This window comes from Lacerta agilis, chromosome 15 (genome assembly GCF_009819535.1).
Source record: "Lacerta agilis isolate rLacAgi1 chromosome 15, rLacAgi1.pri, whole genome shotgun sequence".
NCBI classification, from domain to species: Eukaryota; Metazoa; Chordata; class Lepidosauria; order Squamata; family Lacertidae; genus Lacerta; species Lacerta agilis.
Genome location: NC_046326.1, coordinates 12915538 through 13059716, shown reverse-complemented (window position 1 = coordinate 13059716; position 144179 = coordinate 12915538). Strand labels below are relative to the sequence as shown.

The window sequence follows — 144179 nt, the reverse complement described above, 5'->3', positions numbered from 1 at the left end:
AGTATTATCAGGGCAGCGAGGGGGGGAATTTTTTAAAACATCTGAATAAATTTCAGCACCCACACCCAAAACAAACGAGCAAAAGGATAAGAAAATAAGAAGGTTAATGGCATACAGCTATTCCTACCTAGACTGCAACTTATTCAAGTTCTTCCCAGCGACATCTTAGTGTCAGAGTTCTCAGGGTTCCCAGACATTCAGCTTCTCTCTGGCATTCCTTCTGCTGAGCTCTTTCTGCAAAACTGAAAAAAGCATCAAAGCTAAAATGTTTTTCCCCTTCCTCAGACGTTGCAGTGCCAACAAACTACAGAAGCTCCTGACCTTTAGATTTTCACACATACAAAAAAGCAATTAATCCCATCTTATCAAAACCCAAAATTATCAAACTCTGTTCCTTCACACCCCTTGTCATCTCCTTGCGGTGCAAAATGAACTGGAGATTTATTCCATGGCAGCTCAGACTACTGTCACCTGCCTTGTGGAACTCACTGTTCAGGGAACTCTTGGAATAGTAGCTCTATGAGAGGAATCGGGGTCTCCTAATAACTCTCAGCGCCCTTAACAAATTATAATTCCAAGGATTCTTTGGGGAAAGCAAAGCCTCTTTAAAGCTGTATCACACTGCTTTAAATTTATGCTGTAGATGGCACCTTAGGCAGGCTCCAGCATTGTACTGTACACATTTTATTGAAAGCTTTTTTAAAAATAAAAATCTGAGGTTTTCCCAAAAAGATGAGTTTTCCTAATGGGCAGTATCTGATTTTAATTTTTTTGAAAAAAGAATGTGTGTGTGTGTGTGTGTGCTCTGCACCTCTATCTATATTTTATTGTTTAGTGGTTTATAAATATTCCTAATAAAACAATGAAGCAGGCATGCAAGGTAAAAGTGAAGCTTAACTCAAGGTCACCATTCCATGGATGAATGGAAACTGTAAGCAGCTTTTCCTCAGGCCTTGTTCTTTCTGATTGATTGATTGATTGATTGCATTTATATCCCACCTTTTTTTCTAAGGCGATCAAAGTAGCATATATATCATTCTCCCCCTCATCAATTCATCCCCAAAACAACCCCTATGAGGTAGGTTATGCTGAGAGGCAGCGGCTGGCCAAAGTTCATCCACTGAGCTTCATGGCCAAGTGGAGATTTGAACCCTGGTCTCTCAGGCCCTAGTCAAGGTCTCTTACCACCACACCACACTGTCATATCTCTCACTCAATCCACTCAGCAAGGGGAGAGGAACCTTTCTTCGTTCAAGGACCACATCCCTTCACAGGCCATCTTTCTGAGGACCACATGCTAGTGGTGAAAGTGTCCATAGGCCAGAACCAAAAGCAGGAAGAGAAACAGATGCAACTCTTGACCTTTTGTAAAGTGGGCTATATTCCAGTCACACAAAAGTCAAAGGCTTCTGTATCCATCTCTCCATCCTACCAAGCAAGAGGCAATATTAGAGTTCAAGGGAACTTCTTGGTAGTGGCACCCACCCTGTGGAACACCCTCCCATCAGATGTCAAGGAAATAAACAACTATCTGACCTTTAGAAGACATCTGAAGGCAGTCCTGTTTAGGGAAGTTTTTAATGTGTGACATTTTAATCTATTTTTAATCTTTGTTGGAAGCCACCCAGAGTGGCTGGGGAAACCCAGCCAGATGGGCAGGGTACAGATAATAAATTATTATTATTATTATTATTATTATTATTATTATTATTATTATTATTATTATTCAATGACACATCTAAGTGTGGCAGAAGCACTCAAGGAGGCCAAGGAGCAAGGGCTGGGGAGAAGAGTAGTCTGGGGAGAGTCCTGAGGGCCAGGCAGAAGGCTTGGAGGGCATGAGGTTCTCCATCTCTTCACTAAACTTAGGTCTGTGTGCCACTAGCTCTGCTGCCTTTTAAAGTCATTGCCCCTCATCCTCCCTCCACACACAAAAAAACCTCCACTATATCCATGGTGTAGCTGCCTCACCTTGCCTCATTGCTACCTCCAACATGAGCTATCAGGGCTAGGTGTCTCTGGTAAGCAAGCTATGCCCACTAGGCAACAAAGCTCAAAATTATTATTATTATTATTATTATTATTATTATTATTATTATTATTATTATTAGAAATAGTTTCAAGAGTTGAGCCTGGGAAAGCCCAAACCACACAGACACCCAACCAATTTTTCCAACGTGCGTACTGAATCTAACACCACCAGCTCTGTTCAGAAACATCCCAAGTGATAACCACAGAACACTAGTTTTTTGCCTGCTGTGGTGACACACACCTGTGGCTTCAGCACTAGCAGGAAAGCTATGATGCATCTTTGCACCACCCATTCAGGAAGAAGCATCTATTTATGGGGCAACCTTGGTTTCTGGCTATTTGCTCGAAGAAAGGGAAACCGCCTTGGGCCTTGCCGCAGCAGCCGTCACCGCAGTTTCTGAACCCTTGCCTGCCCCTCGCTTACTGCTACAGCGATCAATGTGCAGCCACCCCAGTAAAAGATGCCGCAGCTATTCTCCTCCCACGGTCTCCAGTCCATTTGGCCGCTGAACTTCCTTAGGTAGCTTTGCATGCAGGTTGGCATTTCTCTCTCTCTCCTCGCCTCCCTCCCTCCACTCCATTCTGCCTGCCCTGTAAGATTAGAAAGCGCAATCTGCAGAAAATACCCTCGTGTGCTCATGCGGCTAGTGCAAAGTCTTTGACATGATTCTGTGGCCTGTATTTAATGCTATCTGCTGCTTTTCAAAGGCGTGGGATTAGCCGGCGGGCCAATAAGCACTACTATAATGACGTTATAAGCCTAGGGGTTGAGAGTCTATGGAAAACTATAGCCTTGATGTCATTGTTTTTACAGTTTCCCCTGATGCCTTACACACACACGCACACACACACACACCACAGAGAGGGTTATTCTCCTCCTTGCTGATCCTGTTGCAAGCGGGGTTAGATTAGGACATCATGAGCACTGAGGAAGGAGAAAGACAGTCAGTCAAGAGAGACTCTGTGGGAGGCCACTTCAGATCTCTGCATGCTGGTGAAAAGGAGGATAGAGTACACCTAATAAATTCCAAAGTACACAGAAGATTCTGTCAACTTTCACTTACACTTTATTATATCGGCACTTACAGTCCACCCTTCCACCAAATGTTCCCAGGGCAGGTTACAAAAATGTCAGGAGTGGAAACAATTTGCATTAAAATTAAAATAATAAAATAAAACCGCAGAACCACCAAGGACAACAGAGCAGAACAGCAGCAAACAACAAGGAGAAACAAGCAGAGCTATACAGTGGACCCTCCAGATATAAATTAAATTCGTTCCAGGGGTCCGTCCACAACCCAAAAAATCCTTAGGCAGAGGCGCCGCTTCTGCGCACGCACGGAATGCGATTGAGCGCTCCTGCGCATGCGCACGCAACGAAACCAGGAAGTATACACTTCCAGGTTTGCCACGTTCATAACCCAAGAGCGGTACATAACTAGAGGGTCCACTGTACTCCACAACACATGTCCAGTATTTTGATGCAAGGTGCAACTAAGAATCTGAAATGTTTGTCACCAATACATTTTGTTCTGTTCTCATTAACAGATTAAGGAACTGCATGTATGATAGTTAGGAACTATGTTGTCTTTGATATTAATCTACTAATCGAACACATTTTTTGTGAACTAATACAAAAAGCCCTTCAAAAAAAGAAAAGAAAAAAAGAGCAGAGTGATTGATGACTACAGCCAGTGGAGGCTAGGTCATCAGGGCAAATTGAGTCTTGCCCCACCTGCCTGCCTTATTTACAACCAGTCTAGGAGGTGGCACAACCTGTTAGCTTCCTCCTCTTTGCCTTTGTAGAACTATGCAGGGAGAGAAAACTACAATTATTTAGCTCTGCCTGTCAATGGCTCAAGCTCTGCCTAGTGTTTGGGCTCCCAGCAGCATTCTGCTCCACCGGTCTAAATGGGCTCTGGCCACCACGGGCTACAATTTTTGCTGGTTATCAGCTTTGTAGAAATGCATGGGACAAAAGAACTGGTCTACCACCTTCCATCATGTTCAACCCCAGCATCTTGCGTTAAAATGGTCAATGTGTCTGTATGTCTAGAGACAATGGATGAAACAAACCCTATTAGTTGTACTGCTGGATAAGTTTTTAATGGTTACTGTATTTGTATTTGTTTAAAAACCAATACAAAAAAAAACTAAGTAACGAGAAAGATATCTGGCTAAGACCACTAAAATTTCAGGTTATATACACATACCCTCCAACATTTCTCTGATGAAAATAGGGACGTGCTAATGCCCCAGGCACCTTGGGCAGCTTCCAACATATTGAAAAACGTAATAAAATATTAAATATTAAAAACTTCCCTATATAGATGCCTTCTAAAAGGTTGCATAGTTACTTATCTCATTGGCTCAGCGATTGCATAACTTCATCCCTTCCAACATTTCTACAATGAAAATAGGGATGTCCAAAGGAAAAACGGGACGTTCCGGATCAAATCAGGAACAGGAACGGCTTCTGTAAATCCAGGACTGACCCTGGAAAATAGGGTCTGTATACATGACTGGACAAATTGTTTTATGAAGTATTAGGCAGCTGCTGAGAGCCAATGTTGTCTTGGATGTGTCTGGATAAGTGCTGAGAAAAAAAGGAATACTCACGCAAGCACACACCTCAAGACAAGCATGACCAGCACACTGGTTTATCTGAACCACCCGCCCAGCCCAAAGAGATCTGATCAATTCACACAACAAAACCAGTGGACCTTAACATTTTGAGTGAAAGGGAGGATGCCTTCAAAGGGAGCGGCTGTGCAGGAACAACGTCCAAATGAAAGCTACAGATGTTAATAATTATGGTGCAATAGCCTCACCCATAGAGAGGGCAGAATACCAATATGATGAGCTCAAGTTAAAATGACAGCTTTAGAGAGGAAAGGGAAGAAATGCTTTTTAAAAAAATAACAAAAGAAAATAATGTAAAAAAAGAAAAACTCCTTCCTGCATAAAAACAACCATTTCAGAGTACAATTCACAATAATTTTTCATGGCTTTGTAAGACTCTTAATCTCAGGGTCACAGGTTCAAGTCCCACACTGGGCAAAAGACTGCTGAACTGCAGGGGTTCGACTAGATGACCCCTGTGGTCCCTTCCAACTCTACAATTCTGCGATTCTACATGAATGACATTCCCAGTAAGTCCTTGAATTTTTCCAGGACTGGGGTCGATTTTAATCAGGAAGCAGGAAAGAAGAAGGGACAAATTAAAAGCAATTGAGCTTCTCTAGCCAAATAATATCCAAATGGATTTAGCAGGATCTCTCTCACCATCAAGGGAAGCAGCAGCCTGTGGACACCTGAGTTTGCATATTCTCCCTCCCCATGCAGGATGGGCAGGGCATTTTTAAAATTCAATTTAAACTGTATTTATTTACTGCATTTGGTACTTCAAGGAGCTCAGAATGATGTGCCAAGTTCTCCTTCCCCTTCACAGCTATGCCTAATTCACAGAGGAATTCTTTTAGCAACCCTAGAGTTGTCAGTGACTAGACTTAATGGTCAGGGGTCCCTTTGCCTTTACCCCTGAAAGTTTGGTTAGGTCCCAACTGCACTATGCATTTAAAGCAGTTATCATACCACTTTAAACGAACATTGCTTCCCTCAAGGAATCTTGGGAACTATAGTTTCTGAATGGTGTTGGGAGTTCTTAGGAGATCTCGGTTCCCCTCGCAGAGCAACAATTCCCAGAGTTCCCTGGGAAGAGGGACTGAGTGTTAAGCCACTCTGGGGTGGGAACAGGAGTCTCCTAACAACTCTTAGCATCCTTTACAAACTGAAGCTTGCTGGAAGGGATCTGTAGGTCCCTTCACACATATGTGGTGGGACTACCTCAAAGTTGCCCAGTTCTGGGATGAGATGTTTGGGGAACAAAAATATTGTGGAAACCTGTAAAGAAAGGGGGGGAAACCCAAATGGCATTGTTGAGTACATTCAGTGGAGACAGCCAAGAGTTGTTTTATACAAACATTTAATTGGCTACTTATAAATTGGAAAGAAGCAAAGGGTTTAAATGTACCAAAGTTGGTATCATGCGATTTGAGACATAGCACTTTCTGATAAATTGACAAAAACTTTTTTGCAACTAAAGGGCAATACTAATAATACAGTAAATACGTTCATGGCAGGTGGTCATTCATCCAGCACACAACAAAGATTCCACAGGACAAATTGTACCTGGCACATTCCATACCGTATGGTTCTGCTAACATTTTCCTTCATGTTCATATTAGCAACTTTCAGCCTCTTTCCACTTCAGGGCTTGTATGAACTTTACTGTTTGCATCTGAACTATGCCTCTATGTTGAGGAAAGGGGGAGGAGGGTATTCAGTTCATTGTCATCGTGTCCCACCCCCATACAGAGAGAGAGAGAGAAAGTGAGAGAAAGAGAGAGAGGTACCTCGGGTTATATACCGTCCCCCTTACAAATGCTTCGGGTTACTTGCTCTGCTAACCTGGAAGTAGATGCCCCTCGTTGAGAACTTTGCCCCGGGATGCAAGCGGAAGTCACGCTCCTGCGGCGCGGCAACAGTGGGAGGCACCATTAGCAAAAGTGCGCCTCATGTTACGAGCAGTTTCCGGTTATGAACGGACCTCCAGAACCAACTAAGTTCATAACCGGAGGGGTGTGTATGTGTGTATACAGGTGAAACTCGAAAAATTAGAATATTGTGGAAAGGTTCATTTCTTTCAGTAATTCAACTTAAAAGGTGAAACTAATACATGACATAGACTCATGACATGCAAAGCGAGATATGTCAAGCCTTTATTTGTTATAATTGTGATGATTATGGCGTACAGCTGATGAGAACCCCAAATTAACAATTTCAGCTTTGGGGTTTTCATCAGCTGTGCGCCATAATCCTCACAATTATAACAAGCAAAGGCTTGACATATCTCGCTTTGCATGTCATGAGTCTATCTCACATATTAAACTCCAGTAGCTCATGAAAACAATTGCTTACACAAATGGACTTTTCAACGATATTCTAATTTTTCGAGTTTCACCTGTATGATGAGGTTCATAGTAGAAGGAATGATCTGAACCTGTGTTTCCCAGGTCTTAGTTTGACACTAACCACTACACCACAAAGGCTGTAGTACGCCACCAAGCACTCACCCTAGCATATCATGCAATGCTTTCTTTTCGGAGGAGAGACTGCAGCTGCAGAGCGCTCTGTGCTTAACTGCTCTGCAGAGCTGAAGGTGCTGGGTTTACTTCCCTCCCTGATCACCCCAAGCCCTGGTGTACAAAACTGAAAAGCGCAAGATAAAAACCAGCTGTCGCAAGGAATAAAAAGATAAAGAGAGCATTGTCCCATGTGCCCTGGAAATTTCAGGGCATCTATCTGTCCCCTGTTGGCTCAGAACCACCCTGAACATATCTTTATTTTCATGCAAAATCAATTTGGACCCATACATGCATGAATTGGCTGGAAAGAGGAACTTATCATTTTCCACAAGGACTTCATTTACAATAATAATAATAAATGTGTTAGAGGGCTGTTGTGCTGAGACTTGGCTACACTGCGCATGACATTTACCACATTCAAGCATAGTGGCAGGCGAGTCATTAAGGTGATCACCCAAGACAATTGCATCAATTGATTCTCCCCAAAAAGTCCCAACTACTAACAAAGCCAAATGTTTCAGAAAAAGTCACACTAAACAATGAGGTATTAAAGCTGTCTTCTGGCTGGCCCAAAATAAATCCTGGTTAGTGGAAGAAAGAGGAGATTAGTTATCGACATGCAAAGGGCTGAGAGATCTCCCTTAGAGGGTCTGAATGGCTTTGAGACAATATCTGGCCCTCCTCAGCTAAACCACAAAATTATTTGCATGCTTGAAGAAAGCTGAACTGCCAAAGAACATGCAACTTTCTCCTTCTCTACCCACCATGCCTCAAATAAGGAGTGAGACAAAAACATCTCAAGGTGAAGCCTAGCCACAACCACACCACTGACTATCTAGAAAGGGCTTCATTAACAGCAACCAAACTTTTCAGCCTCACTGGTTGCTAATATTGTTGCTGCCTACTGACCCTCTCCAATCTAGTCTTCAAACACACACACACACACCGCATTTAGCCAACTGTACCAGGGGCACGGGTGGCGCTGTGGGTTAAACCACAGAGCCTAGGGCTTGCTGATCAGAAGGTCAGCGGTTTGAATCCCCGCGACGGGGTGAGCTCCTGTTACTCGGTCCCAACTCCTGCCCACTTATCAGTTTGAAAGCACGTCAAAGTGCAAGTAGATAAATAGGTACCGCTCTGGTGGGAAGGTAAATGGCATTTCCGTGCGCTGCTCTGGTTCGCCAGAAGCAGCTTTATCATGCTGGCCACATGACCCGGAAGCTGTACGCCGGCTCCCTTGGCCAGTAACACAAGATGAGCGCTGCAACGCCAGAGTCAGACACGACTGGACCTAATGGTCAGGGGTTCCTTTACCTTTACCTTTACCAGTTATATACCTCAGGGTTTCATGCCAGAAGGTGGCACTAAGTGTAACCACTGTGTGAGAAACTTGTTTGCAGTCACTGGAATTTAAGAATATTGTAATGTTAAAAAAAGAAATAAAAGAAACCAGAGGAAGTGGTTCTTGGAAGAGCAGGATGTCAATTTATACCTTCATTAGAGCCAGTATTTCTGAGAAAGGGGTGTGTGTTTGTGTGTGTGTTGGGAGGGTGGGCAAATCCAGGAACGCAATTAACCACCACACAATTTCTTAAACTAAGCAGATTTTCTGGCTATACTTCCCAGCGGAAACCTGCACAAACCAAGCTACTTGGAATCTTTGCCCGTAGCTTCAGGTTTTTGCCATTGCCTTGACCTACAATGAAAAAAAATAAACATAAGCACATGCCTAAGTTTTTGCTGAGCCTCCTCCTGCAAAACCTGCTTGCTGGGTGGTTAAGTGCGGCAAAAACTTCACACTCCTGGTGATGACACTGCCATGGCCAATGGCCATCCCTCGCTAGCTGGGTATCTAACATTCTTTGCCTGCTTATAAAGGGATGCAAGTGTTTGAAAGCGCTAGGGAGTACTCCTCTCTCCTGCCTGGAGCTGGACACAGATCAAGGGATCTGGCAGTTCTCACTAGATACGGAAAAGAGCAAAACAGCATTGAGTTTCACTCCCAAGAGGAGAGAGACCGCTTCCTTTCAAGCATTATGTCAGACTCGGTGCTAGAGCTGGACAGATCACAGCCTAGCACTCCTTAGGGTAGCTGGACAGAACTAAAAAGCATTTGTCAGGATGAGAAGCTGGGTTTCTTTCTCCACAACAGAAAGCTGCGGTGATGACCAAGGAGATCTCTCGCGATAGCCACATTGCCTTACTTCTCAGCCATGCCAGGGGTAGACAGAAACGAGACTGGCTTCCTGAACTCTAGGGAATTTGTGGCAGGTGGAGTGTTTCTTGACTTACACCTGCTTTAAAGCATCAACAGCCACATTAAATTAGTATGCTAAAATAAAGAGAGCCAGGAGTAGCTTTTCCGTCAGAAAGAACTGTGAAACTCAGTTCTGGTACTGAAAATAAAAAGGCACCTTCTTCCTAGGCTATGGTCTCCCCTTCTCTCCCCAAAAGCACACTGTTTTATACTGAGTCCCTTTGGTGGATCTTAAGACTCCAAGTATGCCATGTCAACAAACATAGATCCTTTGCACACTTGAGAGCTGCCCACCCCTGAGAGCTGCAGCAATGGGTCTCAGAACGAAAGCCCAGTTAAGACACTGGGATCTCCTCCTTCCTGGCCTGACTGAAAGGCTCAAGCCTCTTTCTAGGATTGGAACTCCTCTCCGAATCCAGGAAGCCTGCAGATAAGAGTTGCTCCTTTTAGTAGCCCTTATGCAGCCTTGCCTTCTGACCACTTTCAGAGCCCAGCCACATAAGCTCACTCACTTGCTTACTTCAGTATCAGTATCAAACTTTATTTCGGTCACAGACTGGAATATTATTGCATTAATATCCCACTTTTGCTCCAGGGAGCTCAAAGTGGTATGCATGGTTTTCTCCTTCCTCATTTAATTCCCCACAACAATCCTGTGAGGTATCTGAAGAAGTGTGCATGCACACGAAAGCTCATACCAAGAACAAACTTAGTTGGTCTCTAAGGTGCTACTGGAAAGAATTTTTTATTTTGACTATGGCAGACCAACACGGCTACCCACCTGTAACTGGAACTATGGAAGGCACCACATTGAGCCGCATGAAATGGAAGTCCATCAACCTCACCACATATCTGAAGAAGTGTGCATGCACACGAAAGCTCATACCAAGAACAAACTTAGTTGGTCTCTAAGGTGCTACTGGAAAGAATTTTTTATTTTGCCTGTGAGGTAGGTTAAGCTGAGAGACACTGACTGGCCCAAGGTCACCCAGTGAGCTTCATGGCTGTGTGGGGACTTGAACTCTGGTCTCCCAGGTCGTAGTCCAACACTCTAACTGCTGCACCACATTGACTCTCACATCCATATGACTCACTCCTAACTAGGGATGGAATTCAGTTCACATTGAGGGCAAACATACCTAGCATGCACTTTCTGAAATAAATCCAGTTACAGGTAGGTAGCCGTGTTGGTCTGCCATAGTCAAAACAAAATAAATAATAAATAATTCCTTCCAGTAGCACCTTAGAGACCAACTGAGTTTGTTCTTGGTATGAGCTTTCATGTGCATGCACACTTCTTCCCAAAACACAGCCATCCTTCAAAATCCACAAATTTTGCAAGGCAGTTCTCCAGGTTCAAAAATGGGTACAAAGTATGCCTTGAATTGCATATATATATATTAGTGAAAAATTACATACAAAAATGCATTATGTTAGGGAATATTATTGCAAAAAATGTGTTTATTAGGCAAAATTACATGTGAACATCTGAATATTGGAGAAATTTGCACTAAAATGCTGGTGAATTGTCGAAGGTTGTTTTGGGTTTTTTTTTAAATGCAAACTGATGTAGAAATGTGGGAAACATGGGTAAAAAAGAAAACAAGACAAACAGAAACTAACAGTTTAGCCCGGGGGTCTGCAACCCGCGGCTCCAGAGCCACATGCGGCTCTTTTGCACCTTTGCTGCGGCTCCGGGCAGGGCCGGTGCGTTTAGCGCCGAAATGTAGGGGGCGCTGTGCCGCGCTGCTGGCCCGCCTGCGCCCACCCGCTTCTCTACCTTGCTGGCGGCTGTGCTGCTCATGCGTGCCTCGTTTCGTGCCAGTGCAGGCGCAGCAGCAAACCGCAGCAGCTTCCCTCCTTGGCGCCTGTTCCGGCGCTTATGTTTGGCTGCTGCTGGTGGAGCTGCTGGCTGCTGCGATTCGACAAGGCATGACGACTCGACGAGGTAAGGAGGCAGCTGTGGGCTGGGCCAGGGGCGGCGGGCGAGGGGGAAGCCCTCTTTTAAAAAAGTGGAAGGGCCCGGCTCCAGGACACGTGGCAGTCTGGGAAGGAAAAGGAAGCCCGGCTGTTCAGCTAAGGGCGGCCCAACGGGATGAAATGGGCGCGGGGAAAAGCTCAGGGGACGACCGGTCCCGGACTGTTTCGGGGGCGCGCAGGAGACTTCCCTTAAGCAGCGTGGCGAAAGGGGCCCGAGCATGGGCGTACCGACGGGGGGGAGGGGGCAGTGCCCCCCTAGAAGCCCCCTGCCCCCCCTAGAAGCGGGAGTCCCATGGACTGAAAGAAGGGTTTTATCCATTCTGAAGGAGTGTTTTCCTGTGCCTGCAGGGGGGACGTGATCAGCCCCCTGCTTCAGCCCCTCTCAGCTGCCTTGCCCAGCCCCTCTGCTGGCCAATAGTGATTGAGGCAGTGTGCATGCTGTGTGCTTTTGCATAAGTTTGCTAAACTTTTGTGCTGTTCATGGGGCGGAAGTATTCTGGGGGGTTGGATTTCCCCTTCTAGATTTGCCCCTGCAGCGTCAGCCGTTCGGACAGTTCCTTTAATACAGTGCTTGTTGTTTTGCTGGGGGGGGGAGCGTTTCGTGATATTTTGCCATTTTGCCTTCGTTACCTGCTCTTCATTACCTGTCTAAATTGTGCTATGAGCTTCTGGGTGTTTATATTTTTGTGGGCCGCAATGGTTTTGCGGCTCCCAGTTTTTTCTCTCTCTTCGGAAACGGGTCCAAGTGGCTCTTTTTGTCTTAAAGGTTGCAGACCCCTGGTTTAGCCCATCCCTACCCGACAAAAACCCCAAAGCTGTAACATAAGATTTGCTCTCTGCAGGAGACAAACCACAGGCCTGTGGTGGCTTATAACTGATAAGGCAAGTTATGGCTTATCTGCAGAAGCACAGAAGCAGCAGAACAAGAGGAGGAGCGAAGCAGATACGATTTTCCATCTGGGTTCCCTGAACACTGGCGCATTCTTGCTAAGCCATGCTTTGGCTTAGCGCTACATGTGAATATATCTCTGAAATAATTATCAAAATCTTCTCAGGGAAGAAGTACTTGCTAGTTTGTTAACCTTTAGTCCACCAGATGTTGATGAATGGCAATTTTCATTACCCCTAGCCATTGGCCATGCTTGCTAAGGCTGATGGGAGTTGTAGTTCAGCAACTTCCTGAAGGTCAAAGGCCAACAATTTGTACTTCAGACTGCCCCAAAGCAAGCACATCTGCCACCACAAACACCAGCAAAGAAAGGCAAAGGAAGTCCATTTAAGTTTTCCAGGTCGTGTAATTTTTTGAACTGTTCATTTACCCCAACAAAAAGCCGCTACTGCTCCTTACTGCTCCTTATTATATGACAGGTGCCAGGAGAAAGAAAAGTTCTCAGGCGCCAAGACTGAAATGAAGGAAGATGGAAATCAATGCATTCCCATTCTGAAACCATCTCCAGGATGGAAACAAGTTAAACTAGCAAGCAGCAAAAAGATTGCTATTGATGGCTGGGTCATTTAAAAGCTATCTTGGACAAGGCCTTGTTGAATGACGAGTGCCTAGCAGGAGGCAATATAAGCCAGGAAATTCAACTTCTATTTCTAAACTTCGCCTCTTGGGAATGTGGGCAATGCAATAATATGCTCTCCAATAGCACTTTCCATCTAAGTATCGCAAATGCATTACAAGCAATAATGTATTACATTTCACAAGCCCCAGGTGGCAGATACATACATCATACAAGATGGGAGAGACAGTAGAACAATCTAATCCTTTATCGTTTACCTGGATCTGAGTGCAATGAGTGGCTGTTTTGAAAAGGCTTCAGGTCCTACTTGTTTTCTACATGCAAGACAAAATATCTGTGAGTGACGTGCCCCTAATTTCCCAGCTTTCCACTTTCACAAATCACTTTCTGCATCAGACTGGCTCAGTCATTATGAACTCTGTGTATAATAAACCACGGTTTACTGGACCAAAATCAAGCATTGTGTCCACACACTCCATCATCCCCCTCCCTTCTCTCACATGCTTAACGGAAAAACATATACCATTTGTTAAGCCAGTTTCTCATTACGGCTGTATCAGGAAAATAGTTTAATACCCTGGTTCATAGTAAGAATTCAAACCACAGTTTCCTGGTTCAAATGCAACAGGAAACTGAGTTAATGAACTGCAAAAGTTTTCCACTAATGAAAGGAGGTAAAAAGGTGTGTACAGACACAGCATTTGATCTTGATCTAATAAACCAGTTTATTGGACTGAGTTAATGACATCTGAAATGAGCTACTGAGTTGTCTGCTGAAGAACCATGCCCATCTTTGCAACGATTGGGATTATGGGGCATGCTTTAAAGGAGATGTTCAATTCACAATGAGAATCAGTGCACTAGAGAGGACCCAGCATTCACCTGCTCACTGCGAGGAAAACTTAGATGCAGGGAAGCTTTCGAGCCATCACTGGTTTTCTCAGTGAGAACCACTTGTGTACAGTATATTACCTGCGGACCATCTTCCCTTATTTTTAGCTGCTTTTTAGAAGAAGCTGGTAGAGTCACCAAATTCCACCACTAGGCCTTAAAAAATAATCAGGGCCATTGATTTAAGGACACAGTTAAGTTCCTATGGAAAATAAGTCACGAACTAATAGTGCTTATGTACTGATGCAAAAAAGTATTACCATAATTGTTATGTGCTACTTTCCTAGTAACTTTTCTGTGTACTTCCAGAGGGCAAAAATTATAGTTTAGAAGCTGATATTATTCTCTTTGTTCTGCACAGCTTCTTTGAAGCACAGCATATTTTTGCACCCAGAGGGTAAGTTCCACAGAAGTTGAAGGTCCTTTGTGCGAGAATCACAGAGATCCAACATGTTGAGGAATACCTTGGAGGACACAACTACTAGCGGAACACAGACCTTGCATGCAAATAGGCCCAGGTTCAATCTTTGGCATCTTCAGGTAAGGCTGAGAAAAGCTCCTATCTGAAACCCCGGAGAGCTGAGACCAATCAGTGTAGAGCTAAACAGGCCAATGATCTGCTGCACGCTCCCAACACCAAGTGTGGGGGAACCTCCGGCCCTTCAGTTGTTACTGGACTACAAGTCCCATCAGACCTGCCCACTGGCCATGCTTGCTGGGACTGATAGGAGTTGTAGTTCATCAATATCTGGGGGCCAAAGTTCCCCAAACTTGCTCCACTTCATATTAATTACCGTGGGGCAACGTAACCCAAAAGGACTCTGTATCTACTGTAGTTTCTGAATTTACCTCCAGGTCTGCTGATTTAACAACTGCTCTGTTTCATTAGGGTCCTACAAGAACTACAGTCATACCTTGGGTTACGAACGCTGAGGGTTGTGCGTTTTCGGGTTGCAGGCTGCGCTGAACCCAGAAGTACCGGAACAGGCACTCGTGCATGCGCAGAAGCGCAAAATGACGTCACGCACATGCGCAGGAGGCGTCGGATCGCATCACGCACATGCGCAGACGCAGCACTTCAGGCTGCGAACGCTGCGTGTTGGGAATGTGCCTCCCACACGGATCACGTTCACAACCCAAGGTATGACTGTAAATGATATTGGGCATGGAAAGATGTTTTGAAACTTATTATTTCCTTGATGAAATTTGTCCTGCATCTAGTTAAGATGCCTTCCCCACCCTTGCACTTAAAAAGTACTTCAGAACCCATTTGTCCTCTGAAAACCAACGTTGCCTGAGACCCAAGCGTTGTACGGCATGGGGGGCAGGGGGCACATCCCACTGACCTCATCCTGTTTCTTATTTCGCTGGAACACTCCCTGTCTTATTTATTCATTAAATTTAAACCCTGCCTTCTTCCTCCCCAAGGAGCCCAGGGCGGCAACAGGAATTTCACGGAAGGAAAAGCTACCCTCCTTTGCAAAGACCATCAGTGCAATGTTGTATTTTCATTGTGCAAAGCTTAAAGAACACAGCAGGAAGCGTCATGTTCCATTTAAAGTCATCTACTGAAGAAAATGATGTTTTTTGGGGAAGTCAAACCTGCCAAGAGGAAAGGAAGACTGAAGGAATGGCAAAGTCATTCAATTGTATTCCTTATCAGAACACCATGGTCATTATCCCTTTGTAATTACAGCTTATCACAAAACCATTATGCTCAAAACAGCTTACAACAATGAGAATGTACCACAGTATCAACACTTGCAAGGATAGTTCCATAACAACGCTCATGGAAGGAGTTCATATGCGGGTTTCAATGTGTAAACTTGACAACTAGTGGTAATACTTTTTTCCTCCCTTCAGAGCATGGGAGTGGTGGTTTGGGATTTTTCTTTTAAGCCCTAAAAATTAATGAGCTGACAAACCAAACAGACTTCCAGAAGCGCTGCAGGTCAGGACGAGACTTTTGAAAACACCCTTACAAATAATCAGCACCCAGATGAGAAGTTGAAAGAACCACTCAGTGACCTCTTTCCCCAATGAGAATATATATATATATAGAGAGAGAGAGAGAGAGAGAGAGAGAGTGTTAAAAGGGAATCTCTCTTTAAATCCAACTGCCAGTGTCAAGTCTGCCATTCTGAAGAAAGTTATCCAGGGAATCCCCAAGGCTAACACTGTTCATTACAGCAAGGAAAAACAAATAAAATTTTGTAAAAACAAAATAAGATACATTTCCAGTTACAAGGAAATAGGTTTACAAATACGGTTTTAAGGCTGTGATCCTAAACCCCACTTAAACCGGGAGGAAGCCCCACTGAAGTGAGCAGGGCTTCTGAGTAGACATTATCTGAGTAGACATTAACTTCCTACCCCATTTTCCATGGAGATGTTGTTGTTTATTCCCTTCTGCTGCACCCTATCTTCTATCTGTTCAATCATAACCATGATATTAGAATCTAATTACTTTTGTTGTTCAAAGTTCAAATCCTGCTCACGAGTTCATCATACTGTACTATAGTATTTCTTTAAGTAATCCAGAAAAGGCATTCATTATTTTCTGTCATACCGTCAATGAGCAAGGAGGACTTTCCAAAACACCGAGGGATGATTCATTTAGGTAAAGAGTGGGGGTAAAACAGTCCTGCTAATAAACTTAATTTCCCTATCATCACCACATATGCTGGTTTCGTAGGGGTGGGGGTGGCCATTCGCAAAACGAGTCACTGCTTTCTGAAAACGAGCTATGCAGAACACACAGCAAGATACAATAAAAAGCCCCTCTAAGTTTTTCACAGGATGAAAGGTGCAAACTGAGAACCTTTGGAAATCCAGGGTTAGAATTCTCTGTATGATGCTCAGGGCTGGATTTAGGTTTGATGAGGCCCTATGCTACTGAAGGTAATGTGGCCCTTTCGGGGCCGTCTTAAGGAGATCGGCCGCCGTGGCGCAGTGATCCCTCCGGTGCCCCCGGCATACCGCCTCTCCGCTGCCTCCCTCTCGCGCTTGCCGCCCCTCGGGAGGGGGGGTGGGCGAGCAGGGGATGAGGGGCGTGGCGTTGGAGCGGTGCAGGGCTCTGTGTGCTCTTCCAGTGCTCCCGGGACGGGAGGCGAGGGTGGCCGGCTCACAGCCCGCCCAGGACTGGCATGGGCGGCAGCGGCTGCGCCGCCGGCATGCGAGCACCCGGCCGACAGCCCGCCCTTGGGGGCGGGTTGGGTAGGGGGGCGGCCGGTATGCCGATGGGCTCAATCCTTCTGGCGCCCCCATGCATCCGGGGGAGAGCACTGGTGGCGCAAGCACCCGGCCGCCCGTGGGGGCGGGGGGGGATGCCGCCTGTGGGGCCGCACTACTTCCCCCCGCTCGCTGTGCTCAAAGACGGGGCTGTGCCGCCGGCGCGCGAGAGCCTGCCCGCCCGTGGGGTCGGGTTGGGGAGGGGGTGCCCAGTATGCCGGCGGGGGCGCCCCTGAGGGCCCGGCGCCCTGGTGCGCCACGCCACCAGCCCAAATGGACGAGATGGCCCTGGGCCCTTTATATGTCCAGCTGTTCTTTGTCAACAACAAATTGTCACTGTTTTTTGTGTTAATGCATTATGGTAATTTATGGACCTAATAGGTATCTAAAGCCATTTGCACATAACAAAATATGCATTTTATCAAAGTAATTGTTAAACTTAAATACAATTAAGAAGTATATTAATATTGAAATACAATTAAGAAGTATATTAATAGTGAAATAATTACTAAGCTCTAACTGTATGTAGGTTTTATTTTATTTGTTTTTTATCTTATATTTTGGAAATGTACAGACAGGTGTTTTTTTCCTTTATTTTTTTGGGGGGCCCCCAAGAGAGTGGGGCCCTAAGCTATAGCTTGTTTAGCTTATACGTAAATCCGGCACTGATGATGCTGTTGTTGAGCCTTGGCACAGAAGCACCTGCACCAGAGGTGAGCATCCACTGGCTGAACACAGCCTTCAGACCTTGGTATCTTAACTCTTGAGACTCTTTACCACCCCAGAATGCCATCAGTACTCACCAGCAGTAGTGTAGTGGCAAATTCAGAAGTTCAGGGTCCCTTTCATGACAGTCGCAGCCGCGCACCCTCACAGCCATGCCCCCTTCTAAGATTATGCAACAATCTTTTAATTATACAATAATAATAATTAGGAACACATTGCCATGATCAATGAAGATCTCAAAGTGTGGCCATTTAGCTAGATCTGGTAATTTCTGTACACGCACATGGACAAATTACATGGAGAGCTCCAATATCTTACTGCAGAGTGACTTAAGTTGCGTTTCCCTTTGCGCATTAACAGAACTTGCACACCATTCCCTTGTAACTGAAGCGCCTTGTGTTTGCAGTGTTCTTTAAGGGCTTAGTTTGGAGCAAATGGACCACCAACACCAACTGGGTATGCTTCTTGTGTGCCTTCTGCAGAGTGACACGAGGAGCTAATCCACAGTTGTGAACTCGCCTCCATTCACTCTGATTGGCTCCAATCACCACAAAGGGGTGAGATGACTTCTTCTCAGTGGTTAAAGTGTTCCCTTGTATGCTGATTGAGCGGTTCCAGGATGCTGTGGACCCTGTGGCAGAAATAGCAGCAGATCTTCAACCCCTCATCCCACAACCCTGGATCTCTGCATCTCTGCCCACCAGCTCCAATCCCCATGTCCACCTCGGGTGCTTTGGCCTGGCTGCAGCGCGTCCTTGAACTATGACAACGTTGCACAGATGGAAAAATGTGTATGCCTGGATTGTAGCCTACTGTACAAAAGCCATGCGAAACCCACTCATCCTCAAGAGGTTATCCATGAAGGAATGGTGCCTTGATGCTGAAAACAGCTCCCTACCTTTCACCTACACACTGTACAATTTTAAGAACAAAAAAGGAGAGCTTTCCTAACTAATTTGTGCCACTATTTGCCATTTCATTTGCCATTCATTGTGTGGTGAAGTACTGCATAATTCTAGAGGGTTTAGGATTTGATAGGTCAGCCAGTCATTTGAAATTGCATTGTATGTTTATGCTTTGCCTAGAATATTCCAAAGGAGGCCGAATTTGCAGTTTTACATCTAGGAGCTTGAATGTACCAATATAACCCTCCCCTCCGTGTACATTTGGGTGTGACAGCTTCTTGTCAAGACTGATTTACAACTGTTTCCTGTACTTTAGCATGACTATTCTACCAGCTTTTCCAGCAGTTTATTTAATCTACTTATAATATCCTGTTGTTCCCTTGCTGGATCAAATCTTCTTCAGCTAGCTCTGACCAATTTGGCAAATCCATAGCTAAATTCTTAGGGACTGACTTGCTTTCATCTGTAAATAACTGAGTGGCCAACTTACAATTTTTGTAGGTTATCAGTGTTCTTTTTGGGAGGTGCTGTGATTGGTTCATCCCCATGAATAAGATCTGTGCCTGGATCTGTGACCTGCTAAGGTTGAATTTCAGCAGGATGCTTTCCCACCCAGACTTCCTTTTCTGACCAACAGCAGAGATCCAACTGGTGTGTCTTCAAAATGCCCAACAGGAAATACCCCCTTCTCAATCAATTCATTTTTCATTCCTATCATGGACAAAATCCTTTTAGTTTCAAAAGTGAGAAGAATTCTCTGGGATTGTCCATTATCTCAGATCCTCTTAACTAAATTTAGATCCATATTGTCCAGTAATAACCTTACATGTTTAGCCCAGAACGTTGACCCCCGGTAGGGAAGTGGTCTCCACAGCTATAATATCACATGGTTTCAATATTAGGTTATTCATTTGAGTTGGAATTCTCATTTCTCTGATTTTAGTTAATTTATTTCAGGGCACTGAGGGAATGTAGTGCTGAGCTGAAATAGGACTCTGTACTCTTGACCTACACTGTACCAGTCTCAGTCTCTTAAACAGAACTTACTTTAGATAAATCTGCATTTAGCTACAAAACCAATTGTGTGACTTTGGACCAATTATCACCTCTCAGCCTAAATGACCTTACAAGGCTGTGTGTGGATAAAAAAGAGGGAATCATGTATGCTAGGGAATCATGGTGCCCTTCAGTAGCTGTTCAACCACAACTTCCATCATCCCTGAGCATCAGCCATGTTGGCTGGGGCTGATGGGAACTGAAGTCCAATACAGCTGGAGGGCCACAGGTTCTCCAACGCTGCATACATCAATTTGAGCCCCTTGAACAAAGGATGTTATAGAAAAGCCATATATAAATCAACTAAACATTATGGTTGGTTCATTTTTCAAACAGAACACAATGAAAATGGGCAGACATTTGGGCAGTAGAAAAAACATTGATCCAGCACTCAAAGAACCCCAGGGAGATACAAAGAGATGTATCATTTCTAAAAAGGAGAGGGGTTAATATGGTTTGTCATACAGAGGCAAAGGTCTGACTTCTCAAACATTCTCTACACCCAAAGTAGCCAACGCGATGCCCTTCGTATGTTGTGGACTACAACTCCCATCAGCTACAATTCCCAGAGTGGCTTAACAATTGATCCCTCTTCCTAGGAAACTCTTGGGAACTGCTGCTGTGTAAAGGGAATAGGAGTTCTCCTAACAACTCTCAATGACCTTAATAAGCTACAGTTTACAGTTCCCATGATTTTGGGGGGGGGGGAGCCATGACTGTTTAAAGTGGTATGATACTGCTGTAAATGTAGAGTGCAAATGGGGCCTAGGAAGATGACTTCAAACAACAAAACAGTAGAATTACTAATTGTTTCCACAGTAAAGAAATGGTGGGCATCCCACCTACAGAGCAGTTTCCAGTTGAGTTTAAAAACAAAACAAAACAAAACCCCAGAAGCACAGATAAATGAAAAATAAAAGAATAAGATGAGGAAAATGGAAATAAAAGGTGTGGAGGCACATTCCTCTCTTACCTACCACAATGAATAGATAACACAGAGCTCATGGAGAGTGGGAAAGGCATCTTCTCTGAGGCCCTCCTCACCACTTCAAATTGATAAGGTAACAATTTGAAGACCTGGTTTGGTGCCATGGCAAGTGGAAGCAGGGCCTTTTTCAGTGGTGGCACCCTCGTTGTGGAACTATTCATTCAAAATGGCCTACCCAGCAATCTCTCATTTTGCAGTCAGCACATTAAAATATTTCGGAAGGCACTTGAAGGCATACATGAACTCAATGGTGTGTTATCTCCGTTGTTGAGTCTGGTTTCATCTGCTTTAATTAGAGAGATGCCCTTTATGACAGTGCATCTATGTAATGTAGTAGTAGTGGAGAACCAAATCCCTAAGTAACTGATGATCCTGTTCTGTAAAGCCCCTGACCTGTAGGACTGCATTCCTGTTGAGATATGGCACGTATCAGAAACACTTGGGAGATATTTTTGCTCCAACAATCTTTCCTGTCTCTGCCATGGGTGTTCATCCTGTTCTGTTTTTGTACATTGTACAAAATTATATTTATATTTTGTATATACAACATTATATTTTGTACATTGCCTTGGGACATAGATGGAAGGTGAATAATAATAATAATAATAATAATAATAATAATAAAGCAACATCTGCAGCAGCTGCTACTCAAGAGCTAGATGTTACACCACTAGGCTGAAGCTCATATTGGATAATGGACAAAATCCTACCCTTCAGAGAATGCAAACTAAACAAAACAAATTTATGTAATAATGGCAATTAATTAACTGACCTAGGAAGAGGGTCAGCTTTATGCTATGATTTGGAAAATATGAGTTTAAATGTGAAATGATTTTTGTTACCTCTGTGAGAGGGGTTTTTTGTATTTGTTGCTCCCTTCGGTAGGAGAGGGGGGAGTATGGAGAGTTTAACCATGTATTGTATTGTTTTTGGTTTTTTTAATTGGAAAATCTTATAAATTCTTAATTTTTAAAAAAGATAATTTTGTATGAAAGCATGGGTGATAAATGTGCAAAGAAATAAAAGAAAATAATAAACTTAAAAACTAATTCCAGGCCCAGCCGAGGCTCCAAGATACAGCACAGCCACTGGAGAACTTAACTCAAAGTAGTTATTAAGAGCACTCCTCCTGCATGGGAGATGAGCCCCAGACAAGACTGAAGATAAATTATTTTCATATAATGAGCTGCCCACATCTCAGAGTAATAACAGACTATAAATTCTGTCCGTACCACCACTTTAAACACCATCTCAAGGGAAGCAGCTCCCTGGTCTGTCCACCTCCTGCATTCATTTTCTTGAATGAACATAAACCATGAAAGTCACGTGGTTAACCATTTCCCTTGTCAGTTTCTTATGAGCCACCAGTCTTTGGAAGCAGAGAGTGGAAATAAACGGACAGTTCTCACCATGGAGGAAGGTAAGATGTGGATTCTGTATTGGGACTGTTGCTTTTCTAAGGCTAAGCTAGATAGGCCTTTGGTCCAATCCAGCAGGGCTCTTCCTACATTCCCCTATTTGCCTTCTGGAAAGCTCTCCCTCCTTTCCTGTCCCAGGCATCAAAGAATATTGCTGTCAACACACACTTATGAAGTTTCATCCCAATTCCATGCAATGAGAGGTCCGTAGGAGTGGCCCATGTGACATAGTGGTTGGACTAGGACCTGAGAGACCAGGTTCAAATCCCCACGGAGCCGTGACGTTTACTGGGTGACTTGGGCTAGTCAACTCTTACTCAGCACTTGGAACCAGTTTGTTCTGTTGAACAAAGTTAAATCAACTACACCTCAAAGTAGTTCCTATAAGTATGAGGTGGATTAAGTTAATTTTGGGGTAGAACTCTGAATGATTTCTAGTTGATCTTCATAGTCATTCCTTTCTCCAGCAGGGGGCCTATTTGCTTTCATTTTTTAAAAATCAAATATTTATAAAGAAAGTTAGTCAACAAGGTGTGGAGGCAATGGTTTGAGGCTGATTAGGCAGATATGGAGGTTGTTGTTGTTGTTCAGTCGTTCAGTCGTGTCCGACTCTTCGTGACCCCATGGACCAGAGCACGCCAGGCACGCCTATCCTTCACTGCCTCTCGCAGTTTGGCCAAACTCATGTTAGTAGCTTCGAGAACACTGTCCAACCATCTCATCCTCTGTCGTCCCCTTCTCCTTGTGCCCTCCATCTTTCCCAACATCAGGGTCTTTTCTAGGGAGTCTTCTCTTGGAGGTACTGCTGTTGCTAAGGTCACTTAGTCACTTGTGGCGAAGCAAGTGGAAGGAAGGAAGGACTGTGAGGCATTCCCTGTATATTCCCTTATAAGTATACCTGAAGGAGCATCTCCACCCCCCATCGTTCTGCCCGGTCACTGAGGTCCAGCGCCGAGGGCCTTCTGGCGGTTCCCTTACTGCGAGAAGCAAAGCTACAGGGAACCAGGCAGAGGGCCTTCTTGGAAGTGGCACCCGCCCTGTGGAACGCCCTCCCTTCAGATGTCAAAGAGATAAACAACCACCTGACATTTAGAAGACATCTGAAGGCAGCCCTGTTTAGGGAAGTTTTTAATGGGTGACATTTTAATGTATTTTTAATCTTTGTTGGAAGCCGCCCAGAGTGGCTGGGGAAACCCAGCCAGATGGGCGGGGTACAAATAATAAATTATTATTATAAAATTATTATTATAAGGATATTTGTTTGTTTTCCACAGGAGCAGTTTGTAGCAAGAAATACAGGTACAAGAACCAAGTGATGCCTTGTGCCTCTAACAGCTGTGTTGCAGACAGAAATTAAACAGGGTAAACCTTTCCTAGTCTGAAAATACAATTATGGGGAAAGCTTCACCTGGTGACATTCATCTGTCAGACATTTTATTACTTATGTGTGGCCCCTGATTTGTTTTTGCATCCTACACTTCAGCACAGCAGCTTGTAACATTCTGACTGCTGGGGGGATATTGCCATGGATGAGCTTTTTATGAACTAAAAAAGTACATTCAGATGAACTTGAGCTGAACTAATTCATTTTGTACAAGTGTATAACTGGAACTTTTTTCAAAGAATAAACTGGATCTAGAAGCACTTCCTTTTTAAAGTGAACTTTCCAAGCACTGAGTCAATCTACCTCACAGGGTTGTTGTAAAAACAAAATGGATCTGGGGGGAAATGTAGAACTCCTTGTAGAAAAGGTAGTAAATCTTACCACGTATTTTCAGCATTCAACCCACCCACTTCAGCTTCCAATTAATTCCTGAACATATCAACAATTCAGAGGATGAAGCAAACTCAGTTGTCATCATCCTAGGATATCTGACCAGGTGAGCAAGCCCCAAGCTCTGCATCTTAGAATGCTTACTATGTATAAGTTAAACATACATCCACCTCTGAAGGTAACAGAACTTCCTGAAGTTCTAAAAAGCACAGTGGTTGTGATCTGGCCAAGCTTCTATCTAGCGTTCCACCCTGTGGTAAAAAGTAACCCATAACCGGATGCTGCAAAGGAAGTGAACACAGGAACAAGAGCTGCTCTCTTGTTCAGGGAGAGCACTCATTCATCCTCCAACACACCACAAGCTATAGTTTCTGGCTTCCCAATAAAATGTTAAACAAGTTCACAGGACTGTTGGCATAAAAACATCTTCAAGAGTCAAAAGTGAGGATTTTGTGGCAACACAAAATATCTGGCTTCTGGTTGAGGGCAGTGAGGCCTCTGCAACACAGAGGTCAACCAACAATGCTCCTCTGGGTGATTTCACTGACTGGACTGGGATGAAGGGCTCAAGAGGTCCTTAACCTATTCCAGACTCAAATGGTTCAAAACAAAATCGAAAATTCTTTCTAGTAGCACCTTAGAGACCAACTGAGTTTGTTCCTGGTATGAGCTTTCGTGTGCATGCACACTTCTTCAGATACACTGAAACAGAAGTCACCAGATCCTTAAATATAGTGGGGGAGTGGGGAGGGGTATTACTCAGAAGGGTGGTGGGAATGGGTGATAGGCTGATAAGTGTGGAAAACCTGATGACGACTCTAAACGGCTGCAATTAGTCTTGCAGGAAAAGGCAAGGGGTGAGATGGCTAAAGATAGCTTTGTTATGTATAATGAGATAAGAATCCAATGTCTTTGTTCAAACCAGGTTTCTCCATGGTTTTAAGTTTGGTGATTAGTTGCAATTCAGCCACTTCTCTTTCCAGTCTATTTCTGAAATTTATTTGTATTAAGACAGCTACTTTGAGATCTTTTATAGAATGTCCTGGGAGATTGAAGTGTTCTCCTACTGGTTTCTCTGTCTTGTGATTCCTGATATCAGATTTATGTCCATTTATCCTTTGGCGTAGGGTTTGGCCTGTTTGTCCAATATAGAGAGCTGAAGGGCACTGTTGGCATTTGATTGCATATACAATGTTGGAAGATGAGCAATTAAATAGTCCTGAGATGGTGTGTTTGATGTTGTTGGGACCAGTAATGGTGTTATCCGGGTTTATGTGGCAGCAAAGTTGGCATCTGGGTTTATTGCAGGCTCTGGTACCAGTGTCGGCACCTTAGAGACCAACTGAGTTTGTTCCTGGTATGAGCTTTCGTGTGCATGCACACTTCTTCAGATACACTGAAACAGAAGTCACCAGATCCTTAAATATAGTGGGGGAGTGGGGAGGGGTATTACTCAGAAGGGTGGTGGGAATGGGTGATAGGCTGATAAGTGTGGAAAACCTGATGACGACTCTAAACGGCTGCAATTAGTCTTGCAGGGAAAGGCAAGGGGTGAGATGGCTAAAGATAGCTTTGTTATGTATAATGAGATAAGAATCCAATGTCTTTGTTCAAACCAGGTTTCTCCATGGTTTTAAGTTTGGTGATTAGTTGCAATTCAGCCACTTCTCTTTCCAGTCTATTTCTGAAATTTATTTGTATTAAGACAGCTACTAGAAAGAATTTTCGATTTTGTTTTGACTATGGCAGACCAACACGGCTACCCACCTGTAACTGGATCAAATGGTTCAAGGCTTTGTATATCAATAGAAGAGCCTTGAACCTGTCCAGTGTAGATGTTTTAGCAGAAGTGTCGCATGCTGCTAGTTGTCTGCCCCCATCAGACGTCTAGGCACTGCATTCTGCACCAGCTGGAGCTTCCTGACCAGACCCCAAGGGCAGTCCCACTTACAGTGCATTGCAGTAATCCAGCCTTGAGGTTATCAATGTGTGGAACTACACATTTCCTGATTCAGATACAGAGTGCAACTAGCCCTATTTCTGCACCCTGCCCCTGCCCTATGTGTGGGGGCTGAATGATTGCAGCTGGGTCTACTTGAGTAGGTTCCCTGTGCAATTTAAAACCTTGATTTTCCAGGAATTCAGAAACTTGACCTCCCAGAAATCTTAGGGCCCACTAGGCTACTGGTGTTGGTTTTTCTGCAAGTATATTCCGCAACATGCCATCGGCACCATGATAGCACATTAGTGGGGGGATTTATACTGGACTGTCCACACAATCAGTAATTCTATGATGCTTCCCCAGTGTTACAACACAGGGGTGTCCAACTCCCAAGAGACTTGTGATCTACTGCCAGAAAATGAAAATGTCAGTGATCTACCCATTTTGTTGAGCTTTTTTAGGGGGGCAAGTCAAAGTTGTTGAGCTTTTTTGAGGGGGGAAGGCAAAAGTTGATAAGCTTTCCTTGGGGGGGGGTGACCCAAAATTGCAAAGCTTTTCTCTGGGGGGGTGCCACATTTGCAGATCTATTTTTAGGGAGGAGAGACTGAAAACCAGTCGCCAAAAAGACCACCAGCAAAAGCTCCATCTTTCGTCTTAGCAAGCATGTTAAAATGAAGGACTCTGGAAAGGGGCGGGGCTGGAAACAGCTATTCTTCTCCAGAAGAAGGAAAGGAGACCGCAATCAGCCAGGGATCGACCTGTCAGTCGCGGTTGACTGGTTGGACATCCCTGTTATAATATTACTGGCAGCTGGAAGGACACCAATGAAACAGTTATGGGATGGAAGTTACAGGGCTTCATCTGGAAAGTCTGGGACATGCCCCAGTTAGAAACAAGCAGTACACCTGCCCCCAAAACCTTTGCAAACAAAAGCAGTGTTCAAAGCAGGACCACAGATTGTCATGAACACATAATAAAAAAGTCATCTGGAGGGGGCCAGTGGCGGAGCTTCAAGGAACCAGTTGCCTCCAACCATACTTCACCAATTCAAGTGCATCAGGAGGAAGGCTAGAGAAGAAGAAGATGAAGAAGAAGAGTTTGGATTTGATATCCCGCTTTATCACTACCCGAAGGAGTCTCAAAGCGGCTAACATTCTCCTTTCCCTTCCTCCCCCACAACAAACACTCTGTGAGGTGAGTGGGGCTGAGAGACTTCAGAGAAGTGTGACTAGCCCAAGGTCACCCAGCAGCTGCATGTGGAGGAGTGGAGACGCGAACCCGGTTCCCCAGATAACGAGTCTACCGCTCTTAACTACTACACCAAACTGGAAGAGAGAAGGAGAACCCGTCTCCAGGTCAGGGGCGTTGGATCTCTAAGGCTCTGTCCTTCTCCATGAAGGGGTGGAGCCTGGAGGAGGTAGCCTGGTGAGAGAGGCTTAAAAGGCCCCTGTTTGCTCCTAACTTTCATTGGTGCAAGCGCTTCACTCTGAGTTATCCAAGGTCCTGTAATTTCTTACTTGCCTGGCCTCAATCCCAGCCTTTGCTTCACCTCCAGCCTTAAGGCCTTCTCTATAGTATCCAGAATTGGCTGGTTGTGAGTTGTGACAGTGTCTACTGGTGCCATCTATTAATACTGGCAGCAGCTTTCAAGGGTTTCAAGCAAGATCACTTTATCAGGAGTTGAACCCAGGCCCGTCTCTATGCAAAACATCTGCACTGCCACTAGACTGTGGTAATTCCCTCCCATTTCTTATTCATTTACACACTTCTCAGGCAACTTGGAATAAATGAAGAGCAAACTTCTCTCTCTCTCTCTCTCTCTCTCACACACACACACACACACACGATCACCACAAGACAGAAGGCAAATTAAAAGGTTTCAAGTCTGAAATTTCAGGTGCAGCTAAGAACCTCAAAGCATTAGCAACAAGACTTCCTTCTCATCCTTGATCCTCAAGATACTCATTCATCTTAACAGCAGTTTACAGGGAAAATTAAAAGGTTTTAAGAGAGCTTTAACTATCTGTTGCTATCTGGGTGACTTTACACCACTCAAGGTGCAAGGAAAACAAAACACTGCCCACCTGCTCCTTAGATTTTCCTAAACCAACAGTTCCAATGTGTGAGGCTACCTACCCCATATGATTAATCTAGCACATGCACAAATGATTTTTGGGGTGGGGGAGTTAAATAAAACCTCTAACATGCAAAACCCTGAAAAATAGAAACCAATAGCAGCTTCTTGCCCTCGGCAAGTACCACCTTCAATAAGTGTGGTGGAGAGATTTTCATTAGGACTTCCATGTAAGGTTAAACCCTCTCTTCCAGCATTCCGTGGTTCCAACTCCTTCCCTTTCCCTTGGTGCTACTAAAGCACAGATACATTCGCTGCAATCATGCGTTTAACACAGCATTTTACTTTGCTTGGCCTTCTGCATTCCAGATGTGAAGGCTGCGGTCTTTTTATGGGTGAGGGAAATGCACTCATAACATGCCCAGAGGCGCCCTTCACAGATCAGCACTGAAGGCAGGTTCAAATATTGAGCTACAGATCAGATTAAGGCCTGCATGCATCCCCAAAGCCTTTCAGTGATACCCAAATGCACAACAACTACAGTTTCTTTGAACTCCCCGTCCTCCTCTTTACTTCAAGTAACAAGATTTGCCATAGACCCTCTGGGGCAAATTAAGCTCCACTCTTGAGAAACGTGGACAAAATGTTCTACATACGGGATGGAGTCAGCAGTAATTCCCTCAAGTGTGAACTAGCGCAGAACAAGGAGAAATCATCCAAGCCCAACAAAGCGTCCCTTTTGGGTGCGCTCTATAAGATTTCAACCCACAAACTTCAGAAATATATGAGCACTCGTGTGAATGATTCCTGCCTTCCCCTGAACGCCCCCTCCCTATTCTGCTTTTGTAGTGATTGCCTGCCTTTGCTGCGGAAGCAGAATTTAAACTGTTAAGTCTTGGGTACAGTGTCTATATGATTTCAGCTCTTCGTGTAATCAGCTCTGGGTAGATAGGGGTGCCTGGCGTGCTCTGGTCCATGGGGTCACAAAGAGTCAGACACGACTGAACAACTGAACAACAAAAGTGATTCAGCATGCTAGCAAGGATATGCTAGGAGTCAAGTCTAACAAGAACAATCTCCTTTATTGCAGTAGGAACTTTACTGACCGGAGCTCCTTTTATACTCTCAGGAACAGGAGTTGGGGAAAGGATACATTTAGATTTTGGCGAGACCCAATCAGAGTAACGATCCAAATTGTGCCAACAAGTTAACCAATAGCAACTGTCACCGCACCCATTTGAATCACCCGTTTGAATCACCCTGGAGCGGGAAAGGTAGTTACAGAACTAGCAGTGAAACTCATGTATGCATATTAAACCAATACATAGCATAAACTATTAGTGCTTTTTTTAAAAAGAAAAAAGCAACAACTTTCCAAGATCATACAAATATTAAAGGGGAGGGAGGTTCCCACAATTCACAAGGATAAAAAGAAAATCCCAATATACCAAACATGAAAATGACTAAGTTGTAAGCATGGTAGCTTGAAGCGACCCTGGAGAGTTTGAAGAATGTGTGGCAGAATCGAGACGGTTGGGAGCGCTGACTAAAGGAGAGAGGAGAGCAGAGAAACTCAAGAGGATGAAAGTGCTTTCCAGTCAAGATCAGATAACAAGAAGCACTTGAAACAGTAGGAACAGAAGAAGCTGCCAAGTCAGACCACCAGTCTCTCAACTTCAAACCCGAGGAAGCCATGACCCTCTAGACTAGAGGTTCCCAAAAAGTGGTCCATGGATAACCAGCGGTCTGCAAGATTCATTCAGGAGATCCATGGTATGTCCACATTAAATATTCACATTGCTTTTTAATTGCATTTTAATTGCTTCTTTTATCCCTAATATTGTATTTTATTGCATTACAGTTTGATTCCTATGGGATTCAAACAGTAACACAATAAAAAACAATATATAAGAAGCAATAAAAAGTACAATTAAAAATCATACAGCATCTAGTATAGTGCATTACCATTGTTACAAGAATCGGGGGGGGGGGGAATAATTAAGTGGTCCACCAAGACTCTCAGTAATTTTCCAGTAGTTCCTTGGGGGCAATGGAATGGGGAACCATTGCTCTAGAATGATCAGTGGTTCCCAACCTTTTTTTGGCCATGCCCCACCTAAGCATCTCTGAAATCCTGATGCCCTCCCCCTCTTGTGATATATAATTCTTATCATTCAAAAAGTGAACTCCCATTCACATGGAGGAAGCCTAAAAGGCCATTAACTGTTACTAACTCATTCTCAAATTGCCCCCCTTAAAAATCAAATCCCCCCCCCCCCGTGGGACATGTGCCCCACGCTGGGAACCACGGCTCTAGATGCTATCTATAACTCCCATTATCCTAGACCTAGACCAGGGGTCTGCAACCTTTAAGACAAAAAGAGCCACTTGGACCCGTTTCTGAAGGGAAAAAAAGAAACTGGGAGCCGCAAAATCACTGCGAAATTTAAAACAAATATAACACTGCATTTTATTTTTTAAAAATCCGATTTAAATTTAAAAAAATCCGATTTAAATAAAAAAAATCCATTTTTATTTTATTTTTTTTAAATCATTCATTTTTATCCAACCTGGGGACCACTACCAGGTCACAGCCTGATCCAAGGTGGGTTGCAACAGCATACAAATCTTTGATTTGTTTTTTTTTTTTTTAAAATGAGTCCTCAACTGCACACTTGTGTTAAATGTTTGTCCCATGTCTAATTGAAGACTGCTGGCTTTTACAATAATCTTAGTGTCTTTTACCCTTAATATTCCAGACCAGAGGCTATGCTCACCTCTTCCAACCTCCTCTCTTGCTAAATAAAGCACAGAATTGCACCAGAGAAGCCTGTGATGTTTGTGCTGACTTGCATACAGGTGGCTGTAGTAGTTCATAGTGTTCAAACCTTTTTAGGGGAGTTCCCTGCCCCCTTAATGACAATGGCGATAGATTTTGCACATGAACACAGATCCAAGTTAGGACTCCTCTCTTCCACGCCAACAAGTGCTTTGTCAAGGCTCCCCTAACACACACTCAGGACAGAGGAAAAACTGCAACCTTTTGGGGCGTCATTCTCCTACCCATGTCTCTGTGAGAACCAGCCCTTTATTCTGCCTCCCGTAGTACATCCTCCCCCTTCAAGAAATCATTTCCTTTGGACTTTCGGCCCATCTCCACCCCTATTACTCCTTGCCCTCGCGAAGGAAGCATTTTCACAAGTTTTCTTTTTGGTGGGCTGTCCGTGCTTCCAAACACCTGGAAGTCACGACAGGGGCTTCTCCCCCACCTAGTAAATTCTGCCTCTGCATAAGTTACTCAGGTTTGGTTTTCTTTACCAACCCACCCCGGTCAAAGCAGAGCAATAAGTCATTTACCTCAGCAGGGGACAAGCTCAGCTCCAATAATGAAACCCTTCCAAGGAGCGGGTGTGTGTGTGTGTGTGTCAAAACTTGTGACAAGCAGGTAGGTGGTTGGAGAGCAGCATCGGAGGGGGAGGGGGGAAGGAAGCGAGAGAAAGCTTTCCCAGTTTTTACGCAAGCCGGAGCCTGAAAAGTTGCCAGAGCGCGTGCGGCAAGGAGACTAAAGAAGTGCTATTGTGGGTCGAGTGACCTAGAACTGGGAGAAAAGAAAGCGCGGGAGAACAAGCCCCTCTTTCAGCCACCGAGGAGGAATCCCCCGGATCTCCTCCAGCCACAGGCTGCCCAACCAAACCGGGGCAAAGCCAAGGCGCCGCTCTTTGCGCCGCGCGTTTGGAGAGGCCACTTTGGAGAGGCCACAGCCGGAGGGCGCGGCGCAGGCGGCCAACTTGCGCTCCCGTGGCCCCCCCCCCGGCAGCCTAAGCAACACACCTGAGGAAGCAGCGGCAGAGGACTCCCCCTCCCCAGTCCCAGTCCCCCACCCCAAGGGACTCGTTGGGGGGTTGCAAAGCCCCCCGCCCACGGCAGGCAGAGAGCTCAACGGTGGTTTCTGCCCAGCCAGCCCAGCTTTGCGCCCTGGAAGGCGGGGGCGACGTGACTAACCTTGCCTGGTGAGGTCCGGCGGCGGCTCCGCTCGACGCTGCTGCGGAAGAACGCACAACTGCCTTTTCCTCCATGCAGCCTTTTGAAGCAGCCACTTCCCTGCTGTGCGTGCTCGGGCTCCTAGGAGCCTCCAAGCCCCCTCGCGACACATGCACCCATTGGCTCCTGAGACGCGGGTCCCGGGCAAGGGCGTGTCCCGGCCTTGCTCCGGGGTGGAGAGAGACGCGCGCCCACGAGAGCGCGGTCTGAGGCTGCGAGCGGAACCAGGAGTGAAGGAGGCAGCGGCAGGGAAACAGGCGCAGCTTCCTCTACCATTTTTAAAAGGAGGGCTTCCCCCCTCGCGCTCGCCCACCACCCGCCGCCCCTGGCCCAGCCCACAGCTGCCTACCTCGTCGTCGCCTCGATGCAGCAGCCAGCAGCAGCTCCACACCAGCAGCAGCAGCCACACCTCTGGAGGGAAGCTGCTGCTGTCTGCTGCTGCGCCTGCGCTGGCAGAAACGAGGCACGACGCATGAGCAGAGCAGCACAGCAGCAGCACCCTCAGCCTCCGGAGGGCGGGCCACCGGCCAGCTGGAGGGCGGCCGCTGCCACTGGCCAGCTGGAGAAATGGACAGGCGTATCCACCCTGGAGCCCCGGAGCCGCGGCAAAGGTGTAAAAGAGCCGCATGCGGCTCCGGAGCCGCAGGTTGCAGACCCCCGACCTAGACCATACTGGCTGGGCTGAAGTCCAACAACACCTAAAGGGCAGCAGATTCTAGCTCAGTACTGTTTACAGCTGCCTCCCCAAACCTGGTGCGTTCCAGATTTTTTTGGACCACACCTGTATCAGCCCCAGCCAGCATGACCAATGAGGAGATGCCCCCTGAAACGCCTAGAGGACACTAGGTTTGAAGAAGACAGCTCTGTGGTGACTGCTGGCACATCTCAAGGTTTGAAATACAAGTCTCAGAGCCCCACCTGGAGACACCAGGGACTGAGAACCTGGGACCTTTTGCAGGCACAGCATGTGCTCCTCCACTAAGCTATGGCTGTTCCCTGTTACAAGGTTCAATGAAGCAGCAGGGAAAGCCCCCAACCATATTACCTCGCGTTCTCCAGCACTTCAAATAAGTGTGTGATGCATCTTGTCTCCCAGCTAATTCTTGCAATGAGTCTGATGCGTGGTCTTCTTAAAGTACTAGAAGCTGATCCAACATGGAAGGAGGGCTCTAGGAAGTCAAGTATTATAAATAATGTCCCGCTGTGCAAAAAAATATATATGCATAAGCAAACATGGATAAAGTAACTGTGTTGCACAATCTGTTGCACACGGGTTTTCACTAGTGCAACAGCTGCACTGGATTCCTCTGTTGCACAAAATCAAAACTCACTTGCTAGTGCAAGAGCCTGCTCTCATGAACTCAAAAGCAGAAAAGCTGGCCTCTACCACTGAGCTATGTATCTTTCCCTGAAGGTAAAGACCTTAAGCTAGTTATGAAGCAAGGCCTTGAGCTATCTTGGATGACAAAGAGTGTATGCAAAAACTATGGAAAGGACGGGGAGCCAGCAGTCCTCCAGAAATTGTTGATTGTAACTGCCATCATTCTCTGACCATTGGCTATGCTGGTTGGATGAGAACTGTAGTTCCAACACCATCTGGAGGTCCACCACCCCCTGTCATCATAGGTGCATGGATTCTGTACAGCACAAGGCACTTCAGGCCCTTGCTTCACAACTAGTTTAAGGCCTTTGCTTTCAGGGAAAGGGCTGTAGCTCAATGGAAGAGCAGACACTTCGCCTGCAGAAGGTCCTTTGGTGCAATCTCCACCATCTCCAGCTAGGGCTGGATATTTATTTAGTCATCCCATTTGTCCCCTAACTTTCCTCCAAAATGCTCAAGGTGGCGTACATGGTTCCCTTTCCCTCATTTTCTCCTCACAACAACCTTGTGAGGTAGGTTAGGCTGAGAAACCGTAACTGGCCCAAGGTCACCCAGCAAGCTCCATATTCCCTGCCTGTAACCCTGGCGAACCATTGCCATTCAGGGCCGACAATAATCAAGAGATGGGACTAACTGAGTATATGGCACCTTCCCACGCTCCAGATCTTAACTGAAAAACCAGTTGTGCCACACACGCCAAGGGGTTAAGAAGATGCCACCACATTGCACTTTCTCTCTAATTTTGAAACTATGCCAAGCTCAAAGTTGTTGTTTATTTCTGCTGAGCTGGTATGCCTCCAGAGAATTCTTCTTCTTCTTCTTTTAACCCAACCAACTAACCAATTGCCCCCTTAAGGCACCATCAAAAGAACTTGGCTAGAGAGTTTGCCTCTCCAACTCTACTTCTAATTAAGGTTTTAAGAAGTGGGGAGAGAGACAGAAAGACGGAGAGGGAGAAAAGCGGAGAGAGGCAAAGGAAGCTGCAAGTTCAAACACATTTGGAGACCCAACAGGCTGCTCCGGGTGCAGATGCGCTCTGGGAGACACAGAAGACAGAGTTAAGACAAAGGAGTAAAGCTAGGCTCGCCGCTGTCTTTTTACAGTATCTAAATCCGCTTGCCCTTTTTTCGAAATTGTATTTTTAGCTCCGCGGCAAAGGTGGGCGGCGGCGGGGCGGGGGGGAGAGGAGAGACTTAAATAAGCAAATGAGAAATAAATCACCCCAACCACCTCTTATGAAGGAGTAGGTCACACACACACACACACCAATTCTGCAGCTATTTGCAAAAAATAGGGATGCGAGGGGGGGGGAGAATAAACTTAATGCCCCTCCTGATTGCCCCCCCCCCGTCACACACACAAAGCTTGCAGAAACCCTTGCCACCCCCCTGGCTTCAGACAGGGGTTCTGCGGGAACCCTTCCAAGACACGCATCACCCCGAGCTGCAGAGGGGAGGGAAGACCGAAGGACTCACCATCAGCCAGCCATCTGGGTGTCAGGAGCGACCCCCCATCCGCTGGGTTTGCCGAGAAATTCACCGGCGCCTCCGGAGACAAGGAAAGGTGTTGGGTTTGGTTAGTTTATAATCCGAACTGGGCTGGTGCGCAGGAGTCAACTCGTGGGGGGGGGGGAGGCAGGAGTCATATAGTGGTGGTACTGAGGATGATGAAGATGATGGGGATGGGGAGCAGCAGCAGAGCTCCCTTGGCGGAGGGTCGCTGGCTCTCGCTCTCCCCTGCGGCAGAGATGGCTGCTGGAAAGGCAACGGCCGCTCGCCACGAAAGGAGAAGGGGAGGCTTGCCCAATTGTGCCACACTGTCTTAAAGTTCGCTGGTGGGAGACGGGGAAGGAAGGAGAGTGCGAGCGAGCCAGAGGAGCGTGGAGATGGGGCGAAGATGGTCCGCCCCTGCCGCGCCACGCTTGCGCACAGAGGAGCGGTGAGGCTGGGTCAGCTGGCACGTCGGGAAGGCGCGCGGGGGGGGGGTGAGAGCGGGGAAATCGGGGAAGGGGCGTGAGCTAAGCGGGGTTGGGGAGAGGAAGTCCTGCCGGAGCGGGCCGGTGTCTTCCTGCCTGCTTGCTTGGGCTGTGCCACCATCGCTTCGCGCCCTGCTTTGCGCCTGGCGGATCCTTCGCCGCAGACTGTTTGTGTGAACGCGCGTCGTGCGAGATGAATGAACAATGGCCGGGAAGACAAAGGGGAGAGGCGCCGCCGCGCGCTCCCATCTAGCCGCCGCCCCTAAAAAAAAAGTCTCAGTCATTCGCTTGCGTCTTTGCCCCAAGATCTCCACTTAGCTTTCTCACAAGGCGTTAGCTTTGCTCTCGTTTTCATCTCAATTGTTGTTGTTCAGTCGTGTCCGACTCTTCGTGACCCCATGGAGCAAAGCACGCCACCCAAATGTGATGTAAGAAGGGCCTAGAGGCAATGCTAGGGCCGCCCTGCAATAGTGTGAGCCATTTACTGTGTGTCCTTATGCATATTTACTCAGAAGTAAGCCCCGCTATGTTCAGTGGCGTTTACCACCAGGTAAGTGTGCATAATGAGGTGGCAGCCTTGGATAAATTCTGGTTGCCTCGCCCTCTCTCATCCTACGGGTCCCTTTTTCTTTTGTGTTTTCAAACAAGTTGCTAGATCTCATGGAGGCTGCATTCTCACTTAGCTCAGAAATGAGAGGGAAGCCATCATGACCCCACAACTGAATGTCACAGGAAACTTCCGTGCACCTCTTAAAAAGAAAGACCCTCCCTGCGAGAGATTTGTTTCGAGGACCAGAAACTCTTTTTCACAGATCTGTCTTTGGCACTGGAAGTCCAGCTAAGCTTGAGTGTAAGGATTGTCTGTTATCACTGTAGGCTGGTATAGAAAATAATGTGCTTTACTGGAAAGCTATCATATTTACATTTTCATACCGCTTGATTGCGAGGACGCGGGTGGCGCTGTGGTCTAAATCACATAGCTTAGGGCTTGCTGATCAGAAGGTCGGCGGTCCGAATCCCCGCAACAGGGTGAGCTCCTGTTGTGCGGTCCCAGCTCCTGTCAACCTAGCAGTTCGAAAGCACGTCAAAGTGCAAGTAGATAAATAGATACTGCTCCGGCGGGAAGGTAAACGGCATTTCTGTGCGCTGCTCTGGTTCGCCAGAAGTGGCCTAGTCATGCTGGCCACATGACCCAGAAACTGTCTGTGGACAAACGCCGGCTCCCTCGGCCTATAGAGCGAGATGAGCGCCACAACCCCAGAGTCATCTGCGACTGGACCTAATGGTCAGTGGTACCTTTACCTTTTACCGCTTGATTGTAAAAACCAATCAATAAAAGGTCCCCAAAAGAGTCTCCATTGCTGTTGCCCCAATACTGCAGGAAGTCGTTCCTCCTGCCATACCTGAAACTAGGATTGGGCATTATCTGGTTTTCAACATTGTGACACATCACCAGCTAAACACCACAATATACTGATATATTATCATGTCTGAAATAAAGATGGAACTGTGTAGAGGCATTGGCTGGCATAATGGTTTTTCCCACATTCAGATTTTTCCACAGCACACACGTCATGATTCGCATTATACTGCCAGGCCAAAACATTATGAAACGTATATCACAATATGGACTTCAGACGGGTTTTGGATGATATATCGAGCCCTACCTGAAACATCTTATTGCCAGTTGTTCCATGCATGACCCTTTTGGCCCAGGCTTTCCCTGATCTCCCAGAACAGCTGGAAACAAACAAGACAAGCTTCTTGTTACTGCTAGGCTAATGCTGGCCAAATGAAGATAGTGGGATATGCATATTCAAGCGCTTTTCTTATCCCCAACTTATTTCATTCATGCCCTGAGTGCGCCGCCTTTACAGAACCAAACGCTTGGCTATGTTTTATTCAGAAGTCGCCGCCTTTACAGAACCAAACACTTGGCTATGTTTTATTCAGAAGTCGCTCCCCTGAAATAAGTGAGATTTGCTTCCTACTGAAGAAAATAGTGATATTGCAGTGCCAACCCCACAATTTTCCACGTCCCCTACACATCCACTATTGGTCTGTTCAACGTCTATGGCCTATTCTTTTTAATATACAGTAATTGTAAAACAGAAGTATAAAATACCAAGCATCTTACACTTGCAGCTAGCTAAACACCTATACAGGCTACACTTTAATACAAGGTTCTTTCGTTTTCCAAGGCTGAAAAAAAAATGTTTGCGTGTTTTGCTTATGTGTATCTAAAACACTTACCTAAAGGATCATAGAACCGTAGAATTGTAGAAGTGGAAGGGATCTCGAGGGTCATTCTAGGCCAATCCTCTGCAACGCAGGAATCACAGCTAAACAAGCCCTGACAGATGGCCACCCAACCTCTGTTTAAAAACCTCCAGTGAAAGAGAATCCACCCCAACTCATCCTTTACACACCCAGCTGATCTCTTGTGTTCTGCAGGAGAGGGCATCCGTTCCACAGGATGGCAGGATAAGGCCTTTAGTGTGGTAGCATCCACCTGTTAGAACTCCTTCCCATTACCTGCCCGGCAGGCTTAGGCATATTGCCTTTCTGGCACCCAGTAAAGACATTCCTTTTTTTCGAGACGCCTTATAAAATATTTATCCCAGTTGGTTATCCGTCCTGGATCTGAGCAGACTTTGTGCCTGTGCAGTTGTTTTGAACTCTCTTTATATTTACATTTTTTAAAAAAACTTCTTTTAAAAATACATGCCATTGTTTGGGCTGTTTTTATATATGTTTTCTATACTGCACATTGCTTCAGGATGCATAGTGGGAAGCATAACATTATATATATATATATATATATATATATATATATATATATATATATATATATATGCTGCAGTTCTTGTCAATAGATTGCAGGGTGCACCAGGCCACATACAGTGCACCAGGCCCATGAAATCCTGTTAGGATCTTTGGTAGGGAACAGGGGGGCGGGGGGCTAAATAAGGGGTCTGGAACCCACATGCCCTTCGGCCAGATGTGGCCCTCCAAGTCTCACACCCACTTGGCGAATGTCATCCCATACTTGGTTCTCTCTTTTGCTTGGCTAGAATGCATCCCTGAACTGTAGGGAAGGTTTTTCCTTGCCTGGTTGCAGGATGAAGGGGGGGGGGGGAGAGAGAGAGACGCACATAGAAAGGTCTGGCTTTTGTGTGGCTGTAAAAGGGCACCTCTTTGGAGTCCAGCCCCACCCACGTTTGGCCGTTTGGCCCCCACTTACCACTTGCAAGAAACCCCCAGATGCCGCCGTGCGATTTATGTTCTCATCCTGGGGCAAAGTTCTTAACCCGAGGTACTACTTCCAGGTTAGTGGAGTCTGTAACCCGAAGTGTTTGTAACCCAAGGTGTTTGCCACCCGAGGTACCACTGTATTGGCTTTCTTTGGGGGATGGGGGTATTATTTTTAACTTGTAGGTTGTCATAAAACCTCCAAGCGGTTTCCAAAAATAATATGCAACAACAAAGTCCTCGGATTAAAAACCTAGTTGAAAACAAATATTTAAAACATCAAAAAGAAAACAAATTTGACAGTAAGCTAAAACCAGATGAAAACACACAACAGGAGGCAACATAAAGTGTACCTTCAAGGCACCTGCTTGGAGTCAATAGGAGAGGGGACAACCCCCCCCCCCAACTTTCAGACTGAAGTGGTACAGGCCATACTACACCTCATTTCCGCAGGATGCGTGGACCAGGCCTACTTAAGAGTCCTGCCAAGTGGTGAGAAAACTTACTACCCATCTGTTCCTCATCAGGAATCCCTGGAAGAGGGAGAGCAGTAAAAATCTCCACACTCTTTGGCAGGCCTCTTCAGACAGGCGGCTTATGTATGCCAAATGCTTACATATCCACCACGGTGTGTGTTAAGTTATTGCATGGTAAATGGGCATTTTGTATTCAGCCAATGTCACTTTTGAACACTTCGGCTAAGAAACGGAAGCACATCGGTCTGCAAGCGAATGTGCAGTCCGATAAATGATAGTTACCCGTCACAATTACAGGTGTGGGATGTGCAGTTGAAAAATAAAAAGGAATGCGGCACAATTCTGTGCACGTTTACTCAGAAGCAAGCCACACACTATTCAATCGCCCCTACTCCCAAGAAACTCTGGAGGGTTGCAACCTTAAGCATTACTTGCGAAAAGCGATGTAATCTTACACACACGGCGCGCGCACAAACATTAACCCGGACATGATGATCCAGAAATATTAAAGGAGATGTAGGAAAGGTGGTGTTCTGCTGCTGAAGTGCTTATTGACTGCAGCATCAAGTGATGACTTGCATGTGTGAATGGACTAGCACAGACATAATTTAGTACAGTAATGCCCAATGTCAATGCCAATAATGCTTATCAAAAGACACTTCTGGCTGAGAGATGTCAAACGGGCACATTGATTCATTAGCTGTTTTATTACTATTTCATCCTGCCCTTCCTCCAATGAGTTCATAGCTGTGTGCTTGGCTCCCTCTTTTATCCTCACAATAACCTGGTGAGGTAGGTTAGCCCAAGGGGTAAGTTACTGGCCCCAAGGTCACCTAGTGAACTTCATGGCTGAGCCTGAATGCAAGAGCCACCTCTCAAGATAATAAGCTAGAGCAGGGATGGAGAACAGGCGGTCCCCCATCCCAGATGTTGCTAGACCACTGCTCACACTCATCCTTGACAACTGGCCACCCAAGCTGGAGCTGATGGGAGTCCAATAGTATCTGGAGCGCCAGAGGTTCCCCATCACCACCATGCTAAAGTATTGGGCACAAATATGGTGCAAAGTAGCAACTGGAAAACCGGAGTAAGAGAACACAATAAATGTCTAGTACCTAACACCATAGAACAGGAGTCAGCAAACTTACTGCACCTCAGGCCGGTGTCTCCACCGCCAATTGCGTGGCCAGCTGGAGGGTGGGGGAACGCGCGTCCATATGTGTGCGAAACGCTATTTCCGGCACACTTCCGGGTCAGGGGAGCACAAGATATTTCCGATGCTCTCCGACCCAGAAGTGGGCAGCTGTGCCACACTGTGCCGGTAAGAGCGGGTGGCGGGGGTCTCCGCGGGCTGGATAAATGAGTCCCTCGGGCCTTATCCAGCCTGCGGACCTTAGTTTGGAGACCTCTGCCATAGAATCTGAAGAAGCAACAAATAGCCCAAACGACCATAGCCCAGATAGAGAGTCTGGTTTGCATGCAGCAAGTACCATGTTTGATCAACAGCATCTCTAAATAGAGCTGGCATAGATCCCTCTCTAAAATCAGGGAGAGGTGCAACCAGTCACTGCAAAGGAGGCAATACCGAGCTTGCTAGACCAATGGCCTGGCTTAGTGTAAGGCAGCTTTCTCTGTTCCCTTTGATGACCCTTTCACAACCAACAGCTGTGTAGCCTCTCCTGGTGTTAAGGGTTTATCTTCTATAAGTCACTTATTCTCCAGATGGCTAGTATTTTCACAAATGTGCCTGTGCAGTTCACCGTCCCACCCCAAAGCAAAGCAACAAGTCGAGACTTATGGGGAGCAAGTAACAAGCTGCATCTGCGATCAGGGTTTAATTATTGCCAAGGAGAGAGGGAGAAACCTATCCAATTGGCTGTCAATGTGGCAAAGCAGCCAGGAACTGCCTCAACCTTATTCTGGTTCAAGCTGGTTTTTATTTTTTTGCTTTTTGTTTAAGCAACATCTGAAAATAATCATGCTATTCAGCGAGATTAATAATGGCCTGCAGAATGCAGCGCAAACGTCAACATTCATGTAGCACAAAACAATGAAAAAGGACATGTTGGCTAAACTAGTATGACCTTTCGCAACGTGAGCCTGCTCACATTTTGCTTTCCTGAGCTCAGGTAACAAAAAGCAGGCACAAGATCTGTCCACAACAAACTGGGTTTTCAATAACAAAAGAAATATATGCACATCACAAACAATATAGGGTGGTGCAGTCATGTATAAATGAATGGGTTTCCCTACAAGAAATGTGTCACTTTGAATTTTTTTTTTCCAGCCGTGACGTCTATTTAGATAGTGAGTCAATCTAACCCAGGGGTCACCAATATGGTGGTTTCCCAGATGCTGTGTGTTATGTATTAAGTTTGGCTGCAGTACTCATTCTGGCCACCGGGGCTGCAGTTCTCTCTCTGGTCCACAACATGTAAATGAAGGATTGAGAGTGCCGTTCACGGATTGGGTAACTAGAGGGAGTTTGTTACTGTTGGAAGTTATTTAGTACTATATAAGCCAGGCAGCTAAGTTGTTGTTCAGTCCAGGACTCAGAGCTGAAATAAAGACCTGGCTGTTTTAAGAGCTGTGTCTTTCATCCATCTTTCCCACTATTTAACACTGGCGATGAGGATGGGATCGGATGCAGCAAGCCACAGCCAGAGCTGAATCACGGAGCTGAACACTTAAGAGCTGAATCACTGCTGAGGCTAGCATCCATCCTTTCGCCATCCAGTCAGCATCAGGGAACCATGGCTTTGCTACTGCCTCTACCTCCGTATTCTCCAGCAACTGAGTCCTGGCAGTCTTATTTGGCCCGTTCTGAATGCTACTTCGAGGCAAACACTTTCGTCGACCTAACAGACAATCGAAAGAGAGCCCTTTTCCTCACCATCTGCAGCTCAGAAGTTTTTGAAACAGCTCGGGCTCTCGTCGCACCACTCGCTGTGCAGACGCCTTGGAACACGCTGACGGAGAAACTCAAGGGTCACTATGCACCCACAGTATCAAGGATCGCTGCCCACCACGCATTCCATCACCGGAACCAAGCCGAGGGGGAGACGATCAGTGAATACCTGTCTGCTCTCATGCAGGCTGCTTACCACTGTGAGTTCAGAGACTTGGACGACACCCTGCTTGATAGAATTGTGTGCAGTGTACAGGATGAAAAGCTGCAGCACCGACTCCTTGCCAAGCCTGACCTCACCCTCAAGCATGCCATCGAAGAAGCCTAGGCCGCGGAGCTGGCAAAGCACTCGACTATTGAGATTCGCAAGGCCAACAGCCCGGCGGTTCCAAAGAAGCAGACCCCAGTCCACCATGGGGAAATCAGCGAATGAGAGAGCTCCTCGGGCGAAGAAGATGATGTCTGCCATGTTAAGCAGGAGCACAGGAAGCACAAACAGTGAACAACAGACCAATCGGATTGCGCGGGTTGTGGCGGTAACCACCCTCGTTCAAAATGCCGTTTCAGGGACGCCATCTGTCGGCGTTGTTTCCGTAAGGGACACATTGCAAGGGTCTGCCGCTCGTCTACACCGGCAAAAAAAGAAGTCATCTTTAAAGGGACCCCTGACCATCAGGTCCAGTCATGTCCGACTCTGGGGTTGCGGCGCTCATCTCGCTCTATAGGCCGAGGGAGCCGGCGTTTGTCCGCAGACAGCTTCCGGGTCATGTGGCCAGCATGACAAAGCCGCTTCTGGCTAACCAGAGCAGCGCACGGAAACGCCGTTTACCTTCCCGCTGGAGCGGTCCCTATTTATCTACTTGCACTTTGACGTACTTTCGAACTGCTAGGTGGGCAGGAGCAGGGACCGAGCAACGGGAGCTCACCCCGTCGCAAAAAAAGAAGTCATCTTTAAGGCCCATCAAAGAGAACTGCAGCCCCGGTGGCCAGAATGAGTACTGCAGTCAAACTTAATACATAACACTGTGGACTACAACTCCCATCTTCCCTGGCTTAGGCCATGCTGACTGGGGCTGATAGAAGTTGTAGTCCTACAACAGCTGGACAGCCAGAGCTTGGCCATCCCTGCTGTAACAGTTCTTTACTTACTTTCAGCTCTTCCTTAACCTTGCTGCTATTGCCTGTGCCTCCCTCGACTTCCTATATTTAATGGCTTTCAGTCAAGCACAGTAAATGATTGATTGATTGATTGATTGATTGACTTCCTTTATCCCCTTACAGAGGTCATGTCCACACCATAAATTTAAAGCACTCTTATATCACTTATTTATAGTTGTCATCACAAAAGTAGGGGTCATGTCATAGCTGTGAGTATGGGGGAAATCGATCAACACTTCAATGCTTTTTTAAAAACAGAAAAGCAATGGTTCCTTAGGAAGGATTTGGGAAATAAACATCAGTTTGCACTTTGTGCAAAAGCTATGCATGCTTTGTTTAATGTGTTGCAAACTCCTTCGCTCACGTGAAATGTTTGAATCTGCTTAAAGAAAATCACATTATAAAAACAAGGGAATATCTATTTCAGGTAGCTTTCGGCACTCTCCTAAATAAATAAAATCTTTCAACTTGCTGTGTATAAGCTGGCATTTCTTTAATATGTGTGCATGTAAAAAAATGTTTCCCGGATTTTTGCAGACTTAAATTAACCCCAAATATGGGGCTGTGTGTGTGTGTGTGTGTGTTGCAGACAGGTGCTATGAATTTCTGTGGGCTCACATATAAATAAAAACTTGCAATGGATTCCCATCAAGGTGCAATATAGAAGAGATTAGCAGTACAGTCCTATACATGTCTCCTCAGAAGAAAGCTTGATTGCATTCAATGGGACTGACTCTCAGGTAAGTATCTATATGGAATTGCAGATTCAGAATGCCATCGTATGCCCACTTACCTAAGAATAAGCCCCACTGAACTTATTGGAACTTACTTCTGAGTAGACATGTATAGGATCACACTTCAAGTTGCTACTGTGAAAGGTGCTCCCTGCTTTTTTTGCATTGAGAATGCACATAAAGCAAAAGATGAAGAGAAAGACAGTTGACATATCCACAAACATTGCTTGGTTGCAGGGCCGGATTTAGGTTTGATGAGGCCCTAAGCTACTGAAGGTAATGGGGCCCTTTTTATATGTCCAGATGTCCTTTGTCAACAACAAATTGTCACTGTTTTTTGTGTTGAACACATGATACAGTATATGGTAATTTACAGACCTAATAGATATCTAAAGCCATTTGCACATAACAAAATATGTATTTTATCAAAGTAATTGTTGAACTGAAACACAATTAAGAAGTATATTAATAGTGAAATACAATTAAGAAGAAGTATATTAATAGTGAAATAATTATTAAGCTCTATGTAGGTTTTATTTTATTTGGTTTATTTTATATTTTGGAAATGTATATCCAGTTTGTTTGTTTCCCCCCCAAAAAAAAAATTGGGGGGGGGCAAGAGAGTGGGGCCCTAAGCTATAGATTGTTTAGTTTATACATAAATCCGGCACTGCTTGGTTGTATCAGTTGATGGCACACTGTATTTGTTCTTGACACTTAAATTCACCACAGGGCTCCTCAAAGCCCTCAGGGCAGATTACTAGACAACGTAAAAACAGCCATGAAACCACAGTAAAGCTCGATCAAAAGCTATCAATTAAAAGCAAGATCCCCAAATCAGCACAATAAAACAGCTTCAGGTCATTAATAAATAGTCCGCTTCTCTAGGCAAGCACGCCATTTCCAATTAAAATTAAACTCTGCTGCCAAACGCCTTCTGGAATTAAAATAAAAATTTTGTTTGTTTGTTTTTATTTACAATTATGAGGAAAAAGTTTCAGTTGGAACTCACCAGAACTCAGTTCTCGCACCTCTCAGGTGGGCGCCCTTGCCATCCTAAGAGAACGAGGGAGGTGTTCATGGTGAGTTCGGGCACCTCTTTTTCTATAAAAAACATTCCTCAATCGGATACCAGCAACCATTTCACTCCTTCTGTCTGTGTCTGCAGTTATGCCACCTGTATGTAGGATGACCACGTGCCCAACTTCAGAGAGGCAGTCCTCTGTTTGGAAGGTTCAATCCAAGCCCAGTTTAAAAATAAAGAACCCTAGGAAAGGAGAGCACTAAGGTCCTTGAGCAGCACTACAGATCAATGATGTTCAAAGTCTGCAGGTTGGGGAGGGGCGTATGTCCTATTTTACAGAGGACTGCTCTGTATTTGAAGGGCTGTTTGGTCCAAAGCTCTATTTGCACTACACATTAAAAGCAGCATTACGCCTCTTTGAACAGTCATTGCTTCCCCAAAAGCATCCTGGAAGATGTAGCTTGCTAAGGGTCGTGAGAGTTATTAGGAGACCCTTATTCCCCTTCACGGTGCTGCAGTTACCAGAGAAGAGGGATTATCTGTTGAACCACTCTGAGAACTATAACTATAATAGAGGGACACAGGTCTAAACCACTGAGCCTCTTGGGCCTGCTGATCAGAAGGTCAGTGTTTCGAATCCCCTCGACAGGGTGAGCTCCCGTTGCTCTGTCCCAGCTCCTGCCAACCTAGCAGTTCAAAAGCATGCCAGTGCAAGTAGCTAAATAGGTACTGCTGCTGTGGGAAGGTAAACGGCGTTTCCATGCACTCTGGCACTCATCACAGTCCTCCGTGCGCCAGTAGCGGTTTAGTCATGCTGGCCACATGACCCGGAAAACTCAGGCTGAAAGCAAGATGAGCGCCACAACCCCATAGTCGCCTTTGACTGGACTTAACCGTCCAGGGGTCCTTTACCTTTTACAACACCACCACCAACAACAACAACATATTTATACCCCACCCATCTGGCTGGGCAGCTCCCAAAAGAATATTAAAAACATGCTAAAACATCAAACATTAAAAGCTTCCCTAAACAGGACTGCCTTCAGATGTCTTCTAAAGGTCAGATAATTGTTTATTTCCTTGACATCTGGTGCGAGGCTGTTTCACAGGGTGGGAACCACTACTGAGAAGGCCCTCTGCCTTGTTCCATGTAACCTCACTTGTCGCAGGGAGGGAACCGCCAGAAGGCCCTCGGAGCTGGACCTCAGTGTCTGGGCTGAATGATGTGGGTGGAGATGCTCCTTCAGCTTTGGGAATGGAATAGGGGTCTGCTAACAGCTCTCAGCACCCTTAACTGCAGTTCCTGAGATTCTGTGGGGAAACTCATAGTGCAGTCGTGCATATTGTTCTGCCTACTGTGTTGAAGTAAGAGCCAGTTGCCAGATTGGTTGGCTTTCCTATTTGTGAAGCAGGAGGGGGACATCTTGCCCTTTACTTCAGGCACCAAAATGCCAATGAGCGAGGCTGACTCCACTGGTGGATCTGGAAGGATGGGAGGGCAATTTCCTCCCCTGCTCAGGATACTGCTGTTTAAGGCTGAGCTGGAAAGCCTGTTCACCACCACAGCCTGCTACCCGTTGCAGCCTCCTGTTTCTAATCGATACTTTACTAATGTAATATAAAGCACAGAGTCAAAAACATGAGCCTTGCTATATATTAAGAGTCATGTGCTGATTTAGCACCAGTTAGTATTATTTGCTGATCTCATTTGGAGTGAGACCAAACGAGTGAGAGCCTCGTTGCTGCAGCAGCCCATGGTGGAAAATAAGATACAGCTGCAAAAAGTATGTTTGCTGTGAGAAGCACCATCCTGCTTGCTATCATGAGCCGCTAAAGCAACAATGAGGGCCAGCCACTTACCTTATGCTTTAGAAGTTTATCTTCCAAAAAACAAACAAACATGTTCCTCAGAAAACAGCATGTTGCTTTACCCTTTAGTTAGAAAAATAACTTCTTAACCCCTCTAAAAGCAACATGTTTAGCCTTTTAGGATAAATCCACCCTTCTGAAGGTAGCCATATTGCACATTTAGGTAGAAGAGAGCAGTTTCTGTTTTACTTGCAAAAAGAGGCACATTCAGTCATTTGACTGGACACACCTGTGAAATCTTTGTTCTCCCAGGTTACACATCACAGCTTGCCTGGGTTTCATTAATTGTCTTGTCAGCTAGGACCAAACAGCTGGGAAAAAGTCTATCACAATTACATGAAATAGGGTATAATGTTGGACCAGGACCTGGGTGGGAGACCTGGGTTCCAATCCCCACTCAACCATGAAGCTCCCTGGATATCCAAATGAATCAGTCAGAGACATTAGTAGTAGTAGTTGCAGTAGTATACTGACAATCTCACAGCTTCAAAATACAAATAAAAACATGAACAAAACTATCCCATAACCGCTGCCCCTCCCACAAACAAATTTTAAAGGATATTGAATGTTAATCAGCCAAAGGCACTCTCTCAACATAGTCTACTTCACAGGGTTATTGAAGATAACATTCGTATGGAGGAAGCATGTATAACACCCCAAACTCCACTAAATAATAATAATAATAATAATAATAATAATAATAATAATAATAATAATAATAATAATTGATGGGCAAGAAAAGAGCCTTGATGGCTGACATAGAATTAAATGGATTCAAGCCTATTGAAATGCAGTTCAGAATCAGAGGTATTTGATTATAAAACGTTAAGTTATATAAGAACATAAGAACAGCCTGCTGGATCAGATCAATGGCCCATCTAGTTCAGCATTCTGTTCTCACAGTGGCCAACTAGATGCCTGTGGGAAACCCACAAACAGAACACAAGAGCACCCTCCCCTCTTGTGGTTTCCAGCAACTGATATTCAGAAACATTGCTGCGTCCAACTGTGGAGGAAGAGCAATAAGCATCATGCCTAGTGGCCACCGATAGCCCTCTCCTCTATGAGTTCTCCACCTTGACAGCAGGGATGGGGGAATGTGTGGCCCTCCAGATGTGGTTGGACTTCAACTCCCAGCAGGCATAGGCAACATAGTGCATGGTCAAGGATGATGGGAGTTGGAGTCCAACAACCCTTGGAGAGCCACAGGTTAGCCACCCCTGGCCTACAGAAGGGAGCTGGGCTTGCTGAGATGCTTGCAGGTAAACATGCAGAGAGGGTGGGGCTCCGTGCATATTTCTGCACCAGCTCTATCAGCTGTGCTATGTAGGACAGAGATAATCGAGCTTACATGCTGTGTGTCCAAATGGATTTTTGCATGGCTGCCAAGTCTAGTCACAAGCTGGGAATTCTAGGAAAAAGGCAGCAGCTTGCTTCATCCTCCATTCTGCAGGCGTTGCCAATTGCACACAGACAAAGAGATTTTTTTCTTGTGGGTTTAAAAAAATAATAAATTTTTTTAAAGCCAACCTCATGATTTCTAAAGTCCCAAGAACTGCATTTCTGAGTATCTGGACACCCTGAGTTTTACATATGTGTTCAAATCATCAGGCACGTCCCACAGAAAACTGTTAGCATCCCCCTTTGTTTTGTTTTTTTAACAAGCTGCTCCTTCAAGTACCGTTTTGTATATACGTTTCACAATGGAAGAAAAGCTTGTGATCCTCTTTGGGCCACTGCAAACTGCAGGTGCGCACAGGAGGAAGGTGGCATCCTGATTTTAATCAGGGTCATGACAAGGGGCAAATGTTTAAAGGCCCCACTCCCTCACGCTCTGCTCCCAATCCAGACTGAGCCCAACCCTACCAGCTAGTTTGTGAATGAATGAAAAATCAACGTCACATAACCAAGCCTATGTGTGAACAATACGAATGCCACAACTCGACAGGTCTTCAGCCACTATGCTAAGCAACTCATCTTTAGGAGTGTTATTGGATCATTTGCAGTGTTTCCCAAACTTGTGTCTCCAGCTGTTTTTGGACTACAACTCCCATCATCCTTAGCTAGCAGGACTGTTAGTCAGGGATTGTGGGAATTGTAGTCCAGAAGCAGCTGGAGACACAAGTTTGGGAAACACTGATTTGGTGCATGTGTGAGAACCTTTGGCTTTCCAGATGTTGCTGAACTACTATTTCCATCATACCTGCTGGGACTGATCAGATCTGCAGTTCAGCAACATCTGGAAGGCCAAAGGTTCCTTGCACTTGATTTTCTGGCTCTTAATGTAGATGAAAGACAGCAGGAGTGCCTGTCCTTTGAGGAAGTTATTTACCCATTGCAGCTCTTGTTGAGTTGCAGTGATAAATCCAGAGCTGTGATGGGAAACCTCCTCTGAAGATGAGCAAGTTCAGCTGTGTGCCTCTGCACTGTAGGACCAAATGAATGATCTAACTGCACACAACAGAAATCATCGCACACACCCTGCCACCCAGGAGAGGTTCACTGAAAGGAAGCAAGGCTCGAGCAGTCAAGCATGTAGACAGGCAGTGGGGCGGCTTCCCCGGAGAATGGGATCCTTTAATTATTTAATTAAGCACTTTATTTGTGGCCTGGGGTTGATAGACTCAGCAATGTTCTGCCGAAATCCAGAGCACCAGATGCTAACTTCTACTCCCCCCTCCATCACTTGCCATACAACACATCCTGTTTCTTCTTCCCCTAGCAACAGGCAGTATCCCCAGCCACCCCCCCAAAAAAACCCTATATAGTTCTGCCCTCAAAGAACTTCGGTGAGCATGCTCAGTTGTGACAGAACACTCTCTGTTTGGGGATGGAAAACTAGGGACAGGCATCAACCTGGGCTGTGTTTGCTTGGTTCCGGCTTCCCTCTGTTTGTCCGTCCTTCTGGCATCCTTCTGGTGTGGGGGGGTGCCCCCTCCCCAAATATTTTATTCAAGTTGGTGCCACTGCCATGTATGTTTACTTGGAAGTATGGTTGTGTCCAGCAGGGCTTGCTCCCATTTTAAGTGTATATATAGGATTGCAGCCTTAAGGAATTTTAATTGTAGGAGGACCAGATTGCAATGTAACGATGCAGCATTTGGGATTAGAGGAGGAAGGAACACAATGTATATATGGAGAGACTGTATACTGAAACAGATCCATGGACCACTGAGATCACTACTATACATCCCGACTGGTTGTAGCTCTCTAGGGCAGAGGTGGGCAACTTTGACAGGTGGGCGGGAAATTCCATCTGACAATCACATGGTTTTCCTAAGTGTCTGACTGTCACCTGGCTGTCGGGTGCTTGGTAACCACAGCATAAGGGTTGTTGTTAGCCCCAGTACTTACTCTGGGAAGAATCTAGGGACCAAAACATTGGCAGGATTTTTTTTTTTTTAAAAAAAACCTCTTGCAATGTAGTGAGAACTATGGTAAAAATTGAGTTTTAAGAAAATATGGGGAATATAAAATACAATGCAGTTGGAAAAGAATATCTTGGGAAATCATGGACATTCTACACATGTAGAATGTCCATGTAGAATGTCTAAAATTTATGTGTGATAATGGTTAAAAGCAAAAATGAAAATGTTATTAAAAAAAAAAAAAAAAACATTAGGAGGACACCAGATTGGGGAGAGGTGTTTTAACTAGGGGTGCCAAAGCATGCTCCTAAAAGGAAAAAAAAGGCAATACATCCAGAACATACCCATTTATTGATGGGAAAGAAATGCTCCAACAGCAACACGAAATATAACCTCCAATCTTACAAAACCATAAACAAAATGTCTTAAAAAGGCAATATAAAACAATCCCTATGAACCGTATGTACACTTAGTTCAACAGTCCTTTGACAGTTTAGACGCGACCAGCTTCCTGGAATTTCTTCAGCAGGGGTTCGTCTGCCCGGAGGGCGAAGGTCAGGGTGCGTTTCTGATAGTACTGGGAGTCGTGCTCCAGGTGGTCTATCACATCTGAGAGGAGGTGGGCTCGCTCCACGGTGCATCCAGGAGCGTCGTAGCTGAGGGCGGTGAAATGCACATGGAGGTGGTAGTAGGAGGGCTGGTAGTGCAGGTAAACTCGCAGCTGAGCCCCACCAATGCCAAACCGCTTCACTATGGCTTCCTGGAAGGAGGGGGGGAAATGCTTGAAACCAGCAAGAGCCAACCTTTTCTGCAACCGCACCATAAATCATGCCAACATAATGAGATGTTTGTCTGCATTTCATACACCAGTCCAAATACTTTCAAAAGTGGGCATTACATCAGCACGAAACAGAAGAGTAAAAAGTGGTCTCAGTAAAGACTCTGGCCCCAGGAAATCTGTTGAGCTAAAAGTACAGGGCAAATGAAAGCAGACTCCGCTGGTACTTAGAGGACATCTAACTTTGGCCTCTGGCCACACCCATCACAGCTGTATAGCCTGCAGAAGCTTGCCCAGAAGGGATTGCGGTCCTTGTACTGATTCAAATTTTCAAATTCAAATTTATTGCGGCTATAAGCCCATAAAAACATAAAATATGTAATATATGACATAAAATTACAGCAAACCATAGACCCTGGAGTCATAGGGAAACAAACCACAGCACAAATACAAATTTTTAAAATTGCAACCAGGGAGCAGAAAACAAAAAAAATTAGTGGCTTGTACTGAAATGTTTCCCACCCCTGGTGCATCACTTTGGCAGGAACAAGGGACAGAGCCCTTTGGGTGGTGGCCCCAAATGTAGGGAATGCTCTTCTTAGGATGGCGACCAGATGTTGGGGGGGTAACGCTCCCAGACATGGCTGGATTCCAACTCCCACAATCCCTTACCATGGGCCACACTGGTAGGGGCTGCTGAGAGAGCCACACGCCCCCTTTTCTTGATCTAGATCTTTTCCCCTGACCTGATATTGTGCGTGTAGGTTGCATTTTATGTGTGCGGAAGTTTCACAAACACAAACAGACTCACTCATTGTCTCCCTGATACTCAGTAGCCATACGAAGCAGAAAAACCCTGCAACAGACGCGTCATGTGGGGCTCCTTCTGTTCTGCTCATCTGTTTTAATTCTTATTTCCTTTTGGCTACCTCAATAACAAGGCCCACTGGGTTGAGAGCATGGTGGGTGGAAAAGATGAATTGCTGGCATCTTTCCCTAAACAGGGACCTTGCTTGGCTTTTATTGCGTTCCATTCCAACTTTTATCACACTGGAGGGTTTGGCAAGTTACAGGCTCCCATTACCGGAAAGTGTAATCAAAGCTATAAACAGCGGCACTGAACTTGTCAGATCCCCATCAGAAATACCAGGGCTCTTATTTTGCTTGAGAATGCAGCGAGCCTTGGCCCAGTCTCAGACTTCATCTCCCGGGAACTGTGTTGCAATTCGAGTCCAAATTCTTCCAGGGGGTAAAGTGGGGGTGGGAGGAGAATAACTACCCACATTGGTTTTACTTCCCTAACCCCAACTATGCATTTTACTTGAAAGTAAATCCTACCAAATTCAAGAAGGGAATCGATTCACACCACTTGACCCCACCCCCCAAAAAGGTTTAAGGTTGCGCAATGGGGCAGGGAACACAAATAGCTCAGTGCATAGCAAAGGCCATCAAGCAAAAACCATTTTTGTCTGCCTCCAAGCGGAGGCAGCATATGTCAGCTGACCCCTATGAAAACTCGATAAGCTATCTTAGTTACCCCCTTGGAAAAGATCGGGAAAAAGAGGGAGGGAAAGTGAGAGAAAAGCAGTGCATTCCAAAATAAACACTCCATGGACGATCTCATTGGTTCTGGGAGGGGCAAACTCTGTTCCAGCTGAGGATCCCAATTCCAGCTTATTCCTCAGAAAGAGCCAAAGAGGAACTGTGTCGCTTTCACTCTACAGTCTGATAACCCTGAGCACCTAATAATAATCATAATAATAATAATTTATTTATACCCCGTCCATCTGGCTGGGTTTCCCCAGCCAATCTGGGAGGCTCCAAATCTAATATTAAAAACACAATACAGCATTAGACATTAATAACTTCCCTAAACAGGGCTGCCTTCAGATGTCTTCTAAAAGTCAGATAATTGTTTATTTTCTTGACATCTGATAGGAGGGTGTTCCACAGGGTGGGCGCCACTACCGAGAAGGCCCTCTGCCTGGTTCCCTGTAACCTCACTTTCTGCTGTGAGCGAACCACTAGAAGGCCATTGGCGCTGGATCTCAGTGTCTGGGCTGAACGATGTGGGTGAAGACGCTCCTTCATGTAGTGTTCTGTAAAGTAACCCCCCCTTTTTTTTGAGGGGTTCGTGTGTCATGAAACCATCACTCTGTGAAAAAACCTATATATGTAAAGGATGTATAAATAAAACCTTGGCTTTACAGTGAGATAATGGGAACAGACATGTAAAGGAGGCAGTTTTCTGCACACAGGGATCACTAGAAATAGCGGGGGGGGGGGGGGGAAGAATAAATACAGTAATGGTGTGACTTAATGCTACAACCCTCTGCTTGCTTGCAGCCAATACTTCCCACTTTTACATAAAAAATTAATTTGTTTGGCACATACCCTTTATGCCCCGTAGATTAATTTATGTGTAAAAGTGGAAAGGAGTGGCTGAAAGTCTCCAGCACACAAAGGACTGTGGGGAAGGAAGGAGGCAGAGAGGAGTTTGCACCTCTGCTACTTAGCTAGGTACATCTCTGGAAGGAAGCCTGTCTTTTATGTGAAGAACTCTCCTATGTACAAAGCCTCTCCTAGCATGACAGTCTAGGGGTAACTGCTATCAGGAAAGATAATCCCTTGAATGGGACATCAGTTCTCTGACTTGCCTTGCAGATTTTCCTATACGACAACAACCTACAGGAAACTGATCATGTTGCTCTATTTCTGGGATGCGGAACCTGCCCTGTTGACGTTTCAACTTTGCGTAGAAATATTGTAAAGTAGAGCTCTTGCATCTCTTAGCATTTTGGTCCCAAGCTCCACCCCAGCACACACAGCGAGAAGTCTTGTTCAGATGGAACTCTGCTCACATCCTGAGACTATGTGTGTTTTTTGGCTTTCCCCTGAACAATGATAGTTTTTAAAAAAAACAACTGATGAAATCAGGATAGCTCAAGCTAAGTATTTGTGGGAGGAGGGTATTTTCCTGTCTCAGTGAATATGCATAATGGAGTGTCCCCAGAATTAGTCCCCAGAATGTTTGCCACATCTCATGTAAGTAAGTACGTCCATGCCCTTGTTCAGATATTAATTAACTCTAGGAAAATTATAATCTAGCAGGCACCTTTTCCCAGAAATTGTATTAAGCCTGGGGCACCTCAGTCTGCTGGCTGGGAGCTCAGATTGTTCCGAGGACTCTTGTGTCCAAGCTACCACTGTACGGTGGGAAAGTTCTGTTGATACGGCTGTAACAACGCTGTGCTTGATTTAACACAGTTGTCGTTTGCACCCAGCGTTGTCCTCAACAAGATCGCCTTCTATGTCAGAACCCAAACCCATCAGGAAGTTGCTTTCCTGTAACGGGGCATTTCTCTGAACCCACTGTGTCCAGCCTTTTCCCACTTTCAAGCTCCACATCTCTGTCCAATTTAGCTTCGCAGAACACTCAAGAGGCTGCCCTATGCTGCTCTGTTCCAAGATTCTCTGACCCTGTGGATTACTGCCAGAGGTCTGTCTTCAGATTTAGTTGGATCCCTACCCTTGCCTCCTCCCCTGGGTCTCTCAGTGATGTTTGTTATTTCTCTGGAGCCAGTGAGGACCCTTGGGGGAAGCACAAACCAACATTGTCCTAAAAAGAAAAAAAATTATACGCCGAAACTACGTAAGCGAGGTTCCAAGGAACCCAGAGTGGATCTGGATGTGGCTAGGAGAAGCAAAGATGTTGGCATGAAGGAAGCCCGACGGCTTGTTGGATTTCATGGCAGGAAGCAGAAACAGATTGATCTGGCTCTGTTTAACTCCACTAACACCCAAATCAACAATTTAGCCATTGTTAGGACCCAGTCATAGGTGATGGCGAAAAAATGTGAAAAATGGAATAAAGTTGCACTGGTTCCAAGTTGCTACCTGTCGTTTATACAAAGGCAGCCTCTCCCACACGGGATAGAATATTTAAAAGACAAGTGAAAAGCTCATACAATTTTCAGCTGTGCGCCCCTACTACTGGCTGAACAGGAAGCTAAGCAGGAAGAAGAAATTAGAGAGGTTTTCCCACTTGTACACAGGACAAGAAGGGGATGGATACACATTAAAGCTTCCATTTTTGTTCACACAGATCACTTCAAAGTATTTTAGAAACAAGTCCACAAATGCAACCTAGGGCAGGTAGACATTGAAAGTAGTACGGCTGCAAGTGGAAAAAACTTATCTTATTCCGTCTTCCTGTTTAGCTATGTGCCTGAATCCATGGGATTTCATTGGTACTTTGGTTCTGAACGAGGAAGCAGGTCTCAATCAGGGTCTCCAGTAAACCATCTTCAGCTCCTTGCCTCCTGCACCACCAGTGCTGTAGCCCCTCAGTGGACCCTTCTGTTCCAGCCTGAGCACTGTCAGCTGACCGCACAGGCCAAGGGGGACACATACTTGTGCCTGATTGTTTCAGAAGAGCACAATGTACCTACCAACCCTTGTTGAACATCTTCTATATTCATGGAAATAACCAGAAGACCTTATCAATGATATGCTGCTAAAATACACCATTAGCTAGGAAAACCCTCTGGTTTCTGAAGCGATTAAGTGATGCACGTGTCATTTCCAAAGCACAGATGAAAGCTGGATGAAAAAGAGGGCGGGTCTCCTGCACCTTTAATAGTTGTGTGCAAGAGAGAATTTAAATTAAAGGGGCAGGAGCTCTGTCCTGCTTTTCACTTGCCCACCCTACACACTAGGTGGGCAGTGAAGGGGTGGTTTTTGCAAAGCTGATCTATGCAGCTCAGTTCTATATCCACGTTTCCTTCAATACAAGCCTCAGAGCTCCTGAGTTCAATGTGCACAGGACTGCGGTCTCTCCCAGCCTTTAAGCTAATTCCTCCAGAATTTTCATGTGGGTGCCAGCTGTTTGGCATGGTGCCACTCAACTCTGAAAAGTTCTGTGCAACATCTGGCCCCAGAGAGACACATTTCATTTTGTCGGTTTTGTCTGGCAGCAGGCAATTCATCACTAGGGAAAAATAATTGTCCCCAGAAGACTAAGAAGTGGTGGCAGAGGGAAAAGAAATGGGGAGGCGGCAGAGGGGGGAGGGCGGACCATAGGCAGGAGAAGCGGTAGATCCATACCATGGTGTAGAAACTGCTGGGTCTGAAATATTCAAAATAAATTGTGAAGAGTAAGCATGAATTCTTCAGGATTGCCAGCTGAGATGCTGACATGGGCAAATGCCTCAAAAAAATTCACAGGAAATGAGTAAGCAGCTAAAGAGGAACAGAGGGCCTTTCGGATACCACCCCCCAACCCCCAAATTTCCTCTTACTTCTGGTGCCAGTAAAGTTGATGTGCACATCACACATGTATGCTGGGGGATGGGGATTGGCTATAATCCTTTTCACAACTTTTGGTCCCTCAAATGTGGGTGGTGGTTAAGATATGCTTTCTAGCCCCAAAGAGGGAGAAACAAATAGTCCTTCAAAAACAAAACCTTAAAGAAAAGTTGAAGGCTGGCACTGTTGTGAAGGGTAGAGAGAAGATGTAATGAAGAAAGCTGTGCTGTACCAAGTCAGGTTTTATTGGTCCATCTAAGCTCAATACTGTCTACACGAACTGGAAGCGGCTCTCCAGAGTATCAGGCAAAGGCCTCTCTCATCCTTATCTAGAGATTGAATCTTGGATCTCCTGCATTCAAAGAAAGTGCTCTACCACTGAGTTGGGCCCTTCCCCAACTAGCATGCAGGTATTCACTACCTGTGTGTTTGTGATTACTTATGTTGCATGCAATTAGATCATTCATTTGGTCCTACAATGGAGACACAACACCACCTGCTCATCTTCAGAGGTGGTTTCCCGTCATGGCTCTGGAATCATAATTGCAACCTACCTAGGGCTGCAGTGGGGAACCTCCTCTGAGGGCAGGCAGGCACTCTTGCTGTTCATCTCTGCATTTGGAGCCAATCAGGTAGGGGAAAACTTTGGTCCTCCGAATGTTGCTAAACTACAACTCCCACCATTCATGGCCATTGGGTCTACTTGCTGGGGCTGATGGGAGTTGTAGTTCAGCAACATCTGGAAGGGAAATGGTTCCCCACACCTGGTCTACATGAATTCTTCTTCTTCTTGAGTACCCCTGTGTGCTCAAGCAGTACAGTGGTGACTTACATGGCCTTTAAAAGCAGCATAATAAAAACATTTTTTCAAGCTGTAGTGGGGGTCCAGTATCATACTAATGATGTGTGGAAAGCAGGACTTCGTCACCACGACACTATCAGCTTAATTGCCACCAAGGTGGCCAGCTTCAGCTGCAGCTCTCTGTTTAACAGCAGTTTGATCTACAGCTGTGAGCTCCATGCCACAAAATACTGTTTCTTCCTGCTTTTTTTATTTCTACATCAGGCCACTGTTAAATGCACAGTAGCAGGCTAGGGTTCCCCCTCTTTCATCTCCTTCATCAGTTGGCAACTCTATTATCCATTAATTTGGGGGAGCAGAGATTGCAGTTCCCTGCAATGAAACAGAGCTGGTAATGGGGGATGGGGGAGAGTCGGGAGACACCCTGTGACTAAAATGTGGCCTTGAGGAATGGCACCTGGATTGCCACAACTGCCTGTTTATTTCGTATACAAATGCAAAGGTGTGTGAGAGAAAGAAAGAAAGAAAGCAGATAGTCAACAACAAACGAGGAAGCTGGTGTGAGCTCTGCTAACACAGAACCAGAAAAGGAGGGGGGGTCAATTATAAAGAGATGAGGAGGCTCACCTTCCCTTCCCGTGAGATGTTCCTCAGCAAAGGCAGGTGCTCAGCAGTAAGATCCCTGAGTGACTTGATTCCCCGGCAGTGGCAGATAGCAATTAAGTATAAATCGTCTACCTGTAGAGACAGAATAGACGGCAGAGCTTAGATACACTGAGAAAAGATTATTAACTTCTGCCAAAGCAAATCATGAATTCCAGGCACCCAAATAAAGACGCAAGGCAGAGGACACCTATCTTTTCGTACCCAAAAACACATTTACAAAACAGAGCACGTTTATTGGGAACCACACAGCAACTGCAACCAAGCACACACTTTCACCTAGAAGTAGCCAATATGATACCTTCCAGACGTTGTGGAATACAACTCCCATCAGCCTCAGCCAGTATGGCCTATAGCCGTGCATGATGGGAGTTGCAGTCCAAAGAATCTGGACAGCTACCTTTGCCGTAACCTATTCTATTGGCTACAAGAGAATGCCTCTTTCAAGCCTACCCAGAAAACACTCTGGGTGCCAAGGAAGGCCTCAGTGTCAGGGAAGGCCCAGCTGACCATACCCCTTTGAAGGCTCAGTGTTAGTAAGAAAGGGTTCTTTGGCAGCACATGCATGTTCCCCTTCACCTGAATGGGATAAAGACACCCTGAAGGCAGGGTCAATGACTGCTAAGACAGCGGCTCCCAATGGGTGATGGTTGGCTGTTGAATGCATGGATAAGTGTGTGCATGTAGACATACATTAAACACTCACAGCAGCAGCAGCAACAGCAATAATAGAAACCACCTTGTTAGGAAGACAGACTGGTTTTCTAGAAACACAGGGTTGTATCAAATGTTAGTTATACAAAGACACACTGAAGTTAACGGACATGACTAATTTAGGTCCATTAATTTTAATGGGTCTATTTTGAATAGAACTTAGGCAGAACCCACTAACTAACCCAGCAGGCTAGCAGAAGCCAGCCCAGGAGCTCCTAGTGCAATGGGGCTTCCCCTGCTGTCCCCCAAATCTGCTCTGGAGGGTCAGGAGAACCCACAGAACAGTGGATGGAGGGAAAAGGGAAGGATTGTTCTGTCTGGCAAGCAGAAATAAAAGAAGTGCCATGCTGAATTACTACCATTATGTTTTATTTTTTAATGGATGTGCACTTAATTCTGTAATACCATAGCAGTTTTACCATAGGATCTGCTGTTTGTGCTAAACAGGCCTTGGCGGATTGTGGAGGTGTCTCTTTGTGGCATTTGCAATAAAAGTTGGAGAGGCATCTTTGAGGTTGTGTGAGTTGCGGCAGGTGGCACGAGCGAACATCCCTTTTCCTGGGTAGCAGTGCTTTCCTGGACAATAAAGGCAGAGCTTGTTCCCCAGGTATTTTCCAGCAAGATCTCCAACACTCTGAGAGAGCAAATGCGGAAAGTGAAACATTTGATATCTTCTGAGATTGCATTACTGATACTCTGGGATGGGCTCCAATCACTAGGGCACTCTAAATAACTCTTCTCAATAATGAATGGATCGTTTGACAATGTCAACTTTGTCAGAAACGTTTCTTAAGAGCATATTTTGGCAAGACTTCCAGCATTTCCCTGAACACGTTCAGGAATGAATGTTAAAACATCTGGATATAAAAGTTGTTTAACTTCCAAAGGAATGCTGCACATCACCGTGGCCCACTCAAGGTGCACAAAACTTGCTACAAGAAAACCAGTTACAATAATTAGAGTGAGGTGGTGCTGACAGCACATGTAATTTGCCTAGCTGGGGTAAGCTTTCTTAGCATTTTTCATTGTCTGGTGAGAGCATTCTTCAATCACTTAGCTTGGAAATGCTTCCACCTCATCCCCCTCTGTTGCAATTTTGATATCTTGCATGGTTTTATGACCTTTTATTGAATTTTACCAGGTATTTAAAAAAAAACTGTTTTCCTCTGCTTTGGGGGTCTGTCCTGTAAGCTGCACCCCTTACTGAGCCTACTCCCCCCCCCCCAAGTGTTTTGGGCTGGTTGGAATGTGTGTAGAAGCTAACCTACTTATCAAGGTACCAGTTCATATTTACATTTTTTGCTCTGCCTACTTTTCCCTCTGCCAACCCGACCCCCCCCATGGCATGTGACAACCCCCCCCCCAGAAAGGAATGGGAAAAATCCCCTATTTCTGATATTAAAGAAAGCATCGTCATCACATGCAGCAGCAACAACACAAAATATAGTTGAAACATTTTGCATCATGTCAGATAATAGGCGACCCAACATCTGGGCTGAAATACCAACTTAACTTTGGACCCCCATATGGTGGCACTGGGAAGAAGGCTACCTCTCAGGTTATGTTTCCCCACTTTTAAATTGGAAGCATTAAAAGAAAGGCTTGGAAATCCCGGGCTAAGCAAGCATACAATGAGATGATGCTCTGTATCCGGATAATCTGAAATTCTGTGTCAGGAAAGGTAAATCCTGCGACCTGTACACATTATGGAAATTATGTCGTTCTTTCTAGTGTATAGTTGTTAATTGGGCATAACTTATTCTGATTTGGCTAGTCATGGAGCAAGGGGGAAGGCAATGAAACCATACCCTCAACCATTAGCTATCTTATTCAGCTTTCCTCTCCAGCTTCTCCAATTTCAGCAGGATTGTGCTCCCTCCACTCAATCTTTCTGTCAAGTCTCAGAATCAATAATATATTATTCAGAAAGCCTGGAGGTAGCCTCATGAAATGGGTTTGTTGACTATGCCATACAGTACCTACCCAGGGGCATAAGAAGAAGAGTTTGGATTTGATATCCCGCTTTATCACAGGCTAACATTCTCCTTTCCCTTCCTCCCCCACAAGAAACACTATGTGAGGTGAGTGGGGCTGAGAGACTTCAAAGAAGCCCAAGGTCACCCAGCAGCTGCATGTGGAGGAGCAGAGATGCGAACCCAGTTCCCCAGATTACAAGACTACCGCTCTTAACCACTACACCACACTGGCTTGAGAAGAGTGTCAGTGTGTGTGTGTGTGTGTGTGTGTATTGAGTTCTATGGAGGAAAAATTGGATATAAATGTAATAATAAAATGAAACAAGGCATTCCAGTGATCTACAGTATATCACACAGGCAGTCTCCACGAGTAGATAGCTGCCCTCCAGCTTGCAGAGGACCAAGGGGATGGGACTAGGTGGGAGAAGAGCTGTCCCACTTTTCTCTGTAGTCCCTTCCCCAAATGTTAAATTCCCAAATCAGAGTAACTCCTGAAGAGGGCTTAAGAAGAGGGCTTAAGGGTGGGGCACACACCTGTAAACCAGGTGGGAGGTTTCTGGAGGAGACAAATGGCTAAGCCACCTGGCAACTATTAGGCAATGCAGAGGCAGAGGAGCATGACTGGAAAGTTAAACCATAGAAATTGGATGTATACATCACACAGGTAAAGAAATCAAACACTCAAGCACTTGTTGTGCAGCCAAGTAGACATATAAGCTCTGACCTCTGAATTTCTCTATGTACAATGGCCACACTCTGAATGTTAATCTATATAATTCGCAGTGGGTTTTGAGCAGGGGCAGATTTAAGACTTTTAGAAAAGGAGGAGGAAGGACGAGACACATAGATATAACAAGGGCAAAGAGAACCATCCAGTTTCCTGGCTCACACACAAGAATCTATTTTTGGATATTCCCAGGGAAAGAGCCGTCCAAATAATTCAATGGAAAAATCCAAGTTTTTAATGTAACTGAGATAGAGTATCCTTTACTTTCTCTCCCCCTCTCCCTCTCCCCCCCCCCACAAAAAATCTCAAAATGGGGCATATATTCTCAAAATGGCACCATGAGGATTGTGCATGCTCAGTAGGCACAGAATGCAGATGACTGTTGGGAGGGGTGGGAGGAAAACAGGGACTGGGGCTGCCAGGGAGAACAGAATAGAGCAGCTTGAACCAGGAACAGAAGTATATGACATGGCAACATTTTGTTGTTGTCGCTATTCTGAAACACAACAACTACAAAATATTTATTAGTGCTATAGAGATATTAATATATATCTGCACAGTGCTCCTACAATCCTTGATTGCGGTTCACAATCTAACAAACATGATACAAAAGGAAAAAAGGCACAAGGAAGGAAGAGGAAAACAAGCACTGAAGTCTCTGCTCCTTCACTGGAGGATGGATGGGGACAGGCTGCCCTCCCTCTGAGCACAATACTTTTCCTGGGGGGCAGGAGATGGGGTAATGGCAGCAGATGGCATAATGTGCAATGCTAAAGGCCTCATGCAGCTTGAGGAGGTTGGGAGCTAACTGTGAAAACTATCCGAGGGGTGTGTGTTATTTGCTGTGTTTCACAAAAACAAACAAAAACCACGTGTAGTCCAAACTTCAGGTGCCGAAGTCTTCTAGCACTGAAAGAAGACTTCTACCTTTGAGGCCATCAATGTGATCCAGCAGAAAGTGTGCAGGATCTGGGAACTTTTCTTTCAATTGTGGGTCTCCCCAGGATTTCAGGAGTCGGCCCTGGGCATAGGCACTGTCCCCAGTTCCCCCACTCTGATCCCCCACTGTCCTCAGTCCCACTCCCACCCCCAATTGCTGTAGTTGTGAAATCATGACATCCCACCTATAACAAATGGGATAACAAAATCCTGTTAACTGGTCTGATCCCAACGGATAAATGGGGTTATTTATACCTGTAAACCACCCAGAGTGGCTGAGGAAACTCAGCCAGATCGGCAGGGTATGAATAATAAAATTATTATTATTATTATTATTATTATTATTATTATTATTATTATTATTATTACTACTACTACTACTACTACTACTAAAGAAAATTACTAGTTTTAAAAGCACCCAAATGATGCAATTGCTCTTTCGGTTATTTCTTAAAAAAAACAAATCAGATAAAAATGAGGAATGTGGTCTCTATCCAAAGTGTTAGAAACTTACATGAAAGAGAAGTGGAACTTCCAGCTGTTGCTCAAGCACTTGAATTCTTAGAAGCGCTTGCAACTAAAAATACCCCTCACCCTTTCAAGTCTGGAACTGGCAACAATCCAAGGTGAGATCTGGAGCTCTGACTGCATGCTGCTCTGCACTGGAATCAGGGTAACAATTAGTCATGCTGAGAGAGCAATGAACCAGCAGCTAAGTCTGAGGAGTATGAGAGACGACTCTTTGCAGAGTTCAGAATGGTCAAGTTCCAGCTAGAATAAAATAATATATTGGGCCCAGATTGAGTCCACAAAGAGGGGCAGTTTACAGCAAATGCTGTTTATTTCACCCTGGTAGGTCCTTAACAAGCCTTCAAAAAGCCTTACAGAGCAATCCAATTCCCACTTTGCACAGGGCTGGGGTGGAGATGGTCCTCCCTTCAGCTCTCCAGCTGAGCTGGCCTCCCACTGGCTGCCACAGTGACTGCGACTACCATGAATGACGAGTCTGTGGCTGTGGCATTGGTTCCTTCCACCACTCCACAAACCCTTGCCGGTGGAAGTTCTGATTATGCCCTGAATCTGGTACGCTCTCCCCTTCTCCCTTCCCCACTGCATGACGATTCCCTTGTTCTCTTCCTAGTTGAAACAAATCACAATTTACTGTTTTGCCTAACCAGCCATTTTGCCTGGTTTGAGAAAGCAGAGCCCACCGTTTCAAACTAACTTACAATGGTTTGCATGCGCTCTACAAACCAGGTTTGGAAACTATGATCAAACCCTGGCTTCCAAGGCAAGCACAAACCATAGTTCACTGGCTGATATGACGCAAAACTATACTATTTGCCTCAAGCTAAGTGTAAGCCAGTCACAGGGAAGGGGCACCTAGGAGATGCTGTGATCCACGGGCCCTATTGGGAATAGGCCAAAATGGAAGAACCACTTAAGAGCAAGATAGCTTAAAGTACAGAAACTTCAGCTATTTCTTGAGTTTAGGCTCTTTGTACAGATCCAATCTCACAGTCCATCCCCTGGGCAAAACAGGCTCCATTTCCCCCCGAGGGATCAGAGCGACAGCAAGCTCTCCCCAAACCTTTCTCCAGGCTGGGGTCTTCTCCAGTAAAATCAGCTGTATGTAGATTCCAGTAATTCAGTCTGGTCCTAGTAAGCTGGACAGCTCTGTGTATAGCATCACCCTGGTTTGTGAGATCTGTGGTACCCCAATGGTCCATTTTCCAGAGCTATACTATTTAGGGACCAATTGGTTCAGTGGGTCTCTTGCTAGCCCCTCCTTGGGAGATAGGGTTCTCTGAAAAGAACTGGGGTGATAGGGGGAGATTCATATCAGAGGCCCCCAAACCTCCTTGCAGCTTCAGTGGTGTCAAGAAATGACACCCTCGGGGCTCTGCTCCTCATCCCTCCTCCAGCACCCGAAAACAGGTGCCTCTGGGCTATTTAAATCCAAGGGCTTTTCATTAGTCCAAGGTGAAAGCTGCTGTTCCCTGTCCCTCCCATCTCTTGACTGGGCTGCTGCTCACTCCTACAAAGGTGGATTGGGGACTTCTTAAATGGGCAGTCATGGTTGACGCCGGTCTGCCTGAGATGGTCTCCTATGATGGTCTACTAGGAAAGAAGAGAGGCGATGTCTGTGCATGAGGGGATGAGAGGAAGAGAGTGAACAAGCTCAAAGCTCCTTGAAGGCTCATCCTTGTAGTCTGAACCAGCAATGCATGAGCAATGGCTGCTGAAATCCAGATCAGTAGCTGAAATGGATTTTCAGTGTTTCATGGTGGGGCTTCGGCCTCCTCCTATATCATTGTCTCATTAGATTTGTGCACTGCCTACGCCAGTCCCTCTAGTTAAAGGTAGCAAGCCCTATGGCAACATTACAACCATCAAAAATTAGGAGATGTTAACTTCAACCTTAAAAACTGTGCCAGTGTTTAAAACTAATAAAACTGCTAAATATTACTAAAAAGATCCAGGGAAAAGAAAGAAAGAAAAGTAACCTCTTTGTCTGGCGTCAAAGATTGCAAAGAAGGCATCAGGTGACCTTAACTGAGAACAGCATTCCATAGGCTGTACCTGGGGTGACTGACCATAATTTATACAAGTCACAGAACTGATCTTTTCCTGGTACAGAATGCTGCTGGTTTTCTTTTTCTTAGCACAAAGTGCACACATCCCTGAGCACAAGATGTTCCTTACTGTGGGCAGAGTTCAGTAAGTACTCCAACTGAATCTCCGCCACACATCCTTCCTGTTTTAGCTTCAGGATCTGCTGTTGGCCCAAGCCCACACACTAATGGCATGGCTTGGACATTGGACCATGGGCCGCCTGCATCCTGCCATGGCAGAACTGGCCGCTTTGGTTGCCCTTCAGGCCCCTGGATGGAATAAATCTCTTTTTTCTGTAGTACAACTATTAATTTGATTGACGTGGACTAATCCCCTGGGATCCCACCTCAACACACGGACTGGACGAGACGTCTTTTAATTCTACCCAGCAACATCTGTTGCTTTGTTTAGCAAGCAGCTCCTGTAAAAACAGCTTGTAGAGATTGCTTGACAGTTCGAATAACATCAGCTCCAAGGTTGCTCTTCTTTTATTGAGGTCACAGGTCCTCTGAAGAATTTCAGCCTGTCAAGGCACACACACACACACACACACACACACACACACACACACACACTTATTGCTGCCCTCCAATAATTATAGGCCTGCAATAAAGTCCCCTGCCTTTCCCAATTACGCCCCCCACCCACCCCGGGGAAAACTCCCCAGTGGAGTATGTTTCGAAACCCTACTGTATTAGGATTGCTTTTGAAATTCTTCTGGATCCTCCCCTGTCAACTGGAAGCTCAGAAAACCATGGGAGCCAGGAGCGCCTTTTCCCCAGCTCCAGATGATTCATCAGCTCCTGCCCCTTTCGGAGAAAAATGACTTGGCCATGTACTCCATGCACTAGTAACTCCCAGACTGGATTACTGCAATGCGTTCTGAATACTGATCACTGACTGTAATAAAGAGATTGACTGCAATGTGCTCTATGTGGGGCTGCGCCATGGGCTGTTCATGTCAGGAGGATGCAGGTGGAGGGTTTGCCAAGCATCCAGGGAAGGGCTCCAGTGCGATGTGGAAGCCTGACTGTAAATATCCAGGATGTATGTCCTTCAACCTGCTCTCTTGCCTCATCCCGCCTCCTCCTCAGCTGTCAAAGTCTCTCTCTGACACTTCCAAGGTGCCTGTCGAGCCAACTACCCTGGTGGCATTAGACACTGGTTGTAGCCCTGCATCTATGGGGATATTCTGCTGGCACCATCTCCCCCCTAGGGAAGAGACAACTTCCCCATTACTTAGATCCAGGAAGCTCCAAAGGTGGCGAGAACAGATGGCTCTGTCTACTAGGCATAGAAGGAGACTGCAGAAATGCTTGCTGTTGCTGCACTATGTCGAGTCTGCCCCATTCTTATATATAGGATACCAAGAGGGTGTGCCAGTGTTGGATCAACATCTAAAGCTTTGAGATTTGGATCACCTGCCTTTGTTGCAGCTGTAGGTAGGATTAATTATGTGCATTGCCTGAAGTGCTGCATGCCAGCGATTTGCACATGCATTGCAGCAATCTAAACATGGAAGCCTTTTGAAAGCATTCTTGTTCTTCAGCAACTGGAAGCCAGGACAGGCTGCCCTTTGAAGACGACTTGGAAACTTCAACTGGTCCAAAAGGCATCATCCAGGTTACTGGTTGGGGTTCCACTTGGAAGTCACATAACCTCTGTTTCAAAGCAGTTACATTGGTCACCAGTTTGTTTCCAGCCCCAATTTGAGGTGCTCATGCTAGAGTTTTAAACCCCAAATGACTTAGAGACCGTGTCCTTCCCTACAGACCCTCCTGGTGCTAAGATCAGCAATGGGGGAGCCCTCTTGGTAGTTCCACCCCACTCAGAAGCTTGTGGTGTGCTTGCCCAGGAGAGGCCATTCTCTGTGGCAGTCCTAAGTTTTGGTCCCCGCAGAGCTGTATCTGGCACCTTCATTATACGAATTTCATTGTACACTGAAGGCGCACCTCTTTACCCTGGCCTTTTGACACTTGATAAATATGTTTTCAGGAGCCACTCTATTTATGAATGCAATTCATTTTAAACTGTCTCAAATGTTGTGTTTTAAATTGTTGTGTCGTGAGCTGATGTCAGGGACTGGCTGGACAATGAGGAGTGGCGGGGAAGTCTCAGAAGGGAAAGGCTCTGGGCCAGGGAAGTGGTGGTGCGACACTGAGGACAGGTCAGAGGAGGAAGGAGGGGGCAACAGGCAAGCAGCAGGCTTGAATGAGAGAGGAAGGAGAGGCAGAAAGCACTGCAGATGCAAGACAGGCAGCTGAAAATGATGTGGGGGGCTGAGGCTGCAAGAGATTCAAAGGAGCATGCCGGTCCTACTGTATTCAGCTCCCCATCCTCCCTTGTCTCCAAGGGCACGGAGGGCTTTGCATGTAGCACAGCAAAGAGCACAGAGAATAGAGAGGGCCCCTCCCCAATGGAGTTTAAGACCACTGGGATGGGTAGGAGATTTAGGGAGAAGTAGGAGGCACAGATCATCAGTTCAGGCAACTGCTTTACTGGGGCCAATCTTGCCCTAGCTTTCTTTGTTTGTATTCTGTTTCCTTGAATGAAGAATCAACTTGCCTGCTCTCTGAGTCTCCGTGCTGAGATGCATCTGAACCAGCCCTGACACCCACCTTGGGACCTTCTGGAGAAGGGCGTGCAATAAATCTAACAACAGCAACAATTTGTTGCATGATCAGTACCGGATTTGAGGCTTTCCTGGGCAAGCAGCTGTCCAGTGCCTCCCCAACGAGCTTCCTCCAAAGTTTACGAGGGGCGGGGGAAGGATGGGAGGGTGGAAGGTGGTAGCAGGCAGCCCAGGATATGGGCAGCAGTGCTGAAAACCCTTAGTCCAGTGCTGTATTATCTACACAGGCTGGTAGTGGGTCTCCAGGGCTGCAGAAACGAAGTTTCTCCCTGTCCAAATTGAAGATGCAGGGCATTGAACCGGGGACCTTCTGCTTGCAATGGCAGCTGCTCTACCACTGAATTACAGCCCTTCCCCAGAAGCTGCATAATTTGTCATCCTCATTTTCTACAATGTCCCTGAACCTTGCCCTAAAGTAGTGTATGTTGGGGCCAGGGCTGGAGAGGTAGCCAGTAAATAAGGTATGACAGCAGTCACCACCCGATACAAGGGTTTTTTGTTCATTTTCCCCTAGTGCCTGGCCAATTTTAAAAAAGGCAAGGGCTGGGAGAAGTCAGCATCAAACACAGTGGCCTCCTGTAAGGGTCCAGTGGTGCTCTTCACGAGTAAAAGGCAATGACTCAGGATCGGCATATTTACATCCGTTTATTATACAGATATGTACAAGTCAGAGCTCAAATTCGATGACTGTCTTAGTCACTCTCAGATTCCGGAAGTGGCGCTTTGCAGGAGCACCTCCAACAAAACAACCTGGGGACCCCCCATCTCCTCCTTTCCTCTTTCCGTTTGAGCCCCCTACGTAATTGGGGAACTACCAATTCCCCCTCCGTCCCTGAACTGCTGAGTTGGTGTTGGGACCCTGCAACATCTGACCGACCTTCCGCCACAGAACTCCCTCCCTGCCTATCATTCCCACAGGAAGTCTCAGGGCTTCTCTGGCGGTGCTGGGTACTTTCAACATCAGGGGTCCCTCCCTCCACCTCAGCCTGCTCTCCGCAGCCTCCGGAGGATCCCCTGACACCTCCTGAAACCCCTGGAAGCTTTCCATGTGGATCTTTCCACGTGCAGCTGACAGCACTTTGCCAGACTAAGGCCACAGTGACTGGTTTCTTTTGGGCCAGCCTCTTTTCCAGTGCTTAACCTGCAATGCCCATTAGGTTGACACGATCCAGCAAGAAAGTAGTTAAGAATTAGTGGCACAATCTCAGCACCATGTTGGAAAAAAGGTTATTACTTAATGCCGTTTTGGATGTATGGTGTTTTGGTTCCCCAGAAGTAAAACATTTTCATTCTGATGATTGTGGAAATCTAGTCTCCAGTGTTTAGAAAGTAGAAAGGGGGTGGAGGAGGAGAGAAAGGAATTTCTGTTCTGCTCAGGCAGGTAGCACTCATTATAAAATGCACATTTAGAACAAATTAAAATTGTGAACCAAAAATACAGGTAACAATCTCCCTGTGTCTCTTGCTACTCACAAGCCTTTCAAAACCAATTTAAAAAGCAGCAGCAGGTGTGTGTAAAAATAATGGTTCGAGGCAGGAAAATTCAAAGATGAGGTGCAATCACTGTCTGGAGGCCAATGTTAGCAAAAAAAAAAAAAATCTCTCAGCAGACCAAAATGATTTTGATGGAGAAGGAGCAAAAAGGAGATGATCTCTATGATATAAAGGACCCAAGCTTATCACTTCTTGTTTGTTCAGAGTGCAACGGTGCCGATTGGTCATCACGGTGAACTTCTCTGATCAAGAAATGTAAGGGGAAGACCCAGCTATGCTTTTTCATCACTTGCATTTGAGAAATAGGCAACCTTTTTTTCCAGTGGGACAGCTGTTTATAGGGCACCTTTTATATAATACCTTAAGGCAGAGTGAAAAGCTCTCAGGCATTATCAGGAATGGAATGATTAATTTGGTCAATTAAAATTATTGCTGCAAATCCAAGCTTGCAGATTATGAAAATGAGGCTCTGGCAAGTCAAACGTTAACAGAAATTGTATGAGATGAAATAAAAAATATACTTCTGCTGGATCTGTCAGGATCCTAAGAATGCCAAAATGTCAAATTTCTAGCCTTTGTCAATGTTTTCATTTTTACTATAGGGAGCTTAAATGGGCATCTATACTGATGACCACTTCCCAAACCTAGTAACAGTCAAATTTCTTTCTTTTTTTTCAAACTGGAAGTTGGATACATTACATGACAAACAGAAAATGCAGCATATCTGGTACTGCATGCTGCTCTATATAAAGAAGGTTTTTTCGCAATTAATCAGGCAGCTGTAAACAGGCATTTTCAGAAGTCTCATTCTACAGATGGCAAAGCATTGTTCCAAAAGAGCAGGGGGAAAGGGAGTAGAGCTCCAAGTCAGGACTCGTGTAATGTCCTCAAGAGATTGAAGGGTGGGGTAAGCACAATGAATGCAAAACCGTATGTCCTCCAACATTGCACAGATCATCAGTAGGAAGACTTGTTGAATTCCTAGGATCCCTGTTCTCCTATCAAGGAAAAGCAGACCCCACAAGTCCGTTTCTCATTGTTGAAATCCCCTCTACCTACTGTATCCTGAAGCACCCTATCTTAAAGGGATTATAAAAGCAAAGAGCTGTTCTGTCCTTTTCGTTAAAAGAACCAGATAACCTGTTTACAGGCTTCACATAGGCATCTGTTTGGCCACTGTGAAAACAGGATACTGGACTAGATGGGCTTCTAGCCTGATCCTGCAAGGCTCTGCTTAGGTTTCCTTTCAAGGTGTAGCTGTAAAGTGAAAATATCCATATTCTAGAATGTTATCTTCCCCCCACAATTAAAGACAGCAGCTGTCCCTTCAAAGAATAAAGAAAAATCTTAACTAACCTGCTTTTGATCCCACTTAAAATCTGGTATGAGAACAAACCCATGGGCAGGATCCGGGTTTTCGTAGATTATTCGATCAGCCTCAGCCTTCTTCTCCAGGATGTTGTATACCCACTAAGGGAAAAAGAAACACGGGGGGGGGGGGGACGAACGACACAACCAAGCATGATAAATTGTCAACATCAAATAATGCATCTCTCAATCCCAGGCTATTTATATAGTTATTAGATAGATAGATAGATAGATAGATAGACGAATGCTAGATAGTTTTGCTCTCTTGCTTGTGGAAACCTCATTACAGGTATAAAAACTGCATTTGGATTCACGAAAGAGCCAAACGATTTCAAAGCTAATAAAATTTGAGGTTAATTATCCACAAAACAATCAAATGTCATGTGTCAGGACCTTGGTCGATAGCTAAGGGGCAAGAGGGAATTACTCTCTTCATGTGCCATCATTGGCATCTTGGACAGCTGAATTAGTGGGGAGGATGTATTTGCCTTCCTCCAAAGGGTTATGTATCTGCCGTCTCTGAAAGCAGAACCCCCACACTGAATAGATTCTTAAGACAGCGTGTTTCTGAAGCACAGTTGCAGCACTCCTGTGCAAGAGTTTGGAAAGGGATTATCCCTGAAATTGACTTTGCTGCAAGAGAACTACTTAAGTGCAGTGTGTGGGGAGGAATAAGAGATTGTTTGTGAAATAAAACAGTAATGACCAGGGGCTTTGCGCCAGTCATAACCCTGGGATGAAACTGAGGACTCTTGAGTCAGAAGGGGAATTGCAGGAGGCTGGTTTAAAGAGAGAGGATTCCAAGAAGGGAGAGGTGGGACTTTGGTCTGTCAACAACTAGCGCCTGGACCACAGACTAGGCAGGTGTACGGGTCACTTTGTCACAGTCTTGCTTCCCACTATAGTGGCAGGTGCTACTTTATTTCCATTTAAATGGCTGTGATACGGAAGGAACAGCACTTTATGTAAAAATATTGTTCGATATACAGTAGGCCCACGACTTACACACATTTAACTTGTGTGCATCCAGCTTTATGCACTTGGCATAACAACAACAACATTTGAAAGGGGATAGGCATCTAGGGGAAAAACCTTTGGCAATCCCACCTGCCATTGCAACTAATGTTTTTTTCAGCTATATACAATTTTAGCTTTAGATGTTACCCCTGGAACGTAACTGCACCCCCCCCCCCAAAAAAGTTGCAGGCCTAGTGTATTTACTCAATGCCTACTTTATAAAACATCTCCATGGAAAATATTTGCAGGGGTTCATTTGCAAGAAGAACTCAATTACACCTAGTGCTTTTTTTCTTTTTCTTTTTTGCTGCCTGATAATGAAAACTAAGATACTTTGCATGTTTCTTTATTTGCCCTCTTAGACAGGAAAGTAAGAGCTAAATTTGAAGCTCAACTCTTGATTATTATTATTTTTTGCTTTCTGTTGTCATGGCTTATAGCTAAACAAATAAAAGCTATTGCTTACCTACCTGCATATTTAAAGGAAAGTAATTATTTCTGAACTTCATCTCTACATATAAATTAGGACATGGAAATTTTATGCATATCAGTGCCCTCTTTCGCCCTGTTTTTTTGGCGACGAACCACCGGCCACCCAAACTAAACTTGTAGTATGTGAAGTGTTTTTGCATCTGCCCCCTAATGAGAAACACACACGGAGGCTGCTCCGTTCCTGGGACTCAAAACAGTAATGTGAGGAACAGGCCTTGAATGGGGGTGCACAGAGCCCAATGTCTGAGCAGCCTGATGTCACTTCCAGTGTCAGCACTTGCCCGTCTCTCTGTGGGAGGCTGTTTCCTGCTGTGAATTAACATCAGTAAATGCTGTAAGAATTGCCACAAGTATAGTTGCAAAAAAATCCCAACAAAAATAATAAGGAAAACAATGTTTGAGAGCACATTTGGCAACTGCGAAACCAACTCCATTACAGACTTTTGCAGCAGTAAATAATTAGAAACATATCACAACAGTGATGCTGCATTTAGCCATGAGGAGCATGTAAGTGAGAGAGAGGGAAATATGTTTCCCCCCCCCTCTCCACATTTTCCTAGTAATAAAATACTCAAGTTTGTGTGCAAGAAAATGCAGCATCTCTATGAGAGAAGGTCGGAGTGGGGGGAGTATCTCAACCCTCTGAATTAAACAAGCAATAATTGCACATTATGATAAAAGATTTTTCTGCAAAGGTATTTAGAAGATTCTTGCAGGGCTAGAATTACAAAGCGGCATAAGATTGGGGAGGCAGCAATAGCCAGCAAAAATCACAATGGAAGAGGGGCTAGGATTCTGGACAAATCAAAGAACCCTCATTATAATTAGCCTAAAATGTGACTTTCTTCACCAAAACTCTGTGCAAATAATAACTAATTAATCAATCAATCAATCAATCATGTGCCATAGCGGTGTGGCATTTCTGAAACAATTATGCTCCCCCTTGCGCAATCAGCAATCCCATAAGAGCCACCTGCCTTATTCCTGTAAAACTCAAAAGGCAGGATATAAAAAGCATAAATAAAATATTATTATGGCAATAAAAGACAATAATACAAACTTTGTGAAAAGACACAATTATTGTGCACTAAATATCTACTCATGGTCTCTTGCTCAATGCAGAAGGCACAGAAGTCATATCCAAGTGGGAAAATATATCAGGAAACAAAACAAAACCTACTGTATACTTATTATTGCCAGAAGCCGGATGAAATTACATCCATTAGAAGAAGAAAAAAGCCAAACCAACTGCTAAATCTCGTTAAGTACTCATAATTATTCCTCTAAAAGCCTGTCTGAAAAGCCTGAGTCAGACCAAGTCTGCTTGCTAAAGTCAGTGACATATCCCTAAAAACAATTCATTAAAGGTTGACCCAAGTGATGTTTAGGCTTGTGCTTCTGAACAAGAGCTCTCCCCCATCTTTTCTTAACTGAAGGAAGAGTCATAAATTGCTTGTGGTAGAACTTGGGGGGGGGGGTTGAAAAGTGGGGGGTGTCAAAGTAGGAAAAACCCATGATTTCACTGGGTTTTCCCCAAGGTCTTGGGCGTGCCCACTTTTTCAGCTCCTTGAATCACAAACAAGGACCGTACTGAGAAAGATTTATAATGAGTGGTTACATTCCATACCTGAATGCTGAAGCTCTGTGACTCGATAAAAGGCAGAGTAATTTTTTTGTAATCCTCCCCAGTCTCCTGGATGAGACACAGTTCCTGACGCAAATATTTCTGAAGGTGTTTCTCCGTTGCTGGGTAAACCACAGTGGTTTTTATCTCTGAAATTGTAAATACAAGATTGCTATCAAAGAAGAGTAGTCTACATTCTTTCTTCTGTGTTCTTGATCAATTTCTAGAAATTGTCTGCATGGTGTCTTAAAAGCTAATGGTGTGGTTGCCACCTAATCCTGCTTCCCATCAGGCCACAAGTTCTATCAAATGACTGAATACGCCATAAAGTTAAGCAATGAACTACAGGTGTAAAAACCACAAATTGGTTTTTGGATATCATAGCAGGGCATAATGGGATGTGAAACCTGAAAGATGTCTTACCATTCAGTTCTGGTCAATGGAAGGAAGTTCAGAGAGATCAGCCACAGCCAAATGAAACCCCAGGCAGCCTTCATAGCAGGGGTGGCAAACTTCCAGCCCATAGGCCAAATTTCGCCCACAAGGTCTTCTCATCTGGCCACAAACCATGCCCACCTGCCCCACACTTGGCACCATAAGAGACATCAGGTGTGGGGTAGGTAGAGGCACAGTTGGATCGCTTGTGCTCTGCAAAAGGTAGGATTGGGCTCCCTGTGCACCAGCTGATACATGGGGGGTTGAATCCTGCGCCATCACTATCTTCTCCCCACCCCATGAGCAAGCTTTGACAGAACACCCACCTGTGAACCACCTGGTATCATATAACTGACAGGTGAGCGGCACCTGGTATCATATAACTGACAGGTGAGCGGACCTTTGGGGTGGGGAGAGGTAAAGATCTGGCCCACCTGGACAAAAAGGTTTCCCACCCCTGCTTTACAAAGTTTCTTCTCAAGGAGACAGCAATCGCTTTTAAGTAATCAGTTTACTGAGCAGGTATTACAAGGGCACAGAAACAAGCACAGAGTTAAATGGTGTCAATTTCCAAAGCAACAACAGCACTGTGGAGCCCCCAAAGCAGCACCTATCAAACTTTGCTTGCATGCCATCTGCTACACCCATCAGGTTTGAGCTCCCACCCTGAAAGATGGATCTGGCTCGCAATTCAGGAGCTAGAAAATGGACAACATTCTGTTATTACCTGGTCTGTTAAGAGGCTGGGCAGCATACTGGTAATACACTACACCAGACTTCTTCACCCTGGTTTCCTCCAGTTGTTTTGGACTTCAAGTCTCATCAGCCCCACCAGAACAGGGCAATGGAGCTTGTGGTCCAAGAACATCTGGAAGCCACCTGGTTGAGAAAGGCTGCTCTACACCAGGGGTCCCCAAACTAAGGCCCGGGGGCTGGATGCGGCCCAATCGCCTTCTAAATCCGGCTTGCGGACAGTCCGGGAATCAGCGTGTTTTTACATGAGTAGAATGTGTGCTTTTATTTAAAACGCATCTCTGGGTTATTTGTGGGGCATAGGAATTCGTTCATTTCCCCCCCCCCAAATATAGTCCGGCCCCCCACAAGGTCTGAGGGACAGTGGACCAGCCCCCTGCTGAAAAAGTTTGCTGATCCCTGCTCTACACCATTGATCCTGTTAATCATGGTACTGTATCCCTTCTGGGCTTGTTGGGTTTGGTGAGCACTGTTTTAGTATGATTCCTGGATAGCATATCTTAGAAGGTAGAGCTGGGGGGACTGCTGCTCTAACCTGTGGGCTTTGGCTTATAAGATTCTGCAGTGTTCTGCAATTTCTCCCATGCTACTGACAATCTGCATGAAAAGGTTGGGCAAAAGTATTCAAAGATCTGAGGTGTGCTGGTTTGATATGCTTTTATAATAAGGTATTTGGGTTCTGCAAGCTACTTTGGGTATCTTTTTTTTAAAAAAAGGCAGAGCAGAGATAGTAAAGCTAGCAAAAGGAAAGATCAACAACATGCATACCTAGGAACAAAGGCACCTTCCAGCTATAGACCTGTTGGGAAACTGGCTGCCCATGACAACTCAGCTGTGCTCATGACAAGGACTATGTGATATTCAAAGAAGACAAAGGAAGGTTGCCTCTACCCTAGATGCCAAAAAATGCTAGTTTGCTAGAAATGTTTGCATAGATGTTCCCAGTGAAAGATGGGTGGGAAGGGACAAACTGGGGAGAATATTTGTTTGACTCTTATATTTCCAATGAGCAAAGATGAACAACAACAAATTATGGATATACAGGACAGGACCACTTCCAAGGGAGAGGTTCTCAGACATAAGATGGATAAAAAATGTATACAACCCAGCCCTCAGAGAAAACAGTTGGTCCAAACAAAGCCCAACTCAAATCCCTAATGGCACAAGAGTACATGGAAATGGACACATCAAGCAGATGTCCAGCCTGGATTGGCAAAGGCTTCACTTTTGTTTGTTTGTCTTGGACTTGATTCATGTGGTCACGTTCTTTTGGTGAAAATCCAACCCAGGTGCACTAGAAGCAAGCTGTCTGAAGTCACAGCAGCAGATTGGACATGTTCTCTTTTTACTCGTGAGGAGGGGGAGCAAACTTTGTGACATACATACAATAGGATAATTCATCTCAGCCCATGGTGGTCCCCACAGCTGGGTTGCTGTGAGAGCCCAGATGCGCAAAGCCAGTTCTGCCTTCAGGAAAGGAGATGCAGAATTTGCCATACTATTCAACACCTTCGAATTCATAACACTGTTAGAGGAGGTTTAGTAACATATTAAGATGCTCCAAATGGCTTCAATATGGAATCCTTTGTTTCCTCAATATGGAACTCTTTGCTATCTCTCAATATGTGAAACGTATCTTGCTTGACACTGAGATTCTTGACTGATGGATGACAGATGGGGTGCTTGTTTTTCGACCTCAGGTTCAGGGTTAAGTATGGAACAATATTAGATCTTGCTTGTTAATTACAAGCATTTATCCAATAAGCAAAAATCTGTTGATAACCTTTTAAACTTTCTGACAGCTCAGCAAGAAGGACGATGCAGATAGCAGGAAGGAAATGGTGAAATAATTTTTCAGTTGAAATTTGTGAGAAGTCATGCCGAAGTTTAACATTTCTAGGAAGACAGTTCAGACTGGCGTCTCCCACATGGGCTATGAGGCATCTGGCAAAACCCTGATTTCTTTTGTCCATGCTGCAGATCTGTATGGCTGGGTGGTTTTAACTGTGTCATTGATTAGGAAACCCGATTGGGCCTGGCTACCCAAGGTAGATGCCATAATTACAATGGAAGCCTTAGCCATAAAATCACAGAACTGGTAATTACCTTCAGGGATCATCCAATCCAGGGTTTCCCAAACTTGGGTCTCCAGCTGTTTTTGGACTACAATTCCCATCATCCCTGATGACTAGTGCTGCATGCTACGGATGATGGGAGTTGTAGTCCAAAAATAGCCAGAGTCCCAAGTTTGGAAAACCCTGATCTACCCAACCACCTGCTTGGGATCTCTCTCTCTCTCTCTCTCTCTCTCTCTCTCTCTGGTAAACTGCTTTGAATTGTTGTTATGGTTTTTCAATCAAGCAGTGTAATTTTTTGATTACATGAATATATACATAAAGCTTTAGTGCAGAAAGCAACTACAGCTTCCCTGACAGAGGCCCAGCCAGCCTTTCTTTAAATACATCCAGAACCTTAAAGTCACCTCTTCCTGAGCCAGTCTGCTCCACTGTCAAACCAGATTGCACTACTAGGAAAGTATCTCCTGATATTTAGCTGAAATCTGCTTCCCTGCAGTTCTCACTTGTTGGTTCTAGTCCTGGCCTCCCAGCAGAAGAGAACAAATCTTCTCCATCTTTTGTGTGACGTCTCTTCAGATACCTGAAGGCTGGCATTATGCCTCCCTCTCGATTTCATCTCTCCCACCCCCAACCCTGTGCCCATGGTGCCAAGTGACCCAACTCCAAATGAAACTGGTTACAGTGCAATCCCAATTCCTTTCATTCATTCCTCTGAACTTAAACTGTTACACGCTGTGTACCCTATGCAGCCTTGTACCTAGAGGGAGGTCAACACAAGGTAGAAACTGTTGCTTGGGCGAGATTTCTTCTATGCTGGTTAAATGTCTGCCTCACAACAGATAAAGATCCTCTCCTCTGTGAAGTTAAAAAAAAAGTCAATTCTTTCCTTTCCGGTATCACAGTTTCTTGCAATCCTCCTTTGTTCCATTTCTGCTTTCCGTCTCTGCACATGTTCCTTCATTGCTTGGAACCAGCTGCCAACGCTTCTGACCAGTCAGTTGGGTGACTATTCTTACACATCTGATTCCGTTTGCTACACTAATAAACCACAAAGAATGTGCCTTTTTGCATGCACTGGAATGCTCATTCAGCTGCTGCTCGCAGGTCACGACAGCACCGGGAACATGGAAGCCCCATAACTGCTTCCATTTCAATGCAGAAATGCATTCATTTCATCTCTAGCTATCAGTTAACCTGCAGACCAAGCTTGTTGCTAATGAATGTATTTCTGAGTATCCCTGAGGATTGCTAGAGCAAAAAACTGAACTATCATGACTGGAGGCTGCTTGCTACCAGTCCAGACACTGAAAATTCCCAGTAGGAAACTGGCAGCCTCTACTAGCAAAAAGAGAGGGTCAGGGCAAATGTCAGCACCCTTCATCATAGCTGCTGCTAATTAGCTAGGGTGAAGTAGAAGGGGGAGCAAACCTCTGGGTGAGTGACCCTCCCAATTTCCCAAAATTGCAAAACAGCAAATGTGCCAGAGGAGCCTGAAAGTGTTTGCTAGAGTCTGCAAAATAATCTGGAGATTTCAGGGCCCAGGAAGTGCAGCTGAGTGCTTTTTCTCTTTGGTTCATTCCATTTATTCTGGTGTGCAGCTTGATATTTATTTATTTATTTATTTATTGTAATTTTAATTTTAATGAATGCTTTGTTTATATGTTATGTATTGTACCCTGCCCAAGTATTTGCAAAGATGAATGGTGGGTTAGAAACATTTTAAACAATAAATAAATAAATTTATATTCACATTTCTTCTACAGAAATCAGAGCAGCACACCTGATAATGCCAGGTGGTCTCTTGTACTGGCTCTGTTCAGACAGAGACTTGCTGAGGTTAAGCGAAGTGGCTGTATAATTCTAAGCCAATTTGGAATGTTTCTTGGCAACAAAGGAAAGGAAGGGAAGAACAGAGCAATGCAGTGGGAAATGCTAAAGCAGGGAAAATTCACTTGAGGGATGGGGAAGGGCCATAGCTCAGTGACAGAGCATCTGTTTTATATGCAGAATGTCCCAGGTTCAATCCACAGCATCTTCATGCAGGACTAGGAGGAACTCCTGTCTGAAACCCTGGCGAGAGGCTGCCTGTCAGTGTATAAAGTCCTGAGCTTGATAGCCAAATGCTTTGACTCCGAATAAGACACCTTCCCATTTTCTTCCTATGGATTATGTGGAAAGAGAGGGCTGTCCTGCTCACCTAATATGCCAACAGAGCCCTCCAAGTTTAAGTCTTTAACAGATAGTTGCTACCCTTTTTCAAACTTTGCCTTCCATCAATGAAGACTAGGATCTTGAGCCTACGTGAAGAAAAGCTGAGGTGCCTAGGAGTCTGTATACACCTCCCCTCACATACTGTGATATCTAATTACTTGTTAATGGCATGGGATTTAGCACCCTGCCTTTTCCACTCTCATTTGCTCCAACCTCTGCACAGTAAGAAACATGCAGCATGATTTAATAGATGCCAAGAGGTTGTTTTGTGCTTAATGAAACACAGCTAATATTCTCAGTTTATGAAACCATCAAACTCATTCAAGTCAACCCTGGATAAATCACAAGGCATTTTAATTTCCACAGCTACACACCGTCGGGTTCAGATTAAAACGGAAGCCATGGAAAGCACACTCAAGACACAGATTCAGCTAATAGCAAAAACAAAACAAATAGCCCCATATCAAAACAGTGCAGAGAAGCCACGCCAAGCAATCTCTTGCCTATAAGCAAAAAGGCTACCGCTAATACCATTAGAGAAGTAGAGAAAGGATTGCAATTGGAAAAAGTCAACAGGATCGCAGGGAGATGCAGAGCACAGCATGAACTTATAGAATGCAGTCTCGTAAGATGTGGTGATTGTCCACTGGCTTAGATGACTTTCAAAGGGAATCAGACAAACTCATGGAGGAAGAGAAGTCTTTCAATGGCTATTAATCATGATGGCTTGATAGACCCTCCAGGTTTAGTGGCAGTATATCACTGAATACTACTTGCCAGCAGTGGCACAACAGAAGGGAAGGGCTGTTGCTTTCGTGCTCTGTGGGCTTCCTGGAGGTCTCTGGTTTGCCACTGTGAGAAACTGGATGCTGGAAAAGATAGGTCCTTGGTACAATCTAAAACTCTGTTCTTATACCAGAACAGAACTTCTCCTTGCTTTTGCCAAGAAAGTAACCAGGAAGTGATTGCAAAGAAATAACAAATGCTTCAGGTCCAAAAGGGGAACGTGAGTGATGGTTGTGAATTACCGGTAGGCCTTTCCCCAATATTCCACTCTTGCCAGTTAAGGCTCACTTGCAAAGCTGCAGCTGCCCTCCAAGAAAACTCCTGATAGCAGATTGGAGCTCCACCTCATGGAAAGGCAAGTGAATGGAGTTTCTGTCTCTTTGCCATCCATTATCTCTGTGCTGTTACATGTATGCTCAAATGCATGTAAAAGTTGTAAGCCGATTGTCTGCCCCTGAATCTAGGTTCCCACGCTTATAAGCTGCTTATCAGCTCTTGTATCTAAGGGCTTGGTTGTACTTCAAGCATAATTTATCACCCAGACAGATAATAATCAGCAGAGTATTTGGAAACTGTTCACCTGTTCCAGCACACAAGCCATTAATCCTTTGGAATCAAGTTCCAAGCTTAGGCAGCGTGCTTTAGGTTCAGTCCTCAAAGACTTCAGCTGAAGAATCAGCCAGAAGAGGGAAGAGATACTAGCCAAGATCACAAATCCTCCTGCCAGTGAACCCTTTGTCTCGCTTCTTCCTTATTTCCCATTGTTTACGAAGTTGCAAATCCCTTCAGAAATAACTAGAAAATGGAGTGCTGGGGAAGAGTACTGTGCCACAAGAAATAAAACAATACACACAGAGAGAGGAGGCTGCCTGGTGTGTTTCTGCATGAGTTAGTGTTTGCTGGCCTTGCTCTTTCCAACTAAGTTGTCAGATTCACTGGAATTAATGGAACCAAGTTAGTTATATCCATTATTTTCAGTGGGTCTACTCTTAGTAGGATTAACTTGCTAGGGGTGGGTTATCCTGCTGGCTTCTCAGTGCTGGGCATGACGGGATCACTCAATCGGTCTGATGCGCCACAACTGTACAATCCCAAGGGAAGCTGTCTTCTGCATCTCTGCACGAGTCACTGCTGCAGCCTGGCCTCCTTCTAGCCAGTCTTAGCTGTGAGCAGGCTATTCCGTTGTGCTCCCACACTGGGTGTGATTAGAGCAGGGGTCTGCAACCTTTAAGACAAAAAGAGCCACTTGGACCCGTTTCCGAAGAGAAAAAAAAACTGGGAGCCGCAAAACCATTGCGGCCCACAAAAATATAAATACCCAGAAGCTCATAGCACAATTTAGACAGGTAATGAAGGCAAAATGGCAAAATATCACGAAACGCTCCCCCCCCCAAGCCAAACAACAAGCACTGTATTAAAGGAACCGTCCGAACGCCTGACGCTGCAGGGGCAAATCTAGAAGAGGAAATCCAACCCCCCAGAATACTTCTGCCCCATGAACAGCACAAAAACCTCTTTCCCCCTTCTCTCATTGCACACGCTTTGTAAACCAATAAAATCTTTTTTAAAAAAAAACAATTTGGGAATCCAGTTGCGGTGAGGTAATAGCGCAGCTATTAAAGAACAATGTAGCTAATTCCAAGGCAACTGAATAACAAAGAGGCCAGCGATTAAGCTACAGTGCTTGGGGAAAAAAAGTCAAAGGGCAATTCTAAAATGCAGCAGGGTGACTTTTAAAACACGAAGTTTTTTACCCACCAAAAATGGTGACCTCCAAACCACTGCCCAACACGGATGCAAGTACAGGCTCCAAGCACTATAAACACCCATAAGCTCATAGCACAATTTAGACAGGTAATGAAAAGCAAGTAATGAAGGCAAAATGGCAAAATATCACGAAACGTTCCCCCCCCCCAGCCAAACAACAAGCACTGTATTAAAGGAACCGTCCGAACGCCTGACGCTGCAGGGGCAAATCTAGAAGGGGAAATCCAACCCCCCAGAATACTTCCGCCCCATGAACAGCACAAATGCAACCCTAAAAGTTTAGCAAACTTATGCAAAAGCACACAGCATGCACACTGCCCCAATCACTATTGGCCAGCAGAGGGGCTGGGCAAGGCAGCTGAGAGGGGCTGAAGCAGGGGGCTGAACACGTCCCCCCTGCAGGCGCGGGAAAGCATTCCTTCAGAATGGATAAAACCCTTCTTTCAGTCCATGGGACTCCCGCTTCTAGGGGGGCAGGGGGCTTCTGGGGGGGCGCTGCCCCCCCGTCGGTACGCCCATGCTCGAGCCCCTTTCGCCACGCTGCTTAAGGGAAGTCTCCTGCGCCCCCCCGAAACAGAGCCCGGGACCAGTCGTCCCCTGAGCTTTTTCCCGCGCCCATCTCATCCCGTTGGGCCGCCCTTAGCTGAACAGCCGGGCTTCCTTTTCCTTTCCAGACTGCCACGTGTCCTGGAGCCGGGCCCTTCCACTTTTTAAAAAGAGGGCTTCCCCCTCGCCCACCGCCCCTGGCCCAGCCCGCAGCTGCCTCCTTACGTCGTCGAGTCATCGCGCCTCGTCAAATCGCAGCAGCCAGCAGTTCCACCAGCAGCAGCCAAACACAAGCGCCGGGACAGGCGCCAAGGAGGGAAGCTGCTGCGGTCTGCTGCTGCGCCTGCGCTGGCACGAAACGAGGCACGCATGAGCAGCACAGCCGCCGGCAGGGTAGAGAAGTGGGTGGGCGCAGGCGGGCCAGCAGCGTGGCGCAGCACCCCCTACATTTTGGCGCTAAACGCACCGGCCCTGCCCGGAGCCGCGGCAAAGGTGCAAAAGAGCCACATGCGGCTCCGGAGCCGCGGGTTGCAGACCCCCGGATTAGAGCATTCAATCACTCCATTCAGGAGCAATGCTCAGAACGGTGACTCATGCAGAAAAAGAGCAGGTGGGCTCTTGCAGTAGAAAGGATTATTATTACTTTTACATTCACAAAAAGTAGACCTTTAAGCTCTAAGACTCCAATGTGCTATTTTATTTAAAATCCTTTCCCCATGTTCTGTACCCCTAACTCAAGTTAAATTCTCTCTCCCAAACACACTATTATTAGTCGTGGGGGTGGGGGTGGCAGCAACAACAAGTAGGAAGGAACATGGGAATCAACCTAATTAGGGCAATCCCCACTGGCCAGTATTGTCTACTTTTTTTCTTCAGAGTTCTGGCAGGAGATGCCAAGGATTGAAATTTGGACCCTGATGATAAGAAGTCCCAGGCTCATATGTTCACCCCTCGCTGGGGCAGCTGCAAGGAGGAGTTTAGCAGCTTCCACTTCTCGCTTCACTTAACCACAGTTTAGCCTTATGTCTACATCTTAAACTATGGCTTGTTGAAACAAAGAAGCTTCCACCTTGAAGTTAGCTTGTTTCTCCCAAAAAGAGAAATAGTTAAGATTAACCAGTTTGTTGGGTTCAAACAACACAGCTAGGTGTGATGAATAAAAAATGGAAGCAAAAGCTTCTGATTTTTCTCCTTGCAGCCATGCCAAATGAAACATTTTTAAAGCTTCTTTGGTTAAAAGAGCAGTTAACCAGGATTCTGAAGGATGCATCTGTGCGGTGTGATTATCAGATGCATGTTGCTCTCCTCATATCCACTCTTGGTAAATGCATCAAAGAGAAAAATCAAGGTCATTTAAAGGACCACTCCAAGATTAATGGAGGTACAGGAAAGTCTTGGGAACCGCAGCTGCAGCAATTGGATGAATGCTCCCAGAACATGTGGAGAGTGTTTGTAGCGAGTTTACAGTAGGCAATGTAAAAAAGCAAGGCCCGTTTAACTTTAGATTAAAATTCTTGGCAAGTACTTTTGCTGGAAAGGGGATGTAGGCTTTTACCTCCTGAGTCTGATTGTTCTGACTTCAGGAAGTGTAAACCAACTAAAGCATTCAACCAATAAAGAAATAACAAGAGGGGTGAGGTAAAAAAGCTTGTTGAGCTCTTCTAAGCTGGAGATGATCCACAGATGACTGTGGCTCCAAAGGAGCTATTACTAGCTGCAGGGGAAATGCCATAAAATTGAAACACGGTACATGGAAAATATACACAAATACAATAAGCTATCCGATTCATTTTTTAAACAAAAGCAGTGGATGTTTTCATTCATTCAGGAAAAATGAGCAGATTTCAAACAAAACCCACTTGTACACCTTACAGCAACTCGCAAGTGTCCTCTTCTTAATCACTGAATAAAGAGCAAACTTTGTGTGTTAATTCCTCCTGCCATCAACTTGGCAGCAGCCCTTTCCTCAAGCTACAGCAGAGGAAAGGAAGGGAAGCAAGACCACCATCAGGACCACTGAGAGACAACATTTGACTTCCCCGCCTCTTGAATTTTCCTGCCCCAGCTGGTCATGATAAGAACTCTTTCCCCCCCCCTTCTTTCCCATTCAGGGCGTGCTCAAGACATTTTGCTGCCTGAGGCGAAGGACAAGATGGCGCCCTCTCCCAAGGCACATACAGAAGCCAACAGGACTAGCAGTTGAATTTTACTCCAATATTGATGAAAGGACTTTATCTTCCACAGCACATTATATCTTCCATTTCCACTAGCACAGGAGGTACAGAGCAGGCTACATGGTACTCATAGCTCTGGCCACCGCATGCACCACAACATCTGCCACCTGAGGCAGCTGCTTTACCCTGCCTCATTGTAGGGCCAGCCCTGCTCCCAAACCCTTTTCCTTTTATGTCATGTATTTGTGACTGTAAGCCTGAGGTCAAGGATCATCTTATTACTGTTCTTGGTCAGGTGCTCTGGGAGCCTGTTTAATCTGTCAAATGAAAATTAACAATTCATGCTAAAAACAGGAGATGGCATGTTTTCTCCCTCGATTGCCCCCTCATCTGATGCTCCCTTCCTCATCCACTCGGAAGCACATTCCCTTTGTGCAACAGTTGAGGGTTGGGGCATAACGACTGCAATGAGAAGCACTTCATCCCCCTCTTTTAACTGGGTTATAAATGTCTACAAGTAGCATCCAAGTTTCAAGGTGCTACAGTTGCACATTTGATCCAAAAAGGAAGCCTTGCAGGGAGACTTATGCAGTCACCAGAGTCATTTTATTCACGGGTTGCAATGGCCCTATGCATGATTTAATGAAGCTCCTTTGAGGAAAGATATATAGCAAGCAACCCAGGTGCACATGATTTTGATTTCTCTTAAAACACTCATGTTATCTCCCTGCCCGCCTGCCCCAAATCAAACTTGATATTGTGTCTTTACCCCAATGAATCTGCTCATTCACATTTCTTTATTCCTATAGCTCAAGCGACATCAGTAAGAGACAGCTCCATTCTGGAACTGGCAGATCCTCCTTTCATATACAGTACTGGGGAATTCTCGCTTACGTGGGGGTTCTGTTCTGGGTCGCCATGCGCATCCGCGGGATGTGTGCAAGTCCCTTTCGCCCTGTTTCCCACCCACCCCCTCCATCTTGCTGGCTACCCCTGAATTAAAATATGGAGACTGTAGTAACTATTAGCAGATCCAAATGACAACAGAGACAGCCATTTCTACCCACCAAAGATGCCAGCATGTATTTATAGGTGTCAGCAAGACTCGTTTCTGTTGCTGTCTCCCCAAGTTAAGTTCACACCAGAAGGTGGGACACTGCTACAAAATCCCTTTACCTGAAGCTTATTGCTCCCACTAGGGAGCACCAACAGCCATTCCTCCCCCTGTACTTCCTGTCTCTGAGAAGTTTCCCCTTCCTTGTCTCCTTGGACAATATAGCCAGGATTGGGGAATAGCTTGCGAGTACAAAATGGAAACAATTTCGAGGGGTTTCTATGTGGTAATCAGATGTAATGCATATGTATAATGATGTGCTAACCTAAATAGCAATTTGTTTCAAAACCAGAATTTCGTGGGGGAGGTTTCCCTCTCAGCCCAGAGTCAGACAGCCTGGCAGGGTTGAGCTTTTTCATTCCGTGCCAGAACTCTGGCTTGATGGAATTCACAGAAAAAAATCCTGCTAATGCAAAATGCAGAAAAAGCCACAGAGGCAGTCTGGTCCAGTTCCCACCATCCACGTGTTCGAGGAACAGCCTCCCGGCGTCGGTGAAGAATTATTTTGGAGGAAGTGGGAATGAATGAAAGGCAAAGCCAGGCTCCCACTTGCCGCAAAGTAGCTGTAACAGAACATGCAGAGACCAGGAGCATTAGGGAGCAGGGCGGTGGCGGGGAGCCCTTGCTGTCATGGTGCAGACTAGAGGGATGGGAACAGACATTCCTGTAGGTGGGATAACTGGAGCTCTTGCCTTGAAGGGAGGGAGCAAGAAGAAGAGGAGAAGGGATGGAGAGCAACTGAAATCTCATCAGAACTAAGCTACATGAGGTCACTTGGGCCTGGTCTACACTGGTGTTCTTCAATCTTGGGTCCCCAGGTGACGACAATTCCTATCATCACTGGCCACTGGGCTATGTTGGCTGGGAATGATGGACAACAGTGGCTTATTGCAGTAGTCTTCACCTTTCCCAGACCCTGGGACCACCTTGAATCCTGACATGCAAATAGGGACCCACTTCTCTCTCTCTCTCTCTCTCTCTCTCTCTCTCTCTCTCTCTCTCTCTCTCTCTCTCTTACCATTTATTTGTATGGTGGTAGTGTTACTGTTGCCATAGATCAGGCTGTAACTCAGTATTGGGTCCTGTCTCACAAGCTGAAGACCAAAGGTCTACACAACAGAGCTGGGATGAGGTGAACAGGCAGCCCTGTTTAGGGAAGTTTTTAATATTTAATGCTGTATTGTTTTAACACTCGATTAGGAGCCACCCAGAGTGGCTGGGGAAGCTCAGCCAGATGGGTGGGGTACAAATAAATTATTATTATTATTATTATTATTATTATTATTATTATTATTATTATTATTATTTTGTTCCAAATGCTGCCCTATGTACAAAATATGTCTGCAAAAAGAAAACTGCCCCCCCAAATATTTATATTCCAACCTTTCCCTCAACAATCTACAAAACAATTTAACAAAAAAGCAGCCAATGGCATTCCCCCCAAAAACACAAAAGACGGACAAACAAAAGAACAATAGCATCACAGCAATAAAAACAACAGAGCTGAACAAGCGCAGGCTGAATGCAAAGAGAGAACTACTTCTCATCTAAAATCCATTAGTAAGGAGGCCAAAGGGACGCGGGTGGCGCCGTGGGTTAAACCACAGAGCCTAGGGCTCGCTGATCAGAAGGTCGGCGGTTCAAATCCCCGCGACAGGGTGAGCTCCCGTTGCTCGGTTCCAGCTCCTGCCCACCTAGGAGTTTGAAAGCACGTCAAAAGTGCAAGTAGATAAATAAGTACCGCTCCAGCAGGAAGTTAAACGGCGTTTCCGTGCGCTGCTCTGGTTCGCCAGAAGTGGCTTTGTCATGCTGGCCACATGACCCGGAAGCTGTACGCCGGCTCCCTCGGCCAGTAATGCGAGATGAGCGCCGCAACCCCAGAGTCGGACACAACTGGACCTAATGGTCAGGGTTCCCTTTACCTTTACCTTTAAGGAGGCCAAACAAGTCTTCTTTGGTTTTGAGTTCTACCTCTGAAAAGGCCCTGGCTTGTGAAGCTCCTCCCACCAGCCCCAGTCCCTTAGAAATGGAAAAGGGGACAGAATATGGCAGAAGAGCCTCTAAAGAGGAGATAAAAAAGGGGTGGTTCATAATGGAGATGGCTGTCCTTAAGATATCCTTCAGGGCCAAAGCTTTAAAGATCACAAGCAATCTTTCCATGATTTGAGGTGTGCCACATATTCCACATATCCCCCGTTTCCAAAAACCACTTTTGGAGAGGAATCTTGGTAAGCCTTAGGTGGATCTCTTGACAAGGTGTCTAGCTGGACTTAGGACAGGGATGGGGAACCTTTTCCACCATCCCAAGAGCCACATTCCCTCCCGGGGGCCACGTGCAAGTGATGGGAAGGATCAGAGGTAAAAGTGGGTAGAGAAACTTATGAGGCTCTTACATCTGAACACTAAGCTACATGCCAGCCATGTAAATCCCAGAGATTCCTGCACACACAGGTATCTCCATTCAGGTGTTATCCATGCAAGAGGCATGATCACCCTTCAAGAACACATTTCAGCCATGCAAAAATGCTTGAGGAAGGCATGGAGCAGGGGTGGTGACAGAAATGTCCTAAGGAGAGTCCTGAGGGCCAGGCAGAGAGGGCTGGAGGGCCGCATTTGCCCCTAAGGCTCAAGGATTCCCACCCTGGCTGAAGGCTCCTCTTTTCTCAACATTACCAGGTCTGCCCAATTGTTCCTGCAGGTGACACAGCCTTATTATTTATTTATTTATTTATTTCCAAAGCAAACCTGGGCAGTAGGCAAATCATAATTATTTAGAGAGCCGAAAGTGGTCTTGCTCAGGCAGATGCAGAGATCTATAGTGTGTGCATCTCATACTACAGCCAGTTATTAACCCACTGTCATCTCTATTGATAGGGATTTTACAGGGAAAAAATCCCATACAAATTAGAGCAATGGACATAGGATTCCCCCCCCCCCTGTTTTGGACTTCGACTCCCACCATCCTCTACCACTGGCCATCCTGCTGGGGATCCTAGGAGCTGTAGGCCAAAGCAGCAGGCACTGCGTTGTTTTCCCCAGCCTTAGAGTAACCTAATTTCACATGTTTATTTTGCTTGTATTTACTAAACAAAGCTAAAAGCCTCAGAACTGCCAGGCTTCCCATTATGTGCTTGCAACTGGCACGTGTTCATTGTCGCTAATGAACTTACGAAATGGAAAACATTCCACCACAGTGTATAACATTCACCCCCATCCATTCCCATTTTATCTTCACAAAAGCCCTGCGAGGCAGGTTGGGCTGAGAGATATTGAAATGGCCCAAGGTCACCCAGTCAGCTTCATGGCTGAGTGGGGATTCGATCCTTTTCTTTCCAGTCATAGCCCGACACAGAAAATCTATTATCTGTCTTACCACTTTTGCCATGGAGGCAAAGAATAAGGGGTTGTGGCCAACTACTCTGAGTAGACCCATTAGTTGTGTCCATTAACTTCAATGAGTCTACTCTGAATAGGACTAGCATTGGCTGCAGCCCACGATTAAAAAGCACCAAGGAGAAAAACCTTTCATGGGCCACCAATGTCATGTCTCTGGCAAATCTGTTTCTATGATTCACTGTCTCAAATGTTTCGATGCCCTCAATGGAAAAGGGAAAATTGGCATTACAGTATAAGGCTTGCCATTTTAGGGCATCTCACATCAGTGGAGGTTGCCATTTGATGTATATATTTAGACCACCAGGGAGTAAATTGGAGCAAGAATAGCCCATAGCCACGCAAATGCATCTCACATAGCAAAAGACGGGACAGACTGGTTTTCTCTGATTATGGCTTTTCTAAGATTATGGCTTTTCATCCTCAACTGCAAAAACAACCTAAGACCACTAATTAGCAGACATGACTCAAGAAAAGGTGGCTGCCAGCTGGGGAATGGTGTTTTAAAACAAGAGCCCATGTTCAGACAGGCACTTCACTTACAGACCAGACCTCACAGCTGGCCAATCTACCGGTAACCACAGTAGTGGGGTAGGAGAGTTTAAAAAAAAGGAAAATCACATTTGGCAACCAATGCGTCCCTTTGGTTTCAGATAGAACACAGGTAGACAGTCTAAAAAGCCTGGGACACAAATGTCCACAGCTCTCTAGAAGCTATGGTGGCTAATTTAGCAGAAGTAAAGGGTTTAGCAATAGCTCTGGACGTGTTGGGTTCTGACCAAACTAAGCCTCCTGATGTATATTGTGCTCTTGGAGGCTTAGTTTGGTCAGAATTGAGTATACACTACTAGCTACAGTGTAAATACATTAGTCTTGCCTTGGTTGCCGAACACCTTGGAACTCGTACGTTTCGGCTCCCGAACGATCGAAAACCGGAAGTGAGTGTTCTGGTTTTTGAACGATTTTTGGAAGCTGAATGTCGGGCACGGCTTCCGATTGGCAGCAGGGCAATCCTGCAGCCAATCGGAAGCTGCATCTTGGTTTTCGAACAGTTCTGGAAGTTGAATGGACTCCTGGAATGCATTCTGTTCGAGAACTAAGTTACAACTGTACTTCTGGTAAATGAGCCACCATAGTCGCTAGAGGGCTGTGAACATTTGTGTCCTGGGCTTTTTAGACTTGTCTACCCATGTACTATCTGAAACCAAAGGGGCACATTGGTTGGCCAGATGTGAAATATATTGGCATTATTTTCAGCTCTCCTACGCCACCAGAGAGGGACCCAGGTGGGGCTGTGGGTTAAACCACAGAGTCTAGGGCTTGCTGATCAGAAGGTCGGCGGTTCAAATCCCTGCCACGGGGTGAGCTCCCGTTGCTCGGTCCCAGCTCCTGCCCACCTAGCAGTTCGAAAGCACGTCAAAGTGCAAGTAGATAAATAGGGAACGCTCCAGCGAGAAGATAAACGGTGTTTCTGTGCGCTGCTCTGGTTCGCCAGAAGCGGCTTTGTCATGCTGGCCACATGACCCAGAAGCTGTCTGCAGACAAACGCCGGCTCCCTTGGCCTATAGAGTGAGATGAGCGCTGCAACCCGAGTCGGACACGACTTGACCTGATGGTCAGGGGTCCCTTTACCTTTTTACCCCACCAGAGGAACAGTTCACTTACAGAAACCACAGAGGCTTTGCTGCCATTAAGACTCTCCATGTGACAGTAGCCTAAGGTGTCAGTACCTAATTTTTTAAAAAATGAAAATGAAAAAGACACTTCAGAGAGCCTAGATATTTAAGAAATACAGTCATACCTTGGTTCTCAAACGGCTTAGTTGTCGAACAAATCGGTTCCCAAATGCCGAAAACCCGGAAGTAAGTGTTCCGGTTTTCTAACATTTTCTGGAAGCCGAACGTCTGAGCGCAGGAAGCTCCTGCAGCCAACTGGAAGCCGTACCTTGGTTTTCGAATGGTTTCGGGAGTTGAACGGACTTCCTGAATGGATTAAGTTCAAGAACAAAGGTATGACTGTACAGCTTTGGGATCCAGTTCTCCACAACCGCATTGGGAATGCTCTGTGCAGTTTTGGGAACCACCTCTCCAAAAAGGAGATCACAGAGCTGGATGGGAAAGGCAGATGAAAGTGCAACTAAAGCTACAAACCTGCTGCCCTCCAGCTATTTTGGAATACAATTCCCATCAGACCCAGCCAGTTTGAGTGTGCTGATGGGAGTTGTGGGCCAAAAAAATATGGAGAGCACCAGACGCAGGAAGGTTGTTATTCACATTTAAGACGTGAAAAAGTTCCAGAAAATGCAGTGGGTACCATCCTAGGTGGACATGCCCAGGAATGCACTGGATATCGGCCAAGGGATTGGAGCATCTTCCCTGCAAAGAAATGCTAAAGCACCTTGGAGCTTGTTAGCATAGAAGACAGTGAGTGGAGAAGTGCTTGACAGATGTTCATAAAAACTATTAATAACATGGAGGAGTGGATAGAGATGAATCCACCCTCTCTCTTCAAACTAGAACCCGAGTGACCCAATGAAATTGACTGGTATTTTATTCTGGAGCAAAACATGAAAGTATTTCTTCATACCAGGCAGAATTAATTTATAGAAGTAGGTGCCAAAGCATGTTCTAGAAAACCCTGGGGCTCCTCAGAGGTTTGTTAGGAGATTGCTCAGTGAGACTATGAGTGATGGTTTGAGCTCCTGTAGGTGCCTTGTTTTTAAGTTCCTGTAATCTGTAGCTATTTTATGGTGTTGGTCTTTCTGCATTTGGGTTTTTATACAGGATTGGAATTTTAGGATCCACTGTGGAATTTTTACTGTATTGCTGTCCTGTTCTAGCTGATTTTGCCAAAGTCTAGAAAAACTTGTTTTATAAGGCGCCCCACAAGGATAATAAAGGCAGCTTTTCAAAACATGCACTCCTGCAATGCATATTTGCAAGGGGCTGTCAGCTTGATCAGGCTTTCAATTAACAGGAGTTGACCGCAAGGTCAGGCCATTTCCATTCTGTGTCACAGGTGTGTTTTGTTTCTCATTTTCTGTGGATTTTTCAAATTGCACCAAAATCCACATTTAAATTGTATACACACTTTCCCCTAAATACACATTTTGTATGCATTTCCCCTCAAATCACACATTTTTGTACGCTTTTTAAATAACGCCCCCAAGTATGCATTTTGTGTGCATTTTTCCTGCAAAAATAAATAAATGATTTTTTAAAAAACTGAAACACAAAAAAATCTGAGAAGTGCACAATCCAATTAGCAATAGCATTCTGATCTGCGTGTAAGTCTTGGAACTGTGACTGAGGCCAGTTCACTTTAAAATGAGGACCAAACAAAATTATCCTCCATCCCTAAACCAGAATGCCTATCAGGCCATATCATTTGAACCTATGCTCAGTCAAGAATCCTCTGCAATCTGGAAGAGATCTGTGGCAGATATAGAAAGGTTCCCCAATTATGGTAGATATTCTGGAAAAGGCTCTTCTACAACCATTGACTAAACATATCCCTTCCCCCCTGGGTTAGGAGGTATGGTGGGATTCCAATAAACAGTAGGCATCATTAGCTTCAATTTATTGATGCGTGTATTTAGGCTTGTATACCATCCCACCAGGTAAACATTAGCTGTGGTAAGTATATAATCAAACCAAGTACCCAAAATAGTGTGTCAAGGTAACTGTGGTCAACAATACAAGGGACCTCTTGATTCGACTGCTGAAATAAATATCATGTAAACCTCATGTTGATGAGAATGTAAACCAACATAAATATTTTAGGCTGCAACAGTACACCTGTTTGCATGGGCTCATGTCAAAAATAAGTGAATTGGACTTGTGTACACATATTTAAGACCAGAGTGGTAGCTTTGGCTTTTAAGCAGATCCTATTTGGGCAGTGTAAACAAGCCCCTACTAGGCAAAAGAACAACTACCGGTAACTACAAAGTCATTCTAATTTCAGATGATAGGGGAACTCATATGAACAAGGCGGTGTGTATGCTGCGATTCCACATGTCCACACACACACACAGCGGGAAGAAAAGAAGGAAGTTCAATATTTAATTGCTTAAGCTGCATCTCTTTGGGGTTATTCATTTACGTATTTAAATAATTTCCATCCCACTCTTCAGCCAAAAGAAGCTTTCAGAGCAGTTTAAAGATCAATGAAAGCAACAGTCCCTGCCCTCAGGCCTACACTTTAAAATAAACTACACAAAAGGAAAATGGATTTGGAAATCAGCATACCCAGGTACCAGTTTTTATTTACAAGTTCCTCTAATGACCAGCTGGTTTAGAAACTGTTGTTGTTGTTGTTGTTGTTCAGTCGTTCAGTCGTGTCCGACTCTTCGTGACCCCATGGACCAGAGCACGCCAGGCACGCCTATACTTCACTGCCTCTTGCAGTGGCCAAACTCATGTTAGTAGCTTCGAGAACACTGTCCAACCATCTCATCCTCTGTCGTCCCCTTCTCCTTGTGCCCTCCATCTTTCCCAACATCAGGGTCTTTTCCAGGGAGTCTTCTCTTCTCATGAGGTGGCCAAAGTACTGGAGCCTCAACTTCAGGATCTGTCCTTCTAGTGAGCACTCAGGGCTGATTTCTTTAAGAATGGATAGGTTTGATCTTCTTGCAGTCCATGAGACTCTCAAGCATCTCCTCCAGCACCATAATTCAAAAGCATAAATTCTTCAGCGATCAGCCTTCTTTATGGTCCAGCTCTCACTTCCGTACATTGCTATTGGGAAAACCATAGCTTTAACTATACAGACCTGATAACTATATTAAATAATGGTAAATGTTCTGAAGTGCTAGTAAGTTTTGATTAACTATGTGTAATTATTGAAAAATTGGGTAAATGAATGAATGAATGTATTTTTATGGTCACAGACCAACTTACTAAATCAAATTGGGTAAATGGATATGGAAATGTTAAGAGAATTTTGTTTATATAAAGAACCAGAAGAGGGGATGGAGGGAAGTCCGGAAAAGAAAAGGTTTTGAAAAGATACTGCTACACATGGGGATTGGGGTTAAAAACAATTTTTAATCAGTGTTAATGTGGAATTAAATTGTGGAAAATAATAAAAAATTATTTAATGAAAAAGAAGAAGAAACTGTTCAAGGAAAAGAAGAATGAAAGTATGCGGACCCTACTTTCCCTCTGTGTCTCTCTCCCCCCCCCCATCTGCATAATCATCCAGGAAGTCAGGGCCGTCTTAACCATTGAGCCTACTGGTGCAACGCGCCAGGGTGCAATGGCCTGGAAGACGCCTCCGCCCTTCAGCCCCGCTGGCAGCGCCCGCCGGCTGCGCCCTCCGGCTGCCCAGCAGAGCACGGGAGCATGAGCCGGCTGGCCGTGCCCTCCAGCTGCCCGCGAGCTGCCCGGCCGTGCCGTGCCCTCTGGTTGCCCAGTTCGCTGGCCACGCCAGGGCGCCTGATATGCTTAAGACAGCCCTGCAGGAAGTGCAAATAAAGTCAGTTTGTTTAAAAATGTGAATTGAACAAAATGGTCAAGGATCATTAATCTCCAAATTATCATGCCACAGCATTATAAAAATGATGAATCTCCTTGTTTTTAACTTAATTCTAGCTACAGGCTCTGAATTATGCTAGGTACCGTATTTTTCGCTCCATAGGATGCACCGGACCATAGGGCGCACCTCATTTTTAGAGGAGGAAACAAGAAAAAAAATATTTTTCTGGTTTTCCTACTCTAAAAGCCCTGTGGTTTTTTTTTTTTTTTTTTTTTAGGATCAGCTAAAAGTTTTGCAGCTGTTTTTGCAAAGGCAAAAGGCCTTTTTTTTTTAGGATCAGCTAAAGGTTTTGCAGCTTTTTTGCAAAGGGGAAAGCCCTGGGGTTTTTTTTGGTGTTTTTTTTAGGATCAGCTAAAGGTTTTGCAGCTTTTTTTGCAAAGGGAAAAGCCCTGGGTTGTTTTTTTTTAGGATCAGCTAAAAGTTTTGCAGCTGTTTTTGCAAAGGCAAAAGGCCTTTTTTTAGGATCAGCTAAAGGTTTTGCAGCTTTTTTGCAAAGGGGAAAGCCCTGGGTTTTTTTTTTTTTAGGATCAGCTAAAGGTTTTGCAGCTTTTTTTGCAAAGGGAAAAGCCCTGGGTTTGTTTTTTTTAGGATCAGCTAAAGGTTTTGCAGCTTTTTTTGCAAAGGGGGGAAAGCAAAGCTCCTTTTGCAAAGGGGGAAAAGCAAAGAGGAAAAGCCCCATTTTTATGGGGTTTAACTCACATTTCTGAAAAAAAATCTTAAGGAAAGGGAGCCATTTCTACTGTTTGCAGACAGATAATCTAATCAGCCAGTCACATGTCCTGGGGAAACAAACAACCTCCCTCTGCAGCACATTCAACAAAGGAGGGCGGGGCTGAAAGGGAGCCGGGACTCTTATCTCTCTCCCGATCTCTTGCTGATCAGCTGCTGAGCGGGGTCCTTTCAACACTCCCTTTTCTCTTTGTAAAATAAAAAGCACAATCTGCTTTTGGCCCCTGGGCAATTCAGCTCCAGGGACCACCATTCGCTCCATAAGACGCACAGGTATTTCCCCTTACTTTCTAGAAGGAAAAAAGTGCGTCTTATGGAGCGAAAAATACGGTAATTTGGTGCTTTTGGCAATGGCAGTAGGAGTCAGCACTTTGGGAAAACACAGCAAAGGTTGGTGGACAAGCAGGGCAATGGCCCTGAGAAGTAAGAAAGCTTTGGGGAGGGATTAGGCATTTGTTGAAGGAGAATGACTCATGAGCTGATGTTGCTGTTCCTCCCTCTGCCCAGCCAAGGACAATGTCTGGATTTCCAAAAGGTTTGTCTCACTGCCTGCCTGATCCTTCCAGCTGGCGACAGCTGTTGAGTCTTAGCACTCATAATGTGCAGCCACAAGCATTGCCTTAGAAAACGGAAAGAAAATTTTCAAATTCTGCCAAAATTTCCAAGACCACAACTATGGTTCTTCTCTCCCTAATGCAAGCAGAGCTTCTCACTCTTCAGCTGAGGCACACTCATTTTCTCAAATAAGACTGGAGTGACGTTTCTCCAGTCTTACTTAGACTGCAAAAAGGGCACAGAGAACTGCTGGAGCCCAAGGGGAGACCAGTCCACTCTGTTTTGGCATGCATCAGGGTTCTGGGCATGCCTCCACTTTGGAAGAAGGGAAACCATGTGCATCAAATCTTGCAGAAGCACAACAGGGAACCTCCCCAAAGAACAGGTTGTTTTGCTGCATCATTGCATTCAGAATGACTAAATGATCCGGTTTTACTTCATGCTGAGATGCAGAATAATTACTTGCTCCATATGACCAGAGCACAGCAAGGCCAGAAGGAGCAAATCATGTAGCAATGCAGCAGACAGCCTGCCCTGGAGATGGGTTCTCAAGTACAGTGGTACCTTGGTTCTCGAACGGCTTGGCTTCCAAACAAATCGGCTCCTGAACACCGCAAATCTGGAAGTACCGGTAAGCGTTCCAGTTTGTGAACGTTTTTGGAAGCTGAACATCCGACGTGGCTTCTGCTTGATTGCAGGAAGGTCCTACAGCCAATCAGAAGCCACACCTTGGTTTTTGAACAGTTTCAGGTGTCGAACGGACTCCCAGAATGGATCAAGTTTGAGAACCAAGGTACCATTGTAATTCTAAAAGGAGATAATGATCCCAGTTGGTATCTGCATTGGATTTGAATTGATTTTATATATGTGCTGGAGCTATTTTAAACAGTTTTGAGATCTAGCTAGATCTATCTATCTATTTTTAAAAAGTGTTTTTATAAAAGCAATTGTTATTAACTGTTTTTATATACATACCTTTTTAAAAAAATAAGTTCTTATTATACATTAAATTGAAGTCATCCATAAACAAACAATTTAGACAAATTCGCAGGGATAAGGTTATCAATGGCTACTAGCAAGGATGCTGTGCTCTGCTTTCGTAGTTGGAGGCAGTTGCTGGAAACCACAGGAGGGGAGAGTGCTCTTGTGCTTGGGTCCTGTTTGGTTAACCACAGGCATCTGGTTGGTCACTGTGAGAACAAGATGCTGGAGTAAATGGGCAACTGGTCTGATCCAGGAGGCTCTTCGTATGTTCTTCAAAACAGCAGGAACAACACAGCAACCTTTAATTATTTAATTTATCTATTGGATCATGCTATTAATTCTCTTAGGGCACGTAGCTGTGGGTTACTATCCCAATTACTAATGTCTACATGTTCAAATCTTTACCCTAGGCCTCCTCCCCTATTTCCTCCCTCTGTATTGGGTGCAAGCATTGTGCAAACAGTTCAGAAAAGCTGGAGTTTTTTCTTAGGTCCCGCCTAGGAAGATTTAGACTTCTCCCCACGATCCAATATCCTTTAACTGCGGCACGGTACATCAAAATTGCATGCAGCTGCACACTGCTGCTTACATAAGCCTGCCGTAATGGGATTCTAACATACGCCAGTGCCTGACTTTTACAGAGCATTAACCACCCAGTGTTTCTCCTGGACACACGGTACCTTTCTACGGCTAAACTGGATTAGATTGCCTCTTGCTGGAAATTGCATATACTGTTCACAAAACACATGCTGTCATAACAGGGAAGTGTGACAGACTCTGGAAGCTGGCCTAACAGAAACCAGATGTTAAGTGAAACAAATGGACTTGTGCAACTTAAATATTATTAAGAACCACGTTGCTTAATGGATCCGACGTTTACTGATGGATGATGGAGTGCCGAGCTGTTGCTTTTTAGAAATATATCATTCTGCTGTTGGCAGCCAAGTTCGCCCGCTTCTTAACTCAGGAAAGCAAAGCTACAGCCTCGAGCTTGGGTTCAGCCAGCATTTCAAGCTTTCCAATGCGCCCTATCAAATAAGAAATTGGTTGAGGGGTGTTCAAGTGCGTCCATTTAGGGTAGTAACTGCTCCCGGGCATTGGTTTCAGGAGGGAGGGGAATCAATTCATACCAATTTTCTAAATGGGTTGACAGAATATCGGAAGTTTGCGTCGACAGATCCATATGCATGGATTTGCAGTGGTTGAGCCACGCTGACCCTGTTCAAAAATCAATGCCTGATTAAAAGTAATAATTACAAGAGCACAAGCTTTTAAATGTTAAATAGCAGTGCCTTCCGCTGGATTACTTCGGCAGTTAATGGCCGGAGCGCAGCTAAGAGACAGTCCCTGCCGGGAAGCAGGAAAGAACAATCCAACAACAAATCTAGGTTACGTACAGCTCAAGCATAAACCACTACAAACGTAACCTGCTGAGAATATTGTATTTAACATCTAATTTTATCTCCACACTGGGGTGAACAATATAGTAAAATACAGTGACACTCAACAACTCTGTCACATGAATACATATAAAGATTTATGACAAATGTACAAAAAGGAACCCAATACGTATGGATCCCATAAAATGAAATAAGAAGTCCAAAAGGTGCTGTAAGCAGAACAAGGTTTTCCGAAATAAAATCAACCTGTTTCGCCTTTCGGCTTCTTCAGCAGCTTGAGACCACCAAAAGATTGTAACGAGGAATACCGTAAGTATATCAAAGCCATGTGCCGACAGAAAGAGTATGCCTCACCACATTATGAAGGGGTTTTGCAACTTTTGATATACTTATGGTATTCCTCGTTACAATCTTTTGGTGGTCTCAAGCTGCTGAAGAAGCCGAAAGGCGAAACAGGTTGATTTTATTCCGGAAAACCTTATTCTGCTTACAGCACCTTTTGGACTTCTTATTTCATTTTATGGGATCCATACGTATTGGGTTCCTTTTTGTACATTTGTCATAAATCTTCATATGTATTCAGGAAGCAGTAAAGGACAGAAGAGGACAGAAGTCAGGTGGAAGCAAAATTTAGAAAGCAAGAAGAGAAGAATATCTCTATTTGCTTGACCTGGAAGCTTTTATACAGGCAAGGAAGCAACACCTGATCCACTCCGGCGTGTTGTCTTAAAGAGGCTCTTTCACTCGTCTATTATTTCCTCCTTTGTGCAAAGCATGATGGGGGCACCCTGTCAGAGTTCAGGAACGTAGCTGGGAGTCAAAGTCAAAGAACATGCAAAAACACAGCAGTGAGTCAGGAAGGCGGCTGTTGCCCAGGAAAGCCCAAAGAGAACAAAAGAAGTGACCTTACTTGTCTCTCTAGTCCAGCAATCTCTTTTCACCATGATCTATGGGAAGCATGCAGCAATCGGGACCTAAGTGCAACAGCACTCTCCCAGAAACCAGTATTCAGAGGCACAGCACCTCTGACAGCAGAGGAAAAACATGACCACTGTGACTAGTAGCCATTGGTAGCCTCAGCCCCCATGCATTTGTCTAATCCTCTGTTGAAGCCACACAAGTTGAGGGCCATCACTACCTCTTGTCCTTTATCACCCTCCGAGTCTAGCAAAGCCCAATGGCCTGCCTGGGAGGGCCGGGCAAGTCTCTAGTCTGAGAACACTTTGCTGGCCTAGCAACAGCCCCAAAACCTGCAGCTCTGATAGCTCACACCGCACACACAAAGGAAGGCTCCCAGTTCTAAACCTGGCAATTCTAGCTTAATCCATGCAAGAGGAATCCCCATTTGACATCATGTTAAGTCCTAAATTCAAGATGCAATATGGATGCTAATCCCGGCACTAATCTATGCTTTGATGTGTAAGGCCAGCAGATGGAAAAGGAGGGGGGAAATCGTGGGCCTCTCATGCATCCCTATGGTCTTCTCCATTTAGGGTGTTATTTTCACAGACCCGTACTAAGTGTGTGGGGGTGGCAGGAGATGGGATTTTGTCCAAAGCAGCCCCAGGTTTACTTGTTTCCTTTACATCAGTGCAAGTCACTGCTTTCACAGCTCGTGAATAATGTCCAGTTTCAAGAACTGCCAATCAGTTCAGGTGCCAACTGCCATATTTTCTGAAGATAGCTTTGGGAAATTGAGCCAAATCAGAAGCCATTCGGAGGCAAGGTGTACACACCAGCAGGCACGTGAACTAGTTTGTTGTGCTTTTAAGAGGAGTGCTCTGCTGGAGCAGGAGGTAGTTAAGTGGTGCAGCAAATGCTTTGCATATGCAAAGCTCTCAGGTTCAATCCTAGGCATCCCCAGGTAGAGCTGGAGAAAATTGCAGCCTGAAACCCTGCAATATTGAGCTAGGTTGGTCAATGGTCTTCCACTGTTCCCACCAATAGAGATCAAATCATGCATGCATATACAACCACTTGTGGCAAATTTTATATACAACCACTTTTGGGCAAATGCGTGAATGGCCTCTGCTGAAAAGTGAGGGAACAATGCAAAAACTCAGCCTATTTAGTTGGATTTGTTTCACGCCTGCAAGTTTACACAATGCTAAAGTCATCAAGTGATGGAACAGGCCTGCAGTAATTCATACCTGAAGTCAATGCCAAGGGAGATGACGTGGAAGAGAGAGGTTTTCCTCTATGTCATGTGACCAAGTCCAAGTGCCAGTGAAGTCTAGCCTCCCACTCTTTGGGAAGAGGCGAAATACCTGGAGCAGACAGAGCAAACAGCCACCAGGCAACCAATTCAGAAGTGCAGACAGACAGACACTCTAGTGCTTTCCTTACTGATGAGTTGCCCTGACTAAGGCTGCAATCCTCCGCACACTTATCTGGGAATGTCATATAGGATGTCATATAGAGGAGGGTGAAAGGTTGTTTTCTGCTGCTCCAGAGAAGCGGACACGGAGCAATGGATTCAAACTACAAGAAAGAAGATTCCACCTAAACATTAGGAAGAACTTTCTGACAGTGAGAGCTGTTCGGCAGTGGAATTTGCTACCTAGGAGTGTGGTGGAGTCTCCTTCTTTGGAGGTCTTTAAGCAGAGGCTTGACAGCCATCTGTCAGGAATGCTTTGATGGTGTTTCCTGCTTGGCAGGGGGTTGGACTGGATGGCCCTTGTGGTCTCTTCCAACTCTATGATTCTATGATTCTCAGTAAACATGCACAGGATTGCATGGGAAGAGTGTAGCAAAATTTGGAATTTTATATCAGATAGAGGGACTTGACCGGCTCCCTGGGATGACCACGTTCCCAAGCCCTGGAGAGTTTTCGGGTTCCCAGGCTATGGTCCACAGATTACCAGTGGTCCGCAAGCTTTATTCAGATGCCTGCGGCATGTCCACATTACATATTCATATTAATTTTTATCTGTTTCCAATTACTTCTTTTATTTATTCTATTAGAATTTGAATTCTGCGGAATGCCAACTGTAATAAAAGAAGCAATAAAGATACAATTAAAAATCATACAGCATCTGGCACAGTGCATTAAAATCATGAGAACAGGCAGAAAAATCAGTAAGTGATCTGCCAGGACCCTCAGCAATTTTCAAGTGGTCCATGGAGGAGTGGGGGACTTGGGAATCACCCATCTATGTTAGGATCTTGGCTTTAAGGGCTTACATTTCTCTTATCAGACCTGGTTAAGGTAAGTAAGGAGTATGAAGTGGGTCTATAGATCAAGACCAAGGGCACCAAACATTGCCGCTGCTGCACCTTTTGCATGCGTCAGTTCGGTGTAATCTACCATCTGTCTCACGGAAATGAGCTTTTCATGAGATATTTTAGGCATATGGCTGATGCAAATGCTAAATGGGATTCTCTTATGGAAAATATCCCTTTGCGGTGAAGCCTTGCTGCCTCTCTGAGGACTAATCAAGAGTAGCTCGCGCTGATCAGCCTGGAGTGACAAGACGTAATCACAGGACGAACTGATAACAATTGGCTTAAACAAAAATACAGGCTTGCTATTCAGATAACGTCTGAGTCAGTTACTAGAGGCGAGGAACCAAGCGATTGACCCCCACCACACACACTTCACCTCCCTGTTGCCATAAATTTATCTCCTTCAGATAATTGATTTAACAGCAGGCACTTACCGGTAGATTTGCCAAGACTTTGTTATTGCAAATCCCCAGCAGAAATGCTTACAAAGGCTAACTTCAGTTTGATTTCAAAAGAGAGGCAAAAAAATTACACACCTACTAAGTCCGGAAGCTGCTTTTGTATAAGCCCATAAGCGGAATAGCAACTTTCAAATAACTCAAAGAGACAAGATCGTCAACACATGTGTGTTGCAGAAGATTTCTGTACTAAATAGTGGATCATGAGGCATCAATCCGCATTTCCCTCTAGCCAACGCTGCCAGGTGTGTGGGACTGCAGAGAGAAGTAGATACAAAGGGGCAACAGTTCTTTAACTCCCCCCCCCCCGACTACTTAAATTGCTGTGGATTTTAGCAAACCGCTCAATTAACTCCCCCGCTCCACTACAAATCAAAGCCCATACATAACTCATATTTCAAAAACTGTAGTCCTGTCTTTCTAAGCAATGGGCATGCCTGTTTTCATGAGCAAAGTCCATCTCCATCACCATCAGAAAGAAACATAAGCACATAGCCAAGCACAGGTATTCCTGGCGGTTCCACAACCTACCTACATAAACAACCTCAAGGGACCTTGCAGACCACCAGCAGTCCATGGACCATAGTTAGAGAACTAAAACATTATGGGTTTTGTGGCATGACAGCCACTAGGCCACAATGCATAACCTCAAACTCATTTTGCAAACTTTTCCTGCCTAGACATTTTCGGCCAATTCACAAGCCAGGAGTTCCACTCTTATTCCAAACCATATCATTAAACAAAACAAAACAAAACAAAAGGTTGAGGAGCTATAAATTCTGGATCAGCTGTGTGCAAGCTCAGATGAGCTATAAGAAGTCTCTCTCTCTCTCTCTCTCTCTCTCTCTCTCTCTCTCCCACCTTCACTCTCCCATCCTGCACAGGCAAGTGATTAAACGCCATCGATTTCTGAAGCCAAAAGCAACCTGTAATAAATCCTGGGGAAATCAAGAGAGTGAGCTGCAGGATTTGAGGCAAGAGGAAATCTATGCTGCAGGTTTGCAGGCTCTACAGGGAGCTGAGCAGCTGGCACCTCAAGGACCCTTTGCTTTCTTGATAAGTAAACTCTTCCACTCCCCTTTTTTTTGGAGGGGGTGGGGAGGCTAAAAGAATTAAAACTCTGGAATGATCCCCAAACTGTTAAAAATGACTGGAGGCTTGGCAGAGCCTTACCCTGGCTGAGTTCATTATTTACTCTGCCTGCACACTTTCCTCCCTGAAATTTTAATGAGAGGTTTTTAACGTCAAAAGCCAAAAGAGATTACAGGCCGTCCCATAAGTCATCCATATTCTATTAAGAAAAGGAAAAAGGAAAAAGAGGCTTCCCAGGTCCTGGAGCTGTGTCACAGCTTTGGAGTCAGACACCAAGGACGGCTGCAGACAAATGGCAGGGAGCAACTAATTCACAAACTACAGCTTGCTGATCAGACGCTGGCAATGCGGTGGGTGGCTGTCTAGCCCCTGCTCCACTGCTGTGCGGGCAATAATATATGCAGGCAAGACTCTGTATGCAAAACAACCTCATCTGTTTAAAAACAGCCTGGGAGAAAGCTGAAACGTTCGGATAATCAAATATTTGGATAAATGGAAGCGCTGGAGAGCAGCCTTGGAGATAACCTCCCCTTCCTCCCACTGCACACATACAGCAACGGCACCAGCTCAGTGGCTCATATTTATTTGAGAGTTACAGGATAGCTTCAGCAGCCTGACAAGCCACTTAATCATAAAATAGCTTTACTTGCCCTAGAATAATGGATGAGGGCTTACTAACTTGAAAGCAAGCTGCCAGGATTGCTTTCTTGTGGCACACTTCCACAGCACTGGGGGGGTGAGAGTGAATAGTACAGTCATGTCACTGGAGCCCATTATGTGGGTCTTTCTTACCTGACTGGCAAGGCCTAAGATGTGGGATTCCCTCCCCACAGAGGTGTATCTGGCACTTTCACTGCACCAATTTTGTCTATGCTGAAGATGCACTTCTTTCCCTGGCTTTGAACACCTGAGAAACAGTACATAAATTTTAGGACCCACCCTAATTGTGATTGCAATTTGCTTTAATTCTGTGTCTTGCTATAATCTGCCTTGGGACTTTCTGGGGAAGGGCAGAAGTGATCATCGTCATCATCATTTGGGTGAGAAACAGCCACCCAAAATGACTTGTCCATCTGATTCCAATAGGGACACACTCCCCAGAACCGTGGAACCACAGCAAACAGAAGTTATGACAATCCACTGTGTGTGTATGTGTGCATGGGAACACAATGTGAGTGGGGAGCTTCAAGAGCCATCATTTAAATTTACACACCCACACACATATATTGGTTTTTCAAATTAGAGTTTTATCTAACATACACCATAAAAACAAGATTCCAAAGAATCTCCTGGACTTTCCTCCTCCCCTTTGTGGGTCCTATTATTAATCATTTCCTCCTGCATCTTTTATAATAATCTAAATATTTTATATCTCCATTATATCCAAAATTCACCATTAAACTACAAGTGTTATTCCACAAGAGCCACCATTTCTGGGAGGCACCAGCTGCTCTATCCAAAGCTATGCATGGCAGAGAAAGGCTTTGAAGCCAGGTCTCCAACTTGGGAGCAGAATTTTAAATCGTGGGGAGAGGAGGATCCCACAAGAGGCAGTGATGGCCGCCAACTTGGATGGCTTTAAAAGAGGATTAGACAAATTGAATAGAGGACAAGGCTTTTGCTGGGGCGAGACTTGCAGCACTCAGATCCTGCTTGCAGCCTTCTGATAGGCAGATGGCTAGCCACAGGAACTGGAAGCTGGGCTAGTGTTAGCCTGATCCAGAAGGCTCTTCTTTTGTTTTTCATGAGGGCCCTGAACCCAGGTCTTGACTTGCACTCACAGGATCTTACTAGCTCTCTCACATACACAAAAAAGAGGTAGACATCAGTTCTAACCTAGGAGAAGAAATGGTATCCCCTTTTAGAACAAAGGCAGAGAGCATAATGGCTCTCTTCCAGCTCGCACAGTTAAGTTTGGTCTAGCGACAGCAACAGCACCAAAGGTGCATCACAGGCAACCGAAAAACAACAACACACCTGTGTTAAGCTATTAAAAATTAAAGCCGTGCTTTATAGCCTTATAATGGCTTCATTATACCCGTTAGGTTATGTAAGCTCAGAGGAGACACGCCTTGAAAGGAGCATTAACTAGATAATAAAGTAAGTGTTTCACACATGCCTCTGAGGGATGCTGGCGAACAAGCGGGAAGGCAGGAGGGGCAGAAGGCTGCTAGAACTTGCAACTCTTCAATGCCATCAAAAGAAGAAAAGTGTTCTGCTTCTAATGTCCTGTGGGCTTGGCAGCTTGGACAGGCACACTTTTCGCTTTCAGCCAGCGACCGAAGCCAAACCATTGCATTGTAAGAAGCCAACTAAGAAGCCAAACCATTGCATTGTACTTTTTGTTGTTGTTCTGGCTGGCTCAGCAGCAACAAAGTTCTGTTCTTCTCCTGGTTCAGGCCTAGACAAGGTTCCATAATGAGTACGGCATACCTGAACTGGTTCAGTTTTGCTTTCCAAACCAGGCTGAGCATGGCAGCATTCAGAAATACTACCATCTATCCCATTCCTTCAGTGGTGAATTTATGTTCCTAGTCTCACTTCAGTATGTGTATGTGTGTATAATAACCTGCTTTTCCTCCAAGGAGCTCTGGGCAAAGGACATAGTTTTCCTCAGGGTTACCCATTAAGCTTTATAGCTGAATGTGGATTTGAGCCTGAGTCAATTTAGCGGCATCCCATGGTTGATGCTCTGCTTTAACCTGGATGTAGAAAAGCCACCTTGGGTTGTATCCAACTAAGTTCCACTCAGAGAAATTAATGAACCTAATTTAGCCAAAGCCATTCATTTCAATAGACTTACACTGCACTGTACTCACTAGAAGGACAGATCCTGAAGTTGAGGCTCCAGTACTTTGGCCACCTCATGAGAAGAGAAGACTCCCTAGAAAAGACCCTGATGTTGGGAAAGATGGAGGGCACAAGGAGAAGGGGACGACAGAGGATGAGATGGTTGGACAGTGTTCTTGAAGCTACTAACATGAGTTTGGCCAAACTGCGAGAGGCAGTGAAGGATAGGCGTGCCTGGCGTGCTCTGGTCCATGGGGTCACGAAGAGTCGGACACGACTGAACGACTGAACAACAACAACAACACACTGCACTGGACTAGAATTGCAAATAACACTCCGCTTTCAAACTTCTAGCACTCTGTACCCCACTGTCAATGCAGACCGCTTCATGCTAATGGAGCAAGGCACTTAGAATGGGCATTCCCACCACTAATCAGCAGAGGGCGGAGAACTGAAGGATTTGGCCCATCAGCTGAATCCAGTCCCCTGACCCCACCGTATTCTGTAACTGCAGTATCACCAAGGGAAAGGCCTTTTTTGTAGCACCGTCCTGTCATACTTTGTTAACATAAACCTGGACATCAGCCTGACTCGAATCTAAAACAGTGGTCATCTTAAAACATGGTTAAGACCCAGGGGAGGTATCATCATACAGGCCCATCTCATTCCCAAATCAAGAAACCAGTTTGTCTCTATTCTTGACGCCAGGCTGAATTCCATTGTTTCAGATCTCATGGACATGGAGCAAAGCAGTTTTATCTGTGGGAGATACTTTATGGCTCCTGTGTGTAGACTCCTTAATATCACATTAAGAGAGAGAGCCAGTGTGGTGTAGTGGTTAAGAGCGGTAGACTCGTTATCTGGGGAACCGGGTTCGCGTCTCCACTCCTCCACATGCAGCTGCTGGGTGACCTTGGGCTAGTCACACTTCTCTGAAGTCTCTCAGCCCCACTCACCTCACAGAGTGTTTGTTGTGGGGGAGGAAGGGAAAGGAGAATGTTAGCCGCTTTGAGACTCCTTCAGGTAGTGAAAAGTGGGATATCAAATCCAAACTCTTCATCACAGGGCACAGTATATCCACAAAACAATTGTTGGCATTATATACCCTGGACACCTTGTCCTTTTCTGAAATGGATCTTAGAGAGGTTAATGGGGCTTGATCCCACAGGACCATCCTTGGGAATGCCGACTTAGTTGACTAGCATGCACCTGGAGGCCTTTTGGGCAGATGCCCCATTGCGTTATTCTCAAGCTGCTAACAGATTCAGATTTTGTGGTTTTATTCGGCATGTTAATTGTTTGTATTTTATTGCAAACTGCTCAGAGAACTTGTGTTATTGGGTGGCATATCAATATAGAAAATGAATAAATAAATGTTACAGAAATAAAATAACGGCGGGGGGGGGGGGGGACTGAACCAGTAACAGGTCATCCTTCCTGTCATTCAGTAACAGTTGCTGCTTAGAATGGTTCTTGGATTCTTGTCCAAGGATGCCACCTTGTGGAAAGTGCACCATCTTGTTAGAAGTCACCGAAAGGGAGAAAAGCGCTCACAGTTGCAAACAGGATGCCTGTCTGTTCTATTGGCCTGCACAGAGCTCTTCTGAACAGCATAAAAAGATGTGCCTGTTGTAATAATACCACAAACACCCAGTAGAATAGGGGTTGAGAACTTTACCAATGTCAAGCCAAGGTTTAAATTCTGATTCCTGCCTGGAATCAGAAACAGAATTATATGGGAAGCTAAACTAAAGCAAGTGCTTTCCCCCAAATGAGTCATGTCAGAATTGCTAAAACTGTAGAGTTAGGGAACATGCCCCAATCCAATATGTTAACAACAGATATATCTCATGACTGAACACCTGTGTCTCATTGGTGACCGCCTTGGTGTTTTCCTACATGCTTCCCTCAAGCACAGGAGGCAGCATACTGGATGAATCTTATGTCCAATAAATGATTTAAATCCTTGGGGAAAGCATGCAATGTGACCCCCTTGCTAGGACTATATCAGTTGAAGACACAGGCAGGGAAAGGGTGCCTATCTAAATGCTTCCTCCATGAAGGTGGGGAGGACCCATGCTTATGGAAAACTAGCATGTCAGTAAACAAGCTCCTAGCCTACTCCTTCCTCCTGACATTCCATTTTTTCATATGGGTTTAAATCAAAAGGTGATCCTGCACTTGCATTCTGAAGTGACACAGTTCTAACAGAACTATGCCATAAGGGCAAATCTGAACCAGGGAATAACCAGTTCACACTTGCCCTCTACACTACACCAGTAACATGCTCCGATATCTTGGCTTCTACCAGAATACATGAGAACATGAACTGTTCCTATATTTCACTGCAGAAACAGCAGGCACCTTTGGACACCTGCCAGGGTCCCAGGACTCCAGGACTGCCTTGGAACCACTGCATTATGTGAACAAGTCTGTCAGCTGCCCTTTTATATTTCCCCATAATGCTCTTGATCGGTGCTTATTTTGGACACTGAAGCATTGTGCAAAATTTTAAGTGCTGACTTGAGTACACCCAGGTTTTTTTGGGGGGGTGGGTGGGATTGAGGACAGCTTGCCAAATGTACCCTCAAACCTGGGGCCAGCCCTAGAGAAGAATTCCAGCTTTCAGGGTAAGAAAATCATCGGCTAAATTCATCATAACAGAAGCAGGACCTAACCTATCCCAGATAACCCATTGATAGCAGGGACGGCATCTGAAACGCAAACTGTATTTTTGGTTAGGACCTGGAGGAACCTCAGTGCAATCAGCCTGCATAAATTGACAGATGTCTGGGAGGCAAGCCTCCCTAGCCAGCCGCTTACCATTCAGCTCAGGAGGCAGGTAAAGGTGGTAAGTGCTGTAGATGTCATTGGACATCTGGAGCTGGAGCTTGGTGTGTTTCTTCAGGAGTTCAGCTATGTTCTCCTCCTGGAAGGGTGTCTTCTCCAGAATCACCACAGCATCTGTCCCGTCACCAGAAGCGCTGTTCACCTAGAGAAATAAGAACAATAAGAGTTGCCTTATTGGCTTGAACCGAGGTCCATCTAGCACAGTAAGGAAACCTGCGGCCATCCAGGTGTTGTTGGAATCCCAACTCCCATCAGCCCAGGTAGTACAGTCAATGAAGGGAAGGGCCGTAGCTCAGTGATAGTGCATTTGTTTTTCACACAGAAGGTCCTGGGTTCAAACCCAAGCATCTCTAGGTAGAGCTGGAAAAGATGCTTGTTTGAAATTCTGGAGAGCTACTATTGAACAGTGCAGACAATACAGTGCATGATACTGATCTGAGCATAAGGCAACTCCTATCCTATGTGGTCAAAGAAGTGAGGCCAAGGAGTAATAAGGGCAAGTCAGTATCCTTACCAAAGTGGTTTCACTTTCCATTCTTACTCCACTTTTTGACTTACACCTGATTTGGACACCACTCTGTTTCCAACCATTGCTGGCCAGATGAACTTGGAAGCTCAAGGCACCAATGTCATTCCCTGTTTTAACTCGGCAAGTGGTAATTAATGGGATGGTGCCTTTGACCACTGGAGGTCCTATTCAGCTATTAGTCATTCAATTTTCTGTGTCACCCTTCTCCAAGGCGCTCAGAGAGTTTCATGGCTAAGTGTGGGTGTGAACTGAAGCCTCCTTGGTCCTAGTCCAACTACTCTATCAACTACACCACCCTGGCTCTAAAGCATCATGACAAATAACCAAACACTGATGAACCCATTCTCCGTGAAACAGTCTCATCATTTTTTAAAAGCCATCTAAACTGATGACTACCACTACATCTAGTTCAGGGTGTTCCATATCCAGAATCATTAGAAAGAGCCAAGAGGAAATTGGGACCTTTCCTTAGAACGAGTTCTGCTGTCACAAGATGATGTCAACATGAAGAGTAGGGGAAGGCTCTGGAAACTGAAAAATGGTATTTGTGCACATCCAGCTGGGCAGAACAGCAGTACAAAGGGGCATGCTTAGTCCCACCAACTTTCTATGAGTAAACTGCATCCATACTGCAAGACCCAACTTTATCATGTGGGACTGGTGGCTATAAACGCAGCCTGAATGTGGGTTGTTGCCAGGCAGCAAATGGGGATGGAAAAGAAACAGTACCATTGCTTCACATTAGGAGACTGTGTGTGTGTGTGTGTGTGTGAGAGAGAGAGAGAGAGAGAGAGCAGGATATACCTGTACAGTGGTACCTTGGTTGCTGAACGGCTTAGTTGTCAAAAAAATCGGCTCCCGAATGCCGCAAACCTGGGTTCCGGCTTGCAAACGTTTTTTGGAAGCTGAACGTCCGAAGCTCCTGCAACCAATCAGAAGCCGTGCCTTGGTTGTTGAATGGTTCCGGGAGTCAAACAATCTCCCAGAACGGATTAAGTTTGAGAACCAAGGTACCACTGTAGTGAGTGAATGGAACTAATTGATGGATGACATTTCACACACATTGGTCAACTTTGCACCATCAAATTCTGGCTTAATAAGCATGAGCTTCGCGGAACTGGAACCAGGAAGTTGCATTTCACCACAGCAACCCATTAGTATGATTCACGGCTTCCAAACACACCAGGATCCAGAAGCCAAGGGAGGGAGCAATGGAGGAAGCAAGCAAGCTGGAGCATAACTTACTAAGTCAGGATCTGATTGTGTGAAGCAGGCAATCACGTGGGTCATCCCAATCTTTACAAGAGCCCTCTACAAGTGCAACAAAGATGCCTGGGATTCACAGGACTGTAGGAAGCTGCCTTCTACAGAGTCAGACCATTGGTCCATCTAGTTTAGAACTGTCTACACCAGGGGCAGCAGATGTGTTGCTTTCTCATTGTTGTTGACTCCAATTCCCATTGTCAGGGCCCAATAACATCTGAAGAGCAGCAAGATCCTCATCCTTTCCCAGCAGCTTCTAGAAGGCAGGGGCTGATTAGGATGGTTGTACGTGTGTCATAAGGTTCCAAATTCCTATACTATAGTATACAGAGATGCAACCTGGTAGGGACACAGATAGACTGCAACACTTTGTTGCAGGTCCCACTTAGATCTATTAAATCTGACCTTGGCTGTTCCAACACAAACACATTATCTGCTGCTGCTGGTGCCTTCTAACTCCGGTTTATTGATCCTCCTCACCTTGAAAAGTTTCCCCTCCTCCTCCCCACCCTGAATTTGACCTAGAGAGTCTAATCCATTTTCCAAGTCCTTTCGAAAAGCCATTCATCTAGAATTTACATGCTACTTGGAAATTATAGAGATGCTGTGCAATTTCCTGACACTTCATCATGTGCCTTGGCTATCTGGGAAGAGGATTTACAGAGGACAATAAAAGAACTAACCCAACTGTATACCCCCGCCCGCACGGAAAAACCTGCCTCCCGAACACTGTACAGCTGTAAACGGTGAATTAAAAGAGTACTTGCAAATTTCCCGTTTTTATGGCCTCCTAAGTGACAACTCCATCCATCTTATTTACAGCATTTCAGTTAACTGCTAGTTTGCAATTCAATTCCACTTTAAACACTAAACATGAAAAACTGATCTCCAGGCTAAAAGCAATAGATATGCTAATAAGAAAAAATAATCTAAGCTTTGAGATGGGTATCTAGTGCTTTTGTTAGGTGGAACAATGCAACCTGTGCCCCCTTCCACACACAGTCCCCCCTCCTGCACCACACAGTATAATAAGATTGCCCTCTAAGCCTCTCATTTATTCCTGGCTGCCAAACCTAGAAGGCTTCTGAACCTGATCCAGTTCCTGAATTTCAATAACGGCCACAACAGGGGAAAGATGCTTGAAAGGCGGCGCACACAGAGATTTACTCAATGGATGGGGCTTCCTCTCACAGGGACTGATTAGGGACCACATTAATGGGATCAGAAGAGAATCCTCTGCCCAGATCAGGATCAGACTGGCCAGTGCCTTTGTGGGTGGCCTTCCTCTGCATGAAGCCTGACTTATTTGCATGAGCAACCCTGAAATACTTGCTCTGAAATAGTAGCACATCTATTCTGACTTCCGCAGCAACTCTGCTAAGGGTCAGAACAGAACAGGTGGATTTGGGGAAGCTGGAGGCTGGTGAGTGAATGCATAGCCCTAGGGAACCTTTTCATCCTCTCCAATATTACGACAATCACAGTTCGTCTTCCACCTCTTTCTGGTGCCCATAGAACAGGAGTAGGAAACCTTCTTGTCTCTATGGCAGGCTGCCCACCTGTCAAAATGAGCCTGAAGTTGGGACTTCAATGCACCATCTGCACTCAATCCAGCAGGCTGTGCTTCTACAGCTCACCAGCTGGTGGGCAGTACAGCCAAAGCCTGTTTTCCCTTGTACTTTAAGGCTTCCGACTGGCAGCCAAATCTCCACTTGCCCCACACCTTATGTCACCTATGCCAGGTATGAGGAAGGTTTAGGGAAAAGAGCCTTGTAGGCCAGGCTATTCTTGCCTCCTTGTAATAGGATCTTTCCTCTTTCTTTGGATGTTGCAGCCAGAGTATGTACAGTATTCCACATCTACTTCATTGAAATACTGTACGTAAATGGTTTATAATATGTTTATAATAAATATGGTAAAAAATGAGAAAGAAAATATTTTTGCATACAAATTCTGGGGCCTATATAAAGTGTGCTCCCCAGCCTTTGCAATTGGGTTGGAAATCAGTTAAAATTTAGAGAGTAAAGAAGATAACATTGCATTTCTGCCCTGACCACAGCAAAAGAGGATTCCCTTCTGTCATTACCCACTCATTATTGCAGAGATAAGCACCCACCATAAAAAGAGTTATTATTATAATAACCACAGCTATAATTCTACCAATTCCAATTATAACTTATTACCCATGATGGCAATAACCATAATCGGTATTGCTGTGTGACCACATAAAAACCAGTGGTGTTCAATAATACTAGTGCCACTTATCTTAGTGCTACTAAAAAAAAGTATATGGGGTCTCAAAGCTCCATAGCCCTTCTAAGTAAAGTTTTATTGAAAAGTAGTTATATTTATGAAGGAAGAAGGGTGTGTGTGTGTGGAATACTTCTGAAACACCTTTGAGCTCTTATGTGCTAGCATCAGATTTGTAAGTAGCAGCTCCTAACAACTGAATCAGCATTTCACATTTGTAAACACAAACATAACATTTCTTGGTGCCTGGACAACCAGGGTACTGGGATTTTTCACAGGAGGTAAAGATGATAATTGCCCTACAATTGCTATCATTTTAGATAATTAGGACTTTGTTGTAGTTCTATTTTGAAATACTTCCTGCATTTATTACTTATTATTTTCATATAAGAAATATCACAAGGTGGCATACAAACAAAAAACAGTATTGCCACGGTAAAAAGAATTTAAAATGTCAAATGTTTAGCCTATGTGTGTCTCTGGCAATTTATCCTCTTTACAAATGTGCCTATGGGCCCAAAAAGGTTGACAGAACATGTCATTATCTATGTCCGACAGTTTACATTTTATACAGTATCCTGAACGCATTTAGTTATATTTCAAGGTACCACTCTCCATACAAATATACCCCAGGGCAGTTTACTATGAAAAAATATAATACTATACAATCACGCCAGGCAAAAGCATTCCTCTTCTCCTGGGCCTTTGGCTAATTAAACAATCTATGGCCTTTTAAAACTGTGTGTATGGGGGTATTGTTTTTGTTTGTTATCACAGTATGTATTTTTGCGTTTTTAGATTGTAAACTGTCCTGTGATCTTCAGATGACAGGCGGTATAGAAATAAATAATTGAATGAATATAATAATAATAAAATAATAATACCCCAAAGAACATCAAACACATACACACATTTCAAGTTCACTGTAGCACACTGGCTGCACTGTAAAAATAATTGTCATGTGTGAATGTGTGTAATATCTCATAATCCGCACCAGCACTATTATAATTTTTATGCAGGAAGATCTCTGTGAGATCAGGAAGGTTGTATGCATACAAGAAAAACAACCTTATGTTAACTCACAAAAAAGTCACCTACTTTTTATGCAAGGGTATAAATTTGGCACCCGGGGGCTCCTTTGGAAGTAAGGGCAGGATATGATAAATACAATAAAAAGAAGCACAGCATCCTCTTAGAAAAGAAAATTGTCAATTTTCTCAACCTCCCCCCTCCCCCTTTGGCACAGTCCACTTTCCCACGACTTCCCCTGGAGATAAAGATTGGGGTGTTCCTAAAGAGGCGGGGTAAAATGCCGTTACTTCTAGCCCCGCCCCTTGAATTTGATTGGCCCTCAGCGGCTCCAGAAGCAAACGTTACTACCTGTCCGTGAAGGAAGATGGCCTTGTCGCGCGCAGACTCCCTAAGCACTTTGCGCACGGAGATCTCAGCCAAGGGGAAGGTGCCAGTACCGGGGCCTTCCCCTTGGGACTCGGCGTTCCCGTTCTCTCCATCTTTCGCCTCACGCTTTCGCTTAGCGCTAGGGGACTCCGCCATTTTTCTAGAACCGGTTGGCGCGCATGCGCTGTGGTATCGAACTCTTCCCGTGCTCGCTCAACTATGGAGCGTCAGGGCGGGCAGCTCCCTCTGCTGGCAGGGAGGTCTCAACTACCGGGGGGGTGGAGAAAGGGGCTTTACCAAGTCATTGTGCGCATGCGTTAGAGTGCGGTCACATTCCTAACGTAGATGCAGGAAAAGTGTAGAACTGAAATCCAATAGTATGCACGTGGAACTTCAGGGCCCCTTTAGGCACTTTTCAAAACTTTGAGCTGGGCAGGAAATAACAGCGGTGCATAAACAAAAATAGCGGAGAAATCTCAGGATCTAATTGTGTGTTCAGATTAATTGCATGCAGAAGCCTTGAGCTTCATCGGTTTGCGAGCAGGCACCTTGTGGTTTGAAATTATTAAAGCAAAACTAATCCATCCAAACTAAAGAGGAGTTAGGTTGCTTTTTCCTGCTATCTTTTTGTTTTGGATAGAGGCAGTGCTGCTATCCAATCACCATTAGGCTAGTTCCGTGTTTTTCTAAGCTGTTTTCAAAAAGCAGCTCTCACTTCTACACAGGAAAGACCAAATTTTGCATCCAGATTAAAACGAGAAGCCACAAACTCCATACAGTGATACCGCTTGGAAGCCAAACAGAATCCATTCCGGAAGTCTGTTTCACTTCCAAAATGTTCGGAAACCAAGGCGCAGTTCCGACTGGCTGTAGGAAGCTGTGCCGGGCGTTCGGGTTCCAAAGAACATTTGCAAACCAGAACACTGACGTCCGGGTTTGCAGCATTTGGGAGCCAAAACGTTCGACTTGCAAGGCATTTGTCAACCAGGGTACAGCTGTACATACATTCAGATCTGCAGTTAGAAATGCATAGGAAGAGCCCTGGTGGATCTAGTCTAGCATCCTGATCTCATCAGATGAGCCCATCAGATGCCTATGGGAAACCAGAAGGCAGTACTGTACCTGTGCAGGAGCACCACTTGTGATTCCCAGCAACTGGCATTCAGACGCTTTCTGCCTCTGACAGTAGAGGGAGAACATAGTCATCCTAGCTAGTTACCCCTATTTTCCAATAATTTGTTGAATCCCCTTTTAAAAGCCACCACTACGTCTTGTGGGAGCAAATTCTAGTTTTAAATACTGTAATGCAGGGGTGTCAAACTCAAATTCATCGGGGGCCGCATCAGCAGTTTGGTCACCCTCAAAGGGCCGGTTTTATCTGTAGGACTATGTGTCCACTCCGTGCACTACTTCGATCATTTTAACTCGGGGTGAAAGGAGAGCACGGTGGCACTGGTGTAAATCATGGCCCTTCTGATAGGACTAGCATACACAAACCCATTAATTAGTAAACAAGCACCATGCCTACTGAATAGTCACCATGTGAGAAGACCCAGGCACAAAGCAATCTGTTACATGCAGGAGGGAAGCTGAAGGGCATTTTCATAAGTGATGGTATACAAGCCTTTTAAACCACTTCTGAAACCGAATGTGAGACACAAGCTTTAAATCGGATGTGCTTGTGGCTTTCCAAGGTGACACAGGTTTCACACTGCAAAAAATGGTCTCAGTTGAGTGTGAACCAGCAGAATTGGGGGTGCAAGGGAACCCACGTGTGTGTGTGTGTGTGTGTGTGTGTGTGTTATTGGTTTGCTTTATTATGTATGTTGTGCTTTTTCATGTCGTGAACTATCCTGAGATCCAAGGGCAGCAAACAAATTTAACAAATAACAATAACCATAACAACCCCAAACTTTTTCCTCAGGGCAAACCCCGTCGACGCCCAGTAAACTCGCTCCCCATGCAACATGCATAGCTGTCAACTTTTCCCTTTTTTAAAGGGAAATTCCCTTATTCCGAATAGGGTTCCTCGCAAGAAAAGGGAAAAGTTGACAGCTATGAACATGTGCACCGTGCAGTGGTGTTGGGCGAGGGCAGGGCCGCCAGCAGTCTACCTCCAAGGTTGTTGTGTTGAAGTTGAAGCAGCAGCAGCAAAAGCGTGCCATGGTGGGTGGACGAAAGAAAGAAGAGAGAGAAAAAAAGAAGGAAGGAAGGAGAGGAGAGGAAAGGAAAGGAAGGAAGGCAGCTTCTTGGATCCATCCGGTCTTCAGCTCCATCTCCCCGGCCCTCACTCACCTTGTCGCCCCACTTGAGCACGTCCTTGTGCCTCTCGCCCACCGCCCGGTAGATGTGCAGGAACTGGAGGATGCCGTGTTTGCGCACATGCTCTGCGTGGCGCTGTGTCTTCTCCCAGCTCAGCGGGGAGCCCTGCGACAGGAGCCCCAAGGCCCCCCGAGGGAGCGGCACAAGGGCGCGCGGGGAAAGGGAGGAGAGCCGGCCGGCAACGCCAAGGATAAAAGCTACCTCCAGGCGGTGGCAGTGGTGGCAGGAAAGAGGAGCAGGAAGGAGAAGGATCCTCCGCCGGTGGCGAAACAGGAGGAGGAGATCGGCGCCAGCTGCTACTTCTCTCTTCCTCCCCGCCGCGGCGCCTCTTTCTCCGCGAGGCTCCCGGAGGGGAAGCGCCTGTGCCGGCTGCGGACGGAACAAGAGAGGCCAGCTGCGCGGCTGTGTGTGTGTGTGTGTGTGTGTGTGTAGATGCAGGGAGGGGGTGGTGCTGGTGACCGTCCCGGCAGCAGTGGGGCACATGATCAGGGGGAAGGGGAAGGAGGTTGCTCTGTGTGCGCGCGCCTGTGCGTGTGTGTTTGCGTGTGTGCAGTGAGCGCGCGCACCCTCCCTCCCCGGTGCAGGCGGGCGGGCGCCGGGAGGGAGGGAGGGAGGCGCGCGCGGGCCACATGACGAGGTCTGGCGGGCCGGATTAGGCCCCCGGGCCTTGTGTTTGACACCCGTGCTGTAATGTGTTGTGCATGAAGAACTAACTCCTTTTGCCTGTGCTGAATCTTCTAACATCCAGCTTCACTGGATGACCCCAGGTTCCGCTTTCAAGGTGACGAGTCTCCACTTTCTTTAGCACCTCTGCTGTATTTTGTGGTACAACGTTCTTCCTTACCACCCTCACTAGAGCTTGATATTCATATCCCTTGGGCATTGGATTAAGAACAATAATTGTCCTTAAATTTCCAAATCATTTCCATCCCCCTAGGAGTCTTGCTTTCTTATCAAGACAAACTACATTGCAATCCTGTGCATATCTACTCAGAAGGCAGCTTGCAGATAAATTTGTATAGGATCACATCCTTAGTTTCATGCAACACACAGTACAACCCTATGCATGTATTGTTGTGTCCAACAGGACTTAACTCCCTTGTATTTCAACGATACATACAGCATTTATATGTTGTCTGAATTTTCTTCACAACCTGGAACACCACCTGAAATAAATAAATGGTAAGCCCACCGGGGACCTTAGGGTGAAGAGAGAGTAATAAATAATAAGAAGTACATTGTGGGTTGCAGCCTATGTGCCAGCTTTTTAGAGTTGCACACAGCCAGAACTTCCAGTGCATCATGTAGAACTGTCCTCTCCAGGGATCCCATTGGCCATGAATTAGTATAGGTAAATAGAGGAGGAGGGATTTTATCCCTCTTTCTCCACAGTGAACATCCTGTTTGCCAATGGTAGGCAGACAGAGTGGCACCCAATTCAATAAAAGTACAAATGAAGAGTAAACTGAAATCAGTTCCAAGTCACACAAGTCACGATACACTCAAAGCACAACCTGTGGACATATTAGCTGATCTGTTCAATCATAATTATTTACATTTAACATGCAACAAGTTTGCAGTCCATGTACACCATTGCTGATCTGTACAAATGAAGAAAGATGTATTCTTTTGCACAAACAATTATACACATGCACAGAAGAGCTTGTACCTGCATTCAGTATGATGTGTGCCTACAGACTTAAAAGGGTTGGTGTGTCGGGTTGTGTCTGTCATATATAGTTGCTCCAAGGGTGGGTGGAGGTTTGAAATAACTGCAGGGTCTGAACAGTTTGGTGCCTAAAATCATGTCACATTCCAACAAGTTATAAGAGGGAAATCTGGGCTGTTTTTTAGCCAGCCGGAAGCTCTGTGGGAGAATCACCAGAACTACACTCTGAAGTTTTGGTTTGTTTAAAGACTTTGATTTGCCTTGTCAAAAGATGAGGTTTCTACCGTTGCTTTCGCTATTACTCAGTGCTCTGTGTTACACAACGGCCTTCAACTCAGAGAAGCAAAAAGGAACCAAAACTGCTATAGTTTCATAATGGTTGCTAAACAAAATCATGTTAATGCGCCGTGCTGTCCAGAACATCAGAGGACGACACTGAACGGTCTACTCCAAATACATTTACTTAGAGAAAAGTGAATGAATTAAGTTTTGACTTAAACACACAAAAATCACATTCTATAACATTACAAAAATGGGCATCGACAGCAAAAAGTCTGCCCTTATCTCTGCTTCTTGGCGAAGTGGCCTGAAAAACAAACTGAACATCCAAATAATACATTGAGACACCCATTCCATAGGCTGTAACAGGGATGGAGAAATTCTGGTGCTAGACTACAGACTTTGTCATCCTTGGCCATTGTCATGTGGGCTGATGAGAGGTCCAACACCATCTGGAAGGTCACAGGGTCCCCACTTCCTGGCTAAAATTTGTAGCAGATAAGAAAATTGTTAAGTATTAGATGGAGTATTAACTTTCTTCCCACTCTATCCACTCACTGGCTGATTCATCCAGGTCATGTGGCAGGGAAGAAATGCAGTACGCAGCTTACTATTTTCATCCAAATTTGCATGTGGTGGATTGAAGGAGAGGTCAGAGTAGATTAAACATGTCAGGGGTGGGGAATGACCGGCCTGGGTGTCCCCAATGTGGCCCTCGCCTCTGTCTGGCCCTAGAATTTGCTCCAGGCCACACCCCTCACAGCCCATGTGTTTTTCCTTGGCTCAACTGTGTCCTTGAGCTCTGATAATGCCTCTTTTATTGCCTGGATGGAGGATAGAGAGGGGTGTGTGAGAGAGTCTGTAGAAACTAGCTTAAAGGTGACATTTTCGTTTATTGCTCCTCCCACTTTTTGCTCTGGCCCCGCCCACCATTAACACATGGCCTTAGGAAGGCTGCCTAGAAGGGAATGTGGCCTTTGGGCTGCAAAAGTTTCCCCACCTATACAATCTTGAACAGCAGCACAACAAGGTCATTTGGTCTTGGTCTATATCAGGGTAGTCCAGCTTTTCATACCAACTGGGCTGCAAGGGTAATTCGACACGGAACCGGCAGGTCACACACTGCCTTGTTACACGGATGCAAGGAGGGTGAATGGAGCAGGGCCAAAATTTGACACCTCTCCCAGCCCTCAAACTGCATTTCCAACGCGCTGGGCTTTGGAAAGGAGGTGCAAGGCTCTGACAGGGTCTGAGACCCCTCCTACCTACTTCTCAAAGCTGGGAGGGTGTCCTAACTAGCCTTTGGGAAGGAGGCAGGAAGATGCTAGGACCCTATCAGCAGGACTGGTGCTAGGGTTTCTTGCGCCCTAGGCAGACCACCTGGCTCCCCCCGCCAAAGCCTGCTTTAGCAGGAGGTGGGGGTGGTGGAGAGGCAAGCAGCAGTTTCTCCACTGTAGCGGAGAAGCTGCTGCTCGCCTGCCCCACCCCCCGCCAAAGCCTGGCCAGCGCCCCCTCCATTTTGGCGCCCTAGGCAATTGCCTAGTTCACCTTAATGGACGCGCCGGCCCTGCCTATCAGAACCCTCACGCCTTCCTTTGGGAAGGAAGCAAGAGGGGAGGGGAATCAAATGTTGCCGAAGGCTGCCCAAAAGGGCTTCAAGGGCCATATGTGGCCCTCAGTCCACGTGTTGGACTGCCATGGTGTATATGATAAAAGGCAAGTGGGGGAAAATGAATGTGCCTTCAACCCAAGCGTGATAGATAAGGTCCAAATTTCAGATACAGTTTAGCAGTCAGGCCTATGATGAAACCTTGTGTCAGATAAGACTTCTTTCAAATTTCTGGCTAGTCACAAGGTTTCTGGAGGGATTCTGGGGCAAAAATGGTAATCCTTCATTGAGGAAGACCCAAACTTAAAAAAAAGAAGAAACTCAAGTGTTTGCTTTCGGGGACGAGAGAAGCTAAATTGGGCAGAATGAGAACATAATGGCACATAATTACTGTTGTGGGAAAGGGTGAGAAATTGGGGGCTGAGAGGGAATGGAATGGAGTATCACAAAGGAGGGCAGGGTTGGCGGGCTGGCATTGTGAACTGGAGCAGCTCACATTGCAATATTTTCCAGCACGGCCCAAGTGTTAATATTAGTGTCCCTATGATTGTGGTGGGCAGAACTAACACAATCATTCCAGTTAGGACTATCAGAGCATAAAGCACACCGGAATGGTAACCAGTTTGTGCTCTTTCCAGACTGTGAACTGAAAGCTAGGATGGGGGTGTGCCCTTCAAACAGTGTGAGAGGCCAGGCCCACTAGAGAGAGAGCACCACGAAGACTTCTTTACCAATCCCAGTTGTGCAACAAGATGCTCGTTTGGCCCAGCCTTTATTTCTTCTGTTGAAGGATGTCCTGTTCGCCTCTACTGCTTGTGTTCTGACAGAGCTCTCGAAGATCTGAGAGAGACACAAAAGCTGTTAGGAGCTTTGAACCAGACAGTTATGAAACCTCAGACAACCTTCACCCATTCATAAAAACTCCATGGCTAGCACCCAGTAAACAGGCATTGTTGCTTTCTACCATTTTGCTACAAGCAGTTGCATCTACTAGCTTGCAGGGCTGTACATAGGAAGTTGCCTTAAACCAAGGTGGAGCATTGCTTTCTTTAGCTCGGTACTGTCTACCAGGGAGAGGGAACCTGTGGCCTTATCAATGCTGTTGGACTAAAACTCCCACCACCCCTGACCATTAGCCATACCTTTTTGAGTTCATGCCTCCCTTGACCAACTACATTCTTTCTGCGGCAACCCTGTGGGGCTCAGGAGCCCAGATATGTCACCCCTTGCCTGCAGAGCTGGCAGCCTCTCACCCTTTCTTGAACACCCTTCCTTGTGGAGTATGCCCTCCTTTCCCGTCTCCTTGGGAGTCCTCCAGGCAGCTGCTGCTGCCGCCCCTGGTCTCTGAGTTGCCCTCCTCCCTGGTCCCAAAGAGAGGTGCCTCCTCTCACTGGGACTTGTCTGTCCATTCCCAACAGCAAGGGCTGGTGGACTGGCTGGCTGGGCTCCCTCACCCACTTGCTTGCTTACTCTGAGGCCGCTTCAGCTGCTGGCAACCAGACCCACCCACCCCTGACCAGCCCCAGAAGCAACATTTGCCTGGGGAGCTTGTAGCCCGAGCTGCTGCAACAAACAGCTGTGCAACCCTTTGGGAGGCAGAGACACAAAAAGGCATCAAGCGAGGAAAAAGAAAGTGTGGTTGTGAATTTGTGGAGTACAACCGATGCGCTGTCAGGCTTCAGAGAATCAGCTTCCTCCCCTCATGGCAGTAGATAAGCAGAACAAAGGAAAAGGAGTCTTCTTACCAGTTAGAAACTTTAATGATCACAGAGAGAGAACAAAGAACCCATCTCCTAGGAATGGCGGTGCTCCCAACTAAGAATTCCACCCCCTTATGTCCCTATCATCCCTGTCACTCCTACGTCTTGTAACCTGAACTTGTACCCTCTGTGCTTTCTGTTCTGCCACTTTCTCAGCTCTTCTTGACCTTGGGGAGAGCGAATGAATGCTTTCCAGAGACAGTGAATCTGTTAACTCACTCTCTCTCCCAGTCTTTCTTCTCCTAGCTGTTCCACATCCAGTATTTCCCAGCTTCTGCCTTCTAAACTACATCCTTCTGCAAATCTCTGTTCCAAATCTATACTGTCCTCCTGCTCCTGGGAAGATTCAGGATCCTGATCAGGAGCAGGAGGAGGCTCCCACCATTCTTCCTCAGTGCAGCCCTCCTCAGCACGGTCACTGACATGCACCCACGGAAATGGTTAAGCTGCTAAGAAGCCCTCTCTTACTTACAGCGCAGCACCGTCTCTCTGATTTGCCTGAAGCTGGTCTCTTGGAGTGTTACGCTGATGTAATAGAGGCACCGGAGCTCCCGGGGATAGTCTTTGCGGTCCATGTCCTTTAGCACCGGTATGGTGCGCCCGTTCGCCATGGGCGCCTCTGTCAAAGCATGGTGCATTTGGTAACGGCACCAAGGATCCTTGAGGAAGTTGGGCGTGATGAGCAGCACCCAGCAGTGGCTGTTCTGGACGGCGTCACACAGCTCCGTGACGATGGCACCCCCCGGAGCAGAGTCCCGGGGCTGAAGGAAGCAACGGAAGCATTCCGGCTGGCTCTCCAGGTAGGAGACCAGCTCTTCCACAAACCCAAGGTCGCCCTCGTTGTGGCAGATGCACACGTCATACAACTTGTTCCAGCGGGCGCTGCCTGAAATGCTCACGCTTACCTGGGAGGCAGAGGGCACCTGTTTGGGGCTGGCTGTCGAGTTGCTTGTAGGGGTGTAGGAATTACTCAACGGAGGAGGTGAAGGTGAATGTTTAGAAATATTGTTCAAGTGGCATTTTGAGGAGCTGGAAGTGTTCCTGGACTTCTGCAGAAGGGCCTTGAACCAGCCTGTAAATTCAGAATCAGGCTAAAGTGAGCAGCAGGCAGCAGAGAGAGATCTAACTAAGACAGATCCCTGTTTACGAAGTTTTAAGTGTTTGGTGGATTATTGTATTTTAATATTTTGTTGGAAGCCACCCAATGATCGTTTTGCACTTTCTTTTTGGTATTTTAAATTTTATTGTATATATCATTGTACACTATATTACATTGTATGAATTGGTGATCTTAGTGTGTACACACAGAGATATAAAATAAACGCAGATACAGTGGTACCTCGGTTTAAGAACAGTCCGGTTTAAGAACAATTTGGTTAACAAACTCTGCAAAACCGGAAATAGTGTCTTGGTTTGAGAACTTTACCTCGGTCTAAGAACGGAATCCAAATGGTTGAAGGGCACCGGCGGCGGGAGGCCTCATTAGGGAAAGTGTGCATCAGTTTAAGAACGGTTTTGGTTTAAGAACTGACTTCCGAAACGGATTAAGTTCATAAACCGAGGTACCACTGTACACACAAAATGAGTTTGACATACTGACCTGCCATCCCAATAGCAAGACTGTCTTCTAGGGACGGACTGATCAGTTCTGGCTTGCAGCCGTTTTGTGTGTGTTCATTCACAAGGCTGTTCCATTCTGTTTCCACATCGATTTGCAATTAAAAAGAAAAATGCACAAAAATTATCATTATTTCTGTCCACGCTTTAACCAAAAGTTGTGAATGTTTGTATGCTATTTTCACTATTATATGCCCTTTGATGGGCACTTGATCTTGGTATACGGGCTCCAGAACTGCATTGCAAAATTCAAGGAAGTGTGAATTTTGAAGGTTGCCTGGGTTTTGATCTGTGCCCTGTTTCAGAAAGTGAGAATTAGGTGGGTTTGCCTTTAAATGTGACCTGAATCAAATTTCTGCCCATCACTATTCGAAGCAGAACTTTATTGTTTGTCTAAACCACCCACCCCACCAAACCAGCTACTTCAGCCAATTCCTACACCAGGGATGGACAACCTATGGCACTAGGACTGCCTTGGCCCAGTTTCAAAAGACCCCTGGAAGCAATCAGTTCAGATCTGAACTCTGGCAAGACAGTGAGCTAATCCAGCCAGTTCACTGGGCAGGGAAGAAAAGGGTGGGCGGGGAGAAAAAGATCTGGCCCCACCCACAGTTGTCTTTGGTCTGCCCACTGCCACCACATGGCTCCCTCGGGTTATACCCCACCCAAAGGAATGCAGTCCTCAACAGGCTTGCCCCCTGACCTACACAAAAGCAAGCAGCCTGCAATAGGGGTGGGCAATATGCAACCTATGGGTTATCTTTTGCTGTCAGGTCTTTTTGAGTACATACATATGGAGCGTGTGTCAATTCCCAATTTTCTGTTTTAGACTTCCAATTGCAGATAAGAGTATACTGCAATAAAGTCTAAAGGTTCGGGGGGGGAAGGCAAATTATAAGCCCCACACCTCTCTGAACTAGCACAGCAGCTTGATATTTAAAAAATAAATATCATAGACCAAAATCTTAACAACTCACAAACAAATACACTCAATAAATCCTACATGCCCATACTTCTGTTTACTCAGCATCCAGCATGCTCCCATTGCTGATTTGGGAAGAGGTGTGCCGTAGGATGGCAGGCGTGGGCTGGTAAAGACATGGCTGAGCCAAAGAGGGTTTGCAAGCACCACCAATCAGCTGATCGGCACCACCTCCAAAGCACAGGACTTTGGAAAGGGTGACAATCAGCTGACTGCCAGTGCTTGCAAAGCACTGCTCAGCTAGCGGTACAAACTTCAACATGACGACCAGCTGATTGTCAAGGCTTGCACAACTCTGGGCACCTTACTTTGATTGACAGAACTTTGTGGGCAAAAACAGGTTCACCCAACATTATAACCTCGAGTGGATGGTCCCACCCATCTGTCAAGCTTGGTCCAGGCAGCACCCAGTTAAACTCTAAAGTAATTGAGGGGTCTTTCTGGATCAAAGGGCACATTTGAAAATCTGAGCAACTTTTTTTGGACACCACAAAAAATGTCGGGGTTTGGGTGCTGGAGCTCCTCGTGCACGGCCTTGGGCTGGTTATGCACGAGGTACCAGTTGCGGGGAAAGCGGCCAGCGTTCCGCGTGCTTTTGGGCACGGTCGCCGGCCAAGCCTCACAGTCTGAAGGATGATGAGTAAGCCAATTGAAGACTCTGGTGGTGTGTGAGTTCCTAATTGCCTTCTTTAATGAAAAGTTGCCTCGTGAAATAAAATATATACCCTGACTCTGAATAGGCGGACCAAATTAAAGAAATTAAAATTTTTACTTTACTCCCCCCTTTAACCCCAAAGGAAGACAGACACCGGTTGTATCTTTAGTGGCTTCGGCAGAACCCGCGTAGGCTCGTCCCCTAAGCTAAGTTCTCCTAAGCTTAAAGACCCTGCGCGCCCAATCTTCCGCGAGGCTAACTAAATAAACTAAAACCGAAATATCTTCCGCGGGCCTAACCCTAGGCTAACCTAAAAGAACCTATCTAAAACTAAAACCGAATAATCTTCCGCGATCTAACTCTAACTAAAGAAAAACCCATCCAACCCGTCCAGCCCGCTCCCAATACCCTTAAACTAAACTTGACTTCAACTAAAACCCAACTAAAAGAACATAAGAAGAACGTGCAATCTCGTGCTACTCCTCCTGCCTAAGCGGGGTGCCTCTGCCTTTTATTAGGGAACAAACGTGACATCATCATCAATGCCTCAACCAATAAAATCACTGTTGCTGCCCTCCAAAAAGGCGGGAAGCAAGTTTAACGCTCATTAACAACTTTGAACATGACCGGATCTATAAAATAAAGGCGGATTAATCTCATAAGTGAACCACACTATTCATTCATGCTTTCACTTTCGCTTTTGCGCGCAATTATACCAAAAATAGACCTTGAAAAACTTATAAAATAACCAAATAAATGTGAATCCATGGCGGATCCGTGAAACGTATTCCGACAAAAAAACACATTTCACAGGAGAAAAATTGATGATGCTCAGAAACCTGCCCCTCAGCGTGCTCTCAAACTAATAAAACACAGGGAAAAAGCATGTTGGACACCCCAAAGGCCAAAAACCCACCTCCTTTTCTTTTCTTTTCTTTTTAAAAAGAGGGCCAGGGGTCCTTGGGAAGAAACAGTGTGGGAGTGGTATCTGGGGGCAATATGTTGGGGGCCCCCGAGTCTGAATGCAGCAGACTTACTTGGGTATAGGCCTCACAGGCTGCAAACACATCATACATTTAAAACACCTGGCTTCCCCAAAGAATCCTGGGAAATGTAGTTTACCCCCAGAAAGATACAATTTCCAGCACCCTATGCAAACTACAGTTCCCAGAATAGAAGTCATGTATTTAATTTATGTATGTGATTTATATGTAATTCATATAAATTGAATTAATTAATAATGTGTTTTAAATGCATGGTGTGTACGCAGCCTTGGTGGACCTACTTTTAGGCAAACATGCAGAGAATTGCAATGTTGTAAAATTTCAATTTTATGACTGTTATAAATATGCTTCCAAGGAAAAGTTTAAAAACCCTTATGCTCACTAGAAGGACAGATCCTGAAGTTGAGGCTCCAGTACTTTGGCCACCTCATGAGAAGAGAAGACTCCCTGGAAAAGACCCTGATGTTGGGAAAGATGGAGGGCACAAGGAGAAGGGGACGACAAAGGATGAGATGGTTGGACAGTATTCTCGAAGCTACTAACATGAGTTTGGCCAAACTGCGGGAGGCAGTGAATGATAGGCGTGCCTGGCGTGCTCTGGTCCATGGGGTCACGAAGAGTCGGACACGACTGAACGACTGAACAACAACAACAATCTAACATGATGGAAGTGCATCAGTTTGCATTCCAAGGCATACATTTGGGAGGGGGGGTAGAGAGAGAATTAAGAGCAGTGCAGTTTTAAAACTGTGTACCCAAACTGGTGCACTCTGTTATTTTATAATTAAAGTCAACAGTAGTTTTGCTATATGGGGGGAAAGTAAGTGTTGCACCCAGATTTACCCCCATCTGGCTGCCTTATGTCACCACACCCAATCTCAACCCTGAACTACTTCTGTTCCTTCTAAAAAAGAACAGGCTCCCCCGCCCCACAGCGCGGACCCGTTTAAGCAAATGTACACGACTAATATCGGTGCATCGATTTCAGTGGGTCTGCTCTGAGCGGGTCGACTTTGAGCAGAACTTCGTTGGCTGCAAACCACTGGATTTAAACGGCGCGGTCAACGAATGTGTGGCACAAAGGATTTAAAAACTACAAGCCAGGAAGAGAGGCCAAAATTGGTTGGAGTCCCCCTCGCCCGCCTGGGCGCGGAAGGCAGCGCTTGCAAGGCGGCCCGGCTACATCCTGCATTTTGCAACTTTATTTAGGAAGTAGCTGCTCAAACCGCGGCTCTGCGCCCGCCTCGCCCCTCTTGCGTAGCGGAGGCACCGGCGAGAAACTGCGATCAGAAAGCGAGAAGAGGAGGACCGACCTGCAGCCGGAGCCCTGTGCAAGTTTACTCCGGAAAAAGAAGGGCAGTCTAAATACGATGGGGCTTAGGCTACTCCCAAGCAGGTGTGCCAACTTGAATAAAATACGGGGGGGGGGGGGCGCTAAGCAAGCCCTACCCTGCATAAATCGACGTGGTGCACGGATACCATTTGAATGACAATGCCAATAAAATTGGGGGGGGGCCCTCAAATATTTTATTGGGGGTAGAAAACCCCTCTGCCCCTAGGGGTTGGCTCCTATGCTCCCAAGCAAGGGCGCACAGCATCCTAGCTAGCCGGATTAACCAACCTTTCCTTCTGCAAGTGAGTTCGGGGCACAGCGAAGCTGCGTAAATTCCTGCCGCAATGGTCACAATTCGGCCCGGTTCCCTTTCCTTCTGGCGATCGAGGAGCCGGGGCGAAGCAGATCCCCTCCGAAGTGGGCGCGATCGGTCCCTGCTGCCTCCGGAGGAACTCGCCTGGGCTACTTCCCTCTTCGCCTGCGTGCTAAGGATCCCTCGGGTGCCCCCTGACGTTGCTTTGTTTTGGGTTTCTTTTGTTTTTTTTGTTTCTGCAAGGAGGAGGATCTTGTGGCGCTTTGCAAGTTCGTCAAATGACTCGAAAGCGCCTTTGCTGGATCCCTCCCCGGCGGCACCCCACTTTCAAAGGTGCTCTTCTGCGGCCCAAAAGAAAAAGAAACTGAATTGGTAAATGCACACGCAGGAGTGTAACCGTAAGGCTGCTTAGAGGAGCGCTCAGACGCACCGCACGCCTACATGGAAGTAAACTCCGTTAAGCTACTTCGGAGACTGGATTTAAGGCTGCGATTCTGTATATCCATTTTTTTCCTGGAAGTAGGAGGCCCCACTGAACACAGTGACTTGGCGGACAAGCCTAATAATGCCTACTCAAAAGTAAGTCCTATAGAATTCAGTGTAGTTTTCTCCCAAGGAAATGGTGTTAGGATTGCAGCCTTACTTCTGAGTTAGCAGGTATATATTGCTGCTTGCTATTCTTGGAAGTTCCAGGGAGATAGAATTTAAGGAAAAAATCCAGAGGGGGGGGGGACACCTGAAAAGCGATGCATTTCAATCGCCTTTCACCACGCCTTCTTTTGGGGGGTGGCATTTTAAAGCTCCTCTGGCATCGCTTCGCCCCCCTTTTCGGTGGTTAAGTGCAACCGGTTGCTATGCATCTTTAATCAGAAGTACGTGCCAATGAGGCCAATTGGACCGGCTCCGATGTGTGCGCCGGGCTGCAGCTGCAAAGTCTGCAGCGGTGAAAAGAAACGGCAATCCTATTTTGTCTAGCAAAGCAAATGGAAACGAGTAAATTCCATTCCAGGGTGTGTCATTACAAGTGATCATCCAACTCCCCCCACAACCCCACTTCATTGCATTCAAAAGACACGGGCTCTCTTTCACACGAGACGTTGCGGCTGCAAGTTTGCAGGCGAGATTCAGGAGTACAAAAAACCTGTTGGCTTTTTATACAGTGGTATATTTCCTAGCAGAACAGTTTAAGATCAAGTTGCCAAGGCTGCGATCCAGAGCACGCTTAATGAGGACTAAGGCTCCATCGAACTCAGCGGGACGTACTGTCGCGTCACTATACCTAGGACCGGGGCAAAACCCCGATTTGTACGGCACGTGTGAATTCTACTCATGCCCGATGAGCGATGACTCTCGAGTAAGGGGCGGGAGCTCAGTTTCTTTAACCAATCCAGAGTAATCGAGTATGCGGGTGGGGCGAGGCTGCAGTAGCAGGAAGTCACGTTCCGGAGTGACAGCGGGCAGTTGTGTAACTTCTCGGAAGTGTAACGTTACGCAAGTATAGCCGGTTTGCAAGAGCCGAAGTGGGGTCGGAGAGGGTGGAATTGTCTCTCTGTAAGATTTTTCTTCTCTGCCTGGAAGAATCAAGGTGGACTAACCCTGCAGTCTTATACATGCCTACTCAGCTCTGAATCCTACTGAGTTCCATAGATCTTACTCCCAGGTAAGTGGAGATAGGCTGAGGCTGGTTGGACACGTGTTGCAGTTGTGGAATAAGCTAGCTGAGTGCTGTACTGCTTCAGACTGCAGATGGGGAATGTCCCTTTTAGCAGCTGTTCCCCACAGCAGACGCTGCAACCTTCCAGCAGTTTGACTTCACCCCAAAAGGCACACCATCAACAGCAAAACCTTTCTTAAGGGGGGGGGGGGAGCCTCTCAGCTCAACTAGAAAACTAGCACATCAGCAAGAAAGTTTCTAGCTCAGCTCTTTCCCTGATGCTTTTGTCTTCCAGGAATTTATTATTAAATGTGTAGAAATATATTTTTTAAATGATTTCTCCCCACACTTACAGTCTGAAGTTGTACATGTCTAGAATTCTACTCCCTCATTTCTTCCAAGGAAAGGGAGTCTTAGCTCTGGGGTAAAGCGCTTCCTTTGCCTGTCCATATTCCCTGTCCCAGAAGCCCTGGATATTTGCTGCGAGTCATTGACCTAGGAAGCTGCCATATTGACATTGGTCCATCTAGCTCACTATTTACACTGATTAGCAGCTGCTCTCCAGGGTTTCAAGACGAGCTTTCTCCCATCCTTACCTGGAGTTGCCCAGGATTGAACCTTGGACTTTCTATCTATGAGGTAGATGCTTTAACCACCGATCAATGACCCTTCCTTGACCTAAACAGGTTGGTGACCTAGGCTTCACATCCTCATAAGTGTCGTGTGTAGAATAGCATCTGCTGCGCAAGGGGTCAAGTGTAAAACAAGATTTTGAACTTGTGGAAGATAGATGATTTATTTAGACGCACAGTTGCTGTTGGTATTGTGTAAGCAGCGGATCCATTTGACATCGCTGTGTGTATCGCTTTGTTAATGCTTGCATAAGAGGGTTTTGCATGCCATCAGAAATGTTGCTGAATGTGGGCTGACAGTGGTTTGCCAAGAATGTGAGCCTGCACATGCTGGATCGTGCATAACTGCCTCCCCGTAGGCTGATGGCAGAAGAGGCGCCTGCTGGAATATTGAGATTTGGTTAATTAATTTGGGCTCCACAACTGTGAATCCGACTGCACACAAGCTGAAGCTTCGAGGCTACTGTGTACGATGCATATACTGCTATTTATTTTTTCAGTGTTCTAAGGATTGTTTTCAACTGGCTTCCTCCCTGTATCTGCAATGCAGAACTTTTTTAAAAAAATATATGTTTATTAGTTTTCCAATATTACACAAGAATAGCTCAAATATACCGTTAACCATATCAATTAATTTGCAATGCAAAAGTACTTCATGTCCGCATGAAGCATTGCTTTAAATTGATACTTCATTTAAAGCTGGAGCTCTTGTATTTCTCCGTTTAAAACATTCGCCCATTTCAAAGTGGTGCAAAATATGTTCAAGTACATTTTTAAGGCAGTAATTCTACACCCATCCACCTGGGAGCAAGCCCCATTGAACTTATTGACATGTACTTCTGGGTGGACACATTGCACTCTGTTATATATATATTGGGGGTGAGAATCCCACGAGCCTAGTCTTGAAGGAGATGAAGCTTATTACAGATGTTGCTTAGCTTTCACATCTTTTTACTGCACGTGGAAGATAATCCTTTTGTACTTGATGTTAATCAGACATAGTGATTGACCTCTTATTTTGGTGCTCACAGCAAACAGATTAAACCTGCTAATTCATCCATAAGCATTCACTGAAAGGGTTGGGAAAATCCACTCTTTGATCAACCAGATTGTGAACATGTGCTGACCAGGATTCATTTGAAACCAGGGTTGTAGCAAGTTTGAAACCCTAGTTAAGAGGGAGCTGGGTTAACCTTCATCGTGACTGACATCAGTGCAGACAGCGAATAGAGGGCAGGATTTGAGATGGAGAATGGGAACCTGCAGCTTCCTCGCTTCAGAACTCTTTTAACTACAGCGGTACCTTGGTTCTCAAACTTATTCCGTTCCGGAAGTCTGTTCCAAAACCAAAGCATTCCAAAACCAAGGCGCGCTTTCCCATAGAAATTAATGCAAAATAGATTAATCCATTCCAGACTTTTAAAAACAACCCCTAAAACAGCAATTTAACATGAATTTTACTATCTAACAGGACCATTGATCCATAAAATGAAAGCAGTAAACAATGTACTGCAGTCACACAATTAATCAGTTGCTGAACTGGCTTCCACACAGTCACAAAAACAAAATGAAAAAGAGCCGCAAAAACAAAAATGCAAAATAAATAGCAAAAACAGACCTCAGTATAACACTCAAAACAGAAGCGTGGCGCTCAAATCGGAAGCGTAACAGTTGAATCAGAAGCATAGCACTCAAATTGGAAGCGTAACACTCAAAACGGAGCACGTTCAGCTTCCGAAAAAAGTTTGCAAACTGGAACACATACTTCCTGGTTTGCAGTGTTTGGGTTCCAAGTTGTTTGAGTACCAAGGCGTTTGAGAACCAAAGTACCGCTGTATTGTCTTTAAGTGCCCCAGAGTACGTGCCTTTGAGTTTGCCCATCTGAAAGGTCTACAAGTTATATCCATGTGTCTCCCTAAATGTTTATTTAGTGGGGGTTGAGTGAGGTCAACCTTTGTGGCAGGACAGGGAACTTATGGCCCTCTAGATGTTGGGTCATATTGCATCACCCCCATCCTGCATGGCCAATGGTCAGGGATGATTGGAGTTGTAACTCAGAAACACTTGGAAGACCACAGGTTCCCCATCCCTGCCAAATGAGATAGCTTGTGTACCACTGTCTTTGTGAAAAAGTAAGAGTATTCTCCTGTTCCCACCTAGCCTTTTCCTGCTTGGACACTGCTCCTAATACAAAGCGGGGAGAAACCGGCTGGTGACGCAACAGAATGACGAATATTTCGATCCACTGGTTCCGCAAGGCACTTCGCCTCCATGATAACCCTGCCTTGCTAGCAGCTATGAAGAACAGTGCTGAGGTCTACCCTGTCTTTATCCTTGACCCCTGGTTCCCAAAAAACATGCGGGTCAGCGTTAACCGCTGGAGATTCCTGGTTGAATCTCTGAGAGATCTGGATGAGAGCCTCAAGAAACTGAACTCAAGGCAAGTACCAGGTGGGCCAGTTTTCAAAATACACCAGGGAGGATGAAGGAGCCATTTATGAACCATTTGTACAACACTTTCCCCCAAACCTGAATGGTTTTCTATGGAGAGGACAAATGGGGAGGTGTGGGGGTCAGATTGGCCTACTAGGATGCAGGTGCAAAAACTACCAATTCTGGCACACAGTGCTGTCAGTTTGCCATATTGTCTCTCCCAGATCCTAGTCCTCTCTGTCTTGACCTCAGAAACTCACCTAGTCTTTGGCGCTTTCTTGGTTTCTGAGCAATCAAAGGTTGTGGTGTCTCCTCAGGCTGTTTGTAGTTCGTGGCAGTCCTGCAGAGGCATTCCCAGAACTATTTAAGAAGTGGAAGGTCACCCTGCTCACATTTGAAGTCGACACAGAACCGTATGCAAGGCGCCGTGATGCTGAGGTGGTGAGGGTGGCAGCTGAACATGGAGTCCAAGTTGTTCAGAAAGTGTCCCACACTTTGTATGACACTGAAAGGTGGGTACAAAGAGGAAAAGCCATGACAATTTTGCATGCATTTCTGGAATCCACCAGATAAAAGTTTCTTAGAGATTGTTACAGTACAGTGGTGCCTCGCTAGACGAATGCCTCGCTAGACGAAAAACTCGCTAGACGAAAGGCATTCGCTAGCGGAAGGCTGCCCCGCAAGACGAAATTGTCAATGGGGCTGCCTCGCAGGTCGATTTTTTTTCCCCGTCGCAATAACTGCTTTCTGCCTTGGTGCTTCGCTAGATGAAAAAATCGCTAGACAAAGACACTCGCAGAACGAATTATTTTCGTCTAGCGAGGCACCACTGTATTATTAATTGCGTGTATCAGTCATTATTTTTTATTTTTTACAAAAAAGGAACTCCAAGCAACTTCCAAAGGGGAAAAATCCATTGCTGGACATTCCTGATAATGTATTGTCATCATTTCCAACAGAATCATCATTGAGAACAATGGCAAGGCACCTCTGACTTACACTCGGCTGCAGACGGTCTTGGCTTCCCTGGGTCCTCCAAAACGGCCAGTTCCAGCTCCTAGCTTGGAAAACTTGAAGGGTGAGTACGAGTCTCTCTGGACTTCGGGATGCAGGCAATGGGTATTTCTGGATTCTGACAAGTACTTTGGGCCCTTTGTAGTGTGAGAGAGAGCTGTGGCTTGAATAGAAATGCTGTGGGATAATCTGCTTTCCCACCTCATGGTGGTACTTTGGCCACCTCATGAGAAGGGAAGACTCCCTGGAAAAGACCCTGATGTTGGGAAAGATGGAGGGCACAAGGAGAAGGGGACGACAGAGGATGAGATGGTTGGACAGCGTTCTCGAAGCTACTAACATGAGTTTGGCCAAACTGCGAGAGGCAGTGAAGGATAGGCGTGCCTGGCGTGCTCAGGTCCATGGGGTCACAAAGAGTCGGACACAACTGAACGACTGAACAACAACAACAAATCTGCTTTCCTGGGGTGGGTGACCTACTCACACCCAATTGACAATTTTCAGTGCTTATGTTTGTTCTTGGCAGCAGTTCATGGTTAGCAAGGGAAGAGCTTAACCATAAGCCTAATCATGGATGATGATGGTGGTGATAAGAATAATAATAATTTTATGATTTATACACCGCCCATCTGGCTGGGTTTCCCTAGCCACTCTGGGTGGCTTACAGCACATGCTGTGATAACGTGCTAAGGTTTGGCTGAGCAAACCACGAGGAGTAAAACAGAACAGAGAGGAGAAAAGTGGTCGTGAGCATCTCTCTGGGAATCCACGTTTGCACAGGCCCAGTAAGCCATAATTGGTTCACTGTGTTGTGCGGATCAGGCCAGCGATCAGGCACATCACAAGGGTGCTTAGCTAATCAGATTTGGCTGCTGCTGCAGGCAAATAACATTGAGCAAAAGTGACAATGAATGGACAAATATTTTGCCAAGGGGTTTCAAGAAATGCTAAAAAGAGGTGCGTGATTTACAGCATAGTCAAAAAAAAGTTAGCAAAAAAAGGTACTTTGACTTGGCCTTGTTATGAATAATTAGATACGTTCTTACATTGATTGAGTCATCGGGGATTGAGAGAGGCGATATTCGGGCACAGGGAGCCAGGCGAACCAGAGATGCACCCTTCTGTACAAGCTTTGAAGCTGACGGATCATCGTTCAAACCTAGAGTGCAGCACACCTGTCAAAGAGGACCACGATAAGGAGTATGGTATCCCTTCTCTTGAGGAACTGGGACAGGATCCAAAGACAGCTGGCCCCCACCTTTATCCAGGAGGAGAATCTGAGGCCCTTGCTCGGCTGGACTTGTATATGAAGAGAACGGTACAGTGACCAAAATGTTTGTTGCTTTTGCCCAACAGACTTTGCTTCGGGGTGGGGAATCTCTGGCCTGGTGGCCAGATTTGGCTAGGGTTGCCATATATCCAGAATTTCCTGGACATATCCAGAATACTTCAAGTCAGAAGCAGTGTCTGGGCAGAAATTGCAAAAAAAAAAAAAAAAAAAAAAAATTGCCCCGGAAAATCCGGACGTATGGCAACCCATGTCAGCAGCATAGTTTGGGGCAATTTTCTTTTAAAATAGCTCAAAAAAAATTTTTTTTGCTCAACAAATTTGGGCAAAACTTAAAAAAAACTCAACAACTTTGCAAAAAAAAAAAAAAAAGCTCAATAGCTTTTTCTGTCTGGATTTTCATTGTTTGAAATATGGCAACCCTAGAGTTGGCCTGTGTGAGGAACCCTTCGTTACACTCCAAGAGCCCTCACACTTTAAAACGTTTCCCCAGACCGTGTCTCTCCCTAGGTTTCACCGACGACTAAAATGAATCCTAAAGTGATATTATGAGAGATGTCTTTGGGGTACCTCAGTGCTTCACGTTCGAAACAACTCTTGCCACCTTTGGGATCTCCCGCCCTGGGTTCCCAAACTACTGCAGCTTGCCTTCCCTTTTTGGCAACTGCGTGGCACCTTTGGCTTCACTGCCCAGTCCTCTGTATGCCAGGAAAATAAGCCACCCGTTCCCTCTATCACAGGAAACCCTTAGTGCTTTTTCCCTCAGCCACACCTCAAGAGGCACTGACGCACTGCCAGAGTCCACGAACGTTGAAACACAAAATAAGTTTATTGAGGTAACTTAAATAACATGGATGTTCAGGTATAATGCGGTTACAAATCTTCTTTTCAGGTACATAAACTTGGTTACAACATTAAACAGGATAAAAGTCTTTCCTTCCCTAGCCTAAGCCTAACCTCCAACCCGCTCACCCTCAATCCCTGACCCACAACAACCGCCCAACTGCCATTCTCTCCCTTTTAAAAGGTCAAAAGGACCCGCCTCTGCGATTGAGCTGCCAGTCATCTAGAGTGGGTGTTAACTCTTCGAGTGCTGGGCACCTGCTCACACCCAGGCTCAGGGTTGGTCCGTTGCAGCCTGCAAGACCATTTCCCGCCAAGCCATGCCAATGTGCCCCACATCTGAAGATGGGACCCCAGAGACTGCCACCTTCCATGTGTTCCTCCCTGCATGGCCTGAACATTACCTGAAGCTGTGGCCCAGATTCATTGACCCTGGAAAACATGAGTGGCGATAGCTAGTGCCATGGCCTCTTCAGTTGTTGCACCCACACTGTGGGACACATTGCGAAGTGTGAAATGTTGGGCCCATTCACTGTAGTCTTAGGCAGCTAGTTAAAAGCATGGCTGTTTGTAACTTGCCTGTGTGGTCAGACTGCTGCCTGATTTTGCCTGCTGTGGCTCTATATTGGCTTTTGCTACAGGAGTTTGCTGCTGAAGTCAACATTTCTGATTTTAATGGGGATTGTTATGTTTGGTTTGTAAGCTTCCTTGAGTTCCTTTGAAAACTCAGCAGGGTACGCATTTTAAAAATAAGTAAATAAAATTACAGGGACAATAGAACAGGGTCTCTTTGGGGCATACAAGGCACAGAACTGCCCAATGCAGGGGCCACCACCAAAAAGCCCTCTTGTCTGATAGCCACAAGGCAACCCTTTGGACATATCTAGCCCCTCAAATCTCTCAGTGCATTATTTTTCCTGTTTTCTTTACAGTCATGGGTATGCAATTTTAAGAAGCCTGACACATCCCCCAATTCTTTGACTCCTAGCACCACAGTGCTCAGCCCCTATGTCAAATTTGGGTGCCTGTCTGTACGGATGTTCTGGTGGAAGCTGACTGAAATCTACCAGGGGGTAAGAAGAGGAGGTTTTTTATTCTACAGTTGTCATATAATCACAGAATACTGCCTATCTGTTTTCATTGGTACAACTGCTGGATACTATCTGTTCCAACAAGTGCCATTTCAGAAATCTGTAGGCTGTGGACCTAGATTAGGGGGTTCCGTTGCGTATATGCTGCTTGCAGATTTCCTCAAAAAGACTTTTTTTATCTGTCCCAGACTAAGGCTGTCAAAACTCTGATATAAAGAGTATGTAAACTAATGCCATCAGAGCTGCTGTGACAAATCTACATGGCTAGGGCTTCTGTGACACTAGAGGCAATCAGCCACCCAAGGCAAGGTAGACTGCAAAAGCTACCTGCAATAGAAGCTCCTCTTTTTTTAACAATCCAAAGAATAATTATTGTTCCTTCTCTACTGTGCTTCTCTAGAGGAAACACTCTGACCCACCGGTATCTCTGCATGGGCAACTCCTGTGGCGGGAGTTTTTCTACACGGCAGGAGCTGGGATCCCCAACTTTGACAAGATGGAGGGCAATCCAGTTTGTGTGCAGGTGGACTGGGATGACAACAAGGAGCATCTCAAAGCCTGGCGTGAGGCATGTTCTGTTTGGCAAAGTTCACGATCTACCCAAATATTTGCAGATTATTAAGCAATCTACTCCCTTGCCACCAGGCCAAACATATTATCCACACTTATAATGCACTTAACTATTCATAGCACTGTAAGGTAAAAGACCCCTGGATGGCTAAGTCCAGTCAAAGGCAACTATGGGGTTGCAGCGCTCATCTCACTTTCAGGCCGAGGGAGCCAGCGTTTGTCCAGACAGCTTTCTGGGTCATGTGACCAGCATGACTAAACCACTTCTGGTGCAACAGAACACCGTGACAGAAACCAGAGCGCACAGAAACGCTGTTTACCTTCCCGCCGCAGCAGCACCTATTTATCTACTTGCACTGGCGTGCTTTCGAACTGCTAGGTTGGCAGGAGTTGGGACAGAGCAACGGGAGCTCACCCCATCATGGGGATTCAAACTGCCAACCTTCTGATCAGCAAGCCCAAGAGGCTCAGTGGTTTAGACCACAGCGCCACCTGCGTCCCAATATAGCACCGTAGACCAATGGGACTAGTGGTGTTGCTATTTTCTACAGCAGAAGAAAAGGGTCAAACTCGGGTTGTTCCACATAGGGCTGATAAAGATTCTCAATGCAGACAGGGGCTACAGAACCTCAGGCCTGTGGGCCAGAGGTGGCCCTTCAGGCTTCTCTGTCTGGCCCTCAGAACTCTTGCCCTAGGCTACAACTACCCAAGTGCTTTTGGCTTGCTGGAATGTGTGATGATGCCTCACTTTGGATGGATGGTTTGGTGTGCATGTAGAAATCCAACTTTTGCATGGCAGTAATGTAACCTACTGTACCAAGGGCAAGAGTCACCCACTTTTGTTTCAAGCCCCACTCAAAACAGGTAGGTTTCCTTGGAAGGTTGACCACAAGGGAATGTGGCCCTCAGCCTTGGTGTAGAATCTACTAAGCTTGACATGCTGGTGGTTTGTCTCTAGATAAGTCAGCTTTCTTCATTCCTTCTTACGTCAACTTCTCTCCAAGTTTTGACATGATATTACTGTAATTCTGTAAACATATTTTGCTGTGCTCCAATGAAATTGAGGTGCATAATTGATAGCATCTGTTTTTCCACAGTTGATCCAGAACGGTTTATTTCCTTTTATTTGGTACATGTGATCAGAATTCCCTGACTGCATAAATGATTTAACATTTTGGGGTGGCACTTACGTTTTCAAGAATGTTGATACCGGTATATATAACATGCACCGCTTAAGTTTTCCTTGAGTGAAGAACTGGAAAAATATAAATGAAAATAGGAGCGGGATAGTGTTAAGGGAAAACCTGAGCTTCCTCTCCCTTTCTTGCTGCCAGGGCCGGACAGGCTACCCCTTTATAGATGCCATTATGACGCAGCTGCGCACAGAGGGCTGGATCCATCATTTGGCACGTCATGCGGTGGCTTGCTTCCTGACACGAGGAGACCTCTGGATATCCTGGGAGGAAGGGCAAAAGGTGAAGGCAGATTGGGAGTTCATCATGAAAGCTGCAGAGTTCAGAACGTTCTCTGTAGCCAAAGAAAAGCTGGATTTATTGGCGGGTCTATATCTAGTTAGTGGCTGAACTGCTAGGTTGCCCCTGAGCACACACTCCATTCAAAACTGGGAGATCTCCCCTTGCGCCATTCCTAGTTCTCAGCACAAAAACACCATTGTATTTTCAAGATTCCCAATTGCCTTGCAGTGTAACACCTCCCTTCCCAAGCAACATGCTTAAGTTGCCCTGCATGTTTATTCTGCATACAGACTAGATGGAAACCTGACTTATTATTGCATGACAGGAATACAGGCTAATGTACAAAAGGGTAGGAGTCCTATCCATTGCCTGCTGACTACTGGCATGCAGACCCCAGAATGTTGCCTGTGAGGGTAGGCAGCCCTCAGGTTGAAAAGGTTTGCCGCCTTTTGCCTTATGGCTTCCTCCCTACTGAATTGTGGAATACATGACAGGGGTTCACCATCCCTTTTAAGTAGAATCAGGCTACTGTGCCCTCTTGGTATAGGTGCTCCCATTACACCCGGAGCATAGTTAAAAATGTAACGTTACAAAAAGCTTGTAGAGCGTGAGGAAGCTATGACTATTGGACTGGACTTCTTTGAGGTTCCCAAAAGGCGTTCGTTTTCCAAACTGCTCCCATTTCAGGTCTTTGAAGAACTGCTGCTGGATGCCGATTGGTCCTTGAATGCCGGTAACTGGCAGTGGCTTTCTGCAAGTGCCTTTTTCCACCAGTTCTTCCGTGTCTACTCACCAGTTGCCTTCGGCAAGAAGACAGACAAAAATGGAGAATATATAAAGTAGGTGTAAATAATATAGCAACACTGCACTTAAAACAAGCATTAAGTTAGCTGGCAGAGTTTGTTTACCACTGGGAACAGTAACCCTGTCTATGAATGTGATTATGGGAAAGCTAAATGGGTGGATTGGTGAGAATCTCTTTTTAGCTTTGCCTGTGCCTAAGAGGCAACAAGTGTAAGTGCAAGAGTAACCTGGCTTATTTTTAGGCCTCTACAATCTATAATTTCCTAAATCTTTGACGTCGCCATGCTTAAAAAATTAATCCAAATTTTGCATTGAGAAAAAGAATTTTGCTATATGTATAGAGCAAAAAGTGCATTACTTTGTCAAATTTCGGGTTTTCTAATCATGGAAATTAGCAAGGTGCTATTCTCTGAACTGATGGGACGCGGTTGGCATTGTGGGTTAAACCACAGAGCCAAGGGCTTGCTGATCAGAAGGTTGGTTGTTCGAATTCCCGCGACGGGGTGAGCTCCCGTTTCTCGGTCCCAGCTCCTGCCCACCTAGCAGTTTGAAAGCACGTCAAGTGCAAGTAGATAAATAAGTACCGCTCCGGTGAGAAGGTAAACGTCGTTTCTGTGCGCTGCTCTGGTTCTCCAGAAGCGGCTTTGTCATGCTGGCCACATGACCCGGAAGCTGTATGCCGGTTCCCTTGGCCATTAACGCGAGCCGAGTGCCGCAACCCCAGAGTCGTCCACGACTGGACCTAATGGTCAGGGGTCCCTTTACCTTTACTTTATTCTCTGAACTACTCAAAGTATTATTCAACCACTTCTTTGACTTCTGAGAGCCAAGTGCACAAGGCCCACATGTTTTCAAGCATATACAGTACATATATTCTCAGGCAAATTAATTCTACACTCACAACATTGTACACATTTTCCTGGACTCTAGTAGAACTACATGATAATCACATTGCTTTGGATCAGATGCAATCTCCCTTGCAGGTGCTATCATGACCACAGAGGGTTGTTACCCTGTTCCAGTGCAGACTTGGACCTAAGAATATTGATTTTAACTTTGCAAAGCATCAGGCTGTCATACTAGTCCTGAGCCTTTTCCCGTACACACCTGACTTCTTCCTTTATCATTACAACCTACGCAGGAAGTACCTCCCCTTCCTCAAGAAGTTTCCAAGTGACTACATTTATGAGCCTTGGAAAGCACCACGGAGCGTGCAGGAGCGTGCAGGCTGCATCATTGGTGAAGACTATCCCAAGCCCATTGTTGCTCACGAAGAAGTGCGGAAAAAGAATCTCGAACGGATGAAGGCAGCGTATGCACGGAGATCACAGAGTGCAGCTGCTGAAGCGCAGGATGAAACAAGTAAGAAAGGTAAGCTTTTCAAAACAAGAGTGCTGTTATGGCTTGGGGTACCTGTATAGGTAATGTCTAAATGACAACTACCTGCTAGAAATCAGGAAGAGGAGTGATAACAAAACAATTTCAGCCTCAGCACAGTGTCCTATCACTACCCATCTTTCCAATCTCAGCAGGTGGAGAATTCAGTGGCCACGTTGCTCACCAAGGCATGTAACACCAATCTTAGCCCAACTGCATTGGCCATAAATCAGTTTCCAGGCCCAATTCGAAGTGCTGGTTTTGACCTATAAAGCCTTCAATGGCTTTGGACTGCAATAGCTCAAATACTGCCTCTCCCCATATGAATTGACCTAGACCGACCTGGACCCAGCAATCATCATCTGAGGCCCTTGTTTGTGTGCTCCCTCAATGAGAGGTCCAGAGGGTGGCAACACGAGAATAGGACATTTTTGCAGTGGCTCAGTTTGTGAAATGCTCCCCAGCGAGGCTCGTCTGGTACCATCATTATACAGGGTGAGTCCTTTAAAAGAGGCCCCATGGATACAGAGTACACATGTTCCATGGAACCTCTTTTAAAATACTCGCCCTGTGTATCTAGGTGCCAGCCGAGAACTTCCCTCTATACCCAGGCCTTTCACTATGGACTTTTAGAGTGGGTGGGATGTTTCTAAATGTTAATTTCCCCTTCCCCACACCTTGGTTTTAATGTATCTATGTGGGTTCTTTGTTTTTAAGTTGCTTTGGGTTGCCTTGGGCAAGATAAAATGACCAACAAGTTTAATTAATAATAATCTCTAATTACTGTGGTTCTCAAACATCTAAGACTGGTGACATCCACCAACAAACTTTTAGGCTAAATTCTAATACCCAAATGAGCTGGATTTTTTTTTTTAATCGTGAAAAGGAATTAGCCACCTTTCAAGGAGGCAGGTCTCCATGTTAATGCAGTTATCACTGTTTAGGAAACAGGTTGTGAGCAGTGACAAATAGTGAAGCAACCTCAGAGGGCATATAGTTAGCTAGCATTGGGTAGAATGGAATTAACTCTGTCCAACCCAGAGATGTAGTGTAATTATCTGCCCTAACAGAGGCCAGCTGGAAGCCAGAGCAGTTAATCATGCAGAAGCACAGCAGCAGCCTGTGAGTGAATGCTTTGAACTCATTGACCTTTAAGTTAATACAGTTCCTTGGTGCATGGTACACTGAGGTCTTGCAGCTCAATGTGGGTATTAGAATTAATGGTCCCGTTCCCCCCCCCCCCCAGATACAGGTTAGAAGATTCCAGCAGTGACAGAAATGGTAGTTTAATTCTGATCTTCAAGCATCCTTATGTCAAATTTTGGAGCTTCATTTGAGGGAAGCTGGATCTCAGCTGTTGGCATCAAGCCATGAACACAGAGTGATCCAAATGGAAAATGGAGAACAGGGGCCTTATGGCAGAAGGTGGTTAGGATCAAGTATAAGCCAGGCTGTACACTGAAAAGTGCTACACAGAAATCAGCTTGGATTGTTTTTTCTTTTAGATGCCAACCAGAAGCGGCCGGAGGCTCCATTGAAATCTGAAGTGCGAACAAAGAAAGTGAAGATCAAAAGCACCTAAAAGTGGCTCATGTTGAAAACCATGGCTTAAAACTAAAAAAAAAAAAACCCAAAAGCCAATACCCACAGTATAATAACTTTTTCAAAATGCTAGAAGTGGTGGAGAATGGCTAAACTAAATACTACCTCTGTGTCATACTCTGCCTCTAGACAGCAAGAGCGACTAGGGAGAAGGTGAGGTCACACAACCCAACAGGGTTTCCATGCTTATCTTATTGGTGGTGGGGGGGAGACACCTCTGGCCAAATTTGGTTTGGCAGGGTAGCCTCAATATGGCCTGCAGGGCCATTCACCAAACACCTGATCTTAAAGTGAGTTTCCAATTGTTCATTTGCTGGAGTACAGCATGCTTCCGCTGACCATCAGCTGGGAGTGTGGCTTGTTCCAACAGCACAAAGCTACTAAACTGCTACTAAAAGCAAAGCTTGTTTCTTCTGTTTTACCAATGGTTTCAATGCAAACCACTTCATGCTACTGAACTACAGGAAGGCCTTAAAAAAAAAGCATGTAAATTTTAATACACCATATCCCCCTGCATCCTAAGCTACTATTCTCTCAGGACAAGTATATCTTGTGGATTTTCAGATTAAGTGACAGACAGGAACAGCTACTGAGAAGACACACTAGACTGCCTTCAAGTGACAATTTTTTTAAATTATGAAGTCACCTTGGCATTTGGGGGGCTGGAAAGGTAACTTGCAATATTCTAAAATAAAATTGCTCAAAACACTATCTTGTATTCACAACTCTCTGCCTCTGTTACCTTGTGAATATTAAATTTTCCATCATAGCATGTTCCTGAGGAACTTTTCCTTCCCTCATTAAACTCTTGTTGCCATTAAGCTTTTTATGCAATCTTCCCTTCTCAACCAAAATAAGCAAGCGCCGATTAGGCTGAAGGTACAGTTCTTTAGAGTTGGAACTGGTTTGAGAGAAGCTGCTTCCGATAGCACACCCCTACATTGTCTTTTGCCTCACTGTCAGCTCTTGCCAGAAAAATGAATCAAAATGAAAAAGCAGGAGTGGAAGGAATGCATCCAATAGAAATTGGTTCTCCCTTTTAAACTGTCTTCCACTCCTTGAAATAACTTTACAGACCTCCTTTCCTTGTCTACCTCCAACTGTAAAAAGACAACTCATTCTTTTAACCCCCAATAATGCTGCTGCAGTATTTTTTTTTAATGGTATATAAAAACAGTAAAAAGTCAGCCTGATTTCTGGGATAAGGGTGAAAAAAGTTCATTTCTTCCACTTCAAGACATAGTTCCAATGACCTCAGTTCTAAGGTTATCCAGAATAACCAGCTGTCAGTTCAACAAGCAATTTCTCTTTTCCACGAATCAAGAAACAGCTTCAGAAAGTGAGATGGAGCAAAAAGCCAGGGAGATCCATGGCAAGTACAACAGCAGAAGAAGAGCAAGACTAAAGTGGACATCTCCTTTTTGAGTAGCACAGCTCCCGAGACATTTTCTAACTTGCGAAGATTCAGTGCTTAATTACAATGAGGTTTCACCAAGTATTGGAAATTTTCTTTCTGAATCAAGGACCCAATGAACCTAAATTCCCCTTCTTTGTACCACATTAGATAAATCCAGGACTGTTCCTGACTCGTGTTAATCAGCAGCCTGGTGGAAAGGAAGGGCACCTTCCCCATGCAAAGGAATAAAAACATCAATTATTGTACAAAGCTTAATTTCTCAGGCCATGACCATTTAGAGTCATTATTTTATTCATTCACTTGCTACCGGTACATTTATATCCCATTTTTCCCTCCAAAGAATTCAAGGTGGTATGCATGGTTCTCTTCCTCACTCAATCCCCACAACAACCCTGTGAGGTAGGTTAGGCTGAAAGGCTGTAAAAAAAAAAAGTGCTGTTGCATTTTTTCCATGCCCCCAAACATACTGACAATCTATTGCTCAGTGGGCTATTAGAAACCCCATATTGGTTTGTTTGTTTTTTAAATAATTTGATCACAGGTCTTTTAATGGCAGGTAGAACATAAAAGCACAAACTCCACATTCAGAGGTGGTTTACCTCTAAATACCAGATGCCAGCAAAAAAGCAGAGTTGGTGATGCAGAAGGCTATTCCTTCAACACACTGCTTTTAGGCTTCCTAGAGCCACCTGAGTAGTTGCACAAGCAGCAGCAGACTTGAGGGACCCCATTCAGGACTCATGCTCTTAACCTACAATTGGCTCAATAGAGACACCCACTTGGCTCTTGCAGTCAACTTGGTATGAAAAGTTGGATCACCCTGATTTAGAGCGTCTT

The 144179-nt window shown here is 45.4% G+C and overlaps 3 protein-coding genes and 1 long non-coding RNA gene across 6 annotated transcripts; 1 reads left to right on the top strand and 3 right to left on the bottom strand.

Moving 5' to 3' along the window:
* Positions 1–50464: 50464 nt before the first annotated feature.
* DCPS (decapping enzyme, scavenger) lies at positions 50465–113799 on the bottom strand. The gene is made up of 6 exons (XM_033171666.1): positions 113582–113799; positions 108133–108301; positions 73285–73430; positions 70137–70250; positions 57647–57757; positions 50465–50892 (listed from the first exon to the last, which is right to left on the bottom strand). Exons 1-6 carry the CDS (start codon positions 113753–113755, stop codon positions 50626–50628), a joined length of 981 nt encoding a protein of 326 aa, XP_033027557.1. The 5' UTR covers positions 113756–113799; the 3' UTR covers positions 50465–50625.
* Positions 113800–118067: 4268 nt separating this feature from the next.
* TIRAP (TIR domain containing adaptor protein) lies at positions 118068–127166 on the bottom strand. The gene is made up of 5 exons (XM_033171706.1): positions 127118–127166; positions 122839–122950; positions 121711–122310; positions 120210–120318; positions 118068–118351 (listed from the first exon to the last, which is right to left on the bottom strand). Exons 2-4 carry the CDS (start codon positions 122843–122845, stop codon positions 120251–120253), a joined length of 675 nt encoding a protein of 224 aa, XP_033027597.1. The 5' UTR covers positions 122846–122950; positions 127118–127166; the 3' UTR covers positions 118068–118351; positions 120210–120250.
* Positions 127167–127643: 477 nt separating this feature from the next.
* On the top strand, positions 127644–143462 carry LOC117059840 (cryptochrome-1-like). 2 transcript variants are annotated; one of them, XM_033171705.1, is made up of 11 exons: positions 127644–127721; positions 131589–131868; positions 132179–132373; positions 132821–132939; positions 134039–134193; positions 135939–136079; positions 136498–136665; positions 138002–138142; positions 138830–138981; positions 140088–140317; positions 141829–143462. In XM_033171705.1, exons 2-11 carry the CDS (start codon positions 131654–131656, stop codon positions 141903–141905), a joined length of 1593 nt encoding a protein of 530 aa, XP_033027596.1. In that variant the 5' UTR covers positions 127644–127721; positions 131589–131653; the 3' UTR covers positions 141906–143462. The 2 variants fall into 2 exon arrangements, with proteins under 2 accessions (XP_033027596.1, XP_033027594.1); XM_033171703.1 differs by lacking the exon at positions 127644–127721 and adding an exon at positions 128565–128802.
* Positions 129748–132942, bottom strand: LOC117059842. 2 transcript variants are annotated; one of them, XR_004427953.1, is made up of 3 exons: positions 132861–132942; positions 132122–132366; positions 129748–129810 (listed from the first exon to the last, which is right to left on the bottom strand). It is a non-coding gene; the product is annotated as an uncharacterized LOC117059842 (long non-coding RNA). The 2 variants fall into 2 exon arrangements; XR_004427954.1 differs by having other exon boundaries at positions 129748–129807.
* Positions 143463–144179: the final 717 nt, after the last annotated feature.

Excerpts from the sequence above, each read along its gene's own strand:
- DCPS (XM_033171666.1), bottom strand. The coding sequence starts at position 113,755 with ATGGCGGAGTCCCCTAGCGCTAAGCGAAAGCGTGAGGCGAAAGATGGA. Across the intron at positions 73,431-108,132 it reads CCTGCCTCCTGAGCTGAATG|AGATAAAAACCACTGTGGTT; the intron begins GTAAGCGGCTGG and ends TTACAATTTCAG. Across the intron at positions 70,251-73,284 it reads CACAGAGCTTCAGCATTCAG|TGGGTATACAACATCCTGGA; the intron begins GTATGGAATGTA and ends TTTTTCCCTTAG.
- TIRAP (XM_033171706.1), bottom strand. Across the intron at positions 120,319-121,710 it reads CAGAGAGACGGTGCTGCGCT|ATCTTCGAGAGCTCTGTCAG; the intron begins GTAAGTAAGAGA and ends TGTCTCTCTCAG.
- LOC117059840 (XM_033171705.1), top strand. The coding sequence starts at position 131,654 with ATGACGAATATTTCGATCCACTGGTTCCGCAAGGCACTTCGCCTCCAT. Across the intron at positions 136,666-138,001 it reads ATCTCAAAGCCTGGCGTGAG|GGCCGGACAGGCTACCCCTT; the intron begins GCATGTTCTGTT and ends TCTTGCTGCCAG. Across the intron at positions 138,982-140,087 it reads AAAAATGGAGAATATATAAA|GAAGTACCTCCCCTTCCTCA; the intron begins GTAGGTGTAAAT and ends CAACCTACGCAG.